We start from the raw sequence: 140,075 nt of genomic DNA, 5'->3' as shown, positions 1-140,075 counted from the left end.
CTGAATACTCTCACAGCTTCACCAACAGTTAGAATAAACAATACTCAAGTGAGCCAGGTTACAGCTACAAAATCGCTTGGTGTAATAATAGACGATAAACTCGATTGGCCTAGTCACATCGAAAAACTAACGAAAAAGATCGCCTCTGGTATCGGGGCCCTAAAGCGAATTAGGCACCTGATCCCAGCATCAACCTTACATCTCATCTACCAAGCTTTAGTAAAACCTCACTTTGATTACTGTGACATTGTTTGGGGTAGCTGTGGGAAAACGCTACGAGACAACCTGCAGAAATTGCAGAATAGAGCAGCCCGTGTGTTGACATTCTCTAACTATGATGCTGATGCAACTGAGCTACTCGAGTTTTTAGGATGGAAAAATCTTGCACGCCAGCAGGAAATCCATAAAGCCACCATGATGTTTAGATGTCTGCACGGGCTAGCTCCAAGGTATCTATATTCAAAGTTTACGTGGCGTAACCCCGCTTATGACCTCAGGGACTCTGAAAATAAGCTTAATGTTCCACTACCGCGCACTAATTATTACAGAAAAAGCTTTAGCTACAATGGCGCCACATTATGGAACAGTTTACCACGCGATATAAGGAACACAGAGTCTCTGGGGTTATTTAAAGGTAAGATGAATGACACTCTTTAAGTCTAACGCACGGCATTCACGGAAAACAGCTATAGTGTTATAGTATGTAGTTTTAATTTTAAATATCTTAGCGTATGTGATATGTATTTTTATAGGCTGATGGATTGATCGTGTTTAAATAAAGATTAAATAAAATAAATAAATTAATTAAATAAAATAAAGTTTACAACGTTCTTAGAAATGTTCACGAAGACACCCAAATATTACTGAACGATCTGAATGCACTCGAACAATGAAGCATTGATTGGCAGTTAAGCTTTAATACAACCAAGTATGAAGTAATGCGAATCTCAAAGAAGAATGACACATCATGTCCCGAATATCACTTATATGGTAACAGATTAAATTCAGCGTCCGAAACAAAAGATCTTGGTATTTATATCACGTCATATCTGTCATGGACCCTACAAGCCACCAAATGTGCAAACAAAGCTAACAGTGTTCTTGTCTTTGTTAGACGGATTGTTGGACCAAAAAACCCGGACTTGTTCTCTAAATTGTACAAAAGTCTTGTAAGGCCAATCCTTGAATACAGTTCCCCAGTATGGTCTCTAGAAAAAGTCTAAAGACGAACTTCCAGATTTGCGCTTGGTATAACTGCAAATGATATGTCGTATGAAGATCGATTGAAACGACTTAAATGGCCATCATCAGAAAAAGGGAGAACTTTATCATCACTCACTGAATGCTACACGACAAATGAAATGGACTGAATTGTCTGAATCCATACGAATTCCTTAGCTTTGCGGACAAATACAGGCCGCTGAGATCCAACCATCGCTTCAAGCTTAAGACGAAATCTGCTAAGTTAAATTGTTATAAACTCTTTCTTTCTTCGTATTGCTAATTTATGGAACAATTTAAGAAAAGAGACCGCTGAAGCAAAAGACTTAAGAACTTTTAGAAATAAGCTAGTTAATGAATTTTCTTAAAACACGATTTATACTAATTACCATTTTAAACTTTTATTATATAAGTATACCCAGTTGTATATATGTAGTTTTTGAATTTATAGATAAGTAATTAGGATTTTTTAATATTGCTACATATGTTAAGGAGGTGGACAAGAAAGGGATAACCTCCTCTACCTCCTTTCACAATTTTTCATGTATTTTTTTTTCTATGTATTGTTTGTTAGCTTTTGTTTGCTTTCTCTGTGTGATAAATTGTGAATAAACTACTACTATTATTATTATTATTATTATTATTTAACATCCAACGAATGTATGACAGATCCGTGAACGAATTTATATTTTAATCAGTTGACTCAAGCATTGAGAGTTTGCCATTTGACGTTTACAAAATCTGCTGTTATTCTTGTAAAATATTATTACGAGGAAGCAGAATTTCTTATTGATTTCTAATTAAGATCATTCTTTGTTAATGAAAAATGAGGTCATCAGTAAATGCACCCGCAAGTCTGAAATCGTCATTGGTCAGTACACAGTATATCCTTCGAGGACAAGAACGCGACAAGGGGCGGAGACGGGGAATTGATGCTCTCAAAATGTACTCCCGACCGGTGGGGGGTGGAAAGTCCTGAGCTGGTGGGACTGGTTGCCGCTGTTGATAAAGATAAAGTAAAAATAGTAAACAGCGTAGCGTAATTAGACTACCTAACATTATTCGCTGTCGTTTTCTAGACGGGAAAAGTTATCCTAAACATGATGGAAGCTAAAATATATTAACTAGGGAAGATGGCAAAATAAGAAAAGAGAAAGGGTAAACGAGAAAAAAGCGGGGATGGTAAGAGATTGAGAAGATCACTACAGATTAAAAACGACTATAATATATTACTTTGATAAGATAGAAAAATAGGCAGTCTCAGACTGCATATGGTTACTGATATAGCGCAACTTTTATGGCATTGAAGAGAACTCAGGAGGTTGTAGTATGACGCTAGAAGGAAGTGTTGCGAAAGAGGGCTTCACGCGGGGTGGTAGATGTAAAGGTGCGCCAACTAAAAGTTTGTGACCCGCGTTTTAAGCGGGAAATCATTCTGATTAGGTTGTGGTTGAAAAACTTAATTCTTGTAGCTCATGTTGGTTCCCTAAAACGGTGATCACATCGAGCAGAAATACTATTTTGGCTTTATCATATGAGCTTATTTGAAGAGATCTATTCGTCCACATGAACAGCAATCTCGTGTTCCATGAAACACAAAAAGACACTTACTTTCATTTACAAACATTATCAATAAGTAGATTAAAACACTTTTAAGTGTTTTAAACTTAAAAGTTTAAATTATAGACATGTTGCTTTAGACTAGCTAATCTGCCGCGACACAAACCTCTTGTTTGGCGAACAATCTGTGAATAACTCTTCCAAGCGGGTCTCTTCCTGCGCTAATTACCGCTACTTCATGTTTTCCTGTCAGAGCCGAAAGGAACTGTTCCACGCGTACGTCCTTGTCCCTATGGTCCCTACCTTATTCTAATAGCGCGTCACGAAATTTAAATCGGACGGAGTGGGTTTGGGTGATGACGAGTTCTGACAACTGCAGCTGTTTGAAAAATACCTGAAATTGATTTAAGTGCCTTATCCATAATTCACCCGTCCAGATACCATATATTTCCTTTTAGATTGAGTTTGCAGAGCTAGGTTTTTTATGACAAGATAACCTCTAGTTGGTTATTTTTATTATTCTTATCACTCTTCACCTGGACTTCCGATAGCGAATTGATATTGCAAGAAGAAGTTATTTGTTAGTCGCTTCTGGAAAATAAAAGATTAAGTACGAAAACAAACAAACAAAAAGAACTTTCAGCACAGAGATGTCTAGCACAGCACAGAGATGTCGCCGTCTTTGATTGCTACCGTCTTTTTGAGTCTTTTTTCGCAACCGTTTTGTATTTTCTAACATAAGCTATAGTAATCAGTTAAAGCGGGCCTAAGCTCTGCCAGTGCTCGAAATCTAATTGAAAACACTTTCGTGTTCTCTCTTAAATTTCATTAATTATTATCCAACGACACTCCGTAGGGTACAAATAACGCCTAAGACGAGTATAAATATCACGCGATATTTGTACTCCAGAAATATCCGCGAAATTCGCCCACACTGAAATAACAATTTGGCGTGTTGGATAATAAATATCTTATTAGGCGTTCTGTTGCGTAGTATCGCTGAGTATTTTTACTCGTTTTTTAAATTTTGACTCGCCCTACGGGCTCGTCAAAATACGGCACAACTCGTTAAAATGCTCAATGGTATATTTATTATTCAACTGTGCTTCGTAAAGTACAAGTAACGCGCAAGACGAGTACAAACATCACGCGATATGTGTACTCCAGAAATCTCCGCGAAGTTTGCCCGCAAATAACAACTTGGCGTGTTGCATTGGCTCGTCAAAATACGGCACAACTGGTAAAATTACTCAGCGATACTGCACAAAAAAGTCTATTAAAATATATTTATTTAACTTCTATACGTCTACCGTTAGTTTGAAATAAATTTTAACCGGTCTTCTACCTTTCAATTTGAAACTTAAAACTCCCGTAGTATCTTTCTGTTTTGAAAGTTTAAGAATGAAAAATCCATCCCCAACTAATAAACGTGCTTAAACTTAGTTTGGAGCGCACTCATAGGTCGTTGAGTGTGGCTGACGAGAGAGTATATATACATAGCCACAATAGAAAAAATAATTCATAGATTGGCAACAATGAATTCTCCAAAATTATGCTTACCCTCAACTGTAGCTAGTGATTGCATGAGTATCATACGAACTGCCTACCCTCCCCCCCCCCCCCTCGCGTCTAGATGAAGTTACGTAAACACAGAAAAAGTCCTTTCTGGATCAAATGTTGTCACGGTAAATAGCGTGTGATATTTAATTGTCATCAACGGACAGAAATTTTAGAATCACTGGATGTACATCTCCAAATTGGTATCAATATGATCAAAAGGAGTGTACTTACAAATTATCATGTCAAGTTTGTGGGAAAAGTTTACTGGTTCTTTTATAGAATTTTTTCTCTTACAGAACTTAAAAACCTAGCCTTAAAAAATGGAAACTCTAGAGGGGTTGACTTGAAACCTAAACGTTTCATAATACTGAGATGTAGGCGTAAGCAAAGTATCATCATTTTTTCTCTGACTTTTCATCTTAAGGTTTTCTTTTTCCAGGGGAGTAAAAGAGAGGGGTAATTAGCAATGAATTTTCCACACCTGCTGGTAAACAAGCAACGTTTCTTTCATGAATAAAGCCTCGAGCTTTGTTTAACCAACCCCCAACCTGAAAGGCAACGTATCACGCACGGAATGGCGTCGATATTGCGGTGAAAATCATTCGCCTTGTGAGTCCACAGCATTTTGACCATTGTGATGACGAATATCTTTGTCGATAAGAGTACAAACCACGCTAAACCACTGTCGATTTGTGAATTTCATTGTTTGTAGCCGCTCTCACTGAAAAGATCTAGAGAGGGGTAATTAGCAATGAATTTTCCACACCTGCTAGTATACATGCATACAGTATGAAACCTTTGATTATAATCCATGGTCTTGCAACCTTTTCTGACATTTTAAGTAGGAGTTTAGGGAAAAACAAGTAGGCAAGCGAAAAGGGCAGATGTGATATCATAGTGAAGTGTATATAAATTGTAAGTGTTATCGTTTGTTTACCTAACAAACGTGTTGTCAATGTTTCTGTACATTGTCTTCACAATGCAGCCAGACACCCACTGGCTAAAAACTTTTCCATTGCATGAAGACTAGTTACTTTTAATTAAGTCTTGGCGGTCATGATTATCAGTTGTTTTGTCCGCTCTCATTTCTAAGGGATAATAAACCCAAGAAATACTGGCATTATATTCATCACCTTGATGGTCATCTGACCTACCGAGTCTTGGTGCAGCGAGGTCCAAAAGTTATTCCCTTATAGATACATATATATATATATATATATATATATATATATATATATATATATATATATATATATATAACTGCAGACAGTACTGTTTCGGCCTTCTGGGCCTCATCAGTGCAGTGCTAATGCTAGGATGGAGGAGAACCAATATGGTCACCCCAAACGATCCAACCTTTGTGGTATCGTCTAAGTCATGCCAGAGTGCTCAAACTAGAGTACACTAGCGAGCATGCGCAATTGCAGAGCAATGACTCATCCTAGTTAGAGTGCTCAATTTGGACATGAAAGCAAAGCTTTGTATGCCAAAGAGCTATATCTAACTGCAGACAGTACTGTTTCGGCCTTCTGGGCCTCATCAGTGCAGTTTTTTTATGTTTAAGGTGGACGGCCGGGCCCCCGATGAAGGGCGTGTGCAATGCCCGCCGACCAACAGGACTAATCCCACCCATGGCTTGCGTGCAATGCCTTAGGGTTAGGGTCCACCAGAAACGAGGGTCACCAGACGCCAAACTCGCTGGGGAATCGAACCCCACCTCACAGAAACAAAAATTGGGTACACAGAACTAAAACGAACAAGGACAAACAGACCAGTGCAGTACACCAACAAAGGAGACCAGCACATGGACAACAAAACAAATACTCACGAAAGGCTACTGTGCAGTGCGCCAACAAAGGAGACCCAGCACAAGCAGCGGACAGACACACTTACAAAGTAGACAGAACGAACGATACTAGCCCAGTGCAGTGCACCAACGAAGGAGACCCAGCCCATGGGTTACGAAACAGATACTAACAATTAGGCTACTGTGCAGTACACCAATGAAGGAGACCCAGCACAAGCAGCACAAAGACACGCTCACTCAAGCAAAAGATCACACGTCACTCAAGCAAAAGAAGAACGAGGCTACTGTGCAGTACACCAATAAAGGAGACCCAGCACGAGCCTAACCGAGACACACTCATTCGAGCAAAAAAGGAAACTAAATAACTACGGGGAGCAGGACTAAATGGAAAAGACAAGGGAGTCGTTTACCACTGAAGCTATGATGCCACGGGCGCCCCACTGACGATGGAAGACGCGACGACGCCTGTCAGACTTGCACCGCCTGAAGGAAATTGGTAAATAAAACTTCAGGCGGGCCTTGATAGAAGCAATCACCGCCACAGCGCCAGGACGAACGTTACGGAAACGGAAATCGTTCCTACTCCGCCAAATACAAAACTTAGAAACATTGAGCAGATAGACAAAGACACGCGGGACAGAAACCAGTTCACTAGAGTTGAAACCAAAGAGGACATGACGTAAAGAGATGGCAGGACACATAGGAGAGAAGGAAAACAGCAAGGACTGGACCCAGGCGAGAACATTCTGAGCAAGTGGACAGTAGAAGAACAAATGCTTGAGTGACTCGACCGTGGGTCCACAAAAACACGAGAGAGGAACAGATAAACCAAAAGAGGAGAGACGCCGGGCGGTGTACAGGACGCCGTGCGCAATCTTCCAATTTAGGTCGATGACACGACGGTCAAGATAAAAGAAGGATAGGGCACGCCACGTGGCAGGCCAGTCAAGGTTGGGATAGATGAATAGAAACTTAAGGACACAATAAGGCTGGACCATGTTCTCAGAGAGAAGATATAGGTAGCAAGACTTGGTAGACATAGTAAGAACGGGAGAACAAACAAGAGGGCATGAAGAGCCGTAGACTAAAGAGTTTTTTGACGTGGCGAAGGCCCCGTCGAGCTTACGCCAAGCCAAAACCAGAGCTTGATAGAAGGGCGGCAAGACCCTGAAGTCGAAACTAAAAGGACGAGAAAACACAACAAGAGGAGAGACACCAAACAAAGAGTTAAACCAAAAGGACATGAGAGCGACCCAACTGGATGGGGAGGAGACGAATCTCCTCACCCATTGACCAAGGAGGGCCCTCACCTTGGACTGAATATTAACCACAGAAAAACCACCAAAAAGGGGAGATTGAACCACGGCCGAACGGGAGACAAGCTCAACCTTGCCAGACCAGAAAAACGAGAAAACAAGACGGGAAAGCTTCGCCTCCACCCAGGCCGGCATGTGGATAAGAGAGGCCACATACCAAACCCGGGAGAGGGCGAGAGCGTTAATGACTAGGGCCTTGCCATGAAAAGAGAGAACACGAGAACGCCAAGACTTGAGAACACGGTCCACCGCATTAATGCGAGGACGCCAGTTGTCTTCATCAAGGTTACCGGGGCCGACAAACACCCCCAGCACCTTGAGCTTAGCAGGAGACCAGTCAAAAGGAACCGGGGGGTCCGTACGACCCCGCCAACCACCCAACCAGAGACCCTTGGACTTAGAAAGGTTGATCTTAGATCCAGAAGCTAGTTCAAAAAGCTTGTAAGTCTCAAGGGCAGCCAGAATGCCAGAATCAGTGGTAAGGATTAAAGATGTATCGTCCGCGTACTGCGAGATGGGAGACAGTACGGGACACCCAGGGAGAGACAGACCCTTGATACGGGGGTCTGCACGGATACTACACGCAAGAACCTCAGACACAAGAACATATAGGAGGGGAGAAAGAGGGCACCCCTGCCGGACACCACGAGAAAGGCTAAAGAAAGGAGTCAGGAACCCATTCACATTGACCGCGCTTTGAACATGAGTATAGAACAAGTCGACCCACGCGACAAAGGAAGGGCCAAAGCCCATGGTGACAAGAGTGGACCGCATGAAGCCCCAATCCACACGGTCAAAAGCCTTCTCTTGATCGAGGGACAGGATGGCGACAGGGGTGCCAGAAGACTCAGTATAGCTGACAACGTCTCTAAGCAGAGCAACATTTTCTCCGATAAAACGGCCAGGGACTCCGCATGTTTGATCTCGGCTGACAACGAGGTGTATTACCCGGAGGAGACGCCCAGCTATGGCACGAGAAGCAAGTTTATAATCCACGTTTAGAAGAGATATGGGCCGCCAATTTTTGGGGTCAAGGCGGTCCCCCTTCTTGAAAGACAGAGTGATGATACCTCTGCGCTGAGAGAGGGAGAGAAAACCAGAGGAAGAGCATTCATTAAGAACAGAAACAAGATCAGAGCCAACCACGTCCCAGAAACGGAGATAGAATTCCATAGGCAGGCCGTCTAAACCAGGTGCCTTGTTACGAGCCATGCCCTTGAGAGCGACGAGGACCTCTGATGATGTAAGAGGGCCCTCACAACTGTTGGCCTGATCTTGAGAGAGAAGAGAAGACAAATTTTCAAGAAGAGAAGATTGAACATGAGGGTCAGTAGGTGAGGCTGTATAAAGACTAGAATAGAAGGAACCAAGAGACGCACAGAGATCGGCAGAAGACGAGACGATAGAGCCATCAGGCTCTCTCAGCGCAGAGATATGACGGTCAGCGGAACGTTTTTTCTCGAGACGAAGAAAATACTGCGAGGAAGACTCACCCTCCTCAACCCATCGGACTCTCGCACGCACCTGAGCCCCCCTCGCAGCATGGGAATCAAGCCGGGCAAGCTCAGAACAAGCAGACCGCCAAGGGTCAATGCAGGAAGTAATTCCAGAATCAACTTTGGCCTGAAGATGCTGGACAAGACGTACCAGGGCATCTCTGGATGAAGATGTTGTGCGGGCTTTATTTGCACAAAAGCGGATAGTAAGCCCCTTGATTTTACTTTTCCCACGATCCCACCACTTAGCTAGAGAAGGAAAGCGGGGGATGGCAAGGCGCCAAGCAGACCATTCATCACGGACTAGTTGCCGATAGTCCGGATCGTCGAGGATGGAAGTATTCAGCTTCCAGTAGCCTGGGCCAGGTGGAACGGCATCGGGAACAGACAGAGATAAACACAAACCGCGATGGTCCGAGAACGGACACACATACACGGAACAAGACGACACTGATGGGACCCACGCAAATGGGACCCCAAAAAGGTCAATACGCGACGCTAAACTGCCATTCCACCTGGTCCAGGTGAACCCAGGAGTAGTGGGGTGGAGATAACGCCAGATGTCAATGACGCAGGACGCCTCAAAAAGATGGTTTAGTGTGGGAGAACTATCTCCAGACAAGGAGGCGGGGTCTGGGCCACGCCTATCTCGAGCCCTATCAAATACAGCATTGAAATCTCCAGCAAGGACCGTAGGGATGGAAGGGTCGATCCTTGAATGAAGGCCATCGAAAAACAGGTCTCGTGCAGGGTTGCAATTAGGAGCATAGACACAGACAACTCGGAAAATTTTATCATGAAACGAGAATTCACATTGTAAGAAACGACCATCAGCAGACCAAGACTTTAGAAGGGAGATAGAGGGACGATAGAGAACAACACACCCACAAGAGTGAATAGAACCCGGGGCTAGCACAGACAAGAAACCAGACGAGGAAAACCACGATGAACATTCAGTTAAGGAAACACAATGAGTCTCCTGAAGGCAGATAACATCCACCTTCACCGGGAGAGAGCGCAACCATTGCACGAGACCATCACGCTTCGACCGGTCCCTGATGCCATTGACATTCAAAGTAAGGAGAGACAAAGCCATGAGGAAGAGATGGATGACCCTCATGAAAGCCAGGGCTGGGGCTGGGGTTTCCCCTTCCTACTGGGAAGATTGGGGACAGCCCTCGTACGCTTAGAGACCGTACTCGCCAACTGAGTATGAGAAGGAACCATGACACGTTTCTTAGAGCGTTTCCTGGAGACAACTTCAAAACCGTCCGATGACATGCTCCTCGTGAGAGGAGAGGAGAATTCAGAAATATCAGGAGACTCTGAGCCCTGAACAGGGGTAGAGTCCTGAGAGGAGAATTCGGTGATATCATCATCGACATTAGTGACACTTTGGCCAACACTAGTATTAGTGGTACTTTGACCAGACTTAACTATTTTACTGGTACTTTGACCAAACTTAACTAATTTACTGGTACTTTGACCAGACTTAACTATTTCACCGGTACTTTGACCAGACTTAACTAAAGAACTGGTACTTTGACCAGACTTAACATTATCAATAAATAATTCACTGGAATTAACTAAAGTACTGGTACTTTGACCAGACCTAACATTATCAATAACTATAGGACTGGTACTTTGACCAGACATAACACTATCATTAACTAAAGGACCGGTACTTTGACCGGACTCACTATTATTAACTAAACTGGTGTTTTGACCAGCGATACTATTATTAGGAACACTATTTATTTCTGAGGCCTCAGATTGTTTAGGAACGTTATTTAGATTACTGATTTCATTATTACTGGCTTCGCCAGGAGCAGAGATAACCATTTCTTCAGACGGAAGATCAACAGATTCGTTGGGTGGACAAGGAACGTTACCCGGCAGATTTGCCACATCTCCAGAAGAAATGGGCGGGAAATCAGCGGCCGGGGGAACAACATAGGGCGTAGAGCCCCAGACATTTCCGGTACGGCGGGAAGGGCAGTTACGGGCGAGATGACCAGCTTCCCCACATTCCCTGCATTTTCCATTGAAGGGACAGTCAGCAGCTTTATGACCCATGGTTTTGCAGATAGAGCAGAATGGCTTGATACCACGATACCAAATGCGCACAGGGTAACCGTCAATGGTGATTTGTGCGGGGATAGGTTTCTCCATGGACATGGTCAGAATTCGTGATCCAGTAAGAAGATGTGGACGCCCCATGAAAGCCTGACGTTTGCAGAAGAAAACTTTGCCAAAGGTCTTGAAGTCCTCGCACAGGATCGCGTCATCCCCTTCAGCGGGGTAGTGATGGATATAGACGAGCGTGTGTGGACGATCGGAATTGGTGACACTACATTCCACACCATCGAGATTTATAAAACCGGACTCAACAAGACTCGCCATATCGTCAGGATCTTTGAAAGTGAGGCGAATAAGGCCTCCCGGAACGAACTGAACCGCAGATAGTCTATTAAGGTCGATTTCCTTTTCCAACATTTTAAGAACAGCTGGTCTAGGGTGGACCGTAACTGCCGCCGTAGCATGGACAACACAAGTTCTAGCACATATTAACATTTTGAAAAGGAATAGGAAGAGAGAAAAAAAACAAAAAGGAAAGAAAGGAGAGAAAAAGGACTACAACAATTGCCAAAAAAGGCAAAAAAGGCAAAAAACCCACCAAGTTCAGCAAAGCTGAAACCTGGATGGGTTCCCAACAAAGTTCGGCCCCACCAAAAAAAACCAAAAACGAGATGGGTGACCGAAAACAACAAGACAAAAAAGACTGGCGTTCCACTCCCGGCAGGTACTTAGCACAGTCGAATAAATTGAAAAATGAGAGAATACTTACAAATCCTTTGCCCACGATGAGGTTTCGGACCAACACTTTACCTTGCAAAGATGAAATCCCGCGTCAGGTAAGTAGGGCGCACACTGTTTCGACCTATGTGGGCCTCATCAGTGCAGTTTTTTTTTATGTTTAAGGTGGACGGCCGGGCCCCCGATGAAGGGCGTGTGCAATGCCCGCCGACCAACAGGACTAATCCCCCCCATGGCTTGCGTGCAATGCCTTAGGGTTGGGGTCCACCAGAAACGAGGGTCACCAGACACCAAACTCGCTGGGGAATCGAACCCCACCTCAACAAAAATTAACACACTCACACCAAAAATTGAACACACACACTCGATAACTTAAATAACTTAAACTACTTTTTAGTTTTCATTTTTAGGTTTTAAATTTTTAAACTAATATTAAACTATTTCTTCGGAGTGTACTTTAGCACATGTCTAGGAGGACCATTTTGCGGGTTGAGAACAAAGGCAATTGAACCAGGAGGAACTTGAAGGTGTGATGTTAACCGTAGGAGGTCTACTCTATCACCTGAAAGGCCAGGAGGTGTGGATAGCAATTCGAGAATTTCACTTCTGGACTTGGAAGAAATGACTGACGAAACGGAGGGTGGCACGGTTATCTTATTAGCGACTGGTACGGAAATCGACTGGGTTGTATCCGTTGTAGCAGGCTTCTTTACAGTTCCTTTTGAAACCGGAGAAGACTGGGGAGCAGCGCGTTTACGGGAGACATTGTCTGATGGTACTTGGTCAACCGATGTGCAGGTTGGAAAACGGTCCTCGCTGGCCTCAAGGTTATCGCACTCTTCAGACTCAGCAACAACGTCATTAGGGACGGGAGCAGTTGTCTCAGCTGTCACATCATTTTCTTGAGCTACAGACGAGGGTATGTCCATCTCTACTGATGTGTCTACAGCAGGTTGAGCACCCACGGTCGCCTGACAGTTCCTAGCTAGATGTCCACCTTGACGGCATCGGAAGCATTTGCCCCTAAGGGGACACTCCGCCGACTTATGACCAACTTTATGACAAGTAGTACACTGGAGGGGTTGCCCCCTATACCAAATTTTACAGCGGACGCCACGGATAGAAATAAACGGTGAAATGACATTCCTAATAACCATTTGGACAATGCGTGACCCGGTGGACACTGAAGGCCTTCCGGGCCAAACCTGATTGCGAACAGATTTGACCGTACCATATGCGGACAAAGCTGTGCTGATGGCGTCGTTTGATCCCTCAAAGGGAAACCAAGAGACTACAACAGTAGTAAGCTGGGGAGGAGGAGGAGGGGGTTTAACCACCCTACACTCTACATCGCCCAACTTGATGACACCTAGCTCCTCAAAAAATAACTTAGCAGCATCGCCGTTCTCAGCAAAAGTGACTCTCGCAACACGGCCAGGACATGCCTGCACCGCAGCCACCCGATGGTCAGACTCACGGTCAAAAAAACCCAGCAACAAACCAACCGCTTCCGAGAAAAGTACCTCCTCAGGGAGCCCCTGACAGTCAACGTCGATGGTCCTATTAAAGGACACGACCATGCTGAAACTCGGACCCAACCCAAAGACAAGTCAGAGGGATGGGTGACCGAAACAGAGAAAAAGCAAAAAGGAAAGCAAGTTCGGATCGACCGAGAAATCCCAAAAAAGGGATGGGCGACCAAAACGGAACCAAAGAAAACAACCACTGCCAGGGAGGAAAAAGTCGCAAGTTTTCCCTCCCGGCAGGTACTCACTTATCCAACTCAGACCTCGAAAAACACCAGAACCAACTTCAAACTACAAGAGTATGAAGCAACACTGACCATGCGAGACCTGGGCCTCATCAGTGCAGTGCTAATGCTAGGATGGAGGAGAACCAATATGGTCACCCCAAACGATCCAACCTTTGTGGTATCGTCTAAGTCATGCCAGAGTGCTCAAACTAGAGTACACTAGCGAGCATGCGCAATTGCAGAGCAATGACTCATCCTAGTTAGAGTGCTCAATTTGGACATGAAAGCAAAGCTTTGTATGAATATTAAAGGCAAGTAAATCTTTCTTTATTATTTTCAAAAGAAATACTTAGAATGTGATTTAATAAACTATCACCATCAGTTGTCAGTTTCCCAGCATAAGGAATCACAAGATGAATTCGGTTTTGGATAACATTAAGGAACTGGATGAAAATGTGAGAATGATGCACAGCTACATATATTCCAATAATCCAAATTTTTTATTATTTACCGAACAAAGATGCTATTTTTTTCTTGTGTACAACTTTTAGGTTTTAGAGCAATTTTTTTTCGACACGATGAAGGAATTTGCGATTAAGGTTTCTTAAATATGTGGGTCATCTAACTAAAACAACAGGTAAAAATACCATATCGATTCAGAATTTTCCGGAAAGGATTTGTACGTTATTTATAGAAACAATTCGATAGTTTCTTTGAAAACTGAGATGGAAAATGACTCATCATCAAATTCTTAAGCAATAATGTAATGATTCGAATCTAATGTTGATTCATAAATCCGCAAAGTTAGTTTGCCAACTTAAAACATACTCTGAGAAACGAGGCTGACAAAAACCATGGTAAAAAGATTTAGGATGACAGAAAGTAACCATGACTTTTTTGGCCAAAAACTCAATTGCAAAGCAACGGTTAGGGCATGCCTAAAAGAAACGGTTTCTTGACTTCCCTCCTTTTTGATCCTATGGCAGATCCAGAGATCTGAAATGCGGAATGAATTATTAATCGAAAGGAAACTGATTCAGATTAAAAAATTCGACTAAATGATTGAAATTCGAGAGTGTATTCAAGAAAGCGAAAGGCGTGCGAGAAAGGTGGGGCCAGAATACCTTTAATTTCACGCGCATCTTTAACGTGATCGTGCATTCTCGCGCGTTCTTGTGCATTCTCCCGTGTTTTTCGCTTTCTTCACTCAACATACAGGGCGTTTCTGATGAATTTCATTAAAAGCAAGTTATTTGAGGTAAAAACGAAGTTAAAGAGGTTGGTTATGCATTCAGATTTTTTTAAGGTTTTTTTTAAACTGGTTGTCTAAATTTTGAAAAACCAATATTGCGCGTTTAAAATATTAACGTTACCAGGGGCAGCGTTGCCAACCTCAACGATATTTTAACATATTTTGTGAATTCAGGCCACCTTCGCAGCAGCTCTGAAGAGAATGATCCTTCCAAAACTCTCCTACATAGCAGTGGTTGTCTTAGTATGTAAGGTGTTCTCCATTGCTAATGCACAACAATGCAGCGTGGACGAAGTCTCCAAACTTGGTATGATGCTGCAACGTCACATCTTCAAGAGGATCACGGGAGCTTCCCGGGGGGTCGTGTGTTACAATGAGTGTGCCGCTGACGTCAGATGTCAAAGTTTCAATTACGTTTTCACTCAAAAAATTTGTGCATTAAATAACCGCACCAAGGAGGCCAGGCCCGAAAATTACGTTCCTAACGCGGAGCGGTATTATTGTAAACGACATTTGAACAGAGGTAAGTCAAGATCCCCTCTGTCTGCCATAAATCTCTGACAATTTTAGCTCTTGGAAGTTTTCATTTTTAAGCAATTAAACCTCAGTCATTTCTAAGGGACAAGTCATCATATTTGGGGGTGGGAGGGGTGGTGGCCAACAACGTATAAGGGGGGGAGGACAATAGAAAACTGACTTCCAATTAACTGCCAATTACGGGGAGAGGGGCATAAGAATCTGACAGAGCCTTCCTTCCTTTTTAAAATCAGTATATTTACTGAAGTTAAATTAATCACCTTCAATCGGTATCGGTCTATGAATCTAACTAACCAATCACAGCGGAGTATTTGCGTCCTGAGGAGAAGGGTAACCCGAGCAACCAAATGACCTCCTGAGGAAGACAAGCAGAAAGCAGTCTATTGGTCGCCACCCATATTGGTGGAGAATAAACCGAGAGAAAAAGCCAAAAAATCAAAAATCTTATTGTTTTTACCAAAATGAATAACCACAGCCTTTACGAGCCAAAATGGCATTAACATCGATACCTAATGATACAATAATGCAGTAGCTACATGAGACATTTTTACTGTACACATGTATTTTCTTGTTTTAGTCCCTTTCGGGTCTATTCCTGAGCTGCCTGCAGAGACTTGCAAGGAAATCAAAATGAGCGAAGGAGGACGAGCGGTCAGCGGCAAATACTGGTTTACTTCGATTGTACCCACGAAGACTGTTCTGGCTCCTTGTGACATGAAAACCGATGGTGACTGAAATTATAAACGGTTTCATATAATCGCCCCTGAGATAAACCAGAATTTAGTACGGTCAAATACATGGTGACAATATGTTATGAGAAGACTCCAACCCTAAGACAAAAAAAACTGACGTAAAAACTTACTCGTACGGTGAAATGAATAAAAATCAAACAAGACGAAAAAGAACTGAAAAACAAAAACAGAAAAGAAAAAAAAAGGAACTAGCTATGGGGAGGGGGAAGGATTTTGTTAGTATTACGATAACGTTTCCTAACACAGCATACCCAATCAGTGGTAATTGAGGGGGCATCATCTGCCCCTGTAGTTACGACATCTGGTGTTCCCCAAGGAACAGTCTTAGGACCGCTACTGTTCTTAATGTATATAAATGACTTACCTGATACTCTTAAATCTACTGTTAGACTTTTTGCTGATGATGTATTGTTATATGGGACAATTTGTTGTGATGAAGACACAGCCGATCTCCAAGAGGACTTGTATAGATTAGAAGACTGGCAACAAACGTGGAAGATAGAATTTAATCCTTCAACGTGTAAGGTCATGTGTTTCACAACCAAGAGAGATCCACCAAAGCGAGAATACGTATTCTGTGGACAAATCCTAGAAGAGGTAGAATCTCACCCTTATCTGGGGGTAATGCTCGATAACAAAATGAGGTGGTCACCACACACTGAAACAATCACATCTAGGGCAAATAAGGTCCTGGGACTTATCAAGCGAAACCTGTGGAATTGTCCAAAGTCAGTGAAAGAAACCGTTTATATGACACTTGTGAGGCCAAAACTCCAGTATGCCTGTGGCGCATAGGACCCACATTACCAGAAAGATAGAGCCGCTCTAGAAAGAGTACAGCGGAAAGCAGACCGCTTTGTCACTGGGAATTACGATCGAACAGCGAGCGTGACGGAAATGCTGTAAGACCTACAGTGGGACACGCTAAATTCTCCCGTAAGTATCACTGCTGAATTAAACATTAAGCTCATGAGAATTAAGGAACTGATCATATGGAAATGTCACAGGAAATGGAACGAAAACAGTATGGAGAATACACATATACTGATGCTTGGGTGTGAAAGATCAACTATTCTATTTTTCAAAATGGTCATACCACCCTAGCCACTGAAGATGTTGGTTTTCTATCTTTAGTGAAAAGATCTCGACTAAATATCTTGTCATATACACACTAATAAGTGTGCACACGATAAACGCCATACCCCGCAGTTGACAGCAAACGTGGATTGAAAGTTTTATAGTCACTAAAATTCCCTTGAATTTACCATCTATTTAACACACCATAACTTGGAAAAACTGCTTAATTAAAAGATTGTATAGAAACACTTTGTCGGACGGTTGATTATTTTGACAGAAATGAAGTTGTGTCATGCAGGGAGGTAGCCATTTGACAAGGCCTCTGAAAAATTTCGACCTGATTTGTTCTTAATACATAAAGTATATATGGGAACCCTAAGTCGGTCGATTATTTTGAGTCATACAATGCTATGGTCTGATAAATCTTTTTAGTCATCAAGACCACACAATTCATATCAGACCATATCTGTGTCTGACTTTAAGGTTAAAAGTTTTTATGTCAGAAATAAAATGTAATCCTTTAAATGCAAATAAAACTTAATTCACCACTCGCTCATTTTCATTGTATATCGTTTTACCGTAGTAATATAATACAGTGGCGAACCCAGACCTTTAGTTTAGGGGAGGGAGGGGGGGAAGGGCGTTTTTCTTTGTGTGTGTTCACCTGCCGTATTTTCTTCCTTCTGCGTTTATATTTTTATCAGCTTTGTTCAGTACAATTTAAGGCAAGATACAGCGGGATAAGAAGAGCCACCCATTGGAATGATCATCACTAAATTTCCAATTTTTTTCCTATTTCCTATTTCCTATTTTCTTTTTCACCAGTACTAACCCTTTCTCCCGGCCACCACTCAGAACTTTTTGGCCGACATTGCACTTCCGGAACGCATATTACGCTAATAGAAAAAACCGTAAATATCGTATCACAAAATATGTTTTGACGTTAAACAAACATCCATTTTCTTTAAGTCTGTTGTCCAATTCTGAAAATATATATGACTTTTCCATGCTATCGAGTCTTCAATAAAAAAGAGGAATACAATAAAATTATCAACATAAAAACATGCATCACACACAACGAATATATGAAATACTTATATATCTTGAAAGATATAGATATAGAAAAATGCATGTTGATCGTCTGACTTCCAAAGTCTTGGGAAAGATTTAGCTGAAAAGATATTTTCAAGTTTTATACCTCAAACATGTGTCGTGAGGAAATGGAAAAAAAGGTCTTCTTCGCGGCAGGGCTGTTTTTCATACGCCTGTACGTTGAAGCACTTTCGTTGGTGTCATTTGCAAGAGCTACACAAATATTCAGACAAGAATGGCCAGCAAAGAAACATTTTTAGAGAAAAAGGCAAGAAATAATTTGTTCTGGGGCATTTCAGTTGCAGATAGTGCTATCTTAGAACGCCATAGCTTGGCAAAGGCATTAATAACCAACTGTACAATATCATATGATGTTTGTACTCCATTTGCGCGTTATCTGTACTCTTCTTAGTGCAGTTGGATTATAATAGATTCGTATTTCACAATCGTCCTCCGCAACTCGTCTGATTATTAGTAAATCTCCCCATTATTTGCCATACAGTTCGGAGAATTTGGTATTAGATCGCTGACAACTAATTCTCGTCGTAGATATTTCTCTTTAATCTCATTATTTGTCTGCTTGATATTGTGGTGATATTGTAAGAAGAAATTCTGTCGTGGTCTGGTGAATTCTGAGTTTGGTCGTTGAGTAAGAAAGTTCTATCGTCGTTAGCGTTGAAAATCTATACCAAGGATTTCCTTTCGATAAATCTTACAAGAGGAGTTTGTTAGATGCTGCCATCAATATTAAATGAGAATCAAATTTCTTCATTGCTTTCTTCCTAATAATTTATGCACACTGTGGACGTCAGGAACACGGCAAAACAAAACAAATGAAAACAAACATACCAGAAGTGCAAAAAAACTAATTAATTTTCCACCAATGTTGATGCATGTGTGGTCGATTATTTTGAGTCATATAATGCTATGGTCTGATTAATCATTTTAGTCATCAAGACCACACAATTCATATCAGACCATATCTGTGTCTGACTTTAAGGTTAAAAGTTTCTATGTCAGAAATAAAATGTAATCCTTTAAATGCAAATAAAACTTAATTCACCACTCGCTCATTTTCATTGTATCTCGTTTTACCGTAGTAATATAATACAGTGGCGAACCCAGACCTTTAGTTAAGGGGAGGGAGGGGGGGAAGGGCGTTTTTCTTTGTGTGTGTTCACCTGCCGTATTTTCTTCCTTCTGCGTTTATATTTTTATCCAAAATAAGGGGGCGAGGGTATACCCCCGGGCTCCTACCCTAGATACGCCACTCTAATGTTATGTGATTGGGATGTAATAGCTTTCGTCACCTCGTTAAACTGAAATTTTTGATGGGCCATACTAAATCCGTTGCTTTGAGGTTTGCGTAAAAACTCCTTATTGCTTGCAGTTTGTATCCGGTTTTTTCACTCGCTATTCCACTTTTTCTTTCTCTTTTGTAAACGAGATTTTTCAAACCTGCATGCACGCATTATTTAAAGGTCATTAAATAATACATTCCGCCAAAATGCAATAAAATGGTGTCTCCACTTTGCAACGTGAACAGTTTAATAAATTAATCCGCCATAATTGAATGAGCATTCGAAATAAAACGAAGTTTTTTCGAAGGAATCGCACAAGTTTTTGAAAAAAAGTTGGAAACAAACAAGGAGTCCGAGGCTTTAATAATTGATTAGTATAAACAATTCTGAAACAGTACTGAACGTTTGGATCTGACTACTCGCGGCAGGGCTGTTTTTCATACGCCTGTACGTTGAAGCACTTTCGTTGGTATCATTTGCAAGAGCTACACAAATATTCAGACAAGAATGGCCAGCAAAGAAACATTTTTAGAGAAAAAGGCAAGAAATAATTTGTTCTGGGGCATTTCAGTTGCATTTCATCTTAGAAGGCCATTGCAAAGGTATTAATAACCAACTGTACAATATCATATGATGTTTGTACTCGATTTGCGCGTTATCTGTACTCTTCTTAGTGCAGTTGGATAATAATAGATGCGTATTTCACAATCGTCCTGCGCAACTCGCCTGATTATTAGTAAATCTCCTCATTATTTGCCATACAGTTCGGAGAATTTAGTATTAGATCGCTGACTTTAATCTCATTATTTGTCTGCTCGATATTGTAGTGATATTGTAAGAAGAAATTCTGTCGTGGTCTGGTGTATTCTAAGTTTAATCGTTGAATAAGAAAGTTCTATCGTCGTAAGCGTTGAAAATCTATACCAAGGATTTCCTTTCGATAAATCTTACAAGAGGAATTTGTTAGACGCTGCCATCAATATTAAATGAGAATCAAATTTCTTCATTGCTTTCTTCCTAATAACTTACGCACACAGTGGACGTCAGTAACACGGCAAAACAAAACAAATGAAAACAAACATACCAGAAGTGCAAAAAAATTAATTAATTTTCCACCAATGTTAATGCATGTGTGGTTTGTGATTAGAGAAATGTATCAAATTTAAGTTTTGTATAGATGAGTATTTCCAAAGTTATCCATAACCTGTTTCTTCATACGAATCACTAAGAACTTTTTTCAACTAAATAATAGTTAAGTACAGAGGAAAAATTTCCCGAGTCATACATCTATGACCCACATATAAGGTGTCATAGAAACTATTCAGAACCTTTTCCATATTCATATATTAAAATTTTTGTATAAGCTACCTGTCCTGGAATGCACGAGGTATATACTATTTAACGTAGCACATATGAGTAATTTCCAGAGTCATACATCTATGATCTGTTTCCTTAGAGGAAGGTGTCATACGAATCACTCAGAACTTTGTCGAGAGTGATAAAAGGCTGCAGAAATGTTAACGTGAGGTTTTTGTCTGCTTGAAAGTTTCAAAAGGTGATCAATTTTTTAGTAGCAATTATTGTCCTGGGCAATTCCCCCATTTAGCAGGTAAATTATGAGGATTATATTTCCCACCCACCTGTTAATAAGACCTGACAACCCTTCCGTTGCTGTTATTTGCAAGAGCTACACTAGTATCCCAACAGGAATCGCCAGCTAAGAAACATTTTCGGAAAAAGAGGTAAGGAAAAACTTTTTGGGGGGCTTAGTTCTACAGATTTTCAGCTGGAGATGGTGCTACCTCCAAAGGGTGAGGCTACGCAAGGGCAGTTTCTTGTAAAGAAAAAAAATGGAAAAACGAAACTGTCTGTCTCAATGAAATCCAGAGATAATGTCAGAAAATTTGACGAAACTTTTTTCTGGCAACAAGAGGCCTAACTACTTTGATGAGAGAGTCAAACTAGATCAGTGGTATGTACATATTTGCTTATTCAGGAGAGTTTCTACAAATGCAACGGTTTTATTATTTTTCACTTGCATCTCTGCCTCCCGTCTTCGCCAAAACTTGCCAATTTTCGCAAGAAAGCTAAAACACGGAGTAAGTTGAGAATTAACAAATGGTAAACACCACAGCGTACACTATTGAGTTATGGATGCACGCGGGAGGTTGCTAAGCACGAAAGAAGCGTAAGAGTCGCTCGAGGCGACAGCCGAGAGCGACTCTAGCTTCTTGAGTGCTTAGCAAACCTCCCAAGTGCATCCATAACTCAATAGTGTACGCTGTGGTGTTTACCATTTGTTTTATAACATAACATTGATACATTGTAGCTAAAGAGTTCCCGTTTATTTAACAAATCTTACGCGACCAGAAAAAACAAGCGCGCGCGGAAAAATAGTCTTTGCATTTGCTCACGTCAGCAGCGTACACCCATGGGCAAATGGGGAACGCTAAATTGACCAATCAGAGCGCGCGCTTTACTTTGGTTATGTTATAAATTTGTTTCAGAAGTGCTGGTAATCTACCGCAAGGACTCAAAATCTCAGAGAATTCCGAAAAGAACTCGTTAATAGATCTACGACGCATTGTACCGCTTTGGCCCACGAAGCAACTGCAGCTGATCAACTTTTCAAAGTTCACTGCGGCGGTTTATTTTCCTTTACATGTATGAACTCGAGCTTGATAAGAAACTGATTGTTTCCCGTTGATCGACAGTGCAGCATCGTAAAGCCGAGAGTGAACAGATTTTTCAGAAACTGATGAGCTCTTGTCTTTTGCCAAGTTTACACTCCACAAGCGCTCTTTGATTCACTCCAATGTTCGCACGGATCATTTTGTGTAAAGATAGGATAAAACAGATGATATACTTTAAGCTCGGTCGTGTTAGAAATCTGAGTAAAGTGTCAAACATATTCTGATTTTTCGTTAAGATTCCTGCCTCAGACATTTAACACAGTCAACTACAAGCCTTGACCACACTTTTTTGTTATTTCACTAAATTGTTTTTTTCAATAAAGCAGTTTTAAAATTATTCGTATTCAGTTTGGAAAATGAAGAACACTATTTCTACCCAAGGATAATAAGGTTTTTACATTCCTCTTAATTGTCTACGTTTCGGTGTTTACATTTATATACGTACCATCCACATTAAAACACTCAACACCCTAAAAAGCTAGTGGAAACGACAATATTAGACGTAGTTTTCGTCACCGTTTTCAAAAGCCTCAGTTGTCATTGTCGAGACTAGTTTAAATCAAAACGGACCTACATAAAAACGCTGCGTTTTAAAATCACTCCTGGCCTCTCAGATTGAAACATTTTTTCGAATAGCTTCGTTTTTGCGAATGTTCTCTCGCGTTTTAATGAGGATAGTAGTAAAAAGCTCATCAAAAAGTACGAGTTTTCGAACGAAAATGCGTCAGTGTTTTCGCAGCCGTAATAACTTGTGGGTGAGGTATTACGTGTATTTATATCTTACTGGACGTTTTGGTGCGTGATATCGCTGAGTGTTTTTACGAGTTGTGCTGTATCGGAGGATATTTGCACTCGTTAGTTGTACTCTACTTGGAGCCGCTGGATAATGATAGGTACCTTTTTCAACATCGTCCGGTGCAACTCGCCTGTTCATTAGTACTTGTCCTCACTGCTTGGTTGTTATGATGTTAAGGTTAGGGTTAGTTTGTATTGGATCGCTGACAAGAAATTATCCTCATTGATATTTATCTTTATTCTTATTACATGTCTGCTTAATTTGTAAGGAGAAATTCTGTCGTGGTCGCTTACAGGAGAGATGAATTCTGAGCTTGGTCTTTGAGTAAGAAAGATCTGTTATCATTAGCGTAAAAGAAATAGCCAGGCTCAAAGACCCAGACAAATTCAAAAATCTATACCAAGGATTTCCTCTTAATCAATTTTTTAAAAGAATTTGTTAGATACTGCCATAAGTATTAAATCCCTTTCTTGGCAAGATTTCCAAAGCCAGCGAACCAGTTGCAAAGACTTTTCCAGTTGTTTTGTATGATTTAGAAAACTCCATTTCATTCATTCAATGAATGATTAAAAATGTTTCTCTGTTTTTCGCATCAACTGGAAAATAAATTTACCTCACTTCAACCGGAACGCATGAGGTAATAAAGAATTTTCATAACTTTCTACAAGTATCATTTTCGACAAAATGTTGTACTTTCCCACTGGAAGAGCTGAAAATTTTTTCATGCGCTATATCAAATTCTCTAAGTTGAGGTTTGTAGGAAATCTCCTCATTTCTGGCAGTTTGTATGAAGTTTTTCCACTCAGTGTTTCAACTATTTCCTTTTAATCACTTTTGTAATTGTGATCATCAAAACTTGCACGTGAGGATCATTTAAAAATTATTCATCGATGTGCTCGAAAAACAATATTTTTACGTCCTCACTTTGCAACTTGCACTGAGTTTGAAAAACTAATGGGCTATAATTGAGTAAGTATTAGAAATAAAATGAATTTTTGCCAGAAGAAGGTTTTCAATAATCAGATAGAAGACTGACAAGGAAAGCGAGTTCTAAATAATTAATTAAATATAAACAATTCTTAAACAAGACAAAGCGAATGGATGTGACTCAGTATAATTATGTCCGGGCCACAAATAATTTTGTGGCTCGTAAAAATTTAACAAATTTTTTCAGAGTTTTTTTCAATTGTAGTGCCTTGTTCAGTGCGATTTTAAACACGAAACACGATTAAGGCCTGATAATTGCGTGATAAACAAGAACTTTACTTGACAATTAAATATACCTATTTCCATGCAATTAGCATATTATTCGAAAATCCAACTCGAAAATCTAACTTGAAAACTCAACCCGAAAAATTAACTCGGTAAATAGGCAACCTCGTATATTCATTTGATATTGCATTTCCTGACTAGAACGCAAGTCATGTTATGGAAAAAAACGCATGACAAAATACGTTTTGACATAAAACAAACAAACATTTTCCTTGAATCTGAGGGACAATATTAAATTTGAAAATATTCTTGACTTTTCTCTGCCTGCAATTCTTTACAAAACATTAATGAAAATAAAGCGAAATTTCCAATCATTTAAACAAGCATGTTGATTGTGACCTTACCAAAAAAAAAAAAAAAAACAGACAACAGATAAAAAGAAGTTCAGGGCAACATTTAGCTTACATGATATTTGGACGTTTTATTTTTAGGGAACCTTTTTCCTTTTTAAAACTTACGTCGAGAAGAAATGGCCAAAAGGGTTTTGTACGCAGCAGGGCTGCTGATCATGAGCCTGCTGCTGTACTGTACAGCTGCTCAGCAATGGAAGGCTACGGGCCAGCCGGAAGTTTCCAAATTTGGTATGATGCTACAGCGTCACGTCTTCAAGAGGATCACGGGAGCTGCTTTGTCAGATGTGTGCCTGCGAGAATGCTATGCTGACGTTAGATGTCAAAGTTTTAACTACGTCTTTACGCAAGACATTTGTGAGCTGAGCGACCGCACCAAAGAGGCCAGACCAGAGGATTATGTTCCGAACCCTGAGAGATTTTACTTCAAGCGAGATTACAAAAGAAGTTTGTCAATTTTATTCTCTTTCCCCTTAAGGACATTTTCAGAGCACAATTATTTAACGCAAAATTAAGGAATTATGTCACATCTTAATTGTCTTCTTACCCCAAGTCAAGTCATCCTCCAATCAGTGTCCTCGCTGCTACGACAGACATAAAGTTTTACTTGCTTGAAGTACCATATTAATGAATTCTTTTTCCTTCCAGTCCCTCTCGGTTCTATTCCTGAGCTGCCTGCAGAGACTTGCCAGGAAATCAAAATGAGCGAAGGAGGACAAGCGGTCAGCGGCAAATACTGGTTTTACTCGATTGTGCCGGATAAGACAGTTCTGGCCCCTTGTGACATGAAAACCGAAGGTAAATTCATTTTTTAACAAATCATATCTTTGTCCAGGTAAAAGGCGGTTCACCACTGAGGAGTTAGCGACCCTACGTAGACCGCTGACCGGTATACCGCTGACCGAGTACTGGAGACGAGGGAAAAGCTGTGATCGAACAGCCATGCTTCCTAAAGTTAATGTTTATTATTTTATCTGCTTTACTAGTGGGAGAATAAGCCTACCATAACTTGATTTGTAAGTACGTTACTGTTAATTACAGCAATACATGTTGTTCTAGTAATTATAGCTTGTATTTTCTATTGTAGAATCTCTTCTACATCGTTGTTCGAAAATAAAGCTATAACTTCGACGAGAACTCTTCAACCACCATCAATGAATAAGTTGACAGAGATGTTATGGGTAGACTCGAACCCCCAAAAACAAAGAATTAAGCATATTCGTTTGGGGACATGAAACAACGAAGCCAAAAAGGAAAAACATAACAAGATCATCTTTCTTAACCATTCCCGTACATTGATCGATTTGAGAATAGTTCAAATAGAATTCGAATTTTTTTCTTTTATTTTTTTTACACATTTAGATAACACCGAATAATTGTAACCTTAGGGTGACAAAATGAATGGGGAAGGGGAAATCTGACTTCCTGAAGGGATCGTAAATTGAAAATTAACTTTTGGCTTCCGCTGGAAGTCATGAAGCAAGCAATTGCTGCGACAAATCTATCAAAAGACTCATGATTTAGAGGATACCCTGTTTTTCTTTTAAACTGACCCCAATCTTTCTCGTTTTTCAGACGTGGACGAATGCAATTCAACAATTCCCGTCTGTGACGTCAACGCCGAGTGCGTGAACACCATCGGTTCTCACAGTTGTTCGTGTAAAGCAGGTTTTAATGGAAATGGAAAAAAATGTATCGGTAAGTTTGAACAATGACTTTCACTATTGCCTGAAGAAAACCATTTCAAAACAAAGCAAAACCTGAGCAATTCCAGGCTTAATCTGAAGATTCGATTTAAAATTGCTTTAATGACCGATTAGAATAGTCCCCCACACCATGTCAGGTTCAATTCAGTGTACAGCGAGATGTTTTCACCAATAACAGTAATTTTAGTTCTGGCCATTATATTCTCATCCGTTCTTTCAGATGTCGACGAATGTACCAAGGAGTCACAGGACTGTGACGCCAACGCCCATTGCAACAATACCATTGGTTCTTATCGATGTACGTGCAATCCCTGGTACCAAGGAAACGGAACAAGCTGCTATTTTCGTGAGTTTAAAACTAATATTTAGACACGAGCGAACCAAGCAGTGTCCTTAACTCTATTTCGGTCATTATTTCTCGCCTGGGGGAGGGGGGGGAGGGGTGAGGGGTGGTGGGGGATATTGGTGGGAATCACATGATTTTCAACAGATTAGATGGAGGAATCAGCCCTGATTGACAGGCACTAAGGGGGGGACGACCGTGAAAAAAAAACAGAGAAAAAAATTAGCAAAGCGGAAGGATCGATTTTTTTAGCTTTGTTTCTTGTTCAGACACGATATAACATTATGAAACAATCAAAATTTTCTTATGTGTTAACAAGAACAAGTGTTTAGTTTAGTGTGACTGCCTCTTCCCCCAATGCTCCTTCTTTGGCAGCCTCTTGGACGCCTCCATCTGCAGGCTTTTGGACATCATCTTCCACTGACTCTCGGATTTCCCCTAACTCTTGGATAGTCTCCCCGTCCAAGTTATCAGCAGAGTACTCGTCCGAGCTTGGCTCTTTAGTTTTTTTGTCGTTTAAACTGATTACCATTGCCTGCATGTTACGAGCAATGCTTGTATTAAAAAGGCTTTTTCCTCGCAACCAAAGGAGAGGGCAGAGATGAAGACGCTTAAACAATTTTCTGGTTAACTCAGCCTTGTAAAACTATTCTAATTTTTGATTGTGTCAAACGTATCTCCAGCTAGCTCTAGCTCTTGAGGTAAGTTTTTGGAGAAGCAAGTATGCCCTCTGGATCGGTTGTCAGCTTATTTGAGACTTCTTGAAATTCTTCTTGCGGTATCTTTCCTTGTTCTTGAACTTCGTGAAAATATTTTTGGAGTATGGTCTTCTCTATAAAGGACGTTTTGCTCGCTGTCGATGAAAATAGCAAATCTGCTGTGAATTTCAAGGTGTCATTTACAGTGGCCAAGCAAGACTAACACTTGACGATAAGTTCACTAGTTACAAGGCTCCGTTGATCTCGACTCGGCTAATATGGCGGCAGACACTTTAAAGTGTCAAGTTTTTTGTTTCTTCTACTATTGCGACGAAGAAAACGAAAGCGGTTACAGAGGAGGAGGAGAATGAAACGCTTTAGGTTAAGGGATCTTTTTAAAGAAAGGAGAAGCCAGATGATTCTTCCTTACCAACTTGAGTCCAAAGATTATGCTTTTTTGTTTTTTTCTTTGAAATCTTTACACTCCTTGTTATACAAGACTCGATAGTTGCGAACAACCATGGAAAAATTTTTATCAAAGACTACAGCGACTACCTCCGCCGCCCCATTTCGTTCAAAGACTCAGACGTGGGGAAAACTTGAGCGAGTGCTATAATTATCCAGACATAGGAAATTGTGGTAGATTTCCTTGTGCTTGTGCGGCATTTTGTTTTCACTTGGAATAAGTGTGCGCAAGCACAACATAAGCACAAGACAATAGAAAACATTTTTGATCCATGCGCTGGTGCTTTCGCTTGTGTTTATGCTTGCGTCGAGGCCGTTTTCAAGGTGTGATTAGAGGTGTTATACTTGCGTTTGTGCTTACGTCGCTGTTTATTTATACAGGTGGCGTAAATGGTTCCGTTATTCTTTCCAGCCTCGACTACAAAAACTACTCAGAAAAGCTGCTTTCTTATCTAGAGCCAGCCCTCCTTAGTTCAAAGCGGAGCAGGTTTGTGAGGTGTTGGCACGCTAAGACAGACGGCTGGGCCGCATCGACATTCCACAGCAACTGCGATGGGAGGGGACCCACAGTGACAATCATCAAAGCTAATAACTCCATCTTTGGTGGATACACTGACGTATCATGGAGCAGTAAGTGCATCTTGGCCATAAAGGTTTTTTCGGTGCAGCGTTTTAAGGATTTAGAAAGGCAAGAAAATAACTTTGGAAGAAATCTAAGGAATAGTGATGCAAGTCGAATCTCAAAAACCAGTTCATTTTGTTTCGTCTTAAAAATATTCTCATCGTCTGAATTTCAAATTATAAAATCATCCATAAATCGATCTTAAATGTTAAAAGGGAAGACAAAAAAAAACAGCATTTCGGGGATGGTCCCTGATCTTACCCTTGTCTAACTTTTGGGTATATTTTTGCATTTCCATTTAAATCATCCTTTCAGATTCCTGTGTTTGGTCGTGCACCACCAAAGCCTTTTTATTATCCAACTACACTTCGAAGAGTACAAATAACGCCATAAACGAGTACATATATCACGCGGTATTTGTACTCTATAGTACCGGTTTAACAGGTTCTCTCGCATCGCGCAAGCGAAGAATTGGATTGTAGTTACGAAAAAAAATGGCGGACAATTTGAATCATATTTCCGACGACGAAGAGTCAGAATGGCTGGCAAATATAGATCCAAGTTTATTACATGAATCGAACGAAGAAAAACAGCTATACTACCCGGAAATTTCTTCATTTATTGAAGAAAATAGAAACACTCGTTATTTGTATTTCGAGCCTGTAGCCCGTAGGGCTCGCCAAAATACGGCACAACTCGTAAAATTACTCAGCGATATTACACAACAAAACGTCTAATAACATATATTTATGCCTCTTGCTCGCTTGCCCATAACCAAGTGTTGCACACTGTGCATAGCTAGGGGTGAGCTCGGTTTGCTGGGAGAATTAAACGGACAACATTTATTTGCCGTAATTTGGCCACTCAGTTGAGTGGCCGTTTATTTTTAATACCAAATCAAGTTACAGTAAAACCGGAAATAGAAACCTAATGCCAGCAAAGGTGAGGGCAAACACTCATCGAATGAGAACTCGACACACCTATGAGAATGCTCGAAAACAATGGGCGGGTTAATAGGGTGGGAAAATGTTTGCCCTGCATCGAAGCTTAACTAAAAGAGGCCCGAAATCACATGTTCGGATATTTAAGTATCGGCCATTGTAAGTGCCGGATGTAACCCATCCGGGATAATAGAGAGCTTAAGCATCAGACGTTTTTGATGTCACGGACGTCAGAATACCGGGGGAGACTGGATCGACAACGGCGTTTTAGGCACGAAATTTTTTACTTAAGCTGGACACCTGCGTCACCACGAACGTGACAGCTGATCACAGTTTTCACGTTTTTGGTCATTGTTTACAAAGGAAATGTGGCCGTAATTTGCAACATGCCGTATTTAAGGGATGTGAGAAAATCACTTTTAATCGCTCATGACCAAGGACTGGTGTCAGATGAGGAACTGTTGCTATTACTGAAAGAGAATTCGTCAAAAAACCCTGAGTTTTCGTACGAAAAATACGCGAGGTTTAGTATCGAGAGTATCGAGGAACCTGAGTGCAAGTCCGAGTTTAGAGTTGAAAAAAAGGACCTTCCACTGCTGGCTGATGCGCTTCGACTACCGGACACCTTCCACTGTAATCAGAGAACCACTGCCGACAAGTTAGAGGGGCTATGTATTTTGCTCAGGCGAATGTCGTTTCCTTGCCGATATAGCGACATGCTCGCACGATTCGGCCGACCGGTTCCTGAACTTAGCATGATATCAAATACGGTGATGAATTATATTTACGATATACATGGTCACAAACTGTGTCAGTGGAATCATGATCTACTGAATCCACGTGACTTCAACACCTACACGGATGCTATATCGAATAAAGGGGCTGCACTACAAAACGTAACGATCTTGCACTGATCTTTTTGTCATTGAATCCTTGAATAACGGATCTTGTAATCCACATAGCGCCTCTGCGATCGACAGCCATATTTGCGCTCGGTTGCTCGTTTTCTTCTTTGCTTTAAACGGATTCTGCACTCTGACTTCTTTCATTAGTGCTACGTCGTGCTGTTCAGACCATTCCATAGGCCCACTACATAAAAGAAAAAAAGATAGAAGCGAGTGTTACTGTAGGTAGTAGCTGTATAAAATAGTCGATCACATTTCAGCACTAAAAATAAAAAGCTTAATGGCGGGGAAATTAATGCACTTTCTTGAACGTGAAATACGGCAACGACATAAACCTCTCGACAAAAAGAAAACAACTAATAACAAAAACAAACACATGGCAAGATAACTTGCTATTATATAGTATTTTTCCTGTTCTGGAAAAAACCTCTGCTCGTAGGATAACTAAAAGAATGGCGACAAACAAAAAGGAATTCACGATCAAACAAAACCAAGTAACAGAACCTGTGGAAACTTGTGCCAAACACGAAGTTAGGCACATTTTGTCCCATTTTTAAAAGTTATTGTTTAAGTGCAGATAAAAAACTACTTTCTTATGAAACATACAATGTACTTACGGGTTTGATTTGACGATTGAAAATGAAGACATGGTGTCAGTCTTGTACTGAGACAGTCCAGAAACAGCAAAACAACACGCACGGCAAACATCCCACTTTCACGTCTGCGACCTCACGTCAAAAACGTCTGCACATGCGTACTGATTGCGAAGCTCATATTTAAACTTCCGGTTGACGTCCGTGAATCAGAAACGTCCGATGCTTAAGCTCTCTAATGTCAAACGCGGCGCAGGCTGCATAAATTAATTTATTCCCTTTGGTAATAAATGTCATTTATTCTCACTTAACAACGGCAAAGGATACAATCCTGTGAAGCTGACAAAACCAGCAACACGCCATGTACAGATGTTCCTTACAGGGACCCTCCTTTGGTACTAAACATGACATACGAATGTGCGATGACGCTGACAGCAATCAACACTCTTTCAGTCAAACTAAGTGAAGCGTACCCCTCAAGATTACATTAATGAATTGATGATTTGGATATTGAACCCGCCAGTCGTTTCAAGAATGAAATAATGAGTTGATTATTTGATTATTGAACCCGCTAGCCGTTTCACGAATGCAAAAATGGATTGATTATTTCGATATTGAACCCGATAGCCGTGTCCGTTTTGAAAAGGCGCGAATCATTGTTCAAATCAGTAGTCCATTTCTGATTGGATTATGCGAACACGTGAGGATGAAATGGAACCATTTCATGGCGTCAGACATGGCGGCAAAGGTGAGTTCGACTGCTTTGTAGAACTTCTTGTAAATTAAATGTTGTAAATGGAATGTTATCGACAGCTTTTTCGCCTATTTACATCTTGACGAACTTGTAGAAAATCTTGTGTGCGTTCACGGTCGAAGAAAATAGTTTACAGGCGAAGCCATCGCAAGACTTTTTTATTTCGTAAATATTTGCGATCGACTGTTTTCGCAGTGTTTTTACAGTGCAGTTTGTTTATTTTCAGGATTCCTCGTCGAATAGAACAATCTTATTGGTATAATCAGAAATGGACTTCTGACTGAACAATGATCCTCACCTTTTCAAAACGGATACGGCTATCGGCTTCAATATTCAAATAATCAATCCATTATTGCATTCGTGAAACGGCGAGCGGGTTCAATATTCAAATAATCAATACGTTATTGCATTCTTGAAACGACTGGCGAGTTCAATATCCAAATGATCAATTCATTGATGTAATCTTGAGGGTTGAGGGGTATGCTTCACCTAGCTTGACTGTAACCAAATTGCCGTCACATGTACTCCAACCCCCGGGCTATTCGACTGGAAACTAGGGATTTTCACAGGAGTACATTATTTCACTCCATCTGACATTGCAGTTTTCTTCGATCCCCCCTCTGTTCTCTTGAAAACCATGTGATCCTCCCTTAAAATCCTTCACCCCCTCCCCTCCCCCTCCCCTAGGTGACAAATATTGACCGGCCCCTAACTCTTTTCATTTTTAGGTTCCAGTGGTTATTCTTCAGCCAGCAAAGCTTTTGTTTTCTCTCTTTACAACGTCAAAGGATACAATCCTGTAAAGCTGACACAACTCCGCCAATACCAGCAATACGCAATGTACACACGTTCCTATTACGGTCCCACTTTTGGTCGGGGACACGACATCTTTATTCATGATGACGCTGTAAACAATCAGTACTCTTACACAGAATGCGGCTACACGTTCTCCAACCCCCCGGGCTATTCGGGCTGGAACTGTGGATTTTTCACAGGAGCACATCGTTTTACTCCGTCTGACATTGAAGTTTTCTTCGAAATAGGTAAATTATTGTTAACTAAAAACACTTAAAACCTGCCACTAATATACGATGACTAAATACCTAAACTCTAATCTGTGGCGACGTTCAGCGATTCTAAGAGCGCATGCGCTAAACCATATACAGCAGCAAAATACTATTCAGGCTGTTGTGGTAGCATTGGCGATCGAATTGTATTTCAGCTCCGGAGTATCTGTGTACATCAACTAAATCAGGGAAGAAATTGCGTGTTTTTTGCACGTCTTACCATTAATGCGGCTACAGGTTCTCCAACCCCTCGGGCAATTCGGGTGAACAATGTGGATTTTTCACGGGAACACGTCATTTTACTCCATCTGACGCTGAAGTTTTCTTTGAAATAGGTAATTCAAGACCCACAAACTCTTAAAGTTAGAAGTCACTTTGCATTTGCTGTAGTTCTTCTCCGGTCGGAACGTTCCTTAACACAAAATCAGAGACATAGAGACAGAGAGGGAGAACGTTCCCAACTCTTTCACGGGAGTCCCCCAGAGAAGCTGAATAACGTCCTATATCTTCTCGAGAGCTGGGTTTCTGGCGCGAATGATCTCTCAATAAAAACGTTACTCTGTTCTGTCTTACTCAGGAGATCTGGATGCCTCCGCTATTCTCGGTAGTCTCGATCACAAAAAGTACTTGAATCAACTGCTCTCTTATTTGGATCCGGTCGTGCCTAATGTATACCGCACTGAATTCGTGAGATGTTGGCACGCTAAGACTGACGGCTGGGCGGCATCGACATTCCACAGCAACTGCGATGGGAGGGGACCCACAGTGACAATCATCAAAGCTAATAACTCCATCTTCGGTGGATACACTGATGTATCATGGAGCAGTAAGTACATCTTAGCCATTAAGTTTTTTTCTTTTTCGGTGCAGAGTTTTAAGGACTTAGAAAGGCAAGGAAATATCGTTGTAAGAATGGATCAAGCTTAGTGTCTGTAACAGAAAGAATGTCTCCTGAAGCCTGTTTCTTGGAATTCTTCCAACAGGACACCGAGGTGTCCTGGTGACCAAGCAGAAAGCAAGTTTTATGCTTTTATATTCTCTATCTTAACTGCATCGCAAAACCAAAATCAAGTTAATTGGCGAAACAGTCAAAACAAAGGACAAGAACAAAAGATGCCCGAGGCGCGAGAAAAAGGCGATATACCAAGTGACGACTGGTTTAAGATTTTTCTCTCATTTGTTAAATACGATACCGTGAGCTTTCTCGACCAATCATAGAACGGCATTGTGCATATAAAGTACTCAATTTGTTTTGTTTGCAAGGCTAACGGCATTTGTAGTCGAAATGCTTTGAGAGTTTTCCAATCAGCTCTGCAGGCACATAGCATGTGTTGTAACGTGTCGACAATAATTTTTAGGGCTTTCGGTTGGTTTTGAGGACCAAATGGATCAAACAGTCGCAATATGGACACGAGGCTTACAATACACAATTGATAAAATTAGTATACGAAAATTCCTTAAAAAATTCAAACATCATGCATGAAACAATGTGCATTCAGCTTGAAAGTTTCCCTAAAATATCATACCCAATGAGGGATATTACTGAGCAGTGCAGTTACCGCAAGAGGCTCCAACTTCATTAATATTAGAAAAATATTGACAACCGCACTCACTCACTGCACACAACACACCTCACTTGCAACCAATTCGTTTAGAGTGTTATTGTCTTTCACTTTATCTCCATCTTAATCATCATTTTAGGTTGCTGTGGTTGGTCTTACGCCACCAAAGCCTTTTTATTCTCATTTAATAACGTCAAAGGATACAATCCGGTGAAGCTGACACAATACCGAAACCAGCAATACGCCATGTACAGACATTCCTCCTACGGACCCACTTTTGGTGTGGGACATGACATCTACGTATCAAATGACGCAGGGAACAATCAACGATCTTACACTGAATGCGGCGAGACGTACTCTAACCCCTCGGGCTATTCGGGCCAAAACTGTGGATTTTTTACAGGAGCATATCATTTTACTCCATCTGACATTGAGGTTTTCTTTGAAATAGGTATATTATTGTACAGAGACACTTAAACGCCTGTCGTAAATATACGATGACTAAATACGTACATTCGAATCCGTGGCAACGTTTAGCGATTCTAGGAGCGCATGCTAGGCCTTTATAAATTATGCTAGCATAATTTTTGGCATAATTTGAGCAAACTAGCATTATTTCTGCCAAGTAGCAATGCTAGCATAATTCGCATATTTTGATAATTATCGGATTTTTGATGCTACAATTTGATCATTGTTCATCTAAACTCCCAACCACTTGGTGACGTTATTCGGTATTTCAAGTTTTAGTTCAAGTAGTAGCATTTGTAGTTCACTGTGAATCACTGAGCGGCGTCTGAAACGGTCTGAGCCCGGGTCTGGGGTGCACCGGAACCGGAAGTCACATCGTTGGTCATATTGGTGTGCATGTTAACATGAACCACATGTTTATTTGAATTTCATTGTGAATTTGTTACGTTTCTTTCTTGTAGACCAACGGCTTCTAATTAAAAAAATGTATTTTTTGGACTTATTTGCAATTTTTTCAAGAGCATAATTTTAAAAAAGGGGCATAGTTTGGAAAAGAGAGCATAATTTTAAGTATAATTTCGCCAAAAAAAAAGCAATGCTACTAGAATAATATGCTACTTTTACTAGCATAATCTATAAAGGCCTAGCGCATGCGCTGAACCATATACAGCAGCGAAATACTATTTAGATTATAGTGGCAACACTGGCAAACGAATTGTATTCCATTTTCGGGGTATCAGTGGATATCAACTAAGTCTGGGTAGAAATTGATCTAGATGCATGTTTTGCCATTAAATCTGAGTAAATGAGTCGGGTCGAATCCGGCTAAATTAAACACTTCTTTTCTTTTCGTTTCTCCATTTTACATAAAATCAGGAATTGGATTTTCTCGCTGTATTTACAGAATAAACTTACGGGGAAATACTGAGTTTAAATGGGATCACATGGTGAGCGCCTCACACTGTGAATAAGGAGATCTATGCTCGATTCTTCGTAGAAAACTTCGACAGTCGTGAAAGAAGAAATAACATCTTTCTTGATTCTATGACGTCTGTAATTATAGCTCACATTCGAGTTTTGTTCGCAAACACAGGTGGCCTTGGTACATCTGATATTCTTGGAAGCCTGGACCCCAACATGTACTTGGGAAGGCTGATTTCGTTTTTAGACCCAGTTCTTCCCAGTGCATCCCGTACTGACTTTGTGAGGTGTTGGCACGCCAAGACCGACGGCTGGGCGTCATCGACATTCCACAGCAACTGTGATGGGAGGGGACCCACGGTGACAATCATCAAAGTAAACAATTATATCTTTGGTGGATATAGTGACGTGTCCTGGGGAGGAGGTAGGTATATCAAGTTTGTTATGAAGGGACAAGACAATTCTATCGGATCAACCATGGTTCTATTGGGGATTTGAGAAGGTGGAGGGGGGTTGCTCACTGAAATTTTGAACGATGCTCCTCTACTATGAGCTTTAAGCGTGTTTGGTTCTTCCAGATTTTTCACACATATAATCAATGGAAAATTTTCCCACTTTGTACACCTGCAGGACAATATTACATCCGAAAACATCTAGTGATAAGCAGCAACACTGAGACTAAAAGGCGTGTTTTTGAAGTCTCAAAAAGTTTTACTCGATTTGCTTCGGACTAATCCCTCAAATCTTCCTCAGTTGTTATTCGTACCCGTTTCTATGCCCTAATTTGCAAGATCTCTCCCTTCTTTCACAAATCTCTAGCCTGAAAAAAATAACTCCCTGTCTAGCCCATGATAGAAAATTAACCTCCATCCCTCAGGGGGGTTTAGTTTTTTTTTTTTTTTTCAACTTCTTAATGTACGACTGCATTGTTCTTCTCTTACAGCTGGTTCTTGTGCAGGTTATTCTTCCGCCAGTAAAGCATTCCTCTTCTCTCTCTATAACGTCAAAGGATACAATCCTGTGAAGTTGACACAATACCGACACCAGCAAAATGCAATGTACAGATGTAACACGTACGGACCCACCTTTGGTGTTGGTTGCGGTCACGACATCCACATATCCAACGACGCTGGAAACAACCAAAACTCTTACACTAGATGCGGTTGCACGTACAAGGCGCCCTCCGGGTACTCAACTGGAGACTGTGGTTTTATTACAGAGGAGTCTTATTTTTCTCCGACGAACATAGAAGTATTCTATGAAACAGGTAATCAAGTAAAAATGAATAAAGGCTGATAGTTTCTAAGGAAACTGTTTGGGGCTGCATCGGTGGGGGTAACGAAATAATTTGAATATATCAACAAAGTTGAAATGGTAAATTGACTACCGTTACGATTATAATCAAGTAAAAAAAGACAACTTTTCAAGGATAAATGAAAGGTAAGGCCTGTGGCAAAATTAATTCGTGGATTGCAGAAATATTTTAAAAAAGATGTGTTGTTGGAGTACGGATGGCGTATTTTTTTTTTTTTTTCTATTTATTTATTTATTTTTTTGTCATTTCAAAGAAATTCGTAAGCTTGTCAAGTCTCTTTCGCAGCAGTCATTTAAGTTCGTCACACAACGTGTTGCGTGATAAGTCTGAGAAGACCAGCCTGAGTTTCCGCGGGGGGCTGTAGGTATTGTGTGAAAATAAAGCCGGTGGGGCCACTTGAAAGAACGGTTGAGCTAACAAACAAATTCTATATTCTCTTGCGCCTAAAATACCGCCTGGTAGACAGGCTATAAATTTTTTAACTTGCCTAATTTTAGTCAGTAATTTTAGATCATCTAGCAGGTCAAACGAGGGGTGATATTATCCGCTTCAGATTCAAAGGTGACACCATCAATCAAAGCTGTAAGGATTGATGAATTTATTTCGCCAACTATTAATTTTACCTTTCGCCTCCATCCTCAGGCCTCGGTTTGTCCGACATACTTCGAAGCCTTGATTACAACAAGTACTTGAAGGTGCTGTTTTCGTATCTGGACCCAGTCCTTATCAGCAAAGAGCGCAGCAGGTTTGTAAGGTGTTGGCACGCAAAGACTGACGGCTGGGCAGCATCGACATTCCACAGTAACTGTGATGGGAGGGGACCCACAGTAACAATCATCAAAGTGAACAGCTATATCTTTGGTGGATATACTAACGTGGCCTGGACAAGCCGTGAGTAACAAACAAGCAAACATCTCTCACACGTAGAACATATAACAAATCGATTAGTCATGGACTTTTCTTGTAGGAACAAAAAATATCACAGTAACAAGTGAGATCTCGAAGTAGACAAACTCTTAAATGGCTTGAAATGCTTTTGGAGCGCGTTTTAACGTAAAAGCCTTGTTTCGGATATAATTTGATTTTTTCATCTTTCATTTTAATTTAATTTACATGTTTCGTTTTATCATTTATTCGCATTGGAGAGCTGAAACAAAGGATTCTCAAATAGCGATATCCTTAGATTACGTGTTGCCTTTGAAGAACACTTTGGATCATATTTCAAGTGCTCATTTTGAAAAGTGAAAATATGCTCTCATGTTCCTTAAATTTGTTTTTAACAAAATAAGGGTGCTCGGTTCTAGTACGGCAAGTTAAATTAATTTGTTTTTTAATAGTTATCATATTTGTTCACATTCGGGTAGCTTCAAACGTTTTTTACTGTATACACAGTGACCGGTGCGAAATTTCCAATCATGAAATTGTTCATTATCTTACAGTCCTCATAGATGATTCAAAGATATTTTCTCCTTTTTTCAAGATCCCCCCTCCTTAATGCCTGTCAATTAAGGCTGACCCCCCCTTTATTCTTGAAAAAAATCTGACCCCTCCCCCCAGAATCCTTCGCTCCCCCTCCCCTCCCCTCCCCTCCCCCAGGTGACAGATAGTGACCAGTCCCTAACTCTTTTCAATTTTAGCAAGTTCCTGTGCTTATTCTTCAGCCAGCAAAGCTTTTGTTTTCTCTCTTAACAACGTGAAAGGATACAATCCTGTGAAGCTAACACAATACCGAAACCAGCAATACGCCATGTACAGATGTTCCTCCTACGGACCCACTTTTGGTGGGCATGACATTCACATATCAAATAACGCCAACAGCAGTCAACAGTCTTATACGTATTGCGGCCACACGTACTCCAATCCCTCGAGCTATTCGGGATGGAACTGTGCATTTTACGCAGGAACAAATCATTTTACTCCATCTGACATTGAAGTTTTCTTCGAAATAACCAACTAAACACTGTAAACTATGCAGTCTAAGTAGGTATGAAGTAGCAATAGAATTGATAGAGTTACTGCCTCCTCGCACATGGCCTGGTCATCAGAACTAGCTCTATTTCTGACATCTCATTCCCCCGCTCTTTTCTTCGCAAACTTACGATTTCTTTATATAAGTAACTAAGTTAGCTCAGTTACCGAGATAGGGTTTTTGGAATTTCCTTTTTTTAAAATGCTGATGGCTATTTAGCAGATCACTGTGCATTTTTCACGAGAACACTTCATTTTTCTCTATCTAACCTTGAAGTCTTTTATGAAATAACTAAATACTGAACCGTACGATTCTAAGTATTAAGCTAATTACACCAAAAATGAGGCAAACTGAATGTTAGTACTTCTTGTTGTGAACCCTGTCGATCAGGCTGACTTGGTTTCTGATTGAGATCTTTTCTGTTTTTCCTTTGTAAAATCTTCGCTTCAGAATATATCTTGGTTTTTGCAGGCTTATTTTTAGGTTTTAAAAGCAACCAGGCTGGAATTACCATTTAGTAAAGAAGACAAAATTAGTCTTCGAACCGAACGAACCTGGTCGCCAAGCTGGTAGTCAATTTAGTAATTGGCAGTTTTAGTACACCTTAATTTTAAAAGCAATTCCAGTTTGAATCGATGATTAATGTTTCATGTTTTTTTTATCGATGTTTTATGAAAATATAGCAAGTCACTTAATTGCGAGAGAAATCTTGATAAATTTTCAAAAAAGCACTCCAAGCACTACTTAGGTATCAATTGTTTTCAATGGTTTAGAAACTTTATTCTGAAAATTTCATATCAGTAAGGTATGGAACCTGCAGAAAAGAATCGATATTTAGGACTTGGAGGTAAAGCTGAACTGTTGGGTGCATTTTCTGTCGTTTGCTATCGTAATAATCTCCGCTGGATACACGAGTAGATCACGAGCAGTTAAATACGATTTACAATGTTTTCATTGTTCTTTAAAAATCCTGCGTGGGCTGTTAAGGCAACGAACCGATAGAATGAGCAGTCTAATGTACAAAAGACGGCGCATTTTGCCCGAGTCAGGCCGCGGACTGAGCTTAGAGCGCCTCCTTTGAGAAAACTCTGCCATTTGAACATCATGCTGTAGGTGATAAATTCTTAGGTTGTAGATCATTCGAAGTAACGGATTTTAGAATTAGGAAACACCTTAAGTCGTATGCCATTGCTTTGTTGTAGATGAGAAAATCGTACCTCGCACCGCCGTCGCGTGCTTTCATTAGGGACTTTAAGCATCGATGACTTTGGGTGTCACGGACGTTCGATCGTTTGCAGGAGGGGGAACCTGGGAACGACGTTGTCGCCACCGGCGTTCGTGACATGATTGCGTTAAGCAAAACAATTACGCTAACTTGCAGACGTAGTCGGTCGACCGTGAAAGTGTAAACACATCCTTTGTGTGGTCTCAATCTTGACAATGTCTACTTTAAAGGAAGCTCGAGAAATGCTCTCTCTAGCATGGAGTCATCATTTTATTTCCGAAGAAGAATTTTTATTGCTGTATGAATCTAGTTTCTCCAGAAATCTATCATTTCCTCACGCCGACTACGATCGTTTTGATCTCGACTCTATGGACGAAGCAGAGTGCTTTCATGAGTTTCGAGTAAGAAAAATGGACATTGTCAGACTTGCTGATGCCCTTGGATTGCCTGCGAGTCTGTGCTGCCACCAACGAACAAAGGCCAACCGCGTAGAGGGACTGTGCATGTTGCTAAAACGATTAGCATACCCATGTCGTTTGGGTGACATGATCCACAGATTTGGACGGGCAGTGCCAGAGATAAGCATGATCACGACACGTTTTGAGAAGTGGATTTTCGACCATCATCACGCCAAGATCACAGAGTGGAATGACCAACTCCTCAGCAGAGACAAACTGCGAGTGTACGCTGATGCCATAGCTGACAAAGGGGCAGCACTGTCCAACTGCTTTGGATTTGTCGATGGCACAGTGCGGCCTATTTGTAGGCCAGGCCAAGACCAAAAGATAGTTTACAACGGCCACAAACGTGTACATGCTTTAAAATTCCAATCAGTGTCATTGCCAAATGGACTCATCGCTCACCTGTATGGACCCGTAGGTACGTGAAAAATAATCATCATTTTTATCGTGCTGCTACAAGACTGCATGCCAAACTGCGAATAGTGCTTGCGATCTTGCTTGCTATTGTAGTACAGTAAATACTAGGAGTCTTATGCACGCTTGGATTACACTAGTCTGATTAACTTTTACTAGCAGCCAGTAATTAAGTATCCCCTTTACAGCGGTTCAAATTAAATGTATGTGTTAAATCTTTGATTGATGGAGAAGATAGATAGATTGATTGATTGATTGATTGAGCCATTTTGTTGTTTTAAACTCACACAGAAGGTAAAAAACATGATGCAGCAATGCTTAAAGACTCTGGGCTACTGGACGATTTGGAGAGAAATGCATTCAGTCCTGTCACTGGCGAGGCCATGTGCATTTATGGCGACCCAGCATATCCACTGCGGCTCCACCTACAGCAACCATTTAGAGAAGCTCCACTCACTGCTCCCATGGAGCAGTTCAATAAGTCCATGAGCTCTGTGCGAACATCTGTGGAGTGGATTTTTGGTGACATTGTGGCATCATTTAAATTCCTTGATTTCAAGAAAAATCTTAAAATCAGGTTAAGTGCTGTTGGCAAACACTATGTGGTTAGTGCATTATTACGAAATGCATTAACATGCATGTATGGAAACACCACTGCTACATTCTTTGACATTGAGCCACCCTCCCTTGAAGAATATTTTGCCTGAAGTTATAACCTGATTGTTTGATGACACACATGTAAGAACAATGGTCTGTAACACACCCTTGAGTCTGCTTTTCTCCCCGAAAAGGGTACCAAGCCTTTTTCCTCACTTTGTTCTGGAAGGGGTTTGACACCCTTTTGAAGAGTAAAAACGGAATTAAGGGAGCATGTATAGATCATTGTTCTTACATGTGTGGGGGTTGACACTTACTCCAAAGAATGGGTGAATTAGCAAATTGACCTCAATTTTAAATGCCTCTATCCTGTAATTGATCATGAATTTCATCATAAAATTGTCAAAGTAGCTCATGTGGATCCACAGCTGCTTTGATGAAATACATTGCCAATAACAGGACAGATACATAAAAAACTAATATCAATTTGCTTTTTATATACTTACAAGTTTTAAAAATAACATGATAACTGTGGGGACTGTGGTTGTTTAATCACTTAATCTTCTGTACCAAAATAAAAAATAAGGGCTTGTGTTTAAATGCTCATTTACACTGTATGGCAAAGTTTATAGAGTTTTTAATCAAAATTTTATTTCAAAGTAATGTGCCCAGTTTGATATTATAGCAAGTCATGTAAATTTTAAAGTTCTATACATGACATTAATTTCTCAGCAGTAATATACCTTTTGAAGATAAGTAATTATAATGTATATGCTGGTATGAATAAATTGTGTCATCAACAAATTATACAAAAATGTAATACAGAAAGCAAGAAGACATCACAACAATAAAAGATATGTTAAGCATAACAAATATGTAAGCAGTCAATTTAGTCACACTAACAAACTCCAACTGAAGTAGATGGTGATTTTTTTGATCAATGAAGTTAATACGTACCGGCCTGTTGCTTTAGTTGGGGCCAATACAATCATAGTTAAAAAAACAAATTTTTAAAAGAGTAGCTCGAAATATATCCAAAAATATTGTAAATCTTCAAATAAGTGGTGCCCAGGGTACTTATTCCAAAGTTGGGTTAAAACAGTAGGGTGCTCATTCAAGAGGGACCCTTCTCAGCTCACTTTAAACATTTTCACAAGCTTAATTGAAGCAAGTATTAATGTTCTTTTCTGGGCCAGGGAAGGGGGCAGCGTGCTTATTTCAATTTTTCTTCTCTAATATTGCCAGAAGCATTTTATACTGCTGTTGTTGCTGTTGAGCCATGTAGGTTTGCATTTGTAGCAACTGTTGCTGTTGTTGTTCCTGGAACTGTTGTTGTTGTTGTTGTTGCTGCTGCTGCTGTTGTAACAGCAGTTGCATCAGGCTGTTATGCTGCTTGTCAAGCAATTGTTGCCTCTCAGCCTCTTTCTCCAACTGCACAGATCTTATTTCTATATCTCTTTCTTTTAGTCTATTCTCTTCAGTTGCCCGCTCCCTCAAATAGGCCACCATTTCAGTTCCATTGGATCGCCTCTTTTTGGCCTTGTTTTGATTTTCACCATCCCCATCTGAAAGTGACCGTTTCTTTGTTTCACTCAATGACTCCATGGCTTTGAGCCTGATATCCTTAGCTTGCTCTTGTTCTCTCTGTTTTTTCTCTCTTGCTTTGTCATCCTCCTCATCTCTTGACTGATCACAGGCCTCAGCTCTCTCTATGATTTCTTCAAGTAGCCTGTCCAGCTTGGTTGGCTCAGGACTGATGCCACTGGCTTTTAATTCTTGTGAAGTCTTTTTTTTAAATTTTTCCACCAAGACCATATAATGATCTCTTACAGACCTCTTGTTAACTTTAAACTCTGCTCTTTTGTTGAGAATGTTGGCAATTTTCTCCCATGCCTGTGCCCTGCCCACAGTCTTCTCTTTAGCCCTGTATGGCTCAGCCTGCAAGACTTCGTGGCACAGGAGAATATCTTTCTCTTCACTCCATTCCATTTTACCACTGTTTTAAAACAATGCATGACATTTCAGCCTTTAAAAGACAACTTATACAAGTATCCCGTTAGCTTACATGAACATCATGTCCAGTTGATCTGATGTGATTAAAAAATGCAGTGTTAAACTTCTCTGTAGGATATGTAAATTACGTCCCCCAATTAAACACTACTTGCAGTTTTCGAGCGTGTTCTCTAATTTTGGTAAAATTTATATTTTTCATTCCCAAGCTGAAAATCCTTCCTTTCCAAGCGAGTTTAGGCTAATTTAAATGCTCTATACAGAGGATAGTAGTACGTCAGTAGAGTAAATAATGTGTATTCTACCAGTCAGCCAACAAATGGCATGGCCTGTATACAACCACCACAGTTGCTAACTGTCTTGAATTCTCCCAACCAACCTCGTGTTTAGATGAGGCTATATAAACACGGAAAAAGTGCTCTATTACTTAAGCTTAAATAATATGCTTTACGTGTAAGATTAAGTTTATTAGATGCAACACACATTTTAGTTTCAAACCAATTTGGGCGGTATCACGGCTATCTATATTCTTCTATTAACCTCAGATATTCGTTTAACAAAGATTACTATAGAAAAAAGTGTGTACATTCGTATAGCTAGATGTCGCTTTTTGAGCCGGGCCGGACAGAAAAGATAAACAAAATAGGAACTGCCGACTGTTTGTTGCATAAAACTAACGGACGAATTTTCACATTTATTTGTTGTGGCGAAGTTAACTTTGACCTAAGGCTAAGAATTTTTTTTCTCAAAGTATGCATTACGCTAAGTTACTCGTACGACCTCAGAGACTTTCGTCCAAAAAAAAATTAAGCTGCATGACAACTAACCTCGAGGATCTGCTTGGACCAGCGTAATTTCCTCCTTCACAGGGAACTTGCAAGCTTGACATGACTACAAGTACAACAGCCGAGAAAATTTAATGTGGTTATCGGAGCGAGTGACATCAAATCATCTTCGAAGTACGGTAGTTTTAATCTCAAATCCACCTGTATTTCTGCGTTTTCTCCAGGACGTCAAACTAAGCGATCCTGCGTCGTCGACGTGACCTTTCATCAGGGACGGACGGTGTATCCATAGCAACAGCCAACGACAGCTGATAATTCACTTCCGGCGAACGTCCGTGACTTCCAACGTCGTCGATGCTTAAGGTCCCTATTAGCTTCGCACGAACGTTTTCATTTGCATCGCAGGTGTAATCAGGCTCTACTTCGTTAGTGCCTCTCTCCACCCAGGAGAATAAATGGGTACCTGCAAGATGCAGGAGTCAAAGAAACTTGACGAAAGGGTTTCAAAACTACATAGACCTGCTAAAGATTAGTGCCCGGGTAGCGGTCAAGGGAGAAGTGGTAATACTCCTAATACTTTTTTGTTATCACCAGAACACATTGCGGAAGGATGGACCCTAACGTAGGTTGAGGGTGTCAATAGGGTGATGGCTTTTATAGTTAAAAGTTAAAAAATTTTGATCATTTTACGGCTAATGTTTAACCTCCTTCCTTTTTGATTAAAATAAATACTTTTAAGGTTAACTTTTTTTCACGAGAAAGGGTTAAAATTCGTCAACTTTTTGGCCGTTTTTACCGCTAGCGGTTGACCCCATTAAGACCCTCTGGGTTCAGTGTTGGAAAGAGTAGCATGGAAATGTTACAACTAAGTAACATGTACATTTTTTTTCACTTTCCTTAGAATTAGATTATGATATGTATATACGTACGCGTCATTTTAAAAGTTCATCAATAATTCTTTTAACGTTTAGATACGTTGTTGTAGCTTGGATGATCGACCGCGAAAGAGCGAATGTTTTGCTTCACAGAAGTTAAACACTCGCTACTTGTGATATGTTTCCCTAAGAACTTTCAGATACAAAAATTGTTTTTCTCCATTTTAAACAATCACAGAGACAACAGTACAGAGCCGTGGTTCAATTTCATTTTCCAGTTTTTTCTAACATCTTTATTGTACACTATATCATAACCAAAATCAAAAGAAATTAAAATTTCGAACAAGAAAATAACCATCGAACTCTACTATAAAGAACATGTCACCCAAGTTTCAACTTCTTGTTTATGTTTTTTAATCATTGAGCTTGACTAGACTGTTAGATGATCATGAGTCCAAATTAGCGCGAGGCGGCCAAGATCCTAAAAGATCAAAATCCTGTTTTCAGGGAACATTCTAAAACGGCATTAATGAATAGCTTAAGGGGAAGTTGGAGGTGGATAGAAGATAAAAGAAGCCGGTTCCAGTCTCCAGTCAGTAAAGACAAGCGAAAGAGCGAGTAAACCACAAGTAGTGGTTGTAGTTCTCAGGGAAACAGCTGACCGCAGTTTTTCGCAGGCCCGATTTTATGCTCGTTTCTAGACTGACTGGACAGAGCTGAATAACGTATGCGCATGCGCCAGGTTCTGCCGCGGAAACACGGATTTTGAGTCGTTCGCATGGTTGATTTCCTATTCTGTTGCTTCGAGGCGTCGTTTTCCTTGCCGCTTTTCTTTTACAGAACAACCTCGAAAAATTTGGTACACCTAAAAATTTTCAAAAATTAATTTTCTCTTTTAAACCTTTGGAAATAGGAAAGTGCCTTCGACGAAAACAGAGTTCCTCGGTTTTAAAGGTCAACCCTTATTATTTTCCGCTAATTTCGCTAAATTTTAGACCTAGGGCACTTGAGCCCGCGTTGTTGACCGCATACCCACTGAGGTAGCATTTCATTATTCAGCTCTGTCGACTGACTGAGAACCGTGCTATGGATTGAGATATACGGAGTTTTAATATCCACGTTTAGCCTTACCTGCGAAAGAGCGTTATTTGAGATATGTATTTTCGGAAAGGAACATTCGCGACTCTTCTGTTCCCTTCAGACAGCAGACTCACAATCTGTACAGCGGTCCGGCTGAGTATAATAATGACGGTTTCGATCGACATTACACCGAATCTATTGCACGTCTTGATGGGATTGAAATGAAGAAAGAAACTGATTAAATATGAACGGGAGTAATCAAAATAGTTGTCTTCTTAGTCTTCAAAACCAAGAAAGGAAGACAGCCGGTTGAAAACTAACAGAGCGCCTTAACCATTTCTGTAAAAGAGCTGAACTAGATTTCATGTCATCTACACAATGATTAGAGTGTACACGATAAATGCCACACCTCGCAGTTGATGGTAAACGTGGATTGAAAGTTCTGCGGTTGCTGAAGTCCCCTTTATATTTATCAGGTATTTAACACACCATAACTTGAAAAACTGCTTAACAAATTGTATGGAAAAAACTTTGTCGGACGGTTGATTCTTTTGACCGAAACGCGTTTGTCATCCGGGGAAGTGGCCATTTGACAAGGCCTCTAAAAACAAATTCGACCCCATTTGTTCTTAATACATAAAGTACATATGAACCCTTGGTCGGTCGATAAGTTTTTATACACAAAGATATGGTGTGATAAAATTTTTGAAGTCATCAGGACCATTCAATTCATATCCGCTGACCATATCTGCCTGACTTTTGGGTTAAAGGTTTTTAAGTCAGAAATCAAATGTAATCCTTTGAATGTAAATAAAACTCAGTTAACCACCACTATTTAACCGTTGTGATATAACCTTCGCTATTAGTTGTCAACGATTGAAGCAGAACAAATTTAGTCCAAGAAGCCCAAAGTAAAATGTTTGCACAGGCATATCCCGCTCCGAATCAAACGAGTGGGCAAAATTTCCCGATCCTGAGTGGTTTTATGTTTTCCGCGCTTACTGTTTCGTTCTTCCCTTCGCCTGCACGCAGTTTAATCTTTCCCGCGCTCACCACAATTTCAAAGTTTCCTGGCGCTAAATAAATCAACAGCTGTATGATAGACAATGTGGCAAGCTTACTTTCCCCACCCTAGTCAGTCACAATGTGTCACGTGACTAAGCACATAGAATAAAAACACTTGAAGTTGTCAGCCATCTTTGAATATGTTCTTACAAGCTGTATCAGTCCATAGCAATCCCATTATTCCCCGCGTGCGCCGTCGTGACACGCGCACGATTTCCCACAGTTTTGCTTGGCCAATCATTCAGCTCAACACCAACCTTCTTACTTTTTATACGCATGCTCATTTGAATTTACTGCCATGGCAGAAAATCACCCGTCATGAATAAATTCTCTCTGCAAGGATCTGAGAAACCAACTTAGGAAACTCAGAGTCGTAACCGCTTAATGTTTTGTTGATGTGTTATCTGAAGCAGCAGAGTTAGAAAATCGAAATTGAAACACAAAACACTCTCAATAACATTTCATTCTTGTTACTTTTGTTTTTAAATTGTCTCCCAATAAAATATCTATTTTCTTCTCACTGGGAAAGAGTCATCGCCGTAAAAACTGTTAAAACTTATCGGGGGCAAGTTCGCTAACTGAATCAAGCTCTACCTACGACAGCCGGGAAATATTTAAACTGTTGTGGAATTCATATCTTGATAAGTGGCCTCAAGCGTTGAGAGCGTGCCGTTTGAGGTTTACAAAAATCTGCTGTTATTCTTGCAAAATAGATTTTAAGGGAGCAGAATTGTTCATTGATTTCGGATTAAGAAAATTCTTCGTCATTGAAATATGACGTCATCAGTAAATGCACCCGCAAGTCTGAAATCGTCATTGGTCAGTACACAGTACATTCTTTGAGGACATGGGCGAGACGAGGGGCGGGGACGGGGAATTGTTGTTCTCAAAATGTACTCCCGACCGGTGGGGGGTGGGAAGTCTTGAGCTGGTGGGGCTGGTTGCCGCTGTTGACAAAGATAAAGTAAATATTAGGGAAATCATTCGGATAAAGTTGTAGTTGAAAAAATAATTGTGGTGCATGCCCCCCTAAAACGTCATCCCATTGAGCAAAAATACTACTTTTCGCTTTATTCTATGAACTTACCGAAAGATTTGAAGAGGTATCTTCGTCCACAGCAAACTGCATTCTCGCGGTCTACGAAAGTCAAAAGAAGAGTTACTTTCATAAGCAAACATAATAAATAATCAATTTAAAACACTTTTGTGTAAATTATCGACATGTTGCTCTCGTCTAACTAGTCTGCCACGACACAAACCTCTTGTTTGGCGAACAATCTGTGAATAACTCTTCCAGCGGGGCCTCTTCCTGCGCCAATTACAGCTACTTCAGGTTTCTCTGTCAAAGCCGAAAGGAACTGTTCCACGTCCTTGTCTCCATGGTACCTATCTTGTTCCGACAGCGCGTCACGAAATTTAAATCGCAGGGAGTGGGCACGAGTGATGGCGAGTTCTGACAACTGCAACTGTTTGACAAATTCCTGTAATTGATTAAAGTGCTTCATTAGGAATTCTCCCCTCCAGATGCCATATATTTCCTTGTAGACTGAGTTTAGAGAGCTAGGTATTTCTCACGATAACAACTTCTCGCGGATTCTTTGATTAGCGAATTGATATTGTAAGAAGAAGTTAATTGTTAGGCGATTCTGGGAAATAAAAGAAAAATTGCAAAGAGAAACAAACGAAAAGAACGTTTAGCATAGGAATATCCCTAAATCACATTGATCGAGTCTTAAAAACATTACACCTATTTTTTTCGAGTTCTACGTTTACAATTCATGTAGTTCTTCTCCACATTGATTCACATGTTCATTACATGGGATCTAGAAAGTCTTACGAGGAAATTTCTAGTTTTGAATAAAAAAAAACCTGAACAAGTAACTTCTTTCTTCGTGAAACTCTAACCTCACAACGAGACAGGTCATGTGGCATTTCCCAAGATAACTTGCTCGCCTTGCTGAGTACTTCATCCAGCAGGGATGAAACGGCGGGAATATCACGTGCACCTGGTACACAAAGTTAATTAAGATGGAAATATTTTGAACTCCACCATCGAATAGAAAAAACTTTTTTTACATTTGTGATATGAGAGTTAAATAAAAAATATAAATCGCTAGGGTGGGGGGGGGGGGTTGGTTGTGTCACGTTAAAATTTACCTGATCATCTCTTAGTTCTGTATTATTCTAATGAATTCCCCCCTCCGTTGCCAGTCAATTCTTTATATAATTCTCTATACAATTCTTTATATAATTCTCTATACAATTCTCAATACCGTTCTCCCCTTTGTCCCCCCCTGAAAACCACCTGATGCCCCCAAAATTCTCCACACCCTTCCCCCCGGGCTACCAATAATGACTGGTGTCTAGTGAGAAGTTGATTGATTCATCTTTTTTTAACGACTCGCTGTGATTTTGCAGAGATATTTTAAAATACTGGTGACTGGCAACAAAACTAAGTCCCCTTCTCTCACCTGTAGTCTCGATACGAAGAATTGCGGCATGAAGCAAAACTGGAAACAACTGAAAGGCAACCTCGGCAGGTTTTAGTCCAGCAAGAAAATGAAGGACCTGGCGTGAAGACAAAGAAACTTTTAATTATCCATGATTACGAAAGTAACATGAAGGAGACCCAGTGAATTAAATAACGCGCTAGATTCTGATTCAAGGGGTCTGGGTTCGACCCTTGGCCAAATCATTGTGTTGTTTTCCTGGGCAAGACACTCTGCTATCATGGTGCCTCTCTTCACCCAGGAGTTTGAATGTGTACCACTACACATAAAATAATTGAGAAGAATTTGCTACCTTTCTATAACATCAAGAAATGGTTAGATATTCTAGTCTTCTCGGATAGGGACGAATAAATGGAGGTCCCGTCTCCTGCAGGGTTGGGGTAGGAGACGTTAATTTTTTCCCACACACGAGATTACTGTGTGATGGATGTCCTCCCCTGGGGTGGGATGGGTGGGATATAGGGCGCACTTAATAAGGAGCTTCGCTCTGTTGTGCGACCCTCACCACACTCTGGTGAAAGTGAGTAAATCAAATCAAAATCAAACTACACTTTTGGGATAAGCTGACAAAATGGCTGAGAAAGGTGGGGGGAGGGGGAAGGGGAAGGGGAAGGGGAAGGGGAGGGGTCATAGGCTGTGATGGGCTGGTACCCCCTTAAGGAGACTTAGTAATATTACAACATTTCTGGCCACTTCATCCTGATTAAACTCTCAGAATCTCCAACAGTTGTGGGCCACTGGGCTCTTAAGGTGGCTCGTACCGGTTTTCGTCTTTTTGATGGTTTGTAACTTTGAAAGAATACAACAGAAAGACTGACCAAGGCCACTTGAACACTTTTACGGGGTTGAATTATATCATCATTGGTTATCCAAAAATAGGTGTCATTTCGTCACTAGCAGTTTCCATGGCAACGCTTTCATAGGCTTATTCAGACGCATTTTTTAGCTTGTGGCTTAAATAATTCGAAAACTAACTCGGTGACCCCATGATTTTTTTCAGTGATTGCTTTTGGCACTTGAAAAGGAAAATAGACAAAGATTTTTAAAGCAGAATTTCAGAAAATCTAGAAAAAAGGCAATTTTCAGACATCGCAAATTTCCTTCCGTAGAATTTTCTAGTTTTTTTTCTGATGATTCCTTTCGACGTTATTATCATATTGGAACAATAAAAAGAAGAGGTCACCGGACTTGTTTTCATGCAATAGCTTTCGTGAGTTTAGCAATTTCCACGCGCGTCCTCGCGCATTTAAAAATCTGGATTCTATAAGATCGACATTTGCTCATGATCTGTTTTAGCTACCGCTGACAATTGCGTGTGCTCGCGCGCGCGCCTACGATCTGATGTTTACGGACGTTTACTGCTAATTACGAAAATCATTAAACAGCTGTCAAAGATAGCCTCCCGGGCTCATCTTAAAAATCCTACACACGACTTCTGGCAAGATTTCATATCGGTTGAATATTTCTTTTAAATGTGAAGTTAAGCAACCTTTACTTCTCCAAAATCGTCTTCTTTATCTTAGTTTCTATCTCCTGCATTCACAGTAGCCGCTCAACACATCAAATACAAGCTCTTAGGTAAACTTCTCACAAAAGTAGAAAATATTCCACGCGCCGCCATCTTTGTTTTGAATTTTCATCTTTTGATCTCGCGCTTCTTTCGCACGTTTCTCTCGCGCGCGTGACGCAAGAGTGACCTGTTCCCCGCGCGAGGAAACTGGTACGAGCCACCTTAAGGTGGCTCGTACTGGCTCGTACCAGTTTCCTCGCGCGGGGAACAGATAACTCTTGCGTCACGCGCGGGAGAAACGTGCAAAAGAAGCGCGAGATTAAAAGACGAAAATTTAAAACAAAGATGGCGGCGCGAGGAATTTTTTCTACTTACGTGAGAGGTTTACCTAAGAGCTTGTATTTGATGTGTTGAGTGGCCACTGTAAATGGAGGAGATAGAAACTAAGATAAAGAAGACGATTTTCGGAGAAGTAAAGGTTGCTTCACTTCACATTTAAAAGAAATATTCAACCGATATGAAATCTTGCGACGGCGAAAAAAGAAGAACTCAAGTGAAGGATAATCTACCTGAAGTGGAAGAAGACTTTGAAACTTCAAGGAAAATAATATGATATAGCCAGAAGTCGTGTGTAGGATTTTTAAGATGAGCCCGGGAGGCTATCTTTGACAGCTGTTTAATGATTTTCTTAGCAGTAAACGTCTGTAAACATCAGATCATAGGTGCTTGCGCGAGCACACGCAATTGTCAGCGGTAGCTAAAACAGATCATGAGCAAATGTCGATCTTATAGAATCCAGATTTTTAAATGCGCGAGGACGCGCGTGGAAATTGCTAAACTCACGAAAGCTATTGCATGAAAACAAGTCCGGTGACCCCTTCTTTTTATTGTTTCAATATGATAATAACGTCGAAAGGAATCATCAGAAAAAAAAAACTAGAAAATTCTACGGAAGGAAATTTGCGATGTCTGAAAATTGCCTTTTTTCTAGATTTTCTGAAATTCTGCTTTAAAAATCTTTGTGCATTTTCCTTTACAAGTGCCAAAAGCAATCACTGAAAAACATCATGGGGTCACCGGGCTAGTTTTCGAATTATTTAAGCCACAAGCTAAAAAATGCGTCTGAATAAGCCTATGAAAGCGTTGCCATGGAAACTGCTAGTGACGAAATGACACCTATTTTTGGATAACCAATGATTATATAATTCAACCTCGTAAAAGTGTTCAACTAGCCTTGGTCAGTCTTTCTGTTGTATTCTTTCAAAGTTACAAACCATCAAAAAGATGAAAACCGGTACGAGCCACCTTAAACTTACTGTACTGTCCTTTTACCTTCTCAGCTTCCTTTGTTTCATCAAAAAGTCGCTTCTGCCTGCGGACTGGAACCGGACGAGCACTCTGCCATACCTCCACCCACATGTTACCCGGAATACGCATACGCAAGCTGAGGTGCCCCTCCTCTCGCCACTGTGAGAAAGAACGGAGACGAAGAAACTTGGAATTAGACTTGGGGTCTCAATCGGCATTTACTCCTTGGCAGATAGACACTTGGCTAAATGAAATTTGGTGAGACTATCAAATAAAGAACTCGACTTCTGGTTCGAAAAAAATTTCCTGTGAATGGCTCCAAACTATACTTTCTTTCAAAATCGCCATTTGGGGACCTGCAGTCATAAAAAGGTCGCCCGAAATAAGATTGAAGTCGTCAAACAGGAGGTATAAATTGAAAAGGAGACTTTGAGAAAATAGGTCAGGCACAGTGAGGCTAACCTCACGGATTGTCTTTGAGGTAAGCAGTGCGGGTTGTAATCATTTTTGGGGATTCATGCAACGTCTCAAGGTAAAGTACTCAGATAAACAAAAAGAAAGAAGAAAATTATTATGACAGAAAAGGGACAGAACATCAATAATTGTTCGTGAATTGTTTATCTCACTTCAGGTCAAGACCTTTGACACAAAGTGACTGAAACGTAACACCTCAGGATACTACACCGCCCAACACAGGACACCCAATTGGCGAATTTCGCTTAAAAAGTCTCAAATCTTTTTTCTTTGGTTTTTGTTTTCCAGCCATTTTTAAGGAGGGTATATCTCTCTTGCGTATCACTCAGATAAACAGACCTTGCATGGAGGTTGCAACTCTTCCACTTTTCCAGCTTTCGCTTCATCCATAAGAATCTTAGCGTTGCTTGTTTCTGTAGTAAGAATATCCCCATCTAGTATCACGATGTCTTCTGTGTCCCAGCCCTCCTCCGACGAGTCTTCGCTGCTAACCGCTGACCAAATACAACAAACGAAGAGTACAATTTGTAAATATGATTTTCAGCGCAAAAGTGATCTTCGCGCGAGTCAGGTAATGTAAGCCGCGAGTACCAAGCGCTGGAAACTAAAGAGTAGGTTTTCGCTTTAATCTTCCAAGATCCAACTAATAATTCTCCCTATCGACTTTCTACATTTCCTAACAACTCAGACCGGAAAATTTGGCTTTTTCATCAAACTAACACCCTCCAGCCGATACACTTGTCTGATCTCGTAAACATTTTGTTAGATAACAGCGGAGTCACATTAAGAAGTTACATGTTACACCCTAACATCAGAATGCATATTTTCCATACTGTTTTCTCCATACTGTTCTCTAAACATTTCCTAAGGTTCTGACAAGGAGAATTTGTTTCACAGTCGAGAGCTTCTTTAGTTGGTGATCATTTCTTTTTTTCTTGTGACCTTAATGTGTGATTCAGGGGTGATATTGTAAGGAGAAATTAGATGCTGGTCATCCTTTAGGGTTAAATGGTTAAGGGGTTGAGCATAACATTCACGGCGACGGGAAACGCACAAAATCCAATTTGATTTTGCTCACTATTTATCACCCCGCTAGGTGAAGCAGTGCCGCCTGATTCGTCCTCGACTCTCTCGCTTTTCATCTTCTGTCTCCGTAATTCTTCTATCTCTTTTTCCGTCTCGGGGCCTGGTATCCAATCAAATGGAGAGTACCATCTCACAAAATCCTCCAGTAAACACCCGGGGTTTGCGGCCTAGAAAAAAATATTATGGCTAAAACTTAAAAAAAAAAACACACAAAGCGCACAGAATGTTTAATAACAAGGCCAATCGAAGGCAACACTTTGAACAAGTTTCTTATGTCCAAATCTAGGGTAACTTCTTAAATTGTTAGCGTATTGCCCCTAAAATTCACGTAACTGACCACTCTACGAACGCTCTCCTGCGCCAATACAGACAAAAAAAAATGGAGCAAATATTTCAAATAAAGTAACAAGTTGGTTAAAAAAAACCCAGCTGGCGGGAGGTAGATCAGAGACAGAGCAGTGTGCAGTTTACAGAGCGCAGCCAACGAGTTGCAGTGTGAATGGTCCAGGAAACTCGCGCCATTCTCTCAGCCAATCAGCTTCAAAACTAACCCTAATCACTATCTAGTCACTTGCCTTTTCGTATACTTGCGTGTTTTAAGTTCTCGTTGACTCCCTTTCATATTTTCCTTTGCTCGGATTGGCTACTGTGTTTTCTCTTAATATTACGACAGTTCATCGCATATGCTTTATATTTAGTCAGAGTAGGGAACCTATTACAACACACCTTAAAAGCCTCCATATCAGAGAGCAGAGATGCACACTGCATTTGAGCCCTAACACGAGCTCCTTCCTCAGAGGTCCCCAATTGTGTCAGAATTTCAGCTTGTTCCTCCAGCATGTCTTCTGTCATTGGTGGAGGTTCCTTGTTCCAAAAGGAAAAGAAAAAGACACCGAAGTGAGAAAGAGAGCAAAAGAAACAAAAACGAAAGCAGACAAAGCGAAGTTCTTATCTGTATAATTAACACGCGTTTCGTATACATTTTAAAGCCTTAGTCGCCAACTTAAGTACATACGTTGCCTACTTAACAAATAGATTCCACGTTGCTGTGCGTCTGCCCAGTAATAAATCACTGAAGACGTCAAATGTGGTAAGAAAGAAACGTTTGGCACAAGAGGCGCAGAATCAATTTCCACAAGGGAACCGTTCTGGCAACCAGAACCATTTCTGACAGAATTCCCACCGATACACGATATAACATAGCTTACGAATTTAACTCTTAAGCCTCTAATAGGAGATAAGTAATTCTCTCTTTTTACAGTCACACATTTCCTAGTTAATTAGATAACAACTAGCAAAGTATTCAAACTGTAGGGAGAAATTACAAACTAATTGCTACATAAAGCAATTTTCGATTGAGTGTTGTAAAACCAAAACCAAGGCAATCAAAACAGCCAATCATAGAAAGACAAATGTTTCAGGGAGCCAATGAGAATTTAAAGTAAAATTAAGCAAACTACCTGAAGCGCGGGAAAACGCGGGCAACCAAGTCGCGATTGATTTTAGTTTTGAATCTGATTGGTTCAGAAAGTGGCACGAGTTTTTTTTAACCAATCACATAACGAAGGAAAGCAAAACAAAGCAATCCCCGACTACTTTCGACACTCGCTTGAAAACTGCTCAGTCCACAAACCCACCTGAGTAAACGGTACCAACAAAGGTTCACCAGAAACAAGAAGTTTTAATTCACCAAATGGTTCCTTCGCTCCTTCTCTTTTACAAGAAGACGATTTATCATTTGTAGTAGTATCACTACTTAAGTCTGTATCTGTTCTTTTTATATTTTTCCGTTCTGTAGAATTATTTTCAATCTCGTCGTCAGGCTCTTCTTGACTTTCAACAGCTTCAAAAAATTCTTCATCGTCAGAGACACTCGATTGCATTTCTATTCTTTCCGTTGGAGAGTCGGAATTTCTTTTTCGTAAATTGTCTGAACTTGTATCCTCAGTTTTACTAGTTCTCGTCTCAGAGTTTTTTCCAACGTTAGCGCAAAACTGAACACTGGCAGCGCGAATCTTGGAGACTCTTTTCCTCTCGATGCAGCAGTTTAGCATCTGAGAAGAAAAAACGATAACGAGGATTAGATCAAGGACTAATAACAAGACGAATAGATTTCCAGTACTCTAGAAAAATTATAAAGTTTGTTAAGTCAATTTATCTTTGAAACTAATTGAAAAGTCTTCTTTATAGGATTTGCACGTGTACAGAGCTGTGATTGGTAAATAGATACGCAGACAGCTCTCAATTAATCAATCAAACCAATTGTTCGTTTTTCAACCAATCGAGTGCCGTGACTAGCGAAAGGTAACACGCGCATATTTCCCGCCCTCGACATCAGCGTACAGTTTTCCCGCCAATAGCAGTTTACAACCAGTTGCTAGCTTTTTTACACTGATGAGATTTCATTGGTGCCAGGTTCAATAAGTTTAAGATTTACAACTGCTCTTACTATCTCATAAAAATTACGTAAGCTATGATCAAAACAAAATCGTCAGTTGTGACGAGACAAACTCGCTGAGTTGAGACGGCGAGGTCTGATCAGCTTGGTTAAAAAACCGAACCATTTTAAAAAAGCCTACAAAAGCACATTTACAAAAAGGAGGACAAATTACGTTGACTTACATTTACAAACAAACTAACAAACCTGTAGCTTTTGATGTATCAGACAGTTTCCAAGATTGGGTGACTGAAGTTTAAGCCTGCATAGTGTTTTGGTATTGAAAGGAAAAAGAGAATTTCTGTAAATTATCAATAAATGGTAACAAAACAACTTAAGTATTCTTTAACAAAAACATGATAGAAAATTTGCAATCCGTTATGAGTAAACTTCCATAATTACCACATTGTCGGGCATTGTGATGCATTTTGCGGGCTAAAGTTTAGATTTTGGTGGGCTAAAATGTATTTCAGCCCGCTCGCAAGCTCACGTGATTGTTCAGACTAATTTGTTGTCATTTTTTTTCCAGTTTTTATATTCTTAATGCCCTCCAAAGTGATAACAATAATATCACACTTTATGTTATTGGTAACAAATATGTTTTGGGTCCCTCCCAGAGAAATTTTATAACGCACGCCCAGCGGCTCGGGCTGAAATGACTCTGAGTCGGGCCCAAAACATATTTATGCCCGCGAGCATTAACTCTTTTGTTTTAACAGCGGTTTTCTACTTTCAAACGTATCAAAAACAAGCGCACGTGATTGGAGAAAGGTTGACATTCCTTACATCAAAGAACAGTTTGCAATGACTGCCGTACCTGGGAATAAATATGTCGTTTTCCCATCTGTATCTCATTTCCAAGACAAACTCTTGCCATAAATGTGCCACAGCTCTTAAACCTTCCCAGAGAACGAAAACAAAGGCAACATGATTGAATTGGCAGACCGTTGACATTTTACATATCTTATTTAAAGTACCTGGAAAGTTTTCTCAACTACGTAAAAAGATCTTGTTTTTGCACGTGCTTGTTGAAACCGCACGTATAAGTCTATAAAACGAGACCAGAGACAGCTGTCCCGCGTAGGGAACAAACTGTTTTACTGAAATGTACTGTAATTAGTCACTTGAAAGGCGGGAAACTAAAAATAAACTAAATAAATACATCAAGGTAACAAAACCTTGCTACATGGTACTTTTTAAAGGTGTTTTGACAAAGATTTCCTTCATAGTTTAGAGCAATGTTCAATTGAGTGTCCAAAATTGTCCGATATTGCTTCAGTTCTATCTTTCTTCGTACTGTGATAGATCCAGAAAACCCGCGCCACTTTTTTAACCAATCAGATTCAAAACTAAAACGAATCACGACTTGAGCAGCCGCGTTTTCCGCGCTTCACACACTTAACTTGCTTTTTCTTTGAATTCTTATTGGCTCCTGGTGAGCTATTCCTTTTTTCTGATTGGACGCTGTGATCATATTGGTTTTGGATATCGACAATCAACAAAAAGCGCTATGCAGAGTAGTCGCCATTTTGGAGAATAATCCGTGACCATGTTCCGTGCAAATATTCTCACCTCCATAACTATGATACACTATACAGATGCACACGGCAAGGAAAAAAGTAAGACTATCTTCAGGTGCAGTTTTTAAACCACGAAACTTGCCCTGGAAAATGAAAAGAGCTGTTCAAATTTGTTGCAATCCTGTAACAAGAAAATGTGACTCCCATTCGAGGAAGCCAACATCGTAACTTTGGATTTTACGGTCTGGTTCTCTCTTAAATGAGCGACAGAGAACTTGTTATTCAGCCATAACCAGTTGCAAAAGTTGTTGAAACATGTCACAATGACAGGAGAAAACTGTTCACCATAAGCATGCAAACCAACACAATGTACCTCCCCACCCAACCCTATCCCTTAACAATGTTGATAATTAAACAGTATCATTTCGAAAACTTCGACGAAAAACATTGAATTAGGAAGGGGGAGGCTGCTATTGGTTTTTGCACTTAATTTCTTCTCGGCCATCCAACGAAGTCGGTAAAAGCATTTTTTGCTCAAAGCGTCTTAAAAATTTCACAACTGGTGGTAGGCCATACATACTTAGTTCTTAAGAAACAAGCGTTTTGCTGTTAGGATTAGCCATGCCAAAAGCCTCTTCGGTGTAAGTAGACCTAGAAAGCATGGGGTAACTTTCGAGTTTGGTCTTCGATTTAAGAAATATGATATTCGTTTTGATAACGACCAAAGAAAAAAGAAAAAAATATGACGAGGAATTTTTTTCTTTGATCCTGGTTCGTAACAGAACGAATATGATCCTTCATTAACTGTGCCACAGTTTTGTTTATTTTTACAGTAACCAGGCCGTGGCTGATTATCTGTTCCAGTACCTGGGATCCCTGTGGTTTTTCAGCATCCTTGCTACCTTCCATTTTATTAAACATTAGCTCCTGTTGTTCAGTCTCTAACTCGTCTAAATCTCTATCTGCATCAGGAAATAGGTGCTGTTGGAAAAACATATGGTACATCGCAACTTATTACTCGCGCAAAGAAACAAGCCAGTGAGCATGGAGCCCTCGCTCCAAAGTACTGCGTACTAGTCTCGAGACCACCTTGTCTTCTACCAACATTCTATAGGGGCGGATCCAGGAATGCTTTCTTTTTTTTTTCTTTATAGGAGAAGGGGAGAGGGGAGGGGAGGGGAGGGGGGGTCGGGTCAGACACATTTCAAGATAAGCAAATTTCAAAGAAGTCAAGATGATTGGTAATATGCAATCTTGTCTTGGGAGGAATTTTGCCTTCAGACAAGTAGTAAAAATACTCACAGGTCTGATGTTGGAGGAGGGCTCTGGACCCACTGGACCCTCCCCTTAAATCCACTACTGTTCTATGACCAATTACTTGGAGTCCCTGACTTCCCAATTTTTCATGACCGATACAAACCTTGTCACTAAATGATTATTCCTGAAATAAACCCAGTGTATTAGTTTATACCTTGAGTATTTCGTGCAGCAATGGACCAGGGATAGGAAACTCTTCAGAGCTTCGTTCACTCATGGCGGATATTCGCGACGTTGCTCTGGATACAGCTGTTGATAATGAAGCCATGTGCGGCGCCTCTGTGAGTCTCTGTAGTGCATGCGTGATGTCTGCTACGTCACCTTCAAGCAAAAGTAAATGCGTTTCTGTAACCGCAGTTCAAATATATATGACTTTCATATATTCTTAGCATTTGACCAATGATAAAAAGTGCAGAGGAGCAACCTCGTTTCCCTGAGGAGACGAGAGGGGAACTGGGAGAGAGGTTAATAAAAGAGTTACCCCAAAAGAGAACGGTACGTCAAGATATTTTGAGGCTTTCTTTGCAACTTAAAGAATTACTACCGAAACAGGTAGAGTGTTTTTCCGGAGACGTGCGTAACAGTTGCTGTTAGCGACAAAGGTGATCGATTTTGGTCACGTAACTGAAAAGATGTTTAGCACAAAAGGCAACCGCACGTGAGAACATTTCTTCGCATTTCTTTGCCCGCGCTTTTGCTATCTGTTGTCGTTTATCCGCTTTCGTTTAGTAAGACGACATGATCCAGCTAAAAGTGTTGTACAATATTTCTTTCCAGCTAAAATCGAATCCAGTATCAGACATCTTAGGTTATCATTTATGCTTTTATCACGGATACAAAACCTTCCTTGTTTGTTTATGGAAGAGCTCGCCATCGTTTGATTCTCAGCAATGTGAAGGAATGCGATCACGTACACTTACGTTTGAGGCCTCAGGGATAGATCACGTACTTATAATTGAAATGCGTTTCTCTCCAGCGGCAACTGTTTCGCGCGTCTCCGAAAAAAAAACAGTCTACCTGTTTCGTTAGTATCTTTATCGTGACACTGTAAAATATTAGTTAAGCGTGATAGAAAAACAACAACAAGGTGAGTGCGAAGCAAGGAAAAAAAAACCGAACGACTTAAGATGAAAAAGATTCAAATGGATTTACAATCCTGGGTTACTTTCAAGAATTGAAACTTTTCACTTGTATTAAAGATGATACAAAAAGTTACATATTTGACAGGTCTGGGAGCTGAATTTATATGCCCAAGCGTGAGGTCAAGATGACTGGATGTTGGCCGAGTTCTTTTTTTTTTTTTTTCTTTTTTTACATTTTTTATGGAGCATGACGAAGTCAAGGCCCAAAAGCCAAAAACAAAGAACGAGCCGTTCGGATAACCAATCTGAACACAGGACTCACTTCATATTGCCCACAGGTGCTGCCAGCTATGTAATAATACTCACTGTCAGAGTCCATAACAGTCTTGTTCAGCAGCTGCATTGTAGACTCTTGTCGATGACAAAGTGTCAAGTAACCTCCGAGATATTCACCTAGAAATAAGTGATACACTTTGTTAAACTTATCATTTTGGGAGAAAACATTACTTTCTTTAATCAAAAGTCACTATCACTACATAGCGCATTGCAGCAGCCATGGTTGCATCAGGGTTGAGTCATTCTACAAAAACCTTTATCAACAACCTGCCTGCTGAACTAAGGTCGTTAGATTCGAGACTGAAATTTAAGAACAATTTGCGAGATTATTTTAGTTAAAAAATTCGATCTAAACGTGGTTATAGGTATCCTTTTTCAGAGCATTTTATTTTTATTGTATGCTTTTCTAGACCTTAAGATCAATGATTATATCTTGTTAAGTTTTATTTTATTTATTTATTTATTATTTTGACAGGACCCCAAGGACAACAGTGTTACACACTGATGGGTTTTCAATCCTGTATAAAAATTCGTTATTATTATTATTATTATTATTATTATTATTATTAATATTATTATTATTATTATTATTATTAATATTATTATTACTATTATTATTATTATTATTATTATTATTATTATTATTAACCAACTTTATGCAGCCATTAGATGTATCCGCGAAGACCTTCAAGCCTCAAGCAGGACTACACTGGATGGCGTTCTCGTGTCTGAGCCTTCTTGATGTGACTAACTGATTACAAGTTGTTGGCTTGAACCAGAGCGTAAAAACTGAGCATGCGGCATGGTTGTGATGTTGAAGCTTTGAATTGATCGACGCATCACATAGACTCTTCATATTCAGTGATACCAACCTAACAAACACTGAGGGTTGTCGTTCATTCTTGCTCTGACACACCATTGTGGAGCATGACAAGGGTCCAGATCACTGTGGGGTAATAATTCATACAGTCAAGTCAGGTCTAGAACAAAGTCTTACTTCCTGAGATTTTTACAATATAAATGAAGTTTGTAGTAAGAGATGTTATAACAAAAGAAACATTCAGCCAAAATATCTCTGAAAACACAGAAAACTCACGAGTAAACAGAATTATCAACAATGACTTCTTCAGAGAGACAAGGCCATGTTGTTGAAAGATGAAGCTCCCTGATGGGAAATAAAGAAAAGCACAGTCACTCACAAGTTTTACCTCAAGATGCCATTTCCTATCTGAACTCTTGTCTTTGTCATCCTCTCCTACCTCTGTATATCCCCAATAGGCACGTAAGCTGACTGTTTTCTTTAACAGTAGATTTTTTAAGGGGGGCTCTGTACCTAAACTGGAGAGCCAGGGGACCACTCTCATCTACTCCCCATCCTTTAACCTTTTTTGGCGTGGGCTTGTGCCCTACCCAAAAGTGAAAGACTCAAGCCTACATAGCTCTAAAGGCAGGCCAAACAATCCACCACGATACATAAGTGACTCTGACCACAGCTTTGCCCTTCTCTTAATTATAAAATCCATAGCATAAGTTACAGAAGGTATCCAATGACTGTTGCACTTGATTAACATTACCTGATTGGATCCTGACATGCGCCAAAAGGCAAAGTTCCAAGGTCGTTTACTCCAACTTTACATTCCAAACATGACGACAGATCAGGTGGCTCCTGAGGCCAAGAGTAATCTGTCCATTCATCCAGAACATATGTAAAGCGAACAGTTAATGTGACAGGTGGCATTGGAGAAATAGGGCATGCCTGGTTGAACAACAAAATGATGTAATAATTGTACCATTACATGTGATCTGATCAAAGTAACAACTCTAAGATGAAAGCTTTCCATCAAAGAAAACCAAAGTAGAGTTGCTTAAAATGGTTGAGCTGGCAAATAAAAAAAGGTGACAAATGTCTCTCTCCTGCAATGACTGAGTGAGTAGAACTACCAACAGTTTGTTCCCTTAATCAGCTTCCAAGCCATAGAGACTGGGGGAGACTTCCCCAAACCCATTACAGTCATCTTCAGCTATTCTCAAGTTCCCTTAAGGCTTCTTTACAAACAAATCTACACCAGACATCTTTCTATGATTGTTTTTTTTTCTCTTTATCTGACTTTTGATTGATTAACCCTAACCCTGTGAGCTATGTGTGCACAACTCAACCCATTTGGACTTTGGATATCAACTAGTGAATGTAAAGTGTTATGATGATTTAGCCTATCCTACCAATTTGTCTTTGAAGATTTCAAGAAGTCCTGCTAGATGTCTGTACTGCATTGGAACATGACGCAAGTGAGCTATCTCATACACTGTGCGGAATCCACCACCAATGCAGAGACCATAGTAAATTTTTCTCCATCGTTGACGAACATGGGCAAACATGGGAATTGTACTGCAATGATAAACCATCTTCTGAGCAATTTGGGTGAGAGAGGAAAAATAATGAATGAAAGGAGGAGATGTGGAGGACAGGACAAATGCATGAACAAACAGACTTTAGAGAGACAAACCTGTGGATGGATAGTGGAATGGAAAGACAAATGGAAGGATTGAACAAGAGAAAGACAGAGAAGGATGGTGAAGAAAAGGAAAGAAGATTGAGGGAAGGAAAGATGCACCAACAGGCAGATGTCAGACAGATGGACTTGAAGAGCACTAGATGGGCAGATAGATGGATTAACAAGCCTGTGCTCTAAGGAAAATTGAATGTAGCCCAGTACTTTGAAACCGTAAAATCCAGGGTGCCAAGCATATGCTTTGTATGAAAAAACTAAAATTCCTGAGTTGCCCAAGAGTAAAAGTAAGGCACCAAGGACCACCAGGCACTGCTAGACCACAGCCTTGATTAATGGACAAATGGATTGATTGAGGGAGAGAAAGACAAAGAGGGAAAGAAGAGAATGTGGGGAAACAAGATAAAAAAAAAAAGAAATATATTCAACATTGTAAGTAGAATAAGAGAGATTATGGTAACTTTTGAGCTGGGTAAAGAACTGGAGAAAAGATGTTTTTCGTCTTGTCACAAGTGTGGGACAAATAGGTCTGAGGTTCGATTTCTCATGGGAACTTATAATTTTTTCTTTGTCTCACACTTGTAACAAGATGAAAAACATCTTCCTATAATCAACATCATTTTCAAAACAATTGGAAATAAGAAGACAATTTTTGACTGGTCCAAAAAGAGAAATGTTTGGTGTTAGGTTGAAAGCCAGGTCTTGGTCACTACAACAAATTTGGCAAATAAGAGCTGACTGAACCCACAAAATTAATGGAGGATGCATTTCTCTCCGCGGCAAGATAAGAAAAATATTACAAATTGAAGTTTTGTACCATTTAGAGTTGGTAGCAGCAATCCCAATGGAACTAAGAAGAAGATGACACTTGGATTCATTGTCCACAACCTCAGCCTCCTCAGCTGGGCTGATGACAAGAAATTCCTTCAAGCCATACCTAGCCAAAACAGAATTGAAAGCTTTAAAAAACAAGCGTGCTCTTAAAAACCATTTACTGTTCACCACGACCTTTATCTGCATAATCATTTAACAAAATGACCACATTTCAAGACTCCAAAGAGTAACCTAGCCAATTAAAAATTGTCTCCAAATACATCACAAACTTAACTATGGATACTCATGCTTCGGATCTTATTTAGAAAACTTGCAGTTTGAATATGGTGTCAAAAAAAATCTTGATCCTCGTTTTTTCATATCTCCATGATCTGTTTGAACAATTAGGAGTAATACAAAAGGGCATTGTCAACTCAGATAATGATTTTAGTAACAACTGGTGCAGCAACTGCTTGTAAACTGCTTATTGTGAATTTGGATGTGCCACCAGTTGGTGAACTTGCTTCTTGAAACACAGTAAGTTTTTTGTGCATTTGAAGAAAATTTCCAAACTGTTAGGTGGACATTGGAATCAAAGAACACAGTTGGATTTTATACGTTTTATTTTAACTTTTCAACAAAGAGATAAATATGTTTTCTGTCTTAACCCTTGCACACCCTAGCATCAGTATGCATATTCTCCATACAGTTCTCTATACATTTCCTAAGGTGCTGACAAGGAGAATTTGTTTAACAATCAAGAGCTTCTTCAGTTAGTAATCATTTCCTTGATCAATGCATCATGACCTTAATGTTTGACTAAGGGGAGAATGATTTTACAAAGTCACTCTTAGAGGTTAAAAGGTGAACTTCCCTTTCAATGAAAAACACAAAGGAACTAAAACACATTAAGGGATGTTCACCTTTTCTACCCCAACAATAGAATATGTCAGTCTACAGCTTGTAAAAATGGTTACCCTAAACATTAAAAATAAAAGGCTCATAGAGTCACAACATTTCCTGGCTTGATCTTTCACTTACCACCTGCTGAGACAGTGGGTTCTGGGTGGAAAATCAAATTCCATATCAAACATTTCCATCATTGCATCTGGTAAACCATCTTCAAAATCTGAAAAATTTACAAAATTTTGCTTCACGCTATAAAAATTGAGAGCATTGGCACTTTTTCCTATGGTTAAATGGTTAGGATTTTTGGAAACAGTGTTCTTAGGGAAGCCATTAGAAGCTAGTAGCCAGAAAAAACATGGCCACTGGACAGGTGCTTTTGGAGAGCACAGTGGAAAACAAAGCAAAATGAAGCCTTAATCTGTCCTACAAGGAAGTCTTGAAGGTAAAGTCAACTTTCAAGCCAAACAGCCTGTCCTGCTGAGTTCTTTGTAGTTTCAGCCGGCAACAGCTGGCTAAGAATATTGCTAGTCCCTCCTGGTTGAGATGACAGGCCTTCCTTGAGTTATCACTCAGGTGTACGAGTTTCCTCCGACAGGTGGCTGGTATCCATTCATACTCTTCATATAGAATATAGTTTTATATCTGACCACTTGCAGCCCAGAGGCTGAATTACGGGTGAAGTGTAAGGTTGAGAACAGATGTCAGCATATCAGGCGCCTCTGGCAGCCGCTTCAGTCTATCGATCTCACCTTCCCACCCATCCCAGGGGAGGACATCCATCACACAGTAATCTCGTGTGTGGGAAGTTAACGTCTCCTACCCCAACCCTGCAGGAGACGAGACCTCCATTTATTCGTCCCTATCCGAGAAGACTAGAATATCTAACCATTTCTTGATGTTATAGAAAGGTAGCAAATTCTCCTCAATTATTTTAAGACCTTGAGTGTTAGTCCGGCCGGGGCTCGAACCCTCGACCTCCCGCACAACAGTCCAGCGCTCTATCCATTGAGCTAACCGGGAGGCGGTTAAAGAGGAGAGAAGCACTTTGAAAGTCGCAAGTCTTACACTAACAATACAACCAGGTGTCTAAATGGGCACTGGCAAATTTTCTGCTTGGAGGTATTGCTGCAATGGACTAGCATCCCATCCAGGGTGGAGTAGAAATACTCCTAGTTGCTTTATACTACAAAAACTGGAGTTAAGTGCTGGCCTGATGGGCTACTTGGCTTGTAAACAGACTTTACTTACTCTGAGTCATTGACCCTCACCTTCAGTTTGTTTCACACTGCTCCTTCTTGGCCTCTTAGTCCTTAAGTGATGGTATGCCACAATAAAATTAAAGTTTCCAAAGGCTATTTTATCTGACACCACACCCCAAGATCCCTCGTGTAGCTACAATTAACAGAAAAATAAAATATGTAGAAGAATTACAAATATGCAAAATCAGTACAATATCAAATTTCTCATGAATTACACCCTCACTATGGTGTATTAAGGTTAAGTGTTATCATCCATGTGAGAGTAGTCCTGAAAGTAGGACTGTTGTCTGTGAAAGGCACTGATGACTGATGTTTCAACAACCTGAGCAAAAGTCATCATCAGAGTGATTAAAGGCTGATAGTTTCGAAAGAAACTGTTTGGGGCTATGTCGGTGGGAGTAATGAAATAATTTGGATATATCAAGAAAGTTGAAGTGGTAAATTGGCCACCATAACAATTACAAAAGCTGACATTCCGAGCGTCAGCCCTTCGTCGGAGTGAATAGAGGAATTGTGGGTTGTGTGTGCTTTTAAAGGCAGAGAATGGAGCTACGGTATTGGTGAGAACATGGCAACGAGAAAAACAAGAATAAATTAGTGGAATGAAAAGCGTTTGTTGATCCCTGTGGGATTTAGACTGCCGGTTTGAAAGATGAGCTTTTGTTCAAGATTTTTACGGCTTTCCATGCTACCTAAGTGTAAGGAAAGACCGCAGATTGCCATAATCTCATCATCAGAGTGAGGATTTTCTTGCCAGGCAAAAGATTGAATCCTTTAGCACTCAACCAAACTAAGCTCCTTGCTTGACTCGTATGATGACCAACTTATCTGTAACACTGTCAAAACTTCAGTCTCTGACATTAATGACAATTTTTTTTTTCAGAATTACTCTCAAAAGATGATAAGAATAGAATTACAGTCTGGTCACTACCAAGTACTTTTATACTACCAGTCCGAATGGATCTTTGTCTTGATTGATTGTATCGTGAAATGATCACTCAAGATATACTCTAAAATGCTACAGAAATTTTATTTCATCTATGTTTTCTGTTGATAATTTCCAGTGGTAGCGATCAGACTTCGTCATGGTAGCGATCAGTCTGTGATCGGTAGTGATCGGACTGTTAGCAAAAGTACTTGGTAGCAACTGGACGGGTTACCTAAGAACACATGATCAGCTGTTACTCCAGAGTTAAAACCATTAATAATCCTTGTCATTATTTATAAGTTACCTCTGTATCATCCTTTTTACTTGGAATAGGATTCAATTTACTCTTTTCAAAATTCCCAAATATTCCTTTCCCCTGTTAAAGAAAAAAGATTAAAAACGTACATGTATGTTCACATGAAATGATTGATAAACTTGCTAATAGACATTACAATGAATTCTAATTTGTACACGTATTTCGTGAAAAGTAACTGAATACATTTTCACTGATTATAGCTCTCAATGATTGCTTTCTGGTCAAAAAGTCCAATCATTTTATACCAGTAAGTTTAACAAATTAATAATGAATACAAAAATACTTTTGAAGATGTTCTCTTGTTTGTGCCATCCAATTTCCATTCAACAAGAAGTTGCTCCAGTCTAGCCGCAAACCTGAAATCAGTGAAAAAAAGGGTATATTCAGGGCCCGACACTTAATGGTAGCCCACTAGCCACAGACTAGTAGAAACTCAGTTTTGGCTGGTGGTTTTCAATTTCCACTAGCCAGTTTGGCTAGTAAACAGACTGAAATTGTCATAACATCTAAAACTATCTAAGATGTCACTAGCCACTTGGCTAGTAAGTTGAAAAGTTAGTGTCGAGCCCTGATATTATTAACCCTCTACTCCTTAACATCAGTATCCACATTTTCAACTTTTCCCCATGCATTTCTTTTGTTACCAGTAAGGAGAATTTGTTTAACAATCATTTCCTTTATTCTTATGATCTTAGTGAGCAATGATGAAGAAACTTGGATCTACCCCGGGAGTCATGGGCCAACAAACTGTTAAATTTGTACCCTTCACCTAACTGACTGTGTGTTGCAAAAACTCAGACCTAATAAAACTCAAGTCTTCGACTCCCAAAAGACTCAGACCCCTGGATGTCTCAAAATACCGTATTTATTCATCTATAAACCGGGCGATTTTTGCACAAAACTTTACCAAAATCTCAAAAATTTGAGCTAGAGAAGGGTTCTCACCTTATAGCCGAGTATTTTTCCAAACACAACTTTTTCGAAACAGCAAATTCAAAGGAAACATCGATATATTTGTCTATAAGCCGAGATATTGCATGCAGAAGCAAAATAACAAAACAAGTTGAAGTTGGTCTTTGACTTTATTTATGTGGTTGCTTCTTATTGTCTGTCCTCAGTGTCAGCATGGAATTTGTCGTCCATCTCCTCCTCATCTGCTAGTTCTGCCATTTATTCCGAGTAGATTGCTTCATGTTCCATGCCGTCTATAGTATTTCAGATTCTGCAGGTTTTGAACGAGTGTATAGATCTTGCAAATTTTGTTTTAAAAATTTCGAAACTGACCAATCAGAATTTCCCATTCCCATGATTGGTAAACAAACTCGTCACATGTTACGGTGTTGAAATTTATGATCATGTAAAAAGAAAACTTATCTTGGCTTCTCTGCTCTGTAAACCAGTCAAGTAATCTCTCATCCAGCCGCGGATATTTTGGAGTGTAATGGCCCATTGTTGTGCGTTTCGCTGACATCTCAAGCTCTCCATTAAAACAGGTTCTCTTGATCTTTACTCTAGTGACGCACTGATGACTCACTCTCTGGTTATCTCGGAATTGTTTTTGACGGCAATATTGCATTGAAACTCTTTTCTGTTTTGAAACTTTTGCATTCATTTCAGTTTGTTCGAGAATGGAATTCTCTGAATATAGTCTCGGCTTACAGCCGAGTATTTTCAATTTATATGTTTTAAGAACCTTCCCGATTAAAATAGACCAAAGTTTAGGGTCTCGGCTTATAGACGAATAAATACAGCAGTCAGACTCATAAAAAAATCTGACTCCTGAGTGTATCAAAACATCTGACCTCCAGGGCTCGATACTAACAGTAGACTAGTAGAAATTCAGTGGTTTTTTATTTCCACTGGCCAGTTTAGCTAGTAAACAAACTGAAATTGTTGTAACATCTTGGTTGTCACCAGCCACTTGGCTAGTAAGTTGAAAAGTTAGTGTTGAGCCCTGACCTCTCTGAGTGTTAAAGACAGTTAAGTGGGGTCTGAGTTTGGATCAATGTCAGTATCTAAGGAACTGTTCACCTACCCCTCCCACAACTCAATAACAAGTTAGGGCTAATGTTGGGTTAGGGGAAGGGTAGGTGCACTGAGTTTGGATCAATGTTAGTATCCAAGCAACTGTACACCTACCCCTCCCACAACTCAATAACAAGTTAGGGCTAATGTTGGGTTAGGGGAAGGGTAGGTGCACTGAGTTTGGATCAATGTCAGTATCTAAGCAACTGTTCACCTACCCCTCCCACAATTCAATAACAAGTTAGGGCTAATGTTGGGTTAGGGGAAGGGTAGGTGCACTGAGTTTGGATCAATGTCAGTATCTAAGGAACTGTTCACCTACCCCTCCCACAACTCAATAACAAGTTAGGGCTAATGTTGGGTTAGGGGAAGGGTAGGTGCACTAAGTTTGGATCAATGTCAGTATCCAAGCAACTGTTCACCTACCCCTCCCACAACTCAATAACAAGTTAGGGCTAATGTTGGGTTAGGGGAAGGGTAGGTGCACTGAGTTTGGATCAATGTTAGTATCCAAGCAACTGTACACCTACCCCTCCCACAACTCAATAACAAGTTAGGGCTAATGTTGGGTTAGGGGAGGGTAGGTGCACTGAGTTTGGATCAATGTCAGTATCTAAGGAACTGTTCACCTACCCCTCCCACAACTCAATAACAAGTTAGGGCTAATGTTGGGTTAGGGGAAGGGTAGGTGCACTGAGTTTGGATCAATGTCAGTATCCAAGCAACTGTTCACCTACCCCTCCCACAACTCAATAACAAGTTAGGGCTAATGTTGGGTTAGGGGAAGGGTAGGTGCACTGAGTTTGGATCAATGTCAGTATCCAAGCAACTGTACACCTAACCCTCCCACAACTCATTAACAAGTTAGGGCTAATGTTGGGTTAGGGGAAGGGTAGGTGCACTGAGTTTGGATCAATGTCAGTATCCAAGCAACTGTTCACCTACCCCTCCCACAACTCAATAACAAGTTAGGGCTAATGTTGGGTTAGGGGAAGGGTAGGTGCACTGAGTTTGGATCAATGTCAGTATCCAAGCAACTGTACACCTACCCCTCCCACAACTTATTAACAAGTTAGGGCTAATGTTGGGTTAGGGGAGGGGTAGGTGCACTGAGTTTGGATCAAGGTCAGTATCTGAGCAACTATACACCCACCCCTCCGCCAACCCAATGAAAAGTTAGGGTTAATGTTGGGTTAGGGGAGGGGTAGGTGCACTGAGTTTGGATCAATGTAAGTATCTAAACAAATGTACATGCACCCCTCCCCCAACCTAATAACATGTTAGGATTAAGGTTGGATAAGGGGAGGGGTAGGTGCACTGAGTTTGGATCAATGTCAGTATCTAAGCAACTGGACATCTACCCCTCCCCCAACCCAATGACAAGTTAGGGCTAATGTTGGGTTAGGGGAGGGGTAGGTGTACTGAGTTTGGATCAACGTCAGTATCTGAGCAACTATACACCTACCCCACCCCCAACACAATAACAAGTTAGGGCTAATGTTAGGTTGGAGGAGGGATAAATGCACCAATGCTCAGATAGTGAATTTGATCCCTGAGTTGTTGGGGGTCTGAGTTCTTAAGGCATACAAGGGTCTGAGATTTTAGGAGGACTGAGGTCTAAGTTTTCGAGGACTGAAGTTTTGTGACACCCCTTGTTGACCAACATATGGATCAACTGGATACACGAGCACATGCACTTGGCCAGGTCCTGACTTCACCTTTCCCTTGATGGAGACTGGACCCAGACTTCAGTTGAGTTTGATTGACACTGCACATAAGTGTAGTGATGCATGTTGTTTTGAATGTGTTTTTTTTTTTTTTATAGAGAAGGTGTGATGAGAGAATAAAACAAAATGGTGGTGTATATTGGAAGACAACCTGAGACTGTGACTTCAGGATACTAAACTTCTACTGCCATGGAGGCATTCCCAAAACCCTCATTAGTTTTGATCATTGTTTACTCCTATATGTGGGTGATCATCAAAACAATGCATAAACCCATTTCTCCCAATCCATGTATTTGCATTTTATTTAGATGGAACAATAATAAATACAAAATTTGTTAGTAAATAATTAATATTAAAAGTAATTTGATGATAAGAATCATAATACAAACTACGATATAAATAACGAATAGATAATAAATCCTACAGAGTTAATAGTTAGGCTTATCACGTGCAAAATGCGTCTGAACGGATTGTTATAAGTAAAGTTGGTAAGGCGATCATCCTCATACTTTTAATAAGCCAAATTTTGGAGTGAAATCAAGATATAAATTTAATAACAAAACCTCAAGTCAACAAACTTACCTTTCCCATTCAGAAGACGTCGTAAAATCTGTTATTTCAAATACTTCATCCTCCTAATGTTTCATCGAAAAAATAACACGCTAATAAATATCTTGTCTGGACTATCCCTTGTGATCAAGAGATTTATTACGGAAGTTTATCGACAAGTTACAACTTACCTCGTCTACTCCGTCCGCCATCTTGGAGTCATGTCCGGCGCATGCGCTTTCGACGCGAGTGGAGGCGAGCAGTTCAAAAATATTTTTGTGTTCTTTACTCTTTCTCCTGATTGTATCGATTGATTTCTTTATTTTCCATATCAAATGATGAGCATCCATCAAAAATTCATAACAAGATGAATTTCAAAATTGAACAAAATGACTGAAAAAAACGACTTCTCCATTGTGACGTCATCTACCTTGTCCCCAGTCTCCAGAAGAGCTCGTGTCACGGCGTTCTCTGCCGAATAGGTAAACACACATGATGTTCTGCTTGGAGATTTCGAAGTTTGCAGCGCATTTTTGACCGGGAAAAAAATAATATTGATGCCTGTTATTCCGGAGAAATGGGTTATAGGTTTGCACGAAAAGCACGGACGTAATGTTACACTTTCTAATGGCAACCGTAGGGCTGCCAGGGAAGGCGATACCTACGATCATGGAATGGTATTTAGCGATCGACCTTTGCATATTGGGGAGATTTTTCAACTCAAAATTGAAGAATTGGAATCAAAATGGGCTGGATCTCTGGTATGTAAAGGTAACATGAATTTTAAAGGACAACCAATGACTAATTTTTAATTATTAAAAACTCACTGAGAGGTGGAAATATCGTGAGAATTTCATGCTAATTTCTGAATTTCCTTTGAATAGCGTTGTATTGTAAAACTTCGATGAGGTGAGCTCTAGATGCAGATGTTTCTATGTTCGATCCTTGAATTTGTTTAGTTTTCCTTGCTTGATTATCTGCGGGAAATATCTTAGGTCTAGTAATATACCAGAGTCTTATCTGTATAGTGATCAGCTTGAATGCTGAACAAGTCGCACAATTATGATATAAACTTTTCTTTTATGTTAACTTTTTCCTCTTCAAGTGTACTACCTAATTTATATTTCACTTTCCCTCATTTTTGAAATCGAAAGACAAAATATTTACATATACCAGATTTCATAATTTATTTTTTTTTGTGGAACTGTCTTGTTGTTTTATCTAGATATAAAAACCAACTGCATACAAATTAAAGGAATGAGAAGTCTGGGTCTGTTTGCAGTCTTCTCATCATCATCATCATCATCATTTTTTATATTATACAGAGATTTGGAATAACAACAAGCAATCCTAACTGCCCCTCCACAAATATAGTACGAGCGGCAACAGATTTGTTTACGTCTGATCATCAGGATTACTGGATGTTGTCTGGAACTCGTATCCACAATGGCGAGATAGAAAAAGAATATAATTTTAGTATTCACTCGCTCAAAGTTAATGATGTTTTAGGAGTTCAAGTGACTAGCAATGGAAACTTGAATTATTATGTTAATGGACTCAATCAAGGAGCAGCTATGACTCAAATACCTGTAAAAAAGGACATTTATGCTGTATTTGATGTTTATGGAAGGACAAAGCAGGTCTCTGTGAAGTACTTTGGAGGTAGGAAATGAATACTGGATAACTTATCTTACAGTGAATGATTTAAACTTGGAACTAACATAAGTTAAGGGTCATTGGGGGTTCTGAACAAGACTATACCTAAAAAAATCAGTAAATACCACAACATTACCCAAAAAAATCACTAAATATGGCTGTACTTCAATAACAAGTCAAAACCCAATGTCATGCAGAAAGAACTACTCTGTATGTTATGTTTATAGCAAGTAACGCAGGAAGAACAATTAACAATTTCTTAATAAACGTTACATCAGGTAATTGTCACTTTCAGCCTGTTTCTGAAACAATTGGAAACTGGAAAAAAGGTTGAGAAAAGAGTAGAAGACTTGGAGGATAATTTTCAATACCATCCAAAATGCTTCAAAAAACCGAATCTGCAGGCTCAGAGAATACCACAATAAAGCAATTCAAGACTACAATTACCTAGTAAATAGCGCAAAAAAATTGTCCAATACCGCTGAGAAGCTAGTCTCTTAGGGGTTAAAGGGATAAAAAGAAAGAAAGGTTTTCTGTGTTACTAAGTGGTACTTTAGTAAAATTGTGTTTCTGTTTTGGGTTGTGTGTGCTCATTTTAGCAGAGGAGACTAAGATAAAGCAGTCAATTTACCAAAAGCTTGGAGATGGGATGGAGATGTAATGCTCATGCATATAATTGTGGGCCCAGTTGTTTAAAGGGTAGTGTTCTCCAACTGTCTATCCGCCATCTGTTGGATTAATGTCAAAAAAACATATTGCACTATCCACTGGATGGAGATTTATCAAATGGATAGGGTCATCCAGCCTTTGAGCAATTAGGGCCTGGATTTCAGAATTTCAGAGGTTGATATCTCTGTTTATATGGCTGTGTCTCACGAGGACTGGCAACTACCAAATTCATGAATTTGATTGGCTGAAATCAATATTGAAAACAGTCTAGATTTTCCCTAGACCGGCATCTAGACCGGTCTAGAAAAAAAGGTACAAAGAATGTAAAAAATTGGCATATAAGACACAGCCATATAATAAACATCTTATTAACCAAGCTAGGTCAGTCTGTATGGGAGAATCTTGACCTCAGTTGCTGGTACAGACCTCACTGTGTTCGACCTGTACTGGTGACCTCGGTCAAGATTCTCCCATACAGACCTCCCGTTTGGTTAATAAGAACTAAATAACATTTTTGTATCTTTTTTTTTCCATATAGTGGCAACTCTAGAAGAAATCTGCAAGGCTGAAGTATTGAAATGGGTAAAGGATACAGACAAGCTTTTAGAATTACCTATTCCAAAGATTCTTATAGACTTTTTACAAGAGTAATGTTATAGGTATATTTAATAATAGTGCAGATAGTAAATTGTATAGACTGTTCAATGGAAAAAAGTAAACTTTAGACAGTCTCATTACTTCATTTGTAAGTAACTGTTTGCTTTTTTCCAGTCAGATCACTGGTCGTCTCAAGATATGAAGTTTATTGTCATTTTTTTGCGAGGAAAAATTTCTTTTCTATACTTTTATTGATAAGCATATTTGTCTTAAGTAAACATCACTCTATAGGTTTGTTGGTTTATTGCAGTTATTTGAAGTTTTTTTTTGTTTCAACACCCCCCCCCCCCCACCCCACCAAAAAAAAAAATCTTTGGAATAACTTTTCTAGATGACTTCATTTTTTTTAATTGTTTTATTAGTTCTTAGAATCTTGCAGGTTGTTGTTATAATGCCCTGGCATACAAAGTGACAAACTGTCCTGGATAGAATTGAAATAAAGCAGCATCTTGTTGACTGCACTTGAGTCATTAATTTTGTAAAGTGTCATTTCTGTTGAAGACTACTATTAAAAACAATGTACAGTAATGACATGTTCACAACAGTTTCATCCGGGTTACTGTTCTTACTCACTTGAACAAACCCTTTAAACTTCTTAATCCCTAAGAGTGACCAGCATCTAATTTCTCCCAACAGTATCACCCCTGAATCACACTCTAAGGTCATGAGAGTAAAGGAAATGATCGGCAACTGAACAAGCTCTTGATTGTTAAACAAATTCTCCTTGTCCACACCCAAGGGAATGTATAGAGAACAGTATGGAGAATATGCATACTGACATGAGGGTGTAAAGGGTTTAAAAAATGCCCCATCAGATTAAGTGCTACATTTGGTTGAGTTGAAACCTTCCCCCCCTCTACAAACACAGCGATATCATTAATGTCTTTAGTAACATAAAGGAAACACTATTTTCTCAGTTCATACTGCAAGTTATGGAACCTTGTTTTTATTTGCTCTGATTTATGACCCCTGCACTTTGGGCTTGGGGCCTGTTTCTCAAAAGTCCCGATAACTTAACCTGCTCATAAATTGTTCTGTTTTCATTCAAGATGGGGATTTCAAAAGTTTTGAGAATTATACATTAAAACTATCAGCTAAAGAAACAAAGAGGATTGGTTTGGGTGCCAGAACCTGCTTCCCTATCCTTAAAACATTGATTTTAGAACATGGCTTCAGGCCATTAAGTTACTGGGACTTTCGAGAAATGAGCCTCTGGTCAGGAAAAGCTTGGTCCGTAACTGCAAACACAGTTAGTGAGAGGTATCAAATCTGAACTGAAAAAAAACAGATCTGTAACTTGCAATTCATACCTCAAACTTGGTAACTGAAAGGTATTTATTTTATCTGTTGAAAGCTGTCAGTAACTACCCATACCCACCTAATTTACAATACTAAGATTTTATCTGGATTGTTAGCAATAGCCCCCAAAAAACATCAATTTAATTTCAATTGTATCATGTTTGTTACAGACTTTTCAGTGTCATACCCTCCATACAATACCAACAAGAGAGTGTGAGTAGTTCATTTTCAGTAGATGCTGACATTTTTGTTCCGTTTGCATCCTGTCTTTCAGTTCAGTGTATGGTTTGTGGTTTTCACGCAGTAGGACTTCAGATCACAGACTCAAGCTCATATGGCTTAATTGTATTTTAAGAAAACAGGTAACTCTCCACCATACAAGCTGAGCAAACATCATGTAACAAGTATATTCCCCTTGTTAATCTTTTAACTCCCAAGATCTAAATGTTAATTTGCCCCTCTAGATGCTACACATTTCCTTGTAATTAAGTTCTTGGTGTTAGATTAAGATAACAACTTCTATGGGATAAGTTTGAGTATTCTCATTAACTGCTTGGTGGACAATGTAAAGATATTGTTGGGAGAAGGTATGAATTATGTTAATAACACCAAACAGACATCTATAGATTTAAGGGGAGGGGGTTAAAAGCTGAAGCACATTACAAGAGGAGAGGGACCTATTCAGAGCTGGAAGAAAGAAAAGTAAAGGCAAAATTTCAAGTGGATCCAATCTGCAGAGGTGCTTACACCTAATATCTTTATTCTCTGCAATTTGCACAAGGTACCTTTTTAGTAGGCATAGTTCAACCAACCAGAACAACTTTGAAAATGATTCAATAGAGTGTTGTACTGAGAAAAGATAGTGGGTTAAAGATCAGTTCTAATAGCCTCTATTCATATTTTTTATGCGAGTACTCGTGAGGAATGTGAGGCGGATCAAATTGTACTAACATGGAAGGGAACTCCGCGAAGCAGCCAGCTCACAGATGTTATTTCATGGTTGCTAAAAAGGAAAAACCTTGCTAAAAAGAAAAAATCTTCTGCAGGTCGTCTTCCTTGACATGTGGCTCGGCTTTTGCCACTGGTGACCCTAAGAACAATTTGGGTCCCGCTATGTCCATAAAAAATTTATTAATTTCCTAAATCGTTTGGAAGGAGGCCACTTTAACAAAATTAAACCAAGTTTTATGATGACAAGTAATAACGTAAGAACCTCTCTTTGACTTTTGGGTTATTGTGGTTTTTACTTACAGTGGTGATGCGTCAGAGACAAACTGAATGTTTTAACATATAGGGCACGTGATTTCCAATAGGGAAACTATTTTATCCAGAAACGCAACAAATAAAGTGTGCTTTCCATCAAAATGGCGTAGCAATCTAGAAATTAAAAAGTGTAACATCACTCGGAAATGATTTTAAACCGTCCGCTTGAAGAGATTAGAAAAAGATGATTAAAACGGTTTGATCACTTTTGTTACTGAACTCAACGATAAAAATCTTGCGTTATGGTTTCTGCTTTCTCAAGTGTGAAGACCACCCGACACGTAATTCAGGTCACGCGAAGGCATAGAAAATAAACATGTAAATATCCAGCGAAATCCAAATGAAAATAATTTGACAATAGAGAGATTTTTTTCGTCTAAAAGCAGGTTTTTATCTCAAATTTACGTGCTGTGGCTAATGAAGGAGTTCGTGGTATGTAACATACACAAAGATTATTGATTTCCTTCTATCAGCATACTGCGTGAATCAGTGTATCACACACACTAATTTTGAACAAAAGGCTCATTGTTGTAAATAAATCATAATTCGCCTTACAAATTTTGATCTTGAAAACAGAATTGTATGTTTTGGTAAGGTGGTATCTTCTTATTTGTAAGACGATCAACTGTGATTGGAACAAAGAACCTAATACTGTACGTAAACACAGTAGGTGTCTTGCAAACTCAGCTGACATGATAACCAGGCTGGTAAGGAGAAAATAATTATCGAATAAATTATATCGAGTTTTTTTCTTTTGAAAATGTTACATGGCGAATAAAAATTTCCTCAGATCATTTTAAATAATTGTTTCCAAACTCTGTAGAATGTTCAGATACAAGAAAGCAACGATTACCTGTGGGGTTTGGAAATTAATAATTCATGTGGTATTGATCGAATTAAATACTCTTATCATTTACGAGAAAGGAGAATTACTCTATCAATCAAAGCGGGAAGTTTTTTTGGTCTCAGCAATAGTAAGTTAGACCGCTTACACCGGTAGCGATATCCCCGCACAAAATGGCGAAGAAAGGCTCCGCGAAACAAGGTTCGTAAAATTCCCCTTTACTCGGAAACAGGAGCGTATTCTCAGAAAACTTGGAGCAGAAATTTGAAACCATATTTCATTTCGTTTGCTAGGAAAGGACTTCTTCGACACTCGAAGTGGACGAGTTCATGCAGACTTGAATTTCGCTGAACGTAGTTCCGTAAGTGCTAAGACAGAAGTAAGTTCTTTGTCAGTCACCATATTTGGCTAACCCGTGAATAAATCTGAATGTGTTCTATGCTTCTTACGTTTACATGTTGCTGTCATTTCAGATTGGCTTCATCCGCGAAGCTTTCCCGTTACGGAGTAAAGATGACATAACCTTGGTTCTGCAGTCCTGTGATTACAACGTCGACGAAGCCATCGCTTGTTTTACGAACGGTGAGATTTATATTCCTTATCTTGAAGGAACAGCTTGAAACAGAGGCAGGGGAAAGTTTAAACGGGTAGTAATGTTTTGTAGTGAAACGGAGGGATTATTTTCCAAAAGCGAAACAAAACTTAGAAAGTTCAGTTGCTGTGGACACAAGAACACTCAGTTTCTACGCATAGAAGAATGTCAGATTCCAACGATTTTCGTCGACATGTTTTCATGTAATTCCTTGCCTTTCAGGAGAAGCAGATAATCTATTAAAGGAATGGAATACCCAGGGAAGAAAGTCAAAAGTAAGAAACTGAAATAACTTTTTACCGCTTTATTAAGTAATTTTTTCAGGTTTATGAATAATTTTTGTCACGTCACTGCGATGTGAAAGTTTGTATTAAATATTTAAATGGGTCACTTGATATCTAAGCTCAAATGAATTCCAAGACGATTTCCCTCTGCAGTTATGGATTCTTGTCTCTGTTTTTTTTTTTTTTCTAAATTTGTTGCGTAGATTTTTCAGCATTTCTCTGCCAATAAAGTGCCCCAAACCAAAGTGAAACGTAGGTCACTTGAGGTATTCGCTTTTTTCTCTACTGGAAAATCTAGGTGTCTTGAAAGGCGCATTACTCTCGCTTGGAAGAAATCTAAACCGCCATGTAATCTTGTGCCATCGATAATCTACCTGCGTCTCAGGATACACCGATAAAAGTTTCGTGTTTCGCACGATCGAAGAAAAAATTAGCCTCGCAAACTCGTTAACAGAACCAAGGTTTTCCATCGTCGGTAACTTCCGGTATCGGTTGAATTGCGAAATTACTGTTCCGCCGGGGCACTGAGGTAAAAATTCTATGGAAGAAATAGAAAACGAGTTATCACTTGAACTGTTTTTGCTAAAAAGGTTAAACTCAGCTTTTAAAAGGCAAGTTATAAAAATACATTCTAAGGCTCGTTTTTAAGAACCATATCGGTTTCTCTGGGGGAAATAATAATGGTTTCCTTTTGGAGAGTTTAGCATTTACGAGGTTATTAAATCTGGGTGCAGATTATCTCAGCTAATTGGCTTCTTCTGACAGATCATTCAAAAGGAAAAACACTGCTAAGAAAAAATTAAGACAGTTCTGAACACTATTTTGAAGGACTGTCCACATAAATATAGGCTGAGAAAAATTAGAGTTTTAGCCCTTGTCAAATAAATTTATAATTTTTCTGGCATGCAGGATTATCTAAAATTGCAAAATGTTTTGTTCAGAATCTGCTCTTTGTAGTCAGTCAGACTGGCTCCTTCCACCTCCTAGGGTTTTGCCAATGAATTAACATTTGTTTTGGCAAAAATTTTACTCCGCTCAGATCCAAGCAGGCATCTGTTTCAGGTCTCACAATTCCAACAACAATTCAAATTCAAATTCCAACAACATGACCATCATGGTTACTTTTTTTTTATCATTGTAAGGTCAATGTCAGGCCTGTGGAACAAATTTCAAAGCAGGAGACCCAGTAACAGCAGTAGTGTCTTAAAGAAGGCTGAAGTTAAACCTAGAGGCAACCTGTCTCCTAAATTTTGAAAATTGTTTGTTTTGTTTGGCACTTTCATTTAAACAAGTTGTAACTATACATATATTGGTGCTAGTGCCTTTGTCTTCTTTTTGCCTTTAACCCAATTTGATTGGCCAATCTGCTGTCATTGACAAGAGTGCAGATAATGTTGCTTGGATCAACTTGTCGTGGACTTTATTTCACGTTATTATTGTGGCATTAAACAAATTGATGGGGGTTTGATTTAGTCTGTACTCTTATTCACTGCGCTATTCGTCATCGCGAGGTCAAAATGTTGTGGACTCACGAAGGACTCGCAGTTGAAACCTAAAATTAAATCATTTTTAAATTGCAACTTTGCCCAAAAAAAATAGCTTTATGTCTTACTTTGACCTCATTGTAAGAAGGCTCAGGAAAGGGATGTCAGAGGTTATTTTAACTCACTATTATGTCACTTGTGGGGAAGAAAGGTAATAATCCCATATTTTCCTTCAGAACTTCAGTATGGTTATGGAGTTACTGAAGCTATGTGGCTTGTAATGGGAATCAAATTGAAGAATGAAATAGGGCACGAGGCCTTATCAAGTTAGTTTCCTTGTACTGACATCATATTCGACCGCTGCTAATGGTTTTTGAGCCTACAGTTTTACAGCTGCAAGAATGGAAAAAAGGCAAATTCAAATCAAATTTTTCGATAAAAACAAGAAGTGAGCAAAACTAACCATCAAGACTTTATCTTGCCCCTCTAAAGCTCACTAGAAATAAATGCAAAAAAATACCTATTCCAGGTTTCAGTTTCCCTTTAAATTTACCTTGAGTGAAATTATTATTTTCCTCGCAGAGTGCTAGGAAGAAAAGGAACAAGAAAAAGCAGGCAAAAATAAATGATCCAGAAACACCAGAAGTTGCCATGACAACACAGGACAGTGAGAATGTTTCACAGCTGAAGCAAAAGAGCCTTGAAGGTATTATCCATCTCATGTTAATGAAACAGATTTTCCAGACTTTCCAATGGAAATAAACATCATTCCAAATAACTTTGAACTTTAAAAAAAAAATTGATTTAGAGTAATAAAAGTACATATGATGCACGATCCTTGCAGTAGAGAGCGCTATTTATGCATAGCGAAAATCAGACTCAAAAAAAATCAGGCCTGTACGGGATTCGAACCATTGACCTCTGCGATACTAGTGCGGCGCTCTACCAATTGAGCTAACAAGCCAACTGGGAACAGGCCATTAAGTTGATTCGTAATAAACCCATGATGATAAATCAGATGCAATGAATATATGAAGTTCATATATTTGAACTGCGGTATTAGATATGTATGATGCACGATCCTCGCAGTTGAGAGCACTATTTATGCAATAGCGAAAATCAGACCCGAAAAAAATCAGGCCTGTACGGGATTCGAACCACTGACCAAAATACATGAGCTTCATATATTCATTGTATCTGATTTATCATCACGGGTTTATTACGAATCAACTTAATGGCCTGCTCCCAGTTGGCTTGTTAGCTCAATTGGTAGAGCGCTACACTAGTATTGCAGAGGTCAGTGGTTCGAATCCCGTACAGGCCTGATTTTTTTTGGGTCTGATTTCCGCTATTGCATAAATAGCGCTCTCTACTGCGAGGATCGTGCATCATACGTATCTAATACTGCAGTTCAAAATATATGAACTTCATATATTCACTGTAAGTAATAAAAGTATTGTGTCTAGGGGTGAGGTTAGTTACATGGTCTCTGTGGTTTTTGTACCCTTGTAGAGAAATAACTTTGGGATGAACTTTTCTTGTATTCCATTTCTTGTTTTCACTGCGTCATGCTAGAGGCCCCCTGTTCAGATCTTCTCCCTGTTCATGTTACTCAATCTTTCTTACTCTTTGTTGCCTGTCTGTCTGATGTTGTTATAAATTAAAATGTGAGGACACTTTGATCTCTTTTTGGAAAAAAGTTGTGAAATTTTGATCTGGAATCTTGTTTTTCCCAGATGCACCTGTTACATCCAAAGAAGGTTACAAGAAGCCAACGCATGCTGAATCAACCACTCTGAAATGTGCTCCCCAATCTGTGGGCCCACTGCATCTTCAGCCACCTTTACCATCTAGCACTGAAGTCTCCCTTCCATCCTCCAACTGTGACCAACCGGTAGATTCTTCACAAGATACTCAGACTACCTTGAAACATACACCAGGTTGCTCTAGTCAGACCAACCATTCAAATTTAAAGTTTGAAAGGATGATTTCTTCTGGTCCCGATGCCCTCAAGAAAACTGTTAAGGATCTGCAGCGCTCTAGTGTTTCACTTCCACGTTTTCAACTTCTCTTGGAGGAGGTAAATAGTCTAAATCCCTAAACTCCCTGAAGTGATCAACATGTAACTTCTCCCTATAATATTGTCAAATTATTCAGCAAACAGTTAAGGAGAATACTCAAACTTATCAGGTAGAGGTTGTCCTCCTGATCTAACCCCAAATTCTTGTAACTAATTTACAAGGAAATGTGTAACAAATAGTGTGGAGAATTAACAATTGAATCATGAGAGTTAAAGAGTTAAATGAAAGAGCTTAAGGACATACACTTTTGAAATGCAAAGGGTGGTAAGATGCATACTTTAACAAGTTAAAACTTCAAGCCCCTTATCTCAAGAATTTCTGTTCTTGAGATACCTAACAACCAATTATTAATTTAAAAACACCTTTAATTCAAAGATCCATCAGCACATTTTTCTCTTGTAGGGGATTTTTTAATTTTCATCACTGAAATGCTTGACAGTGGTCTTAAATTCTTTTCCCAGGAATGTGAAAAGTCCTCTAAGTCAATTTCACAGATATTTCAAGAGTTACGGCAATGGTGAGTTAGGTTACAAATGCCTTTGAAAACTTTTGTTTGTTGATGTAATCATTGCATAATATATTAATAGAACTTTTTAGTTGTAAATTGGTAATTAAAAACTGACAGATTTTCTTATAAATTTTACAAAGTTTGAATGACAGGGAAGCTCACCTTCTTGGACAAATGACTGAATTTAAAAAGCAGGCAGGTTAGTTGGTTAAATTTCGTGGCATAGTGTGGACTTAGTGATCAGCATGGTTTTCTTGCAGATGATGAAATGATTGTTAAATGTGTCAGCTCAATCAGAGACTACTGATACCCGCTAACTCTCCTGGTTTTCGTGGCAGTCTCTGAGTTTTTCATTTAATCTCCTGGTCTCTCAGTTAGAGCACCAAATCTCCCAGGAAATTCCTACCATGGCTTTTTTCAATTTATTTTCAATAATTTTGTTGTTTTCAAGATGTAAAAAAATTTTTAGTGCTCTAATTTATGCTGTCCTTGATCAAAAAAAGTAAAACAGAGCAATCAAATTGGTATACATTTAACAAGTATCATAATTGGTGAGAATTCAACCAATCCAATTACACAATACATGATAGAAATTTGGTGTAGTTCAGGTTATCATGCGTGGTTTACATCGGTCGAATTGAGGATGGCCAGCATAAATTTCGGTTCACTGCAAAAAGAATTCTTAGGTGCCCTTCCCTCAGGTTTTGAGGGAATGACATTCTTTCAATGCAAAAACTTTTAGACATCTCCAGATTTTCGTACTCTGGGGGGTGGCAGGTGTGACTACTTGTGAAAAAACCTTAAGTTTGACCCCCCCGGGCTGAGTGATTAGCATGTAATTTCTCCCAACAATATCACCCCCAAATCACACATTTAATTTCTGAGAAGAAAGGAAATGATCACCATCTAAAGACATTCTTGATTGTTAATTTAAAAATTGTCCTTAGCAGCACTTCAGGAAATGTAAAGGGAACATTGTGGAGAATATGCATGTTGATGCAAGGGTGTAAAGGGTCAAGAGGGAACAATGGCTGACATGTGCTGTAGAATAGTCCATAATAGTAAAAATTTGAACTATCATTATCAATAGTAATTGGTAAATACTGACCCTGTGATAAAGGGTTAAAGTTTCTAAAGAAACTGTGGTGCTGCATCAGTGGAGATAACAAGGTAATTTGGTTATAGTGAAGGGCTAACGCTCGAAACGTCAGCTTTAACTCGCTATGGTGGCCAATTTACAATTTCAACTTAGATGATATAACCAAACTCCCTGTGATAGTTTTTGAAAACATTTCTGACTGTTTGCAGTTGAATTGTTGGAACAGAGACAGGAAAATGCAGCAGCATTAAAACTAAAATCTGACCGAGTGGGGGGGATGCCGGAGAATGAAGTTACACAATTAAGGAGTGAAATTAAGGTGAGATTAGAGTAGCAAACTGAATAATCATGAGTTACCAGGACAGAATTTCTCCTTACAATATCAATACAATAGGGAGCTTAAGCAACCACGACGGTGACGGCAACGACGACGTGGAAAAACAAGAGATCTAATTGGCAGAACAATAGCTCAGCACATGCATTTTGAAACTTTGTACATTTCTTAGCCGAAACCGCGATGGCAAATTATTTTCATTTTCATTTGGAACTCAATGCTACTTTTATATGTTGTGCTGAAGCTGAGCTGTGGCGCCATACGAGACGGTAAGCTCCTGCAGCCAGGTTTGAAATTCTAACTAAGAGTAGAAATTCATTTTTTAATCTGAGTCTTCCTTGGCGTTGCTGTCCTGACTGCTTAAGGTCCCTAATATCAAGCAGACAAGTGACGAGAATAAAGAAAACTTTCAATCGGGGGAATATTGGTTGATCCAATACCAATTTCTCCAAACTAACATCATAAGAACTGTATGGCAGACAGTATGGAGAATTACTGAGTGTAAGGGTTAAAAAAATTAGGTAGTTCATGCCCCTCCCCCCCCAGCTTTAACAAGGTATGAGGATATGAACAACTTTTTTTGCGAGCAAAACTGAGTTTAAATGGTGCGAGTAACAAAAATGGTCTGAATGCCTGCCTTCACAATTTTCACACTTCTTTTTTTTTTCCCTACTTTTTTTCTTTTTTTCTTTTGTGGAGGCGGTATGGCTGAGTGGTTAGGGTGCTGGACTTGTAATCCGGTCTCCTGGGTTCAAGTCCTCCACCCTGCCACTCACTGGATTTGTCCTCGGTTGCCCCTAGTTCAACTCCTTGGCTGCGCTCTGTAAATAGCCCACGGGTCTGCCTCCTGCCAGTGGGAATTTTCAAGTACTTAGTCTACATTGTGACTGAAAAGCCCTAGGGGGGAGCTTCAATTAACGTTTTTTGTTTTTTTGTTTTTTTTTTTTAATCTTTTTCTCTTTGGCAGTTGAATCTGGTGACATAAATGAGTGTAAAAACTAATTCTTTAAGGCAGTGGGCTTGAGTAGTTCTCGAACATAGTTGATGTCTCAGTAAGTAAAGTTTATTTATTGTTTACCACTTTTACTAGAATTTTGTCACTGAACGTAAAATTGATGAGGAGCTTGCCAGAACTACTCGTTTTGTGGCAGACAAGGATCAGTTGTTTTCAATGATTGCCAATTTTGGTGCAGGTAAGAAATGACTTGATTTTCTCAAGCGTATAATTATGTTCTTGATTTGTTGGTTAAGAATGCTCATTTACGAATAGATTTAATTGTTTCCCCAGCTCCAGTACATGTAGTTCTCACTAAACTCTATATATATCCACAATCAGCTTAGCCAACCTTTTTGCATATGTAACAAATCAACAGTGGTTAGCATTGTCTGTACTCTAAGTGACAATGCAATTAATCATCATACTTGTCAAAATGTTGTAGTCTTGTGCAGTGCAGCCAAGTGAGTCTGCAACAAATTCTAGCCACTGTGATGAGAAATGTGGTTGACAGTAAGAAAACAGACCAGGCTTAACAACTCTCAATATGTTTTTTACCACAATAACAACAAATAAAATGATTCTTTCGGTCATCGTGACACAGTGGGTGACAGCAACATTAGGGACCCTACGCAATCAGGATGGCAATGCCAAGGAAGACTGCGATTAAAAAAATTTCTACTCTTAGTTAGAATTTAAAAAATGGTTGCAGGAGCTTACTGTCTTATACGGCGCCACAGCTCAACTTCAGCATGACGTATAAAAGAAGCGTTGAGTTCCAAATGGAAATGAAAATAATTTGCCGTTGTTGTTTTGCATAGGACGGCTAAGAAATGTACAAATTTTCAAAACGCACGTGCTGAGCTATTGTTCTGCCAATTAGATCTCTTGTTTTTCCACTTCCTCGTTGCCGTCGCTGTCATGGTTGCGTAAGGTCCCTATTGTCGGTATTCCTTTTGACAACTGCCAATTTTGGTAAAATTTACTATCAATAGTTGTTTTTATTCATTTGTATATTTGTGTCTTTTGTGTTCATTGATAGTTGTCCCTATTAAGAGTTGTTACAGCCCTGTGACATTAAACCCTCCATCACTGCCAAAGAAGAAAGTGGAAAGAAACAATGATGATAAAAAAATAGCAGCTGAAAATGTTTCTTCCCTCAAGCCACCCCAGCCACCAGCTCCTGCAAATACTAGTGCACCTGTTTCCACTTCCAGTGTGGAGAATTCTGTATCCTCACAGAAAACCCTCCAAGAAGTGGCAGAACTACATGCAAGGCTTCAAGCTGCCCTGCGGGATCAAGTAAGTTGGCAGTACTGAGAGGCCACATTGGTTGGGGCATGAGTATTCAGTATCTCATTAATTTTTGGCTTGAAAGTCCTGTATTCCATCAATTCCTGTAGTTTTAATTCCCCAATTCCACTTCAATATTCTGAAATCTCTATTTCAGATATCACATATCCTGTTAATTTTGTCCTCAAGTATCCTAAATCCCAACAAATGAATTTTTGACCCAAATATCCCATATCCCAATGATCTCTTAGAGGGCCTCTGTACTTCCATTTTTTTTTTCAATAAATTTGTGTCTGTTGAATAGAAGGATTACTTTATGTAATTTTCATGTTTTCTTTGTCAAACAGTTATGTTAAAGGTTTACTCTCATTTTTTGACTCACAGGGTTTGGCATCACCCAGTGAAGGGCATGTGGAAGGTACTTGATTATAGATGAATGTAATTTATTTATAAAATATTACAAACTTTTATAAAAGGGCAGAATCGCTTAAGGGTTAGTCTGCTGCAATCTAAGAGGAGAGGTTTGGCTGCAAGACTTGTCTTGTTTATTGTGTTGTGTTCTTGGGCAAGACACTTTAACTCATGATTCTTCTCTCTGCCCAGGAATATGAATATGTAACAATGATCTGTCATGGAAACCTGACAAAATGCTAGAGGGGGATAACCTACACTGGAGTTTGCTACAGAGACTAGGATAAGCTGTGTTATCTTGTGGGCTATTTAGCTTTAACTCTCGAGATCTCATTAGCAATTCTCCTATCTGTCTGCTAGACAATTCTTATGATGTTAGTAGGGAGAATTTGGTACTGCATCAACTAATAATCCCCCAATTGGCAATTTTCTTTATTCTCATCACTTGTCTGCTTGATATTGTATTGATATTGTAAGGAGAAATTCTGTCTTGGTCACTCATGGATGTTTAAGGGTTCAGTGAAGATGTTACTTTTCATCTCTTCATTAAGTTTGCACCTCTAGAAGTAAAAGTGTTAAATTTGTCACCTTTGTATGTGTTTGGGAAGAGAGAAAATAGTGTAAAACTTTCAGAGAAAAACAAAATTGTCACAGTGAAGATGTGATATGCAAATTCATTATTACTGGTGATGAAAATTGAACATGAGAAATAAGGGCTGGGTTTATGACCAGGGAACAAACCTATTGCTTTTCATTTTTTAGGACAAAAACAGGAAACACTTGATCAAAAGAACGACAAATCAAATTCAGCTTCACACACAACAGACAAACAGCAGACGTCACAGAATCAGCAAAGGAGGAGAGACCAGAATCGACAGCCTGAGAGGACCAAACAGAACCGTTCAGCAGAAACAAGGGGTGCAGTACAAGATAGGCAATATAATAACCAATCTAACAGGAATTCTAGAGGACCTTATCAGCGGAGTGCAAGACAAAGAAATCCTAGGTCTGAAATTCCAAATGAGAAGATGGAGAGGCCCAAGAATATAGACACTCCTGTAGCTCAGAAGACTGATCTTGCTCAGCAAAAAGTAGAGGCCGATGAAAGCTTGAAATCATCTGGGAGTAGCAATAAAGTTGTGTCACCACAACCCGAGTCTGTTAAGGGAGATGTACACTCAGGAAACAGAAATTCACAACCAAGAAACAACCAGAGAACAGGGCGGGGTGATGGGCCTCGCGGTAGGGACAGAAGAAGGGGTGGTAGAGGAGGAGGGGCAGAGGGTCCTAAGAGGAATGGTCCAGGAGAGAAGCTTGAAAATGGTCCCCTTAAAAATGATCCTGTTGATAAAGGTTCATTTCACAAGGAGGTTATGAAAACAGTCAGTGAAAAAGAGGATTGTGATTTAAAAAAGAGCACTAACAAGGAAAGTGGCACTACTGAAGAGACTGAGGAGGTAAAAAATGGAGCATCTTTACCCAACGGCCCTGTCTTGAATGGAATGGAAACACTCACAGACAGCAGTAACAGTCATAGTTCCAATGGTGAGCATGCCCATGTTCTAGAAAAAGAAGGAGTGAAGAAGGAAGAGGCACTACCTCAAAGAAGAGAAAGGCCATCAAGAAGAAGGGGCACACAAAGAAATAAGAAAGATGGGCCTGTCTCTGAGAAGCAGCTGAATGGGGCCAAATCAGCTGAAAATGGAACAGGGGAGGATCATGGCAAGGAAGAAGGTGTGGCTGATAATGAAATCCAGGAACAAACAGAGAATGTACAGAAGGAGAAACAGGAAATTAAAAGTGAGAATCAAAGCACACAGGAACTTCAAAAGGACATAGGTAAACCTGGAGCAGCGCGAGCCAATGGTTATATACCCTTGAAAGAAGTTAATGAGGTTAATATAGATAGATGACACTTAAATTCACACTGATTGCCATTAAATTATGCCTCTCTGTTTATAAAGTGAATAACTTGAAAATTGAATTCCTGAATTACTGTAAATTGTTTAGGTAGGAGTTGTGGTTCAATCAAAATAAGTGTTGAGTGTTGAAATTTTGTTCAAATTAGCTATTGGTCAGTTGTAAGTGTAATGGACCCTCTCTTCAAAGTTGCTTTTTGTTTTTACTGTTTTGACTTGTGTTAAATTATGTTCACAGTAGAATTTGATTAGCAAATGGAATGTTAGTGGATGAATCTTGCCTTTTTCCTACAGTCTTTGCAAAAGGAGCCTTGCAAATATTTTCTTTAGGGGATAAAACTTGGGTCTTGGCTTCTAGCTTACTAAAATGAATGAAACAACTTCAGTCTTCAAATATATAAATTCATCATAAATTTGCAGCCTCAGTGGGTATTTGACCAAATCATTAGTCAACCTAGAAACAGAAACAATCACAGAGCTTTTGTAAGGGGGAATTATTGTAATTCCATTTGTGCACAATCTATAAAAAAATCTATAACTCATGAATAGTAGAAGCAACTTGTGCAAAAAAAAAAAATGTTTACAATGCATCATAGTTTGTTTGTTACATCCCATTCACACCAAAGGTGGGGTTTGGGGGGAGGTAAGGTATGAAAGAAGTTGGTTATTTCATTTAAAGACTCAATTTAACCTTAAACATAAGTTGCAACTATAGCCTTTTCCAGGCTGTAAATGTGGTCTATAACAGGATAGTCACAAATAGCAAGGATAGGGTGTGGTCATAAAAAAAAAAATGCTTTGGACAGCTTACACCTATAACTTAAGAATCAATGTATAAATGAACGGGTTAATGTTCAGAGTGAATTTGAGCTCCAAGACTTTGTGGAATCCTAAGGGTTATTAGTACCACTCTGGCTTTTGGGCGTTTCAATTAATTTTGCATCTTCTCCTCTAAGGAAAGAGAGGTATTATTAAAAATATTTTCTCAACATAGTAACTGACACCTTGTGAGGAAGAATGCAACTGTTTTTATTGTAGCTAATGTTTTTACTCCCAGAATCTGATTGGTAATTCTCCCCACTGGCTGCCACAGGTTGCTTTGCAAATATGTTAAGAGAATTTGGTGTTGTATCAAGAACACCCCGTTTAGTTTGTCTACCATCTGTGTTCAGGATGGTTAAGGGAAATTGTGAAGAGAAGTTACTATTAATCACTTCTCGAAGTGGAAGGTTTGGTTTTACATCTCTTAACCCTTTATGCCTCAATATCAGTGTACATATTCTCCATTCTCTTCTCTATTCATTTCCTTTGGTACTGATAAAGAGAATTTGATCAACAATCAAAGCTCAGTTTGGCTAAAATATTCTTTACTCTTGTGGTCCTAGTGAGTGATGTAACAGTGTTATTGAAAGGACAAATTAGATGCTGGTCACTCAGGGTTTTATGGGTTAAATTGTTAAGTCACTGGTGCTTGAGTCACTCACAAATCATGACATGACTTTCTGGACCTGCAAAAGTTCAGACCAGAAGTTACGATAGTCAACACATTTTATTAATCACTGCAATTTACAACGGCAGTCTGTCGCACAAGATTTGTCGCGCAACGCTTCTCCTTTAATAAAAGAAAATGATTACGTGACAACTTCAGTCACGGCCAATATGAATATGCGCCAAAGTACACTTAATAAATACGATTCATTTATTGATAAAAATGCGTAAGCCTAAGTTGCAGGAGTACTACTTCTTAATCGAGGTTCCTCGTTGTAGTGGAATAAATAGAAAATCTGGTATATTCATACATACTCTGTATGGAAACAAAATTAATTTCATTGTATTTTCACCGGTGAAGCGGTTGTTACTGAGGTGGACGGTGCTTGTAAACATACGTTATTGGTGAATAAAACCGTTTGGAAAAGATATTTGTCCTCAATTTTTATTATTTTTTAAGATTTATTTGTTTGTTTACTTTTGCAACATCAGTCCTTCCTCGTTCTTAACGATCCTAAGTGTCAGCCAGCCTACTTCCATCTCCCTACCTCCCCTCGCTAGTGAGTCAGGCTTAACAAAGCTTTGTAGAGCGAGGGGAGGTTTAAAAGAGAGCCTGTAACAAACCGAGTAGAGCCTGGAACCTACTCTTCGGGACTACATACGGGACACGTTCTCCTAAGCGAGCTCTCTTTCGTCCTCCATGTTCAAAGGTTTGTGTTGTGCTACTACGTAGAAATCTATGGTTATCGCGTTAATTTTAGGCCATCGGTGCTAACTGAACGTCAAATCCGGTTTTTTATTTAACAGAAAACTAGAGGACAACAATATGAGAGACAAGGTAAGTACCGTTCACTCAATAAATACTAGTCTAAAGAACAAAGATGTCTTCTGAATGCATGAGGTTTGTTGCCACAATTTTGAATAACATATTGTTATTTTTCCGCTATTTCAGTGGAGGAAGAAGCGTATGCGAAGGTAAGTGCTGCTAATTTTCATGTTAATGATAACAATAACGTAATACCGTAGTTCTGTCTCGAGTCAATTGTAAAAGACATTTGCTCTCGCTTGAATCCAATCAAACTATATATTCAGTAGATGTGAGAGACATAGCGACATTGCACACGTCTCAGGTTACTGTTCTAGCTGTCGTTGTACCTAATCCCATTTAGAACGAACATTCGCAGTGCACCTCCATATAACACCTTGGCAAGTAAATTATGCTCTGTCACTCAGAAGGTACTTCTGTGAATATATTCCAATGACGATCGATTTTATCCTTATATTGGTGGCAAAATTCTACCCGAAGTCAACACATTTACAACTTTGCCTTCGCTGACTTGTTTAAAGATTGGTAGTCTTGATTGTGGAGCAATTTTTTGGTTTAAGGTCTAAATCAGCTGGACTGTTACTTAACTTGTAACAGGGTTTAAAGGGTCGGAAACATAAAGCTTAAGTTACAGTAAAATGTATGCAACAGAACCTTGATATAACAACACAATCCAGAAGCTCAAACGTATATGGATATCCTGATGTAACAGACAAATGTCAACACGTGACAAAAGACAAATGCAAAACTGACCAACATCAATCAAAATCCTCATATGAAGAATATTTAAATTAAAGTCGTTATCAACAACTTAAGTACAGTAGTCTGAACAGTGCAGGGCTCAGTTGTTCAAAGGCAGGGTTAAATTTTAATCCAGGTCTCTTTGTTTCTCTGTTCAAAAGCTGTATTGGGATAATTTTCCCAATTCTTTTAAGAGCATTTAATCATCAAATTGTAGACACATGGAATTAAACTGAATTTTCCTTCAAAGCTTTCAGATCTAACCCTGGGTTATTTTGACCCAGTCCAATACTACACAGTAGTGTTCCGTTGTTTAATACTGAACACACTGTTCATGTTCATTATGACAGTGAAAGAATTTTTGATTGGGCATCTAGATTAGCAATTTTAGTAGTAAATTGGTTTTCTGTTTGGTTGTGCTATTCATTAACCTTTTCATTGACATTTGACAAAGCCAGTTGCAATTGTTAAAATTTTGTTGACCCATTATGTTTCCAGTGCTGTAGCTACGTCCAGACCTGAACACTATACTTTAGCTTCATATAGACACAAAGCACACACATGCAAAAAAAAAAAAACAGCAGCAAAAATTATTAACCTTACCTCAATAGAACACATTTTGGTTGTTTTTCTGGAATTTCGTTAAATCAAGGTGTTCCATAAAACAAACCCTTGACATAGCAAACCAATTCCCCCAGTCCCTTGGCACTTAGTTAAATCAAGGTTCTACTGTACCATGCTCTCCAGTTTCTTCTAGGAAGTGACATAACTTTGTCTTCTGAGAATGTGAAGATGTTTAACTCCCTTGGAGTTGCTGGGAATAGTTAGTTTGAGGGGATTTTTGGATCATTGCAATGCTCCTTTTCATTTGCCACAGGCTGAAGCGTAAGCGAAGAAAGATGCGAGCAAGATCTAATTAGATACAGACTCTGCAGAAGGGATGGTGTTCAGCACATGTTCATATCCAGAACCCAGTTCCTGTGTGTGCTCAGACAGACATGATTGCTTTTAACCCATAACATTACCACAGTGGACTTGATTTGCTCCTTATGAAGGCAACAAGTTTTGCAAGAGAAGTTCCTGGATTTTCAACAGCACAATCTAAACTATGGAACATGTTGTTAGAGCATCAAGGACATGTTTTAATCCAATGGATACAGCTTGATAACTCCTGAACACTGCGATAGGTTCCATCATTCGGGACATGGTTATTCACTATCCCTCTGTTGAAATTTGTTTTCGTCTAGCATACAGTCATTAAAAGTAGCATTTGCTCCATTCTTTTGTGCAATTTCTGACTACATATGGCTTCCACAGGGCGTGAAATGGTTGGGGAACATAAACCATTTTAAAAAGAGAGTTCATTGTCATTTACTACGTGGCTAAAGTAAGGGTTAACTCTTTGCTCCTAACATTTGTATGAATTTCACCTACTGCATTACCCTACATGTAGTTGTGCCCTCCCCCCCCCCCCCCGTATCTCCTTAGTGGGGAAGGGTAGAGTGTTGCACACCAACCTTACCACTTAGATATCAAATCACAACACTCGTTAGTATTCTCAGTGAACTTTAGGGAGGAATGTGATGATTTCAGTTAAAATTACACGTGAACGTGCATCAATGAGCTATATCAGACTCGTCTCCAGTCCCTTGGTGCACATGGGAATCTTAATCTCTCTTAGGTGTGTACCTTTTGAACTCCTTTCGAATCAAAAGACAGACTGACGTAGGCGTCTCTGAGTGGCTCATCTATGGTTCGTTTTGTATTTTTCAATGAAGAGTCGCCGTTTGAGGAAGTCAGGCAGCTGAAGGTCAAGCAAAATTGTATTATGAGGACTCTGACGAAGGCAAAGAACAAGGAAAGCTCAAACTAAATCTAAGTCAGTTTGAGATTAATTCCTTTAGGAAGACTTTCACTGACTTATCAGCGACTTCTTTAACACGAAGAATGCAACGTTTAAACTTAATTTTTGTTTTATATGACTGCAATTTCGTTGACGAGATCAGTTTCGAGAAAATTAAAGCTAAAACGGTTCATTTTAATTTCAGTTTTCTCAATATTTCAAGTGATGAGATTTGTTCAGATATGACAGATGTCTTTTCAGTTTCTAAGGTAATTACCTTTTGAATATATTCAAGTCGGTGTAAATGATCCCATTGAAAACGCACACCATGTAATTCCTGCCTTAGTTTTAAAACAGAATTTTTAAGTTCTTTAATTCCCCAGTTGTTTCCAAAACGTAATTTAAAAAATCTTCATGGGAACTTAACATCAGGGCTTCAAAGAAAATTTAAGTACCTGTGGTTGCTTTTAAAAATAAAAATCGTGATGCTGCTGCTGTTTTCGATTGCATTTTGTGATGAAGCGTATTCCGAGTCACTGCAAGTAAACCAAACATATGTTTGTTTGATGAAGCAGTAAGAAGCAGGCTTCAGTTATTATTATTATTGTTTTTTTAATATGTCTCGACCGAAGAAGAAAAAAGCTGAAGAAAAGGAGAATACCGAAGATTCCTCCCCACTACGGAGAACTTTAGGGGTGATTTTCGCTATGGCTTCGTGCGTTTTCTTCGCTTTTTCTTCCCTGTTTGTCAAACTGCTTCGAGAAATTCCACCTCAAGAAGTGGTCTTCTTTCGAAGTTTAGTCCAAGTCATTTTTGTTCTTCCACCGCTAATCTACAGCGAGGTTCCAGTATTTGGAGACACCAAACATTTGCCATTTTTGTGCGTTCGGGGTGTCGCGGGAACGTTGGCCCTCTGCTGTCAGTTTTATGCTTTTCAGCATATGCCGTTGGCAGACGCCACTGTTATTGTGTTTTCCTCACCCATATTTACAGGAGTTCTGGCGCATTTTCTTTTAGGGGAGGCTTGGGGGCTTTTCGACGCTTTGGCAACATTTTTGTGCTTTATTGGAGTGGTGCTGATAGCTAGACCTACATTTTTGTTCGCGAGACAGACAGAGCCAGCCAACAAAGAAAGCGACTTTGAACAGGTATGATTACAATTCTTGAAAAATGCAAACTTCGTTTTCACATTTTTAAATTTTTATCCAAAGTCCACTCTGATTTGAATGTCTCGACATGCTTATGGCCTATACATTAATGACTTTCGAGTATCACGCGCGAGAGAGGAAATCGCGCGTGGCATGTCAGTGATTTGCGAGGGGGATTTCTTTTTCCCGGCGATATCATATCCCACTCAACTTAAAAGACAAGTCTTAGTGGTAACGTAACTGACAGCCTAAAAATTTATTTGTTATAGATTACTGCCAGCCTAGTTGCTTTGAGTGGTGCTATTTTGACTTCTATTGCACTGATCGCGATCAGAAAACTCAAAGGCGTTAACTTTTTGGTACCAGTATTCTATGTCGGGTTGTCTAGCGTGGTTCTGACAACAGGGGCGATCCTTGCAGCAGGCTCTTTTCAGAGTGTCATATGTGGGCACTCGCACGAGTGGTTCCTTTTTGGACTTGGCATGTGTGGACTGGGTAGGTTTAAGTTTACTCTGAGGTGAATAATGCTACGCTACCTTGACTCGTTTACATGTAGTGTAAGTTTACCCCGCACATCTGCCCTCTGTTCGGGATGCACCCCTTCAAACAGGTATCCATCCTTTTCTTATCAGTAAATTTCACTGTTTTTTTTTTTTTGCATAAAGTCTCCCTTCTAGGATGGCTGATCAGACAAACACATCTCTTTTGACAACGTTTGGGAAAGAGGGGTGGGGTAAGTGGATAGAAAGGATATGGATGAAGGAGGGTAGGGTAAGGGATCCGTGGACCAAGTAAAATGTTTCTACAAATCACTCAATCTTACAGATTTTTAGCCAAATTCGTTTCTTCGACTTCTTACTAGGTGGCCAGGCACTCCTCACCAAATCCCTGCAGTTAGAGAAGGCAGGCGTGGTCGCTCTCGTGCGCACCCTGGATATAGCGTTAGCTTTCCTTTTACAGCTCCTGTTTTTGGATTACGCTGCCAACATTTACAGTATCGCAGGCGCAGCGTTAGTTTTGGGCTGCAATGTGTTGGTGATCTTGAAACGAGGCGGATGCCTATCAACCAAGGAAGTAGAAGAAAGCGACCGAAGATTATTGGAGGAGAAGCAAAGTCTGATGGGAACAGTTAAAAAACAACTCCCCGGGAAATTCCTCCCCAAAAGCTACTAAAGCTATCATAAAGGGTTGGGAAACTTACTACCCTGTACATCCTAATATCGGTACGAATATTCTCCATTCTGTTCTCTATACATTTCCTAAGCTGCTGACAAGGAGAATTTATTTAACGTGCAAGAGCTTCTTTAGCTGGTGATCATTTCCTTTATTCTCCTGACCTTAGTGTTTAATTCAGGAGTGATATTGTAAGGAGAAATTAGATGCTGGTCATCCTTAGGGATCGGGGTATCGGGGTTAAGCAAATTACTTAACTTACTCAGCTACAAGCTAGCGGCACACATTTACATCGTTGAAGCTACATTCTAGTGTAATCCCCTACGTTTTCTGCTGCGACAAAGTGAAGCAATTTATTTAAGAATTTACAATTGTTATTTCAATAAGTTATACTAATGATGATAGAAGTGGAATAAATCTGTTTCATGTTAACCGTGCATTAGAGCACAGATGTGCCTATCACTGAGTTACAAAAGGGTTACACCAGGGGGGGGGGGGGAAGGCTCCTGGTTGCATGGCTACACAGATACCGTTTTGAGCCACTTTTAAAAATATCCTATAAATACCCGTCTATGCCAATTGGATAAGCTAGATCAGAAGCATTTAACTACTGAGAAAAAAGATCCGCATATTTGGATATATTTTCTGTTTTTGCACTAACTTAGGCAAAACTTTTAAGCGGGGAAAAAAAAAATCCCAATAAACGTAAAGAGCGCCCACTGCACTCAGTACGTATTGCAGGCCTATAAGTGTTGTGACCGCGGAAAGTTGGTACTGAAGAGCACATTCTAACGCCTGATTGTTTTGAGCCTGTGTGCAAACCTAACATGGATTCCTTTCAAGCTACGGATAAAACTTGGCTTGGAGTAGAGATGCTTTTGTCTGATTTGCAAAATTTAATCGACGATCGGGACACAGCAGATATATTGTTTCTAATTGGGCGTGAAGAAACTGCAATATATGCTCACAAACTTATAATGGTAACAAGATGTAAACATTTCCAGAATCGAAAAAGAGAGCTGTGGTCCTCAAAATCGAACCATTCGCAGCTGACCGTGAGAAAGCCCGACTTCCGAGCTGATGTGTTCCGCGACGTTTTAAAGTTTGTGTACACCGGAAAGGTAATTCTTAAGATTCAACTTAAAATCGATGTTAATTATTGTACTTTCGTGTGCATTTAATTTAATATCAAATACCAATTCAAGCATTATAATGAAGTTATTATTCGTTTAGAAGCGATAGTTCCGTTTAAGTGGGCCATTTGGCTGCAGTACAGACTTAATCTCACCTATACGTAAAGCCAAGTACAACCGGCTGCAAATTTTTCATACTCTCGCACTAAGGACAGCTCTACTATCAGAACAAGAAATTAAATCCACTTCTTAGAACCCTTTCACTCCCATGAGTGACCAAGACAGAATTTCTCCCCACAATATCAATACAATATCCACCAGACAAGTAATGAGAATAAAGAAAATTATCAATCAGAGAAGTTTTAATTGATCCAGTGCCAAATTCTCCAAACCAAAGTCGTAAAAATCATATGATAGACAATAAGGAGAATCTCTTATCAGATCTTTGGAGTAAAAGGGTTAAAATACATGCTACTTTAACCCCTCCGCCCCCAAAATATGGTTCCACATGTAAATTTATCTATTCAGCTTGTATGGTCTTGATTTTGATAATCTAAATTAAAATTAAAAAAAAAAACTCTTATCAGGTTGAGTTTCACAGTCGCACAGCCTTTGAGATGCTGAGAATAGCTGAGGATTTGGAAATAACTGACTTACAAATGGCCTGTGAACAGTATTTTATGAACAATCTGAGTACAGAAAGTGCCTCAGAATTTCTAGCAGATGCAATGTCACTTTCAAAGGAAGGAAGTGCTAGAGGCACGTCTTCACTTGTGGGCAAATGTATCGCATTCATGGAGGAAAATGCTGAAGAGGTTGTCAAAACTGAAGGATTTCTCCTCCTTCCAAAACCAGCAATGATCAGACTTGTGTCAAGTGACCAGGTAGATGTGACAAATTTAACTCTCGGTGGTGGTTTGGACAAGTTTAAAACAAGGGGATCAGGGGCCCATTTCTCAAAAGTCCCGGTAACTTAATGAGCCCGAAGCCATGTTTTGAAACCAATATTTAAAGGATAGGAAAGCAGTTTCTGGCACCCAAACCAGTCCTCTTTGTTTCTTTAGCTGATAGTTTTATTGTATCATTTTCAAAACTTTTGAAATCCCCATTTTGAATGAAAACAGAACAGCTTTATGAACTCGTTAAGTTACCAGAGGATTTTCAAGAAACAGGCCCCAGTGAGGTAGAGTTTTTATGTGGTTTCACAACACCGCCATAAAGGAAAACATGTGTATTCCACAGACATAAACTTAACAGCTGAGAAAAAAATTCTTAAATAATTTATCATAGCCTTTTCAACAGCTGTTATTTCCCTTAACTATTTACCTCTGTTTCAATCTTCTACATCATAACACCAGTGTGCAAGTCCTCTATACTGTTCCCTACACATTTCCCATGGTATTTACTAAGAGAATCTTGAGTTTTCAATCTTTTCCTTTATTCTTGTGACCTTAATGTTTGATTTGAGGGTGATAATGTTGGGAGAAATTAGATGCTTATCACCTGAGAGGTTAAAGGGCTAAAGGAAAGGTGTCCTTGTATAGAAAGTGTCATTGCTGACCTGAATTTCGCTTCTAATTAAAAGAGATGACTGTTTCCGTTGGCCCCCATCTCCTACTTTTTGCCTCAAGCCATCTCCAATTTCAGACTTACTAGTAGCTTTTATTTCCACTCTCCTCTTGCACACAGTTTGCAGTGTCAGAAGAAGAGCTCTGGCGAGCTGTTCTTCTCTGGGCAAAAAGGGCAACAGGGGTTAACAAGCCAACCAATCAGTGGACAGAAGAGGAGAACAGGAAAATTAAAGAGGTGTGCCATTTACACTTAGTATGTTTGTTTGCTAGCCACAATCCTTATCCTAACTTTTGCCACATTTTCATTTTACCACATCTTCAATGGAGATGAGCTTATCTTATCCAAATAAAGTAATAATGGTTATATCAACTGAGTTGATAATGTAAAATAGCCACTGTAAAGAGTTTCAAAGCTAGGGTCAGGCTAAGCTAAGTCGCCAATTTACATTTATTTAGTAATAATATTAAAATGATAATAAATAATAAATAATATAGCAATAGATATTCCACTGGGTGGCTCTTCTTGTCCACTGTTTCCAGATCAAATTGGAATTTGGAATGTTGGTTTTTGCGGAGGGAAGAAAACCAGGGGACCCAGAGAAAAACCCGTGGAGCAAGGACGAGAACCAACAACAAACTCAACCCACATGTGACGCCAGGTCCAAGAATCGAACCCGGGCCACAGTGGTGGGAGGCGAGTACTCTGATCACTAGGCCATCCCTGCTCCCCGACTCAGTTGATGAAACCATAATTACCTTGTTGTACTCCCCTTCTGATGCAGCACCACAGTTTCTTTAGAAACTTACCCACTTTACCCAAATAGAATTGTCCCGCTTAAGTAGAATAAATAAATATAGTTTACGGTAGTTACGCTTCAAACAGTGCGTTGACAATTTCTTTCGGGAAGGACACCTGCAAAAGGTATATTGTTTTCATCAAGATGTTAGATCGGAGACATGTGCAGTCGATTGCATGTTTTATATCCAGGATGTTTGTGATGACATCGTGTGAAATGCACGTGGAAATATCGTTAGACAGCCATCCCACTCTGCTTGAAATCAAGGGCACAATAGACAAGATGAGTTTTTAATATAGATGTCTTTAATTGCTTGCGGAAGTATTCATCAAGGTCTTGAATGGTTTAGTGATGACTCTTAGAGGACCAGAGAATTTTATGTGTTTGGCTGCTCTATTATGCGAACAATTTTTGTCGATACACGAATAGAGTTGCCAAGATATCGATCAAGTACTACTTCATGGAAATATTTTTTCTCAGTGCATTCAGCAGCAGTGAAGTGTTAGTCGAAAATGGTGCCATTCGGAGTAAACGTTCTTTTCTTAATTCAGAAAAAAATTTTGGGGGGCTCTGTTGTTGTTTCACAAAAGCCCTTTAAAACTGAACTAGTTGGAAAAATTGCAATTCTCTTTTAAAAAGCCACACCAACCCAAATTATACCATTAATTTCAAGTTGATTTATCAGTATTTCCTTCAAGCTCTGATGCCAGCACCCACTTTCACATTGAAACTACTATTTATTCTATTATTTCGACTATTGTCCGAGCAGTCAACAAAAGGAAGTAAAAAACAATGGCAATTGGAAAGTGCCGCACATGCTCGTCACCTTGTTCTCCAATATGACATTTTACAACTAGAATAATTCCAGAACTTAAGAATGGTTTAGGCTACAGTGACAATCTTGAGATGTTTGTTGATTCCTCTTTCGTGGAATCAACAAACATCTCAGCAGGTTTCAGAGCGTGACGTGGCATCAAGATGGTTAAAGATTACATGTGTCATGGTGGGTGCTTTCCATTTGACCAAAATTTTTGAGATTTCCGGTCAGAAATCGAATGGAACAGGAAAAGTTCTGGGATAAGTGTTTGAAAATTTAGGAATACGTTCTGAGTGTACCCTCCTGGATATGGTTGGATGCATTCCATTCAGCCAGCAAAAATACTGACATTTTGAACCTGTGATTTTTGTTGAATGGAAAGTGCCCCTTGTCACAGAAAACCTGTCAATAAAACACCTTCATGTCAACAATATTTTATCATAAAGGTAAAACAAACATGACTTTGCAAACATAGCCGTGTCAATTTTCGAATCCCAACAAATCCAAAAGTGCGCCATCCTAGATATAAGCTGATCAGTTTTGCACCTTTTTCAACTCCAAATCGCAAAAAATGATTCTAAGAAGGCACAATTGAAAGAATATGATTATTTTGCGTCTATACAGCCCATAGAAGGGCTCTAACGGGTGAATTGCTAATGGCAAGTTTACCCCACTAGGGTAAACTTTACCTGACAGTAAACTGAAAGAAACAAAGCACTCTGATTGGTCAATTCAGGTGAAAATTACCCTCATCTGGTAAATGTTTTTAGTGCATATTGTTTTTGATAAGGGCACAATGTTTTAGACATGTGTTAATTATAGGTTTGAATCTACTCAAAATCAAATATACCATATTTATTCATCTATAATAATTATAATAATAATAATATATGTTAATTGAAGCTCCCCCTTAGGGGCTTTTCAGCCACAATGTAGACTAAGAACTTAAAAATCCCCACTGGCAGGAGGCAGACCAGTGGGCTATTCACAGAGCGCAGCCAAGGAGTTGAACTAGGGGCAACCAAGAACAAATCCAGTGATTGGCAGGGTGGAGTACTTGAACCCGGGACACCGGACTACAAGTCCAGCACCCTAACCACTCGGCCACGCTGCCTCCTCTCAGCAACTTCAGTCTGTTTTAATCAGGAAGGTTCTTAAAACATGTAAATTGAAAATACTTGGGTATAAGCTGAGACCATATGCAGAGAATTCCATTCTCAAACAAACTGAAAGGAAAGCAAAAGTTTCCAAACAGAAAAGTGTTTCAATGCATATTGAGCAAGAATGTTTCATCAAGATGGAGCTATAGTGGGAAAGTTGTTTGCGTGTATGTGTGTTGTTAAATCCCTTACACCCTGACATCAGTATGTATATTCTCCATACTGGTCTCTGTACATTTCCTTGGGTGCGGACAAGGAGAATTTGTTTAACAATCAAGAGCTAAGCTGGTGATCATTTCCTTTACTCTTGTGACCTAATTATTTGATTCAGGGGTAATATTGTACACTCTTAGAGGTCAAAGAATTAATCAAGTTAATATGACTACCATGATGCACATTTATCAGAAAGAGTTACTTACAAGGAGGCAGGGTGGCCGAGTGGTTAGGGTGCTGGACTTGTAATCCGGTGTCCCGGGTTCAAGTCCTCCACCTTGCCACTCACTGGATTTGTTTCTCAGTTGCCCCTAGTTCAACTCCTCGGCTGCACTCTGTAAATAGCCCACTGGTCTGCCTCCTGCCAGTGGGGATTTTCAAGTACTTAGTTAGTCTACATTGTGACTGAAAAGCCCTAAGGGGGAGCCTCAATTAACGTATTTATTTATTTAATATTTACCTAATAAATACATACACTCCCATGAGTGACCAAGACAGAATTTCCCTTTACAACTTCAGCACAGTATCAAGCAGATAAGAGATGAGAGTAAAGAAAAATATAAATTAGGAGATCATCAGTTAATCCAATACCAAATTCTCCAAACTAACATCATGAGAATTGTATGGCAGACAGTTAGGAGAATTACCAAATAAATGAGATCTTGGAAGTGAAAGAGTTTACTTACTTTAAATTTGTATTTTAAGATGATGTCAGGTGTTATTGAACACATCAAACTGCTGTTGATTGATAGTAGTGTGTATGCTGAAGAAGTGGAACCAACGGGAGTGGTCCCCATGGAGGTTTCCTTAGAGAGGTAAGCTCCATTGGGTTGTTTGTGGCAAGTAATCTTGTTTTTGGTATAACATCTTCACCATTTATCTTTGGCCAGACGAAAATGTTTTAATTCTCTGTTACTCCAGAAACTAATTAACAAATGGTAAACACCACAGCGTACACTATTGAGTTATGGATGCACGCGGGAGGCTGCTAAGCATGAAAGAAGCGTAAGAGTCGCTCGAGGCGATAGCCAAGAGCGACTCTAGCTTCTTGAGTGCTTAGCAAACCTCCCAAGTGCATCCATAACTCAATAGTGTACGCTGTGGTGTTTACCATTTGTTTTATAACATAACATTGATACATTATAGCTAAAGAGTTCCCTTTTATTTAACAAATCTTACGCAACCAGAAAAAACAAGCGTGCGCGGAAAAATAGTCTTTGCATTTGCTCACGTCAGCAGTGTACACCTATGGGCAAATGAGGAACGCTAAATTGACCAATCAGAGCGCACGCTTTACTTTGGTTATGTTATAATCCTGCTTCAGTATCTCCTCAAATTTCCATTGTCCTATATAAATGTTAGGGCAAGGCAAAAATACACTGTGCAAAAATGTTGAGCTTCAATTTCAAAAACATGTTAAAACAAAGTTTTAAGTGCTTCATGCTGATGAGATGTTTTCCTTAGGTATCGTTTTGCGGCAGTGCCAACTCATTTCAGAAAAGCTGAGGATCCCCGTTTAAGACCAAGAGCTTCTCAAAAGTTATTCCATGGCACAACTTTACTCACAAAGGACTGCCTCAAATTTCAAAACATACTGAATGCTTGGTTTGGGAATGAATATCAGGAATGGCAGTTACTTTACAAAGCTTCAAAGGAGGGCTTCTCCGCTGTAGCATTTCATAAAAAGTGTGATGGACATTCTCCCACATTCACAGTAGTTCTCGTGAGTAAATATAACATGATGGTGAAGAATTTTCTGAGGAAACTTTCTCACAATGCAAATTAAGATATAAGTATTGGTGAGCCTTTTGAATTCCCCTCTTGTTTTATTTTTAAGATTTCATGTTATGTAGAACAAATTTCCAGCAATTTTGCATTTTCTATTAAAGTCCAAAGCTTGACTTCTCTCTTACTTCTGAAATTTCTGCTAATCTCTTTCCTTGTGAAATATAATTTAATTAATTTAACTTACTCCATTTTCACTGCATTAATGTTTTGCAGTGGGGAAGGACTAGAAAGGAACATACCAACCATACGTGCTAGTCCACCCTCCCGCCCATCCCACCCCAGTGGAGGACATCCATCACACAGTAATCTCGTGTGTGGGAAATTAACGTCTCCTACCCCCAACCCTGCAGGAGACGGGACCTCCATTTATTCGTCCCTATCCGAGAAGACTAGAATATCTAACTATTTCTTGATGTTATAGAAAGGTAGCAAATTCTTCTCAATTATTTTAAGACCCTGAGTGTTTGTCCAGCTGGGGCTCGAACCCTCGACTTCCCGCACAACAGTCCAGTGCTCTGTCCATTCAGCTAACCGGGAGGTGGTTATAAAGATGATTTGATATTGGGTCAGTCACTAAGGACTTTATTCATGCATCCCTTTAAATATCTGGAAGTTCCAAAGAACTAGTGGTAAGTTGGGGGGTTTAGAACTCAGAACTCTCTAATAGCAATTTTTCTTCATGCATTCTCTTATCATCACCATGTTTCAGGGAACAAATGGAGATTTGTGTGGTGGATTCAGTGATCAACCATGGAGAAGTGATATTCCTCGTGGAAAATACATGCCATCTAAAAGGTGACGACTCTCTTGTTAGAAATTTGTTAAAAATTGTTTTCCCTATGAACAGTCCTGCCTTTTTAAGGTATCATTCTAGACATGAATGTATTTTTTATTACCCACGAATATGCTAATAAGTTCTAAGAGTTTCTTCCAGTCAACATCTTGTAATTTGTTTTTTTACCCATGTTTAATAGGGCATTTTTGTTTACGTTGGTGAACTCAGAAGGTGTTCCTCCAACCAAGTTTGATGTAACACATCCCAAATATGCTACTCTTCATCATCCAAGGTTTGTAAAATAACAAAAATACCTGTCGGGGGTAGTTTTCAGGGAGATTGCTCACTTCATTGAAAAGAGCCTTAATTGTTAAACTTATGTTAATGATTGAAAAAATTTGAGTTGTTAAAACTACCTTGAGACTGTAAAGTTGAATTGTTTTCTAGGTTGTTCTGTTACCTTTTTTATTTGAGAATTAACAAATCAACTGTGGTTTAGTGTGGTCTGTACTCTTATGAACAAAGATATTTGTCATCACAGTGGTCAAAATATTACATACATACATACATACATACATACATACATACATAGATTACATACATACATACATAAACTTTATTTACCTTGAATTTAAGAGTAGCTGTAAACTAATATCTTTGAGTGATTAAAATGAAGTAAAAGGAATAAGCTAAACTAGAATAAATGAATAATAATACATTAATGATGATAAATATTTACATATTAACATTATTTAAATATTATTATACTACTAAATTCAGTACTGTTACACAAAGGAGTCATACTGAAGTATTTGGCACTGAAAGTCTGGAAAATTGGAAGTTCTAAAGGTGTCTGGAATAGAGTTCCATAAGTTAGCAGTTAAGTAAGAGAAAGAGTGAAGGCCATATGTTGTAGTTTTAGGTTTCGGAAGGGACAAGATGTAATTACCATGTAAGTTATAGGACGTAGATCTAAACGTAAACATATCATTTAAATATATCCTGGATAGTTAGTAAAAAATAAACTCTTGTACAATATGATTAAAAAATTCTGTAGGCGTCTGACTTGAAGAGATTTTAAGGTGACCTTATCCAGGAACGTATTATACGAGGATTCATAATCTTGTAAAAGAAACCTTAAAAATCCACTTGTTTAAGGCCACCACTTTACCAGAATTGCGGGTGCCGCAAAAGTGCCACACAAAGGAGCAGTAATAAAAATGCGGCAGGATTAAGGCCTTATACAGCTTTAATAGAGTGTCTCTGGCGATGAGTTTTCGAAATCTTTGCATAACTTTAAATTGATTGTTAATCTTTTAACATATAGTGGATACATGTTTGTGGAAAGAGAGCCTGTTATCAATATTCATACCAAAAATGTCTAGAGAATTTTTAGTTTGGAAAGAGAAATTGTGATCAGTTTTTCCCAAAATAAGCGATTGGTGTTTAGTTACGTTAACTTTCATAGCGTTATTTTTGTACCATTGATTTGCCTTAGCTAGTTCACTACAAATACACTTTTCCAATATAACTGGATGAGTGTTTGAGTAGTACACTTGGTGGTCATCAGCATATACAATCAGCTTGGACTCCTAAGGCCCTGCCAAGTAAATCCACAAAAAGTTAGACTGCTGTGATGACAAATATCATTGTTGACCACCCTAAACCACTATTGATTTGTTTTTTGCTGCAATATGGACAACAAATAAAACAATTCTTTCAGTCAGGGTGACACATTGTGTGACATGTTGATTTCAGTAGCATTATTGTCTATACTCTGATCAACAACAGCAAAGTAGCCAATCAGATTACAGCATTACTGCCAATTGTGGTAAAATCACACTTTAGTACATTCTCTGGGATGAAGGACCAAGATCTAGCAGACCAGGGCCATAATCAATTTTAGGAATTGTTTTTCTTTCTATCAGATATGGACCCATGTTTGGTGGTGGGGCAGATCTGTGTATCAGTGATGAGTGTCATGAGAAGCCTGAGTCCTACTCCAACTTGCCTCACTCCTATGATGGTCCCCAGGCTTCAACCAGTCTCCTTATGGGAGACTACAACTTCACAGTGAAAGACTATGAAGTATTTGGTTTGAAGGGAGAGCCACTTTATGAAAGAGTCTAACTAGTGCATGTGGAGCCAAGAAAAGATGTTGTAACAAGAAAGATAAACTTTAATTACATCATTGATGTAACATATAAACGTCTACACATACCATGTTTCCTAGAGAAGGCTAATGCAATAAAACTGCATCAAACATTAGACTGTGTAAAAGTGACAGAGATGATCATGTCTTTTCTAGGTAGTGCATATGGAGGAGGTGTTTGTAAAATACATGAGGAAAATTCTATTTTAAACCTGGTTTCTCTCATTGTGATTAAGTACTTTTGTATATTTAGTTTTGATAGCAGTTATATTTTAAAACAATTGTAATAGAGGAAAAACTTTTCTGGAAAAACAGTTTGTTATTAAAACTAAGTTTAATTTGTCATCTGAGAGGCTGTAGAAAGCAATTAACAATTGATAATTTATACATATGGTGGATGAGAGAGAAAAATTGTAATGCAGAACTTTTTGAGGACTCAAGTATGCTGACTGATAAGCGTAAGCACGTTTTGTTTCACCTCTGCCCCTAATCCCCCCCCCCTCCCTCTCAAAACTTTTAATCCTTTTAATTTCTGTCGCTCAAAATTATTGAAATTACGAGTACCATTGCGACCGAGAGGGACTGAGTACTTAAGCTACCCATGATGCTAAGCGATAAGTATTGTATCTCTCCACCATCTTGTTTCACGTAAAGCACGGTATCTGCTGGACAAGAATTCTGTCTTGAAGGAGCCAGACAGTGGACATTAGACAATGTTTCTTCAACAAGCTTGTAATACAATGAGAGTGGGATTACTGAGAAGAGCCATGACCACTGGAAGAAGGCCAGAAACTCCCGAAAGAATGGTGAGACCTTGTCGTAGTTCCTGAAAATGTTGAGTGCTCTTCACGCGTTTTTGCACGAACAGCAGGATTGTAGAAGGTTTTTTAAATGACTGACTCATGATTGAAATAGCTGTTCTATATTTTTCCCTTTCATGTCTTACACTCATTACCTTAATGAGAAGTGTAAAATATTTTTTGCGGTTATAATACACGCAACATGTCCAACTTTACCTTTTAGAGCGTCGATATTATATAACCTTGATTAGATCGCGAATTGCGACCGAGTTATCGATGTTGATTTTCGTTTAAAATATAAGAAATTAGAATTTTTCGTTTCGTTTTTAACAGAAGGGAAACTTACGTATGATGGACGATCCTCGTCCATCATACGTACATCATACGTCCATCAAACAAATATATGATTTTCATATATTTATTCTATCTCAGAAGGGAAACTGCTATTTAAAGCATGAAGCCAGTTTTGACCCTACTGAGGTCAAAGTGGGCCTCGAACTGTGTCCATCGTGTTTTATTAATTGAAACTTCCAACAGGGCAAGACAGACTGGGAACAATGAAAATGCCCACAACAACAACTATCATTCAAGTACAACTGTCAACTGCAGATCACTACTCCTTTTGTTTTCTTTTTTTTTTTAATTAAGTTATTGGGCAATTCTTCAAGGAAACTTTTCCTCAAACAAACCTGAGACAGCAGTGACATTAAAATTCTTTATATATACATGACTCCCTGCCTCAAAATGGTTTTTGAAGTTCCTAACAGCAGGGAAGTATGGCCTCCCAGGAAAATAACAGCTCAATAGATAACTCGTGTAATGCTATGCAAACTGGAACTAGTTGCAGCAGTGTTAACTTTAAGGTAGATTGAATCCTTAACCCCTCTAAAAATAAATAGAAGTATTTTATCACGTGGTGACACCTCTTTTCTCAACAGACCCCTGTTCAACATGTAGCAGCCTTCTCTGCCTTTTTCGTTGGAATCCTGGGCCCTGGAATTGTTCTGATGCTTACACGTGACAAACCACTCAGTGAACACTGATGAGGGATTGGTGCCATGATACCATTAATTTCAAAGACAAGCTGCTTTTGTTGTATTTACTTTGAATGTTAGGTTGTGGAAGTGTGACTGACTAGAAAGAATTGTAAAGAACTTTTGATGAACTGTCATGGTGTATGGTTTTTCACAAAATTTGCACTGTATTTTAATGATGCTGTGGTGCAGTAATTAAACTGATGATAAATTTTTGAGGATGCTTTCACTTGTTTTTCTGGAATTTATCTGAGTAAACACAGAGTGCAGTCAATTTTTCCAGATATTTTAAAGGTGCCTGATCTATGTGTACTGACTCTTGATGCAGACTCTTAACAGCCCTATAAGGACTCTTAAAAAGTTCTTCATATTCAGATAATCAGGTAGTAATCTTCAATTGTTTGAGCTCATTACTCGGAACTCTTGGCAATAAAGATAATAAGGGCGAAGAACCTATTTCCCATCCTTTCCTAGCATATTTTTCATTTGACCGATTCACTGATTCATACTGGTTGGAAGCTTTAGGACATTGGGGCTTTCACAAGCATAAAGGAATCAATTGAAACCCCAAACCTGACTTGGGAAGGCAACATCCCATGCTGCTAATCAGACCTACATTACCCTTCACATTTTCCCAATTTTAAATTTGTAAGAACTCCATTCCAACTTCAATCTTTTCTTTTTCTTTTTTTAATTCACTTTAATTTTATGACTTGGTGATCCTCTTCACCGTTCCCTGGGATGAAACTTGATTATGATGCAAGCATTAGCAACCTGATAATAGCTCCTGGTGTTATATTTTCTTTACATTGTGTTTAACATTTTTCTTAAATCTGTGATTAATTACTCTTCACTTATACCTTGTTCATGCCTGCATATGCTGCAATCTGTTACAATTTTTTGTGTCATCGCACGGGTAACAAAATTAAACGGCGAGCGCCTCACCCTCTCCCCTGTCTGGCTTATCGGTTCGTAACACACTCCTTCCTACATGTTGAAAATATTCATATCCCCTAAGTCTTTGCGGCAAATTAACTTTTCCGGCAAGTAATTCATGGCAGTCTCCATATAGACTCCCTGTTACCCAGTCTCCATATAGACTCCCTGTTACCCATTCTCCCTGTGTACCCTGTGCACCCTGTGTACCCTGTACACCCTGTGTACCCTGTGTACCCGTGTGTACCCTGTGTACCCGTGTGTACCCTGTGTACCCTGTGTACCCTGTGTACCCTGTGTACCCTGTGTACCCTGTGTACCCTGTGTACCCATGTGTACCCATGTGTACCCTGTGTACCCTGTCTACCCTGTGTACCCATGTGTACCCTGTGTACCCTGTGTACCCTGTGTACCCTGTGTACCCTGTGTACACAGGGTACACAGGGTACACAGGGTACACATGGGTACACAGGGTACACATGGGTACACAGGGTACACAGGGTACACAGGGTACACATGGGTACACAGGGTAGACAGGGTACACAGGGTACACATGGGTACACATGGGTACACAGGGTACACAGGGTACACAGGGTACACATGGGTACACAGGGTACACAGGGTACACAGGGTACACAGGGTACACATGGGTACACAGGGTACACATGGGTACACAGGGTACACAGGGTACACAGGGTACACATGGGTACACAGGGTACACAGGGTACACATGGGTACACAGGGTACACAGGGTACACAGGGTACATAGGGTACACAGGGTACACATGGGTACACAGGGTACACATGGGTACACAGGGTACACAGGGTACACAGGGTACACACGGGTACACAGGGTACACAGGGTACACAGGGTACACAGGGTACACAGGGTACACAGGGAGAATGGGTAACAGGGAGTCTATATGGAGACTGGGTAACAGGGAGTCTATATGGAGACTGCCATGAATTACTTGCCACTTTTCCCGCTAAACAATATGGCGGATTGTGTTCTCGATGGAGAAAAACTTTGTGAGGTGTCTGGCGAAGTAAAATGGTCGAATGTGGAACGTTATAGTTTAGAATATTGCCATGGATCATTAGCTCTCTATAAACTGAGTAACAGTTTTTATATACATGGAATTACAAAAGCAAAACGTGTGAAGGTAATTTCAGTTTTCATGATTATAATTTTTTAACACCAAGTCAAAATCGTTCCTTATCTCACCTGCGTTTGAAGTAAAATACTGTGCGCTTGCTGACCTCTCTGTCAAAAAGCTATACTTGGCTAATTTTTTTGGTGTATTTATCTCGTGCACGCAGGATCGGAGCACATAGCTACACTACAGAACCTGAACCATATCTGTTTTGTTCATCCATTCCATTCATTCAATTCGAATGGCTAATTCGAAGACCTTTTATAGTTCATTGTATATAGTTCATAGCATTGAGCAATAGCTAAATGGGTAGCTATATTTTAGCGTAAAATATGATGCTGAATTTAAAAGACGTAGCTCAGACGTCCGAAGGTTAACTGAAAGAGTATGAAAGAGTATATGATGCATAAAACCTCACTGCTTAGCTCTTTAGTTCACTCTGGTTTAATTCAAGCATGGCATATAAATCGGCTGTTGCGTTGCTTGAAAGTCTAATCGATTGAGGGGCATTTGAATGGGCCTCAACAAATCACTTCCAGAAGTGACCAGTAAATTATTTCTCATTCAAATATTGACAAGTTTTCTTGCGGAGGGGTGATGAGAAGAGAAAAAATTATCAATTATTGTTTGATTCAACTCTTGATTCTCCTCACTTAAGCAATAAGAGATATATGGGTGAGAGTGAGGAGAATTGGTATTGAGATCTAGGAAATTGAAAGGTTGAAGAAGATGTGATGTTATTTTAGTGTGATTTTCTGTTATACTGTGCTTTCAAACAATTCAATAATACATACCGATAATTTGTAATTAATCTTTAGTGTTATAGGAAAATTCATTACTTGAGGAGAGAATTCTGCATTAAATTGTACATGAAAAGTGATATTGCACGAATCGCAAAGCGAGTGTGATATCAGTTTTCAAGTGCAATTTAATGCAAAATTCACGAGTCAAGTAATGGATTTTCCTTGAATTTCATAATTGAATAAGGATAAGAAAAAAAAAGAAAACAGCCTTATAGTTGTTATGTACATGCAGATGCATATCAATATCATTTAGCCTCATTTTCAACTTGCAATTCCACGCTAAATACCAGGCTTCGTTAACCAATCAGAATGCAAGATTTTATTCAATGATGTGATTCTAATGTTAAACTGTGTTCAATCCTTTTAATTTCAGTTCTCCTTGAAACCTGATAAGTTTTCACTTCAAAGCCGCGAGTCCAGGTTGACATTGTCTTTTACTGAGCGAGGCAAATCAGCAGTTTCTATGCACTTGAGAGAGGCAGAACCTAACCAACTACGAACATTTTTAGATTTCTTAAACAGCATAAAGGCATACAATGCTACTTTTAAAGGTGAGAAAACAAGAAAATTAACTTCTTTACAGGGCTCAAAATGTACTATCTTTCGTATTCTATTTGCAATACATGATGCTATCAACATTGTGATTCTAGCAGTATGCAGGATGCATTTCATATATGAACTTCATGGCAGGGTTCGACATCTCCACTAGCCCGGTAGCCCGAGGCTAGTAAAAATGTGGTCGGGCTAGTAAAAAACCACGTTTAATAGCCCACTGGCTAGTAGAAAAATTGAAAGAACTTATATGAATAATTAGTTTACTTGAAGTTCATAGTTGATTAAAAAAACAATAAAGTTCAAATTTCAATGATAATACCAAGAAAGATGGCAGAAGCCTTTCATCTAATTTATGGTGTCTTTTTTTGTCTTGCATGTCGATCGTAAATATCGCTAGATCCCAGACTCCGTGCTTACCAATGTTGCGATGCCTTACACATCGCCTCGCACGATCGCCTCGCACTTGAAGCATTTGTACTATTCTTTATCATTTTAAAAGACCTTGCCAATAAGTTAAGAGGAAAGTTTGTGTGTTTGGGGTTGAAGTAGACCTTGAGGGTAATTGATCTGGGCTACCAAGTTGTGTTTCAGGCTTGTAAATTTTAGAAATCACCAGCCCGGTGGCTAGTGATGTAGGTAGCCAAGTGTCGAACCCTGCATGGTGAACTTTGCTCACCACAGAGTCTCTGTGGCACAGTGGTAGAGCATCAGAGTGCTGAATCAGAAGGTCTGAGGTTCGATTCTTCATGGGGACTCAGAATTTAATCATTGTACCACGCTTGTGGCAAGACGAAAAACATCTTTCTCTAGGAAGATTAATGTTGAATCTATTTATACAGTTAAAAGGTTTTTGACATCCTTTGCATGGTGTGATTCACAGAACAATTCTCAATACTAATTACAGTAACCCATTAAAAACTTATGCTAGCTTACTTGACATACATTGATTAAATGAATTGACTTTTTTATTTTTGCCATCTCTTATCTGTAGGTAAATTACTTTCATCCTCTTCAAAAGGGAAAGACATAGAAAATGCAGAGGTAAGCTTAACTCTTTGATTCCTAAGATTGACCGGCATGTAGTTTCTCCTTACAATATCAAGGACATAGCCAGGGGGGGTCCTGGGGTGCCTGTGACCCGTGACCCCCCCCCCCCCTTGGTAGGCCTTCTTTTGAGCAAACAACCTACAATATTCAGGTGGTGAAAACACCATGACAATATCTTGGCCTGCCCACTATACTCTCACTGCTCGTCCCAAAACTGTAACATTAAGTAAAACATGCACGGCGTGGAGGTCGACATGACAATCTGGTGAGTAGCCTCTGTGACCCCCCCCCCCTTTGAAAAATCCTGGCTATGCCCCTGAATATCACATATTTAGGTCACAAGAATAAAGAAAATTACACCAACTAAAGAAGCTCTTGATTGTTAAACAAATTCTCCCAGTCAGTACCTCAGGAAATGTATAAAGAATAGTATGGAGAATTTGTATACTGATGTAAGGGTGTGAAGGGTTGAGAGATGTCGGGGTAAAATAGGCTGGTATCCCATCAACTGGAAATAGTGATACTCACTGTAACTTTAGACAAAAAACTTCTTTAATAAAAGGGAATAAATGGGTTTCTAGGCTTGTTTAACTTCACCTATCTTTCCATGGTTATCAATTGTTTACTAAAAATGTGATTTGATTCCTGTACATTACTTAATAGATTATTATTACTGAATAGATAATTATTACTTAAACATTTTTTCATCCCAGAACTTGCCCTTGAACAACACCCATTCCAATGTGTCCACGCCCAGAATGAATTATAAATCACCTTTACGAAGAAACCTGCTCAGATCATCACCTTCTGGAAGGACAAACAAGTAAGTTCCTTATCCCTTGACCCAGGCTAGCAGTGGCTGGCATCTAATGTTATAGTTAACAACTATTCACTGAAGTGGAGGTGGCTAGTGGTGGATATTCACCGAGCCACGAGGCAGCAAGGTAAATATCCACTGCTAACCACCGACAATGAGGTGAATAGTTGTTTTAGTATATACTAGAACAGTGAGACAATATACACCACTGTCATTAATTTGAGTGATTTCTTCACTTATCATGGATGCAAACCGGGACGCCATTTTTTCCCGAGTTGCTCTGAGGTAAATAGCAAAGGATAATCGGAGTTTCACTAGCCAATCAGAGTGCACCTTCAATGCTATCCACTGTTTTAGTATATACTAATTAAAAGTCAATTAGTGCTATTATCTCTTGGATATGCTTTTTACTGCTACCTAAGATTCAATGGACATTGTGAAATGAACACTATCAGCAATTCTGTTTTTGTTGATCAATTCAATTTTTCAGGCCAACCCCCAGTGTTCAGCGCAATCTCCATGCCAAGCAGATGAATCCACCTTCATCAAACAGACCACCAAATAAAACCCCTCTTGTGGATAAAACATTTGCAAGAGGTTTGTGTTGAAATTACAAGAAGGAACTATGTTCAAACTACACACCAGATTTTTAATCCAAATTTTGACTCTCTCTCTCTCTCTCTCTCAGTGCTCAACCGTAACTATAGATACAATGTATTTTTTATTGTTTTAGGAATTGTAGGTTTATCTTCAGTGAAGTTCTGGGTTTAAAACTGTCTTTGATTAATTAATTACAGATAATCTCAGCAATACATCCAGTGGTGGGAAGTCAGTCACTTCATTTTATGGATCACAAAATTTAATGCAGTCTCCAAGTAATTGGTCAGTGATTTAAAAAATTACTTTTGGCCTGTTATGCAAGGTGGAAAGATAATGCACATTTTACGTCCTGATTGGCTATCCTTGAGGGTGGGGAGGGGATGGGGGAAAGGGGTGTGGCATGGGGGAGAGGGGTGTGGCATGGGGGAGAGGGGTGTGACATGGGGGAGAGGGGTGTGGCATGGGGGAGAGAGTGAAAAAGGCCTGTCACATCCTTTCAGCTTTGCTTTATTTTTGTGATTTGCTAACTGTGGGGAGCAAGGAAGTGGTTAGTTATGACCTAATTATGGATACATCTTCAAGTGAGAGTAACAATACGACACACATTTGGCCACAAGTGACTGTAGGGAATGAACCATTCTGTTACAAGACCTGTTGCTGGTGGATTTGAGGTTCAGAGTATTATGGTTGGACAAGAGAAAGAGATTTTCTGATTAACCCAGCTGTTTTAGAAACCCAGGGGATGAGAGGAGAAAGATTGCTAATTTTGTCATTTGGCATAAAGGACTATTTATTACATGACTCGGGCAGTCAGAGGGCCAATAACTAAAATCAACCAATCAAAATGCTCTATTGCCGCTCAATATTCTCTCAGTATTGGACCGGGCACTGTCCCGAATGGTCCCGAATGATACCACACTTGTGTCCCTGTGAACTTCAGTCGTATAATAAATCTCTTATTAACCAAGCTTGTTCGGGACCGTACTGGAAGAATATCGGCCCTTGGTCTTTTTTGTACGGACCGAGCTGTGCTCGGTCCGTTCTGTCAAGACCTCGGGCCAATATTCTCCCAGTACAGCCCTCGAGCTTGGTTAATAAGATATAATTCAGTTGAGCTTGGGTGTGCTTATTGATGGCAGTCTAGCAGATTACTATTTAGTACAAGTCAGATCATTCATTTGGGCCAAGTTTTTCACAGCACAAGCTAAACAAGGGTTAGCCAACACTTTTTGATTCAGTTTTGAAGCTTTGCATACAGTTTCAAGAGTGTATTTTTAAGGGTTGAAATTGAAAATTCTTATCACAATTGAAAATTCTCATATTGGTAATTTGCAATATATGTCAGTGTATTTTTTCAAGTGTATGTTTTCTTGTTCAGTTTCCTCTTGTGCTAAGGCAAAACACCTCAAAATATGAGCCCCAATATCCACTTTATTTCAAGAGAAATGAAGGACAAATTAAAATATTAATTGTCCTAAATTCTTTCCAACTGCCTTTCAAACAAGTTGGCCCTGATCTGGTGATAGACAGACATTCATAACAGTTCATTTTCATTCATAGGAAATCTGCCAAGAATGTCAGGGGTCCAGGCTTGATGCCTGCACCTCAAACAATGCGTCTGACAAGTCAGATATCTTTCAGATCCCGTGAGAAGCATCTCTATGAGAAAGACTTTGCATTAACAGGGTAAGGACAAGCACTCTAATTTCCTGTATTATTATCCAACTACACCTAGACGAGTACAAATAACGCCATAGACGAGTACAAATATCACGTGGTATTTGTACTTGTCTATTATAGAATACCAGTTAAACAGGTTTTCTCGCATTGTGCAAGCGAAGAATTGGATTGTAGTTACGGAAAAAAAAAACAAATGACAGACAATTTGAATCATATTTCTGATGACAAAGAGTCAGAACGACTGGCAAATATAGATCCAAGTTCATTAGATGAATGGAACAAAGAAAAACAGCTTGACGACCAGAAAATTTCTTCATGAAGAAAACAGAAACAGCAACACAACAATGCGCTAATTCCGTTCCGCTTCGCATACTTCTGTCACGCACTACCCGTAAATAAACATCCGCGAAATTCGCCCGCACTGAAATAACAGTTTGGCGTGTTGGATAGTAAATAACTTATTAGACGTTTTGTTGTGTAGTATTGCTGAGTATTTTTACTCATTATTTGTGTTTTGACTCGCCCTATGGGCTCGTCAAAATACAGCCCAACTCGTAAAAATACTCAGCGATACTACACAACAAAATGTCTAATGAGATATATTTATTATGATCATAGTTAACAATATTTTTTTAGATGCTGAACTTGCCCATGGCTTATTTTTGGGTACCCAAATTACAAAAGGTTCAGTACATCTTAAAATCCACTTTCACTTCTTGGAGTGACCAAAAGGAACTTTCCTCTCACCATACCAATACATTTTAAGCCAGAAGACTACAAGTTTAAAGGAAAACTTAAAAAAAAGGAAAATTTAAAAAAAGGGATATTGTTTGATTGAACATCAAATTCTCTCAATTAAAATAATTCAAAAGTTGGGCAGAATTTAAAACTCAAAGATGTGAACAGTAAATATTTAGGTTGCATTGTTGCACATGAGCGTATGCTTGTGACAGTGATCACTGACCAGAAGAGCCCATTAGGCTCTTGGCAGTAAGCTTTGTTACATTGTAACTCAATTAAATCAAATCTAATATAAATGAATTAAATTTTTTTGGTTGCAGCTTTTCAAACTTGGGGAATACTTGCTACATGAATGCCATTCTTCAGTCATTACTTGGTGTGCCACCATTTGTTCAGGATCTTTCAAACAGAGCTTTGTTGGAAAATGTTCATCCACACTGTCTGTACAAGTAAGTGTAAAAGTACCTTCATCCTCTTTTGTTTTTTTTTTTGTTTTGTTTTTTTTTTTCATGGGAGACATGGTAACCTAAATATATGGTTAGTGTGCTGACTCCAGGTCAATGGGTCAGGGGTTAAGGTTACGTCAATGTGTTGTGTTCTCGGGTGGACTCTTCTCTTGCAGTGCCTTTCTCCCTCCAAGAGTAGAGTTGGGTAGGTAAGTATATACAGTCAAGGTTTCAAAGATGCCTGAGGAAATGGTGTGGGGTAACCTTGGGATGGAGTGTCATCTCATCCAGGAAATGTGGATGTAGAAATACATCCTTACAAGTGATTGACAAGTTGGATATAGTATATGACTTTTAGGTTGACTTATATTTCACAGTATGTTGACTGAAAACTTGGTATAATTTGCAACTTGAGTTGAATTAAACTTTCTGCTATTTGACTGGGCCAAAACAAGCTATTAAGATGGGTGATTATGTTATCGAGGAGGTTGTTGCTACAAGATGCCTAAGTGTTCAGATAGACAATGCTCTTAAATGGGATCATCATGTATCGGAATTAGTGAAGTCATTTACACAGAAGTTGAATTTACTTAAATCCTTGTATTTCCTGCCTAAACAGGTGAGAACTGATTTCTATTTTAAGGTTATTTTGCCATCTGTGACATATGGTATGTTAGTTTGGGGCTCTTGTGGTCGAGTGTTTTCTAAACCTTAGAATCTATACATGTTAGAGCAGCAAAAATAATATTTAACTTGGATTGGTGTATGCCAAGCAAGGAGGTTTTTGCCACAGTAAAATGGAATACCTTAGAGATTATGTATGAGAAACGATTATTAATCTTAGCGCATCAGGCTTATTGTCATCTTCTACCATGTCCTATGAACTGTCGTTTTGAAAAGTATGTAAGTAGTTACGACCTCAGGAGGAAAATGACATTTAAGTTACCTAGACCTAAGACCGATATGGTCAAGAAATCATACTCATACAAGTCAATTACTCGGTCAAGATGTTGATGCTTTTCAAAAGTCACTCAAGTGTATTTTTAAGCCACGTATATTATAATGATGTACTATGTAGAATTTTTATTGTTGTAAATATGTAGAAATCTTGCATTAGTCTTCTTGTAATTAGTTAGGAATTTAGTTTATTGTTTGTTCACGACCACATCAGCTTTTGCTGAATTTTTTATCGTGTTTAAATAAACGCTGTTGTTGTTGTTGATAATTTGTGATGATTGACAACTGAAACTGATTGATGGTCTGGTTTGGGTTGATGGTGACTTAACAGAATATTATTGTTACAGTACCAGTAGAATTTAGTGTTTGCTACCAGTAAGTGGTTTAATTTTCCCTCTGGTTTTCATTTTTTTTTTTCCACAGATGTCTTCATAGTGTTCTAATGTGCAAAAGAAAGTGTGGAAATCTAGAGGTGCTTAAGAACTGTTTAAGGAAACTGAAGCGAACAATCTCTGAAGCTGCAACACGTTTTTCAGGATATCATCAACATGTTAGTGATGCTGCAACATACATCTCATTCATTGTGTGGCAGGAAGTTCACCTTTTGTTTGTGAGAGATAGTAAAAGCCTAGCCTAAAAATTACCTGCACCTGGAGCTGGTTGTTTGAAGAATAACAAACTTTTTAGCAAATGAGAATTACTGAATATTTTATTCAGATTTTTTGTGGATCTTGCCTTGAGTCTAGGAAATAATTTTTTTTTCAATTGGAAATGGGTTAACCCTGTACACCCTAACATCAGTATGCATATTCTCCATACTGTTCTCTATACATTTCCTGAGGTGCTGCTAAGGAGAATTTGGTTAACAATCAAAAGCTTCAGTCTCCCAGTTAGCTCACTGGATAGAGTGCTGGGCTGTTGTGCGGGAGGTCGAGGGTTCGAGCCCCAGTCAGACCAACACTCAAGGTCTTAAAATAATTGAGAAGAATATGCTACCTCTCTATAACATCAAGAAGTGGTTAGATATTCTAGTCTTCTCAGATAGGGACGAATAAATGGAGGTCCCATCTCCAGCAGGGTTAGGGGTAGGAGACATTAATTTCCCACAGACGAGATTACTGTGTGATGGATGTCCTCCCCTGGGGTGGGATGGGTGGGTTGGGTGGGTTGGGGTTGATTTAGGTGGGTCAACCTAGTAGGGGACTACGAGTCCTATTGTTCTCTCACCTGTACACTGTACGAATCTATAAATACAAATACAAATAGGGGTGGGTGATGTTACTATTAGGAGTCTATCTTAGCAGTCAAAGGGTTAAGGTGAAATGTTATTGTAGAGAAGTTTCAATTTAATTTTAGTTGATTTTTTTTCTAGGATGCTCATGAGTTCCTTTGTCAGGTCTTCGATCAGCTGAAGGATGATGTGAGCAAATCTAACTCGCCATCTCCCAAAGATACCTCAAAAGAAAGTAACCCAATGGTAAGAATTTTGTGGAAGATTTGCTGTTTGCACTGGTGATATTTGTTTAATTTCAAAGTTGCATTATTATCATTATGATGATAATTTTTACATTTCATTTCTAAAAAATTGAAATGTTAGCGAATCACTCTTGCCAAACATACAGTCTTAACTAGGCCATTTCTGAATTACCTTCAGCCCCTATTTAAAGTGAGGCCTGGTACTTAATCATTCTTATGAAAATAAGATTAATTTGCATGTGAATGAAAACTTATTATCACATGAAAGGATGAGCACCACGACTTGCTTTGAAAAAGAGGCCGAAGGCAATTTGGCAATGGGCTATTGTATGTTATTTGAGGTTGAAACCAGTGGTAAAAATTGGGGTCACAACAAAATTGTACTTTGAAGTTAATAGACTTCCATTTCTGCTCCTGTGTAGTTAGCAGATTTACAATGTCCTGTGACAAGATCTTTTGAAAGTGGAGTGGTCCACACAGTCATCTGTAAACAGTAAGTAGTTTATTACGAAGTGGTACTTCTGTTATGTAGCTATAAAAGTAAACTTGTATCCTACTCAGACCTTCTTCCCCTTTGTCCCTCCTCATTTGCTTTTGCTCTTTCCCCTCCCTTTTTTCTCCTTTCACCCCCTTGTTACTCCCTTCTTCATTTTTTACCCCCCCTGCCTCTCTTCCATCCCTCCTTTTTCCCATCTTCACTCCTCCCCATTTTTTTCATCTTCCCTTTCTCATTCTTGAGCTTTCTTTTGATAATGTCTCCTCTTCCCCTACTTTTGTCCTTGTTCTTTCTTGTTTTTCTTCCTTCCCCTTTCTTTTGGTCTTCCTTTTTTACTTCACTTCTCTTATTCCTCAGTCTCTCCTTATGTCCTTTCCTTTTATCTGTCCTCCTCCCAGTCTTCTCTTCCGTCTCCCCCTCTACTCTTTTGTTCTCTCTCCCTCCCCCCTTTATTCTTTTGTTGACTCTAACTCTTACTGAAAACCCACTCCTCTCCTCCCCAACCCCTCTTTTTGTCTTTTCACTTACCTCACCCCCCGCCTCACTTTTTCCCAAGCTGATGTCTTACCTCTTACTTCACCCTTGCATTGAAACTAGGGTATGAACTTTTGGTTTAAACATTTTTCCATGACTGCTATAAATATAAAATGTAAAAACTTTGACTTCTAGGTGTGGAGAATCTGTTCCAAAAGAAGAGATATACCATGCATTTTCTCTTGACATCCCAGTTCTGTGAGTATATATCCTCTATCCAAGCTTTTTTTTTTTCCAACTCATCTTTACTTATACAGGACACTCTTCCTTTAAATTTGATTAAAACTTACTTCTGTCAGTACCTTTCAACAACATGCAAAGTCTAACACTCTGAGCCAAACTTGTTATTTCATTTTATGATGCCATCAGTCTTCACAGTATTTGTCATATTGAAATGGAAACAAGAAAAATGGGTTAAAATGCTTTGATCACAACTCATTAAAAATGTTCTCGGACATCATAACTGTTTCCCAAGAGCTCTGCAAGACAATGAACAGCAGCAGAAATAAAATCTTTAATGATTTCTTCCAACTCCATAGGTCACTATTTGTTGAAAAGTGCCATAACTTTTACAGGAATTGACGGTTCCTCACTTCATGTGTTCATTTTGTAGGTGCAGTTCTTCAGACATGTCTCCATTTAGCTCAGCCATCAGCATGCAAACCTTGGTGGAGAAACACTTTGAGGTAAGCAGTACTGGAAAAACTGAACTTTGAATCAATCCTTAAATTCCTATGAGTGACCAAAACAGAATTTCTCCTTACAATATCGATACAATATCAAGCGGACAAGTGATGAGAATAAAGAAAAGGTCATTTAGGAGAGATCCAATACCAAATTCTCCAAACTAACCTCAATAGAATCGTATAAGAGACAGTAAGGAGATTAACTACTACTTGGATTTAAAAGGGTAAGTTTGCATGACTATGTTCAAGTGATCTCAAGAACATCTCACTAAAGTAACATTTTTACTTTTTATCTCATTTTAGGATGAACAGCTTGAGTACACATGCGGCAAATGTGAGTCTAAGGAAGCTGTTATTTCACACAGTTTCAGTAGGCTTCCAAGGTTAGTTTTGCCTCTTATCCTTCTTACTAAGGTAGAGATTTGCCACTCACTGGTAAGTCTCTACTCAAGCCAAGTGACCCTCCCATTAGTAACCAAGACAGAATTTCTCCTTACAATAGCAATACAATATCAAGCAGGCAAGTAAGGAGAATAGGGAAAAAAGACAATCAGGGGATTATCAGACGATCCAATACCAAATTCTCTCAAACTAATATCGTAACCGCCTCCCGGTTAGCTCAGTTGGTTAAAGCACCAGATTGTGTTGTGCGGGAGGTCGAGGGTTTAAGCCTCAGCTGGACCAATATTCATGGTCGTAAAATAACTGAGGAGAATTTGCTACTTTTCTATAAGATCAAGAAATGGATAGATATTCTAGTCTTCTTGGATAAGGATGAATAAACCGTAGGCCCTGTCTCCTGCCGGGTTAGGGGTAGGAGACGTTAATTTCCCACACACGAGATTACTGTGTGGTGGATGTCCTCCCCTGGGGTGGGATGGGTGGGTTGGTTAATGCAGTCTGCGATACTCTGTTGAGAGTGAGGACTTAAACTGGTAAATAGAAATTAAATAAATAAATAAGAATTGTATAGAAGACAGTAAGAGAATCACCAATGAAATATTCAGAGTGAAAGGGTTACATCTATTTACCTTAGTTAATTAGAAATTTTTGAAAATGCATACTAATGTTAGGGTGTAAAGGGTTCAAAAAATTAAACTCACTACATCGTGTTGAACAGTCACTACAGAATACACAAATATTTTTGGCTGGCTATCTTATACTCTCTTTAAATTGACTTAAATGTATATATCTGATTAGAAGTTTTGTTGTGTAGTATCACTGAGTATTTTTACGAGTTGTGCTGTATTTTGACGAGACAGTAGGGCAAGTCAAAATACAAACAACAAGTAAAAATACTCAGCGATACTACGCAACAAAACGATTACCGGTAATAAGAGATTTATTATCCAACATGCCAAATTGTTATTTCAGTGTGGGCGAATTTCATGGATATTTCAGGAGTACAAATATTGCATGATATTTGTACTCATCTCATGCATTATTTGTACTCTCTGAAGCACAATTGGATAATAATTGAATTTATTAAGGTCGTGTTCGTCATAAGATATTTTGTCATCTTTTCTTTCAGAGTGCTGATTCTGCACTTGAAGAGGTATGGCTTTGACAACTTCACTGAAGAACAAGCAAAGAGGCAAGACAAGATTAAAATTGAAAGGTTCATTAACCTCAGTAAGTATCAACACAACATCTTCCTCCTAGGAAGTTCATGGCCATTGTTACTTAGGGCCTGAAAATGTGACCTCATTTGGCCTCCAATGCGACTAACACTATTCATGGTTTCTCCTGAAGTATTCCTCATGTATTCTTGGTTCCTCCTTTCCATAGGTATGCTATGCTCAACAAAATCTACACCTCCTCTCACATTCCAACCAAAGCCATCGCTCAAATTGTAAGTAATGTGTAGCATGAAATATTTGCAATATTTGTAAAAATGTGTAGCATGAAATATTTGCAAGTTTAAAATTTTGTGAATTTGAGGGTTGGACTTGAACTTGATGTGCCTCCCAAAACATTTCCAATTTTCTGCTAACCAAAAATGGGGCAGAAGTTTGTCATGGTAGTCACTAAAACTGAGAAATCAGTGTGGATAATTGACATTTAGGTCTTCACAGCTGCCACATAAAGTTTTGATCTTTACAGATCTGGTTTAGCATCAGATATCACTTTTAGGATGTTTAGATTTTATGCATATAAAGGTCCTGTTCCCTCTTTCTTTTAAGTCCAAGACATAAATATCTATTTTGCAAGGTGGAATGAGTCATCTTTTGTTTAATTGTTCTTATTTTTTGTCCCAGGAGTCCTTCTAAATCAGGCCGTAAACCACAGAAACGCCACTTAATCAGTGAAGATGATGATGAGGATTTCTGTCACTTTCAACCTTCTCCCTCTGTGAGGAGGAAACTATCACATTCCTTCTCAAATGAAAATTTCACAAGGTACAAAAAAATTAAAAAAGTGAAATGATAATTTTAATAGGCACTGCATGTAACTGACAGTCTTTTGTTTAATAAAAAAAATGTTTTATATTTAGATACTTGTCATAAGCAAATTTTCTTACCTTTGCCCTTGGACCCTTTAAGAGTGACCAGCAACTAATTTCTCCTTACAATATCACCCATGAATCACACATTAAGGTGATGAAAATAAAGGAAATGAAAACAAATTCTTGATTGTAAAAAAAATTCTACTTGTTAGAATAAGCTCACTGACGTTAGGGCTTAAAGGCCAGGTTAACTTTTTATGAAAATAATTTGAATATATCAACAAAGTTGAAATGGTAAATTGGCCACCGTTACGGTTATAAAAGCTGACGTTTCGAGCGTTAGCCCTTCATCGGAGCGAAGGGCAAAGGGCTAATGCTCTGACGAAGGGCTAACGCTCAAAACGTCAGCTTTTATAACCATAATGGTGGCCAATTTACCATTTCAACTTTGTTGATATATTCAAATTGTTTCGTTACCCCCACTGATGCAGCGCCAAACAGTTTCTTTAGAAACTATTAGCCTTTATTCTTTTTATGAAAATGGTTTCAAATCATTCTGATCCTTGCATTTTTGTCAACAGTGCTGCCAGAGATACCCTGATGAACACAAAAAATTTCTCAGACGATGAGATGCAGGTCTTGGGTGTTTCCAAGCTAGATAGGGTCACTGAAAATGGAAGGTTTCATGACCAGATGGATGAACAGATACATGATTCTGAAAAAACTGATGTCAAAGATATCACTAAATTTGATGGGAGTAGGATTGCACCATTACATCAATCACCATTGAGGTATAAATCAGTCCTGGGGGATACCGAAGAGGAGCAAATGGATTGGGCTTTGGCTGAAAGTGCTAAATCAGCAGAGAAAGAATCAACTGCAAAACAAGAAACAAATGAAAATGATGCCAAATGCAATACTTCGGCCATAGTTTTGAGCAATGATACAACATCAAATATCAGCGATGGTTATTCCAACCTTGTTAGCTGTGTTACTGATCAGCCAACAATTGGTGATAAAGATGTCATTGAAGTTGAAGGGGTGGAGATCAAGCCTCAATATTGTACTCCAATCTGGGAGGATACAGAAGAGGAGCAGATAAAATGGGCTTTGGCTGAAAGTACCAAATCTGCAGAAAAAGAATCAATGGCAAAATTGAATGGACTTGAACAAAAACCCAACACAGATGCTGCTGAATGCAATACAGAAACGGAAGATTTGAGTGAAGATGCAACGTATAATTTTGACAGTGATGATTTTAATCAATTGAGTGAAATTTCTGATGAAGATTTAGTTTTTATGGCTCAGAACAGCAAAGCTGAAGGACCTGTTGGTTTAAAAGGAGGCGCTCCAATCAAAATGGCTACTCAAGATATTTCCCACGATCTTGACAATAGTTTGAATGATACTGGGGGATACAAAAGCTGTGGGGAAGATTCAAGCTTAGAAACTAGTGTAGACAAAGGATTTGTCCTAAAAAACAGCACTCCTAAGATTTGTATCAAAAAAAGAACGAGTAGTTCCGTTCAGAAACGAATGCTTCAAAGAAATTTCAGCTTGAGTAAAACGCCCATGCTAGGAAAATTTGAGGGGGATCTTTTTGATGATGATCTTTTTGATGATGGTGTCAAAGAGAGTAACACTCCTGTAACCAATGCCATTGGTAATGAGGTTGTAGGCAAGAGCAGCTGGGAGGTCCAAAGTTTTAGTGATGAAGACATCAAAAAGGCAATCAACATGAGCCTTCAAGACCAGGTGAGAAATGAATTGCAGATGGTTATTGTAAAACTTATATGAAATTGCATCTCAGAAAGAATTTCACTTCCTTAACTGTATTCTTTTCATTGCTCGCATTCCTCAAAAACAAGAGAACATTTTCTTTCTGTAAAGACAAGGAGACTACCCAAGAATTGACATTTCTTCCAGAAGGAGACAGTTATCCAATAAGTTATATCTTGAAAACTAGGTGTGAACAAAAAAGTTTCAAACCATATTTATCTTTGAAATAAAGAACATTGCAAAATCAGCAACTCCTGAAGCACTTTTGTAACATGGCCAAAATTTGAGGGAGAGTTTTTGCTCCAAAGCTTTCCAAATGTTTCATCATGATGTTAGCAGTAATAGAATGATGGAGTTGAACTCTTGACAGCTTGGTATTAGGCAGTTACTATTATTAACTATTAAATTATTATCACCAGACAGAAGATGAAGATCTGAAGAGGGCCTTGCAGCTGAGTTTGCAAGGTGAAGTTATCAGAGACAAATCTGTAAAATGCCCTCTAAACTAAATGAACATTTAAACCATAATTAAACCCATGGATGAGTGTCTAGCATATAATTTTCCATATGGGAAATTGCCCTTCATGTCTAAGTTTCTGCTTACAGCCCAGTAATATCCATACATTATCTAGCAAACAGGTAGGGCTGTAGTCAAGCAGCGCCTGGTGGCCCCTGGTGCCCTACTTTTGTTTTTTGGAAACTCAGAAATCTTAGTTTTTTCATTAAAAGCATATGCAGGGCACTCTGGATTTCACAGCTTCAGAGCACTGGGCTCCCTTCAATTTTTCTTAGAGCACAGCCTTGTAAGGTGATAAGAATACTCAAACTTATCAGGTAAAAGTTTTTACCTTGATCCAACACTAAATTTTGGTAACTAATTTACAAGTTAATATGTAGTAGCTAGAAGGGAGAGTCAGCAATAAGATCTTTGGTACTAAAGGGTTAAGTATGTCAGTTTATTACACGACTCGGGAAGACAGAGGACCAATAACTAAAATCAACCAATCAAAATGCTCTATTGCCGGGCAATATTCTCTCAGTATTGGACCGGGCACTGTCCCGAATGGTCCCGAATGATACCGCACTTGTATCCCTTTGAACTTCAGTCGTGTAATAAATCTCTTATTAACCAAGCTTTCTCGGGACCACACTGGAAGAATATCGGCCCTCGGTCTTTTTTGTACAGACCTCAGGCCGATATTCTCCCAGTACGGCCCTCGCGCTTGGTTAATAAGATATATGTCTTCATTTGGTATCTGTTTGATTATTTCTTTAGATTTTGAAGGGCGGGACTTGAGATCTGCCAAGGCTGTATCACCAGCTGCAGTGGACCCTGAGAATTTAACAGAGCCTACTTTTGAGGTAAATTTAAATAAATTCAAATTAAATATATTTTTCTATACTGTTCCAGTTGTTCTTGTAGTATCCAGAATTGGGAAGCTGATAGCAGGTCAAAAATAAGACAATGCATAGGATTTTGATGTTTCTTACTTTTCTTTTCTCAAAATTTAACAGTTCAAAATTTGATTTGACTAGGATGCAGTCAATAAATGTCCTAGGAAATGCAACTGCTTAATAATTACTTTCCGTTCTTTGATATATGTGGAAACTTGATTTAACTAAGTGGCAAGGGACTGGGGAAACTGGTTCGTTACATCAAGGGTTTGTTATATTGAGGTTCTGTTGCATACATTTTACTGTAACTTTAGGTGGGCTAAAACTGAAGTATTGTTCATCATACCAAGGACTTCGTTATATAAAGGTTCTTTAAATCAAGGTTCCACGTGTATGTGCTTTTCTTTTATTTGCATATTTGTTATGTCGCCAGGATGACGAGGGAGAGCCCAAGCTGTCTACACACTCATACAGACTGATCAGTATTGTCAGCCATCTTGGCACAAGTTCTACTTCAGGTGAGCTCAATAGCTTCTTTCCCATCAAGCTAATACAAAACCCCAGTCAGAAAATGGTTTGAGATTTCCCAAAACTTTTAGCAGTCCCTCTGATTTGGATAAGTTTGCTATGTGACTCATAAACAAATCATCCCCAAGAATTGAAGTTGGTTTGCTGCACAGAACTATTTGCTTGGGAGCACCACATTCTAACTTCAATTTTTTTCTTTGGCTCATTTGTTTCTGAGTTACATAATGGACTTTGCTGTAAAAGAGGGTGGACTTGTAGTCTAAGATTTGCCTGATTGTGTGCTTTTCTTGAATGACTCTCTCTGCACCAGGACACTATATTTCAGATGTGTATGATTGCAAAACCAAACAGTGGACAAGTTATGATGACTCTGCAGCAACAAAGGTATTCTAATTACTTCTTCATCCTTACTTGCTAGGCTTAAAATTTTAATTTATATACAGTAAGAAAAGAGCCCCATGTTTTTTCAATTTTCTGTACTTCAAACAGTTGAAAAAAGGTCAAACCCACAAATCTTCCCTTTAAAATTGTGACTAGATAGCGTAGAAATTGATCTTCATAAGTGAAGTTAATATGGTAAATTTTTGTTTTACTTTAGGTTGCAGAACACTCAGTTCGCTACAAAAGACAACACAGTGGTTACATTTTCTTTTATTTATACAAGTAAGTTATACTCTATCATCTGAAGTATTTTTCTTCTTCCTTTTCAATGGCAGAGAGCCTACCACTTGTTTTGCAAATTACTGCTTAAAGCTAATATTCTGCATATGCGAAATACCATCAAGAGAATTTGGTTTTATCATCTACGTTGAAATTGTAAATTGCCCACTTTAAAGAGTTAAAAAGCGGATGTTTCAAGCGTTAGCTCTTTGTCAGAGTGCTCTGACGAAGGGCTAACGCTTGAAACATCTGCTTTCAAGTGTTAGCCCTTCATCAGAGTGCTCTGACAAAGGGCTAATGCTTGAAACATCTGCTTTTTAACTGTTTATGGTGGCCAATTTACAATTTCAACCTAGTTGATATAACCAAATTACCTTGTTACCCCCGCTGACGCAGCACCACAGTTTCTTTAGAAACTTACCCCTTTAAGACTGTCTAGTTTGGTTTTCCAGCAAAGTGGTGATCATACTTCTTAGTGGGAAATGGAAAGTCCTTTCACCAGGCTGTCAAAGAACTATTTTGAACAATATTAAGGAAAAAAGTTCAGTAATGAAATGATAAAACAATAATTGAAACTCAGTCATCAAAAATTGATATTGTGATTTTTCATTGTCTCACGTATAGATTACTCTTTTCCTTCAACTTTTGACTTTGAGAATGAATGGACTTTTTTCCCCCACTGACAAATCCTAATATTTTTCTTGACCTCATCCAAAACTATGTAATAGGCCACTTTTGATGTGTATTAAACTTCAAACTTGGCTCTGAGACTTGGAGGAATAAAACAAAAGAAATCACATCAAGGTTGAGGGATGAATAATTAATTTCTTTTGTTGTATTTTTTATTCCCCCCAGCCTCCTAGCCATGTTAGAAGTTTGATTTATCAAAAATGGACTATTGCGAGAGGTGCAGTTTTTTAAATTTAATACCACAATTAATTTATATGCATTTTTGTCTACAGGCAGTGTGTGGATGCCATAGATAAGGCAAGTCCAAGCAAAGAAAACTCTCAAAGATAACAAGACAAAGTGGATGATAAAACAGCAGAAGTATTTTTTTGTAGTTATAGTAGTTTCAACAATAGTTACTTGAAAAGTTCTGATAGTACTTTGATCCTCTCTGATGACATAACTTGTGAAATTTAATGACGAGTAGTAACTACCCTTTTCGTAGAATGTCACACAACAAAAACCAACATGGTCCAATCTGCCAATCAGACCATAACTAATGACCCCAAGAATAGGGTGGGCATTCAAAGTGATGGGAGTTACATATTTTTATAACCTTTCCTTTTCATCTAGCCCTAAGATTACTTTTTTCAGGGCAACCAACAAGGAGAAAAATAGCAAAAATAAAGACTTAAGAAAAAAAAATTGAAATATTTTTTATACCATGTCAAAAAGAGAAATCACTTTCATTATGCTAATTCATATATCTTATTAGATGTTTTGTTGTGTAGTATCGCTGAGTATTTTATGAGTTGTGCCGTATTTTGACGAGCCTGTAGGACAAGTCAAAATACAAATAACAAGTGAAAATACTCAATGATACTACACAACAAAACGTCTAATAAGAGATTTATTATCCAACGCATCAAATTGACATTTCAGTGCGGGTTAATTTCGTGGATATTTCTGGAGTACAAATATCACAATATTTGTACTTGTCTTCTGTGTTATTTGTACTCTACAAAGCTCAGTTGGATGATAAAAGCTGTTATGCAAGTTGAAAGGTACAAGGTTATTTAAATAAGCCCATTCGTTTTTTCACGTGATGTTTTACATGAATAAAGCATCAAGCACAGCTATGAAGAATGCCTCCTTTAGCCAAGAGAAAATTATAAGAACCTTTAATTGTTGGAAAATAATTCATTGATTAAAAATTGAACAAAAAAACTGCAAGACAATATTCACAGAGGTACAGGGTTTTGTAATTATACCAAAGTAAGCTATTTGTGACAAATATATATATATATATATAATGACGTTTATTTAATAAAGCATTCATTGAATTTACCTTGTGTATATGTGGTGTATTTGAATGCGAGTTATTCGGTTATTACCCAGTTCCATTTGGATGTAATAGGTTATGAGGCTCTCAGTGCCCAGCAGGAACTTAGTACCTTTTTGAGAACTAAGAAAAATTACACTCAAGAAATACCATTCAAGTGCCATTTTATTATTATTTCTAGTTGATGTACATGTATTCTGTCAGCTGCTAAATCTGACCATCTTTCCAATAAAAGTCATCCACAAATTTATTCACCTTCACAGGCTAACTAAAAGAGCTGTTTAGCTTAAAAAAGAACAAACAAACAAACAAAACTAACAAAAACAACAAAACAAAAAAGATACATTGCTAGTAGTATACCTAAGGGAACCCTCTGTGACCAGGGACACTTGAACAAAACTGACGGATCTTATTTTAATATTACTAAAAACAAATTAAGAATTCCATCAGAATTATTTGCCATCTTTCCTTGCTCTGGTCCTGAACACTGATTGACACAGCTGAATTGAGTTGGAATCCCTGTTTCTTTCCTGTAAGGCGACTTTTCAATTTTGCTTCAGTGAACCAGCTTACAATGTTATTCTGCTTTTGTTACATTTCCTCTGGTACAATATGATGATGTGTTGTTTTTTTTTTTTTTTTCGATCAAGACCAGTTCAACAAGAAAAACCTCAAGACAATTAAGATACTTGTAGAAATTTCTATTAAGTTCTAAAACAGATGCATAGCAATGGTATCTGTATGTTTTTTTTTTTTTTTTTCCAGATAACTCTAATTAAATAGACTTTGAGAGTAAAGGGTCACTTAAGAAGAGACCACTTGAGTTGATCTTTTGCAGTTTGAAGAACCTGAAAGAATGAAGATGAATAGAATGAAAAGAATAAATAGATGGTCAGTAGGAGTGGGAAATTCCCATTGGAATACGAAAGTGATCTGGAATTCTTTAATTTAAGTTGCTTAACTCCTCAGAGGCAGTAAAAGTTTTGTAACCCAAGCGCCACAAAATCACGGATGTCCACAACTTCTGTTCTCATTACAAGGGAAAATTCAGGATGGAAGGGAAAAAGTGAAACTCCTGGTAGTCTTGCTCTCACTATCAATTGAATGTACAGTGATTCAGTTTTTTGATGGTTTCAAGTTACTGATAAGAAGTTTTGACTTTCATAAAAGTTTCTGGAGGATTAAAAAAGACTTTTGAAGAAACATCAGCTCAAACTTGCAGATCCTACTGTGAGGAACAAGATAAGTAATTTAGACATAATTGTTATGGACATAATATTTTTACCTGTGCCACAGTTTGCTCTGTGATTGGTACATCATCACTCTGAAAAAGAGACAACATAAAACTTGAATTTATGGATGAGAAATGGGCATTTCCTAGCAATTACTGGAATAAACTTAACCGTAACTTCAAGATTGCTTATCTCATATAAAGTAGATTTAATAAAATTTCAATCAGTAGTTGACTAAAGGCAATTCACCTTGATGGCAACTCTCTGCAAAATTGATGAAGCATCAGATTCAAGTATCACCCTGTTGAGAACAAAAAAAAAAACTCATGTTGAAAACTGTCAAAGCCAAGATCCAGATGCAAAACAGGGTTGTACTATTGACAGAACTGCATAGCAGCAAGGTATACAAGCTGCATCTCTATGCAAAAAAAATCTAACTTATTTTTTATTCTGTTTGTCATCTGATAGCTAAATTAAGAACCTAAATACGAATGAATAAAGGCTGATAGTTTCAAAAGAAACTGCTTGGGGCTGCGTCGGTGGGGGTAACAAAATAATTTGGATATATCAACAAAGTTGAAATGGTAAATTGGCCACCGTAACGATTAAAAAAGCTGATGTTTCGAGCGACAGCCCTTCGTCGGAGCGAATAGAGGAATTGTGGGTTGTGCGTGCTTTTAAAGGTGGAAAATGGAGCTACGTTACTGGTGGGAACATGGCAACAAGAAAAACAAGAATAAATTAAAGAAACTAAATAGTTGTCTATTTGTTAATGTGTTGCAAAATTAGCATTACTCAATTACATTCTCCTTGTATTTACCACACTAGAAACACTTAAAACAATGATGATGAGAACTTGTAAAAAAGCCTACCAATTGTCTTTATTTGAAACTACAAAAGCCAAGTATGTAGTATGCTGCATTACTTAAAAGCAAGGTTTCGGTGGCCAAGTCAATCATAACTCCAACGGACAGCCGAAAGACAGTTGGCCTTCGGAAACAAGTTGACAATGAAGACACCCCCATCCAAGGCTTCTGCGGAACACTGTAACAGTACTTACCCTCCATCTACGATCTCGTCAAGTATTGACACAACACCATCCAAGTTATCCATCAACCCTCTCTTCTCCACATTTTTCCTCAACAGCTGGCTGATTGCATCATAGAAAGCATTTAGAACACTTACTAGAATCAACTGCAAAAAAAAAAAAAAATGCAGGTATTACTGTCGTAATTCAACAGAAAATGTGGATTAAAGTCTAACTGTTTTTGCCCTTCTTCCAGGTACAATACTGTAATCGTTACTCCATCCACTTCAAGATCTTGGTAACAACTCTCCTAACTTTTGTCTACTCATTTCTTATGATTTGAGATCTGAGAATTAGGTGTCAAATCAGGCAGTATCCCCTACATTGAAATTTCTATTTGTTCTTACCACTTTTCTGCATGACTACCTACGTATTTATTTCAAATCAAGGAAGTGCCAGTTGCTAACTCCAGGAAGAGAAAGCATTCAATAAAAATACAAATCAAAGTAATTTTATAACATTAGATTTGAAATCATTTTAAATCTTAACATATCTTCAAAAATCTACTGGTTGTCAGCATGTCTTAAAAAATTTGCTAGCTGCCTGCACCAGTAGTGTTCTCCTTTAATCCTTCTTCTCCCTTAGCAAGACAGGGTAAATAAATTTTCAATGAAAAGGTAAATAAATTTTCAAGCCAGTAGCACAATCCCTTCACCTGTTGAATTGTCAAGAATTCCAAGCAATTTAAAGGGATTATAAGAAGAACTATAGGCAGTAAATCTTATCTGTTACTGCCTACAGAGTAGAACATTACACCAGACGGTAAATACAGGTAAATACACATTTGAAACCCACTGAAGACAATTACCTCATTTTCATTAGAAGAGCCCATAACATAGAAGAATAGATCCACATTGCTTCTGTACACACAAGTCAGGCCATCTAACATTATAATTTCAGCTGAAGAGGGAAATACAAACTGACAATAAATGAAGGAACAATAATGCTCATATCTATGACTTGAAAAAGTCTGACAGTGAAAACATGCAATCAGTTCTTCAAGCTGTATTTGTTTTGAATAAAGGCTGATAGTTTCGCTCCGACGAAGGGCTAACGCTCGAAACGTCAGCTTTTGTAATCGTTATGGTGGCCAATTTACCATTTCAACTTTGTTGATATATCCAAATTATTGTGTTTGTTTTGGCTGTCATAGCAGAATAACCAAAAACAACAATCACCCAGGTTGAGCAGTCATTTTGACTATTTCAACTTGGAAGAGCAGTGCAATTGTAACATAGATACATTGATAAGAAAGCTCACCATTTGCTCTGTGTGTTTTGTTGAAAAGATTCTTCTCAAACTCTTTCTGTTCCTTTGTTGTTTGGTATGTGTCATCATAATACTACAAAATAAATTAAAAGAATTTAATGCCCATTTTTTTTAAATCCAAATTTATGGCAAAAATATACCTGACCATTCAAGGGAAGTGTTTTTATTATTATTTTAATGTGGGGAGGCTATCATTTAAACATTCTGTGTAATAACCTCAAGGAACGAACAGAAAATCGCAGACCAAGTTTTTGGAAGTAATAAAACAATATAACAAATTCAAGACAAGCATAACAATTAATACTGATAGAAAACATTGCTTCGATGTAATAAACCTCAATCATAATATTAGTGGTAAGAAAATAATATTAAGACGACATGTACAATGTAAGAAACACATGATAAGTTACAAGCATGTTGATAATGTAGGTTTTTTAATACCTTTGCAACTACTCGTTCTCCATCATTATCCAGAATGGCGATCGCTTTAACTGTGTACAGAGATGCTTCCTTTGTACGAGAATCAAGAATAGTTAGTGACAAGACTTCTAGAATGTGGATACACGAACCATTTTGGTGAAATGGTTTTAGATCAAGCTAATGAATATTGGCGAACAGGGCCTTGAATTAATATAATTCACATGTTCCCAGGCATTATGTTACTTTTCAGATACGTAGGCTACTATCTAATACAAAATTTTTATTAAATACTCAGTATAACGACGGAAATTCTTAGAAGAAATTTTGATCCCTTACCAGTACTGCGGAGTCCATCTTGGATTATGGTGACGTTTCAATTCCAAGAGCGCATGGGATGCTGGGATTAACTCGAATTTTGAAGAGGATTGGGAATGAATATCAGGCGGGTGTCGTCGGAAGATGACGGAAATAGCCGTAACGGTTTCAAGGAAACGGTCGGAAATGTACAGGTTTAAAGATTTTCTGACATATTTCATGTACAGTTTAACGAATTGAGATCAATAAACTACAGTAATAAGCGAATTAGTGTAAAAATATATTTGGACGAGTCTCGCTAATTTCTAACATTTGTTGTTTTGGATTCAAACGAAAATTAAAGAAAAACCAGAAGAGGTCTCTCTTTATCAAGTCTCTTTCAGCATCACTTTCTTTTTATATAGGAACACCATGCAAAATTTAAGGGTAATAAATCATATTTTAGAACTGATCCGGTATATTAGTTTTCAATCCATACTGCAAACTTTGATTTTTTGAAATTGGATGCAAACAGTTTTTTTCAAAATGATTTAGTTTAATTTATTTAGTTCCAAGTTGACTGGCAGCGTGGGCGATCAATCGATGATGTTTTAATTTTTTTTTTCTGCTTTTACTTCAGACAAATTCGTTTCATTTCGGGGAATGAACTCATCAAAAGTTCTAAAAGAAAATGAACCGGCATTCTGTCCGAAAACAAAATGATCGACGGTAGTCAATCTCTGAACATATTCATTAGCGGGGTGACAACATTCACAGTATTCAAGCAAAAGTCAATATAACGACATTTATATGCGGAATTGTGATTGATTCAAAATCATTCAGGTCGTCGGACAAATGTCCATAATTAACCTATCAGTGTCCGACGATGCCTATCATGCATCACACGTAATCTATCAGTGTCCGGCGATTTTTCAGAGAAAAATGCACGAGCTTTTTTTTTTTTTTCTTTTTTCAGTTAAGGAAGAAATTAAAATTGCTATTAATATCAATAACCACGCAGTTTTTGAAGAACAAATTGGTAGATGACAAAACGGCAATTTCAATCTATTTACACAGCAGTTGACGGTAAATACACAGCGAAAAAGTTGTGACAAAATCGACGGTGTGTTTGACATCAGACAGTTTGTACTCTTGGAAGTTGTACCAAGTACACCAGAAAGGAAGACATTGAATAAGCCGATTTAACCCTACGGGATTATCTAAGTCGATTGCGAAAAAAAAAAACATGGTAATTATTAAAAAAAATCCCCTGAACAGGTGTATGTTTTTTTTTTTTAATGAAAAGCAACTTTTCATTTAGTGTTCTACAGTATTTACTCTTGTTATGAAAAAAAATAAAGCGGTGCGCAGTTGTAAAGAAGGATCAATTTTCGCTATGGGCGGAGCAAATCTGTTTGCGCTTTCAACTTTAGAAAAATGGTAACGTATGCTTTACATATGATGGATTAATTTAAGATTTTCTTTATGTAGAGCTTAGACGTAAAGAGAAGATGTGTAAGGAATTGGTACACCGAGGGCTTTTGTGAAAAGAACACTGCTGGAGTTTATCTATTATATTGAGTGGGAAGATTGCACACCATATCTTCAGTCAGAGGTATAGAGACAAAATTGCTATTTCTTCAGTGGTGACTAAGATCACAAGATGCCGCGATTGACTGATAAACTTCTGTGTGTCTTCTCCTAAAGAGAGATTCTCCGCTTGATAATATCAACATTGGAAACAATATTATTCAAGACCTGTGGACAAAAGTAACACGACAGGCGCACAATAAGTTGGTGTTCTTGATACCTTCATTTTCACTTCAAATACTCTACGGTACATAATTGTTTACCATCTTATGGTGTTTTTGTGCTGTTCATTTGGCTCAGTTAGACTCGCCTGTTGAACTGAAATTCAGAGCAACGCATGCATCCGCATCTGTTGAAATCGGGCAATTATTGCGGAGAAATCGAGAAATACAGTACTTTCATCTTGAAGACATCGTTCACGATAAACGCCTCTATGCTGAGAGTGAGTATCTGTAACTTATCTTAATACATTATTAAGATTTATCGGTACACCTGTTGATTTAAAATTTCAATTTTTTCAATTTTGGAACCTAACTCGTCACGTTCAATTTTCATGGTTTCGTCTTTCAAGCTTCCTTCGCTGAAGCAGCGACGACCTCAAGGTGGGATGGGAAACGAATCGGATCCGTTTCATAGTCATGGCTTCGATTTACTTCTTTGCGAGGACCATCTTGGCTCGGGATTGACATTTGCTGGTTTAGTATTTATGTTTATGATCATGGTAACTTCTCTTTTTGGCAACACACTGGTGTGCATAGCGAGTGTAAAATTTTCGTATCTGCATTCATATTCGGAACATTTCATATTTAGCCTTGCCTTGTCAGACATTATGGTCGCGGTCTTCGTTTTGCCTTTCGATGTCCTATATTGGATGACCTTTCCCCGATGGCCTTTGGGTGGGTACGTCTGCAATCTGTGGAACGCGTCATTTTTTCTCTTCCTAACGGCTTCAGTGTTAAATCTTACAGCGATAAGTATAGACCGCTATCTAGCCGTGGTTTATCCACTCCGCTATACCATATGGATGACATCGAAGGTGGCCAAATCTATGATAGCCAGTGTTTGGCTGTACTCTGTCAGTATAGCTATTTTACTCTTCTTTTTGTTAGATCCACCTCAAGACGAGACTTACAGTTTCGATTTAAATCCGTTTGTTCATGGTTTCCTCCTCATCGGAAATGTAATTTTTCCCTTTCTAATTATGATAGTCTTGTATTCCAAGATTTACACAATCGCTAAAGGGCACGCACAGCGTGCTGGGGTCAATGCCATGACGTCATCAAATAGAGCTTCGTCAGTGACGTCATCGCAAACGACCTCATTTGGACGGGAACTGAAGATAGCTAAGATGCTCGGGATCGTGGTGCTGTGCTTTGTTATTTGCTGGTTGCCTTTTGAGATCATAAACGTTGTAATTCTTATCGACGAAGGTGTAGAGACATGCGCAGTGGAGCTTGCTGATACTGTCTCATGCTGGCTTGCATACCTGCATTCTTCGCTCAATCCGCTGCTGTACGCGTTTACGGGCTCAGAGTTTAGACGCGCTTTCAGAAAGCTTTTGTGCAAGAGAGAATGGAGAACTGGTGCAGATTTGTTTCAAAGTCAAAGCAATGTTGCTGAAAGACGGCCTGCCCGCTCCGAATCTGCAATGAAACCACAGGATATCAGTAGCATACATCTTTGACACTCTATCACTGGGGTTGAGTTAAGTTTTCCGATTTTACACTATTTATTCGACCACTCTGAAGCTAGGGCTCAGTTGAGACTGTAATGCTAACATAAATACAGGGACTATTACACTATTTTTTCGACCACTTTGACTGTTCAGAGCTCAGTTGAGACCGTAATACTAACATGAATACTAGGACACAACAATTAGGGGCTAAATAGCCGAGACGAATTGACCATAAGGACCTAGATGATAGTCGTTGGGGAGCGAGGCAATGCTCCTCCAACGCATGATCGTTGCGGTTTTTTTCTAGAACTTTAAGTCTTCTGAGTACATAACAGCCCAAGAAAAACGAAATTAAAAGTAGCCATTGCCTAAGAAAATTCGTCTGAATATGGCCCAATCAAGATCTGTAAGGGTATCAAGTTATCTGTTTCCTTATACTGTGTCGGACTCTCAGACCCCCCTCCCTCCCCCCCCCCCCCCTCCTCTGGCTTTCCTTATGATCACCTCGCTTATCCGCTCGTAACCGCAATCTGGAGGCCAACTTTGTTCTTAGCCTCTCTTCTCCCCCTTGCCACATTCCCCCGCTTCACGACTTAGCCTGAAACAGACTAACTGTTCCTACGGCAACAGTATTTCTCTAAAGAAATTTGCTCATCTTTCCGAAGAAATTTAATTAAGACTTACCACCTTACTAAAAAAACAAATTTTCCATATTGTACAATGCCAAATTTCAAGAAAAATATATTAGTCTTGGTCCCATCGCCGAGACAACAACTATTTCTTCAGAAAAAATTGTTCTGATCATTACGCGCACTAATTCGATAGGATCTGATTAAAAACGCTCATCGAAAGAGAAATTCATTCTTGCTCGTAACTTACTGAACATCAAATTACCAGATTAAATTTGTACCACTACGTATTCAAGCCAAAATGATTCGTTGTAGTTTCGCCATTCCTTTGAAACCCCGTAAATTACCATAAGTATTTGTATCAAAGGCACTTTCTTTACTATCAAACCCGGTGTCAAACTTCGTACTTTATGAGAGAGATCGTCGTTAAAAATGATTCCATGAAGAATTTGATATAACCATATCGGCAGATGTATCCACAAGTCAAGCGACAATTTACTTCTACATTTAAATTTACATTTAGAATGAGTTTAATATTAATCTCTCACATTGGTGCGTGGCAAAACAGTATCCCCGTGGCTTTGATGAATTTTAACAGAAAATTAAACAACAAATTAAATTAACGAAATAAAAGCCAAAGTTAGTTTAAACACTCACAACTCGAGAAGGCGACAGAGCTAGGCTTTTAATAACAAAGCAAAGCATCGGTAAAAAATTCGCCATCATGTCATTCTCGAAAGGCATAGCTTTCTCTGGTGGCGGGATTCGATCTGCTGCATTTTGCTCCGGTGTGTTGCGTTATGTTCTTCAACATGAGATCGTCTTGGATTACTTGAGCTGCGTTTCAGGCGGTGGTTTTACCGGTGCCTCCTATCTCGACTGGAAGTACCATCACAACCAACAGGACAACCCAGAATGGCACCAAGAGTTTTTTGATCACTTACGCAAGCGTAGTGGTTTCTTCTGCTCGTGGAGAAACCCCTTCCTTGGAATCATTGATTCCTTAATGTTGGTTATTCTCTGTGTTGTGGTGGCTGTCATCTTTCCCGCTTTCACCACTCTTGCGTTTGCGCTACCCACAGCTTTCTCGGTGGATTACATATTTGGGGATATACTTCGCGCAGGGTTTCACTGCCCGAATGACTCTGCGCCCAAAAATGCCACAGAGAGCGAAGGCTGT

The 140,075-nt window shown here is 39.0% G+C and overlaps 12 protein-coding genes and 1 long non-coding RNA gene across 16 annotated transcripts in view; 9 read left to right on the top strand and 4 right to left on the bottom strand.

Moving 5' to 3' along the window:
* The first annotated feature begins 24,466 nt into the window (after positions 1-24,466).
* On the top strand, positions 24,467-39,336 carry LOC148717008 (uncharacterized). Its single transcript, XM_088744462.1, has 12 exons — positions 24,467-25,099; positions 25,301-25,450; positions 26,228-26,350; positions 26,579-26,704; positions 28,246-28,494; positions 32,408-32,722; positions 33,324-33,572; positions 34,448-34,759; positions 35,870-36,121; positions 36,641-36,964; positions 37,655-37,903; positions 38,650-39,336. The coding sequence occupies exons 1-12, from the start codon at positions 24,772-24,774 to the stop codon at positions 38,967-38,969; spliced, it is 2,997 nt and encodes a 998-aa protein (XP_088600588.1). The 5' UTR covers positions 24,467-24,771; the 3' UTR covers positions 38,970-39,336.
* Positions 30,194-31,160, bottom strand: LOC148717009 (uncharacterized). The gene is made up of 2 exons (XR_015995125.1): positions 30,950-31,160; positions 30,194-30,516 (listed from the first exon to the last, which is right to left on the bottom strand). It is a non-coding gene; the product is annotated as an uncharacterized LOC148717009 (long non-coding RNA).
* A 154-nt stretch (positions 39,337-39,490) lies between the features above and the next one.
* On the top strand, positions 39,491-42,551 carry LOC148717007 (uncharacterized). Its single transcript, XM_088744455.1, has 2 exons — positions 39,491-41,085; positions 41,373-42,551. The coding sequence occupies exons 1-2, from the start codon at positions 40,422-40,424 to the stop codon at positions 41,786-41,788; spliced, it is 1,080 nt and encodes a 359-aa protein (XP_088600581.1). The 5' UTR covers positions 39,491-40,421; the 3' UTR covers positions 41,789-42,551.
* LOC148717006 (uncharacterized) lies at positions 42,304-44,842 on the bottom strand. Its single transcript, XM_088744456.1, has 3 exons — positions 44,675-44,842; positions 44,516-44,579; positions 42,304-43,674 (listed from the first exon to the last, which is right to left on the bottom strand). Exons 1-3 carry the CDS (start codon positions 44,739-44,741, stop codon positions 42,897-42,899), a joined length of 909 nt encoding a protein of 302 aa, XP_088600582.1. The 5' UTR covers positions 44,742-44,842; the 3' UTR covers positions 42,304-42,896.
* Positions 44,843-47,938: 3,096 nt separating this feature from the next.
* On the bottom strand, positions 47,939-72,471 carry LOC111336537 (rab3 GTPase-activating protein catalytic subunit). The gene is made up of 27 exons (XM_088744437.1): positions 72,298-72,471; positions 72,140-72,192; positions 68,089-68,161; positions 67,794-67,865; positions 66,571-66,694; positions 65,435-65,522; positions 64,398-64,517; positions 63,294-63,459; positions 62,648-62,829; positions 62,170-62,238; positions 61,946-62,019; positions 61,104-61,190; positions 59,810-59,976; positions 59,206-59,319; positions 58,391-58,481; positions 57,636-57,717; positions 57,026-57,080; positions 56,019-56,435; positions 55,108-55,245; positions 54,374-54,548; positions 53,635-53,789; positions 52,846-52,980; positions 49,965-50,061; positions 49,399-49,499; positions 48,753-48,974; positions 48,581-48,631; positions 47,939-48,440 (listed from the first exon to the last, which is right to left on the bottom strand). Exons 1-27 carry the CDS (start codon positions 72,454-72,456, stop codon positions 48,258-48,260), a joined length of 3,450 nt encoding a protein of 1,149 aa, XP_088600563.1. The 5' UTR covers positions 72,457-72,471; the 3' UTR covers positions 47,939-48,257.
* An 87-nt stretch (positions 72,472-72,558) lies between these two features.
* LOC111336524 (neuralized-like protein 4) lies at positions 72,559-75,549 on the top strand. Its single transcript, XM_022942632.2, has 3 exons — positions 72,559-72,867; positions 73,432-73,768; positions 74,970-75,549. Exons 1-3 carry the CDS (start codon positions 72,664-72,666, stop codon positions 75,080-75,082), a joined length of 654 nt encoding a protein of 217 aa, XP_022798367.1. The 5' UTR covers positions 72,559-72,663; the 3' UTR covers positions 75,083-75,549.
* Positions 75,550-78,567: 3,018 nt separating this feature from the next.
* LOC111336522 (uncharacterized) lies at positions 78,568-93,826 on the top strand. Of its 2 annotated transcripts, none has more exons than XM_022942630.2 (16): positions 78,568-78,695; positions 78,788-78,855; positions 78,968-79,076; positions 79,309-79,361; positions 81,437-81,560; positions 82,591-82,934; positions 83,397-83,452; positions 83,584-83,642; positions 84,752-84,861; positions 85,967-86,069; positions 86,913-87,172; positions 87,548-87,581; positions 88,337-91,691; positions 91,789-91,819; positions 91,934-91,956; positions 93,426-93,826. In XM_022942630.2, the coding sequence occupies exons 1-13, from the start codon at positions 78,668-78,670 to the stop codon at positions 89,485-89,487; spliced, it is 2,499 nt and encodes an 832-aa protein (XP_022798365.1). In that variant the 5' UTR covers positions 78,568-78,667; the 3' UTR covers positions 89,488-91,691; positions 91,789-91,819; positions 91,934-91,956; positions 93,426-93,826. The 2 variants fall into 2 exon arrangements, with proteins under 2 accessions (XP_022798365.1, XP_022798364.1); XM_022942629.2 differs by having other exon boundaries at positions 78,788-78,873.
* Positions 93,827-94,971: 1,145 nt separating this feature from the next.
* Positions 94,972-97,149, top strand: LOC111336535 (solute carrier family 35 member G1). Its single transcript, XM_022942643.2, has 3 exons — positions 94,972-95,539; positions 95,809-96,034; positions 96,402-97,149. Exons 1-3 carry the CDS (start codon positions 95,009-95,011, stop codon positions 96,710-96,712), a joined length of 1,068 nt encoding a protein of 355 aa, XP_022798378.2. The 5' UTR covers positions 94,972-95,008; the 3' UTR covers positions 96,713-97,149.
* A 352-nt stretch (positions 97,150-97,501) lies between these two features.
* On the top strand, positions 97,502-109,171 carry LOC111336531 (kelch-like protein 1). Of its 2 annotated transcripts, XM_088744450.1 has the most exons (10): positions 97,502-97,833; positions 98,433-98,729; positions 99,535-99,651; positions 99,957-100,103; positions 103,109-103,218; positions 103,868-104,126; positions 104,901-104,986; positions 105,166-105,258; positions 106,895-107,924; positions 108,857-109,171. In XM_088744450.1, exons 1-9 carry the CDS (start codon positions 97,540-97,542, stop codon positions 107,094-107,096), a joined length of 1,605 nt encoding a protein of 534 aa, XP_088600576.1. In that variant the 5' UTR covers positions 97,502-97,539; the 3' UTR covers positions 107,097-107,924; positions 108,857-109,171. The 2 variants fall into 2 exon arrangements, with proteins under 2 accessions (XP_088600576.1, XP_088600577.1); XM_088744451.1 differs by lacking the exon at positions 99,957-100,103 and having other exon boundaries at positions 97,503-97,833.
* A 1,597-nt stretch (positions 109,172-110,768) lies between these two features.
* On the top strand, positions 110,769-130,704 carry LOC111336510 (uncharacterized). Its single transcript, XM_022942617.2, has 24 exons — positions 110,769-111,051; positions 112,219-112,396; positions 113,392-113,441; positions 114,161-114,270; positions 114,755-114,861; positions 115,062-115,146; positions 116,425-116,550; positions 117,606-117,734; positions 119,112-119,238; positions 120,061-120,165; positions 120,587-120,657; positions 121,330-121,392; positions 121,808-121,880; positions 122,184-122,263; positions 123,412-123,512; positions 123,669-123,732; positions 124,139-124,279; positions 124,908-126,081; positions 126,525-126,570; positions 127,382-127,467; positions 127,934-128,018; positions 128,339-128,412; positions 128,627-128,691; positions 129,651-130,704. The coding sequence occupies exons 1-24, from the start codon at positions 110,839-110,841 to the stop codon at positions 129,706-129,708; spliced, it is 3,411 nt and encodes a 1,136-aa protein (XP_022798352.2). The 5' UTR covers positions 110,769-110,838; the 3' UTR covers positions 129,709-130,704.
* Positions 130,705-130,846: 142 nt separating this feature from the next.
* LOC111336515 (coatomer subunit zeta-1) lies at positions 130,847-135,127 on the bottom strand. Of its 2 annotated transcripts, XR_015995517.1 has the most exons (9): positions 135,044-135,127; positions 134,729-134,797; positions 134,279-134,360; positions 133,827-133,918; positions 132,992-133,125; positions 132,181-132,232; positions 131,985-132,023; positions 131,374-131,547; positions 130,847-131,264 (listed from the first exon to the last, which is right to left on the bottom strand). XR_015995517.1 is itself a non-coding variant. In XM_022942623.2 (8 exons), the coding sequence occupies exons 1-8, from the start codon at positions 135,059-135,061 to the stop codon at positions 131,500-131,502; spliced, it is 534 nt and encodes a 177-aa protein (XP_022798358.1). In that variant the 5' UTR covers positions 135,062-135,127; the 3' UTR covers positions 130,847-131,499. The 2 variants fall into 2 exon arrangements, 1 of the variants encoding a protein (XP_022798358.1); XM_022942623.2 differs by having other exon boundaries at positions 130,847-131,547.
* Positions 135,128-136,330: 1,203 nt separating this feature from the next.
* On the top strand, positions 136,331-138,393 carry LOC111336513 (D(1) dopamine receptor-like). Its single transcript, XM_088745572.1, has 2 exons — positions 136,331-137,033; positions 137,163-138,393. The coding sequence occupies exons 1-2, from the start codon at positions 136,929-136,931 to the stop codon at positions 138,273-138,275; spliced, it is 1,218 nt and encodes a 405-aa protein (XP_088601698.1). The 5' UTR covers positions 136,331-136,928; the 3' UTR covers positions 138,276-138,393.
* Positions 138,394-138,755: 362 nt separating this feature from the next.
* LOC111336511 (uncharacterized) overlaps positions 138,756-140,075 on the top strand; it is a 6,365-nt gene continuing 5,045 nt past the window's right edge. The window contains exon 1 of the mRNA XM_022942618.2: positions 138,756-140,075. This exon is cut by the window's right edge and continues 470 nt beyond it. Coding sequence (XP_022798353.1) covers positions 139,620-140,075 — 456 coding nt within the window. The 5' untranslated portion in view covers positions 138,756-139,619.

Source organism: Stylophora pistillata, chromosome 14 (assembly GCF_964205215.1).
Source record: "Stylophora pistillata chromosome 14, jaStyPist1.2, whole genome shotgun sequence".
Taxonomy (NCBI): Eukaryota; Metazoa; Cnidaria; class Anthozoa; order Scleractinia; family Pocilloporidae; genus Stylophora; species Stylophora pistillata.
This window is presented reverse-complemented; position numbering and strand designations above follow the sequence as displayed.

Bases quoted from the DNA above. Each gene is read 5' to 3' on its own strand.
- LOC111336537 (XM_088744437.1), bottom strand. From the start codon at position 72,456: ATGGATGCTCATCATTTGATATGGAAAATAAAGAAATCAATCGATACA. The intron at 65,523-66,570 runs GTGAGGGTCAAT...TAAATTTTTCAG, and splicing joins CAGTGTGAAACAAACTGAAG to ATTTTGAAGATGGTTTACCA. The intron at 57,081-57,635 runs GTACGGCAGTCA...AACACTATGCAG, and splicing joins AACGACATATTTATTCCCAG to GCTTAAACTTCAGTCACCCA.
- LOC148717008 (XM_088744462.1), top strand. From the start codon at position 24,772: ATGGCCAAAAGGGTTTTGTACGCAGCAGGGCTGCTGATCATGAGCCTG. The intron at 25,100-25,300 runs GTTTGTCAATTT...TTTTCCTTCCAG, and splicing joins CAAGCGAGATTACAAAAGAA to TCCCTCTCGGTTCTATTCCT. The intron at 34,760-35,869 runs GTATATTATTGT...TCGCAAACACAG, and splicing joins TGAGGTTTTCTTTGAAATAG to GTGGCCTTGGTACATCTGAT.
- LOC111336522 (XM_022942629.2), top strand. From the start codon at position 78,668: ATGGCGAAGAAAGGCTCCGCGAAACAAG. The intron at 84,862-85,966 runs GTGAGATTAGAG...CACTTTTACTAG, and splicing joins AATTAAGGAGTGAAATTAAG to AATTTTGTCACTGAACGTAA. The intron at 87,582-88,336 runs GTACTTGATTAT...TTCATTTTTTAG, and splicing joins CAGTGAAGGGCATGTGGAAG to GACAAAAACAGGAAACACTT.
- LOC111336515 (XM_022942623.2), bottom strand. The intron at 133,919-134,278 runs GTGAGCTTTCTT...TTCCCTCTTCAG, and splicing joins CAAAACACACAGAGCAAATG to CTGAAATTATAATGTTAGAT. The intron at 132,233-132,991 runs GTAAGTACTGTT...TGTTCTCAACAG, and splicing joins GACGAGATCGTAGATGGAGG to GGTGATACTTGAATCTGATG.
- LOC111336535 (XM_022942643.2), top strand. From the start codon at position 95,009: ATGTCTCGACCGAAGAAGAAAAAAGCTGAAGAAAAGGAGAATACCGAA. The intron at 95,540-95,808 runs GTATGATTACAA...TATTTGTTATAG, and splicing joins AAGAAAGCGACTTTGAACAG to ATTACTGCCAGCCTAGTTGC. The intron at 96,035-96,401 runs GTAGGTTTAAGT...ACTTCTTACTAG, and splicing joins ACTTGGCATGTGTGGACTGG to GTGGCCAGGCACTCCTCACC.
- LOC111336513 (XM_088745572.1), top strand. From the start codon at position 136,929: ATGCATCCGCATCTGTTGAAATCGGGCAATTATTGCGGAGAAATCGAG. The intron at 137,034-137,162 runs GTGAGTATCTGT...TCGTCTTTCAAG, and splicing joins TAAACGCCTCTATGCTGAGA to CTTCCTTCGCTGAAGCAGCG.
- LOC111336524 (XM_022942632.2), top strand. From the start codon at position 72,664: ATGCCTGTTATTCCGGAGAAATGGGTTATAGGTTTGCACGAAAAGCAC. The intron at 72,868-73,431 runs GTATGTAAAGGT...TATATTATACAG, and splicing joins CAAAATGGGCTGGATCTCTG to AGATTTGGAATAACAACAAG. The intron at 73,769-74,969 runs GTAGGAAATGAA...TTTTCCATATAG, and splicing joins CTCTGTGAAGTACTTTGGAG to TGGCAACTCTAGAAGAAATC.
- LOC111336510 (XM_022942617.2), top strand. From the start codon at position 110,839: ATGGAGACTGCCATGAATTACTTGCCACTTTTCCCGCTAAACAATATG. The intron at 119,239-120,060 runs GTTAGTGATGCT...TTTTTTTTCTAG, and splicing joins TTTCAGGATATCATCAACAT to GATGCTCATGAGTTCCTTTG. The intron at 122,264-123,411 runs GTTAGTTTTGCC...CTTTTCTTTCAG, and splicing joins AGTTTCAGTAGGCTTCCAAG to AGTGCTGATTCTGCACTTGA.
- LOC148717007 (XM_088744455.1), top strand. From the start codon at position 40,422: ATGTCTACTTTAAAGGAAGCTCGAGAAATGCTCTCTCTAGCATGGAGT. The intron at 41,086-41,372 runs GTACGTGAAAAA...AAACTCACACAG, and splicing joins TCACCTGTATGGACCCGTAG to AAGGTAAAAAACATGATGCA.
- LOC148717006 (XM_088744456.1), bottom strand. From the start codon at position 44,741: ATGAAAGGTCACGTCGACGACGCAGGATCGCTTAGTTTGACGTCCTGG. The intron at 44,580-44,674 runs GTGGATTTGAGA...TTGTACTTGTAG, and splicing joins GAGAAAACGCAGAAATACAG to TCATGTCAAGCTTGCAAGTT. The intron at 43,675-44,515 runs GTTAGTTGTCAT...GTTTTAAAACAG, and splicing joins GGTCCAAGCAGATCCTCGAG to TGGTAAAATGGAATGGAGTG.
- LOC111336531 (XM_088744450.1), top strand. From the start codon at position 97,540: ATGGATTCCTTTCAAGCTACGGATAAAACTTGGCTTGGAGTAGAGATG. The intron at 99,652-99,956 runs GTGTGCCATTTA...CACTGTTTCCAG, and splicing joins AGAACAGGAAAATTAAAGAG to ATCAAATTGGAATTTGGAAT. The intron at 104,987-105,165 runs GTGACGACTCTC...CATGTTTAATAG, and splicing joins AAATACATGCCATCTAAAAG to GGCATTTTTGTTTACGTTGG.